Source organism: Salmo salar, chromosome ssa01 (assembly GCF_905237065.1).
Source record: "Salmo salar chromosome ssa01, Ssal_v3.1, whole genome shotgun sequence".
NCBI classification, from domain to species: domain Eukaryota; kingdom Metazoa; phylum Chordata; class Actinopteri; order Salmoniformes; family Salmonidae; genus Salmo; species Salmo salar.
The window spans coordinates 24153296-24294813 of NC_059442.1; the positions used below are offsets into that span (position 1 = coordinate 24153296).

Genomic DNA, 141518 nt, shown 5'->3' on the forward strand with positions numbered 1-141518 from the left:
CAGTCAACCATCTCATTGAGGCGGCACGTCTACCAGTTGGTGCATTCTTTAGCTAACGTTAGCAGAGATTGTTAATTTCCTCATTTATCCTTGGTTCAAAAGGCTAGAACATGTAATCATCACTTCAATTTAATGACAAATTGAGAGAAGTTAGTTTGGGTTATTCGAAAGGCTAGAAGAGTACGAGATTGCTACATTTGCGGTTCATTGCAAAATGTAAATCTGCTAGATTCCATGGGGATTCCTTTGTTCCAAAATTCATCTTGCTGTTCGACTGGTTGTGGTGGAGTACGACTGCCCCCACGTGGTCGATGCGAGTCATGCAAACCTGCTGTGCATATGAAGCGTTTTGCTATGCATTTGACCTAGTCAAGTAATCGTCCACAATGACAAACCTCTGATACGTCGGTTGGACGTATCACACTGCCTTACCTCACAGAATTAAAATGGTATTGATTTTTATCTCCTGAGCCACTTTCTTGGTCAACAGTGACTTGTAGATTGAGTCAATTTGGCATTGGTATGGGCTGCTTATAATGGTTACCTTAATTTTCTCCCCATACCAGTTTATTTAGAAAATTCTCATTGTTCTCCACATCTGTAAATTGTTCTCTCACTGTTGTCCACAGGAGAATGGCCATGTTAAAACCAATGGAGATGTCTCTGCAAAGCCCGATGGGGACGCTACTCCCGTAGACGGGAATGGCACACCCGAGCCAGCCAAAGAGGGTGAGACAGACGCCATCGAGGCTGCCCCTGCTGCCGAAGGAGAGGTGGTCGAGGGAGAGGCCGCCAAGGATGCCAAGAAGAAGAAGAAGTTCTCCCTGAAGAACTCCTTCAAGTTCAAGGGCATCTCGCTGAGGAAGACCAAGAAGAGCAGTGAGGAGGGCAAGGAGGAGGCTGCCTCCCCCACGGCGGAGGACAAGCCAGAGGAGAATGGCCACGCAGCAAAGGAGACGTCAGCCACCGAGCCTGTGGCAGAGGCCAAGGAGGAGGCCACCCCGGCCCCAGAGGGTGAGGCTGCTCCCGCAGAGGAAGCCCCTGCCGAGGAGGCCGCTGCCCCCGCAGAGGTCACGACACCCGCAGCATCTGAGACCGAGCCCAAGACAGAGTGACCGTGACTCGTCGCAGCTACTTGAACTGTTTTTCCAAGATTAAAGTATATAAATATATGAGACTCGTGCCACGTTCTTAAACTTATAAACAAAACTACAAACGAAGACAAATGAAGAAGGCTATATCACGTTTGCTGATTCAGCCACCAGTTCACTGCCTTTATCATTTCTCTACTGACAGAATCTCACTGGCCCTCTCACGAAAGTGTTGGCTTACGGTGCCCCTCATGGTACACACTGGGACTGGCGTGTGGGGAAGGTATTGGATTGGATGTAGAACGAATCAGGAATACTGACTTATTTTCCCAATTCACGGAGAAGCATACATTTAAACGCGTGGCAGTCCTATAACATTTTCTTTTTCTTTCTCATCTCTTGGGATTTAAAAATCGACAACGGTTATGGAGCAGGGCATGCCACCTCTTCACTCGAAATGACTGTTATATGGACACAAACCTTTCAAATCATCGTCTAAAAAAAATGTATTCTACATTACTATGTTTTACCCCCAAATTAAGTATTTTGTGCTGTATAAAAAAAAAAATCAAGGAGGGGAAAAGGAAATGTCTTCGTTCGTGCATTCTGGTCATTTTCTGGCTAAACCACATTTGAGCTTCTGAGTCTTGCGGTGTTCACATTTCAGAGTTTATGATGCAGATGTTGGGGTCGTGTACAAAAATGTGAGCTTTTTATCTGCAATTTGTCTCTGTAAATATGTTTTGGCCAATATTTTTGGTTCTCTTTATTTTGCTATCGTTCAAAGATGCTAATGGTTTTATTGTAACTTTTAATAAGGGTAAATAAATGTTTGATCCCCTCTGATTGTGTTTTGCCTCTGTCATCCTATGCCACGTGGATGTGGGAGACCGGTTAGTCTTGGGATAGGATTATCAGTGGACTGTTTTTTTTACACGCACAGATCTTAATGGCTGAATGCACCACATTCATTTCCTCCGTGACCTTTCGACCAGTACATCTTCACCTTTACTTAACTCCAGGAGGATGCTTGAGGTAAACTGACAAATCAATGACTGACAAGGTACCGTGCTTATGAGCTGAGCCACAGCATGTCAGTATATCACATCACACTTGGCTGTGAACATTCTCATCTCACATTAAAATTTTTGACAAACACTCATAACTAGAGCAGACTACCCTTTCAAACATTACAGCGGTATGACTACAGCTTTATAACAAAAGCTGTATGTGAAGGAAAGCTTGGCAAAAATGTTTTGATGTTTCACTAATTGGCACCAATCATTTTCATATTTGACTTTTTTTTTTTCCCAAGTACGTGTCACAGTACTTAACGAGGACTGAGCCTAAACCTCCAAAGAGCAACAGTAGCAACCGATGAGGTAGAAACCAATGCTGAAGATTGGTGGTTTTCCTATACGAAGTAGCCTTGGTTGGAAATTAGGAGAAACTCAATTGGTTTTGCTCGCCTATTGTTTTTAAGGTCAAAGGTAATAGAGGCGGCGAGGAGAAGAAACACGCTTCTATGAAATGGCTCCTCCAGTCAGCGTCATCAGACAAATTGTGTTTGCAGGGGTGGAATCACGTAATGTCACAATCAAATGTAGCTAGTTGTGCAAGACCTTTTCTAGATAAAAGGTGAAGTAGCATATTTTTAAATGTGTGCATGCTTTTCCCCTTTGAAAAAACACCTGATTCAAGAAGTGTGGTGGATTTTAAAACATGAGGATACTCTTGTGCCTCCTGCCAAAATAGGTAAGTGAGGGGAGCAGACTCCTTTGTTCGCCTACTAACAAATTGACTCCTTGACCACTTATTGTTTTCTGGGTCACAGAGGAAAGGTGGACAGGCTTTTGTCCAATTCAATTGAATCTGCCTAGGTTGTGGGAATTGTGTGGAAGACTGGGTGATCTGGAGTGTATTCATTACTACACAACGAAAACAAGACTTTCTATAGTACAAATTCAGGTAGGTCCCTCGGTGAATGGATGGGTATAACAATATGATAGAAGCTCCAACTTGCCCTCTCATAGGTGTCATTTTACCATACTCCTTAGAAATGTCCATGTATAATCTTCAAAAAGAGGGAAAGCACACGCATGAATAAAGAAACAGTATATTTTGTGGAAGAATTCAGCACAAAAACCCAATGATTCCATGTCCTACCTATTTGTTACAGGTGGTGACCCCTATAAACTCCGAGTGGATTAAAGGAGGACTGAAGGTCTTTCAGAGACATAGTTCTACCACAAGGTGCAAGTTTTAAGGAAGATGACAGTATGTGTAAACCCAATATATCTCAGCGATGATATGGCAGAAAATTCAGGTGATAACCCAACTGGGACTGGAATCTGGGTCCCTGCATCTGACAGTCTAAGACCTTAGCAATTACACTCAAAAGAGGTCCAAACCTCGACGGGGTTGCACTACTAGATGCTACAGTTAGGGGAAAAAAGTATTTGATCCCCTGCTGATTTTGTACATTTGCCCACTGACAAAGAAATTATCAGTCTATAATTTTAATGGTAGGTTTATTTGAACAGTGAGAGACAATAACAACAAAAAAATCCAGAAAACGCATGTCAAAAATGTTATAAATTGATTTGCATTTTAATGAGGGAAATAAGTATTTAACCCCCTCTCAATCAGAAAGATTTCTGGCTCCCAGGTGTCTTTTATACAGGTAACGAGCTGAGATTAGGAGCACACTCGTAAAGGGAGTGCTCCTAATCTCAGTTTGTTACCTGTATAAAAGACACCTGTCCACAGAAGCAATCAATCAATCAGATTCCAAACTCTCCACCATGGCCAAGACCAAAGAGCTCTCCAAGGATGTCAGGGACAAGATTGTAGACCTACACAAGGCTGGAATGGGCTACAAGACCATCGCCAAGCAGCTTGGTGAGAAGGTGACAACAGTTGGTGCGATTATTCGCAAATGGAAGAAACACAAAAGAACTGTCAATCTCCCTCGGCCTGGGGCTCCATGCAAGATCTCACCTCGTGGAGTTGCAATGATCATGAGAAAGGTGAGGAATCAGCCCAGAACTACACGGGAGGATCTTGTCAATGATCTCAAGGTAGCTGGGACCATAGTCACCAAGAAAACAATTGGTAACACACTACGCCGTGAAGGACTGAAATCCTGCAGCGCCCGCAAGGTCCCCCTGCTCAAGAAAGCACATATACATGCCCCGTCTGAAGTTTGCCAATGAACATCTGAATGATTCAGAGGACAACTGGGTGAAAGTGTTGTGGTCAGATGAGACCAAAATGGAGCTCTTTGGCATCAACTCAACTCGCTGTGTTTGGAGGAGGAGGAATGCTGCCTATGACCCCAAGAACACGATCCCCACCATCAAACATGGAATTGGAAACATTATGCTTTGGGGGTGTTTTTCTGCTAAGGGGACAGGACAACTTCACCGCATCAAAGGGACGATGGACAGGGCCATGTACCGTCAAATCTTTGGTGAGAACCTCCTTCCCTCACCCAGGGCATTGAAAATGGGTCGTGGATGGGTATTCCAGCATGACAATGACCCAAAACACACGGCCAAGGCAACAAAGGAGTGGCTCAAGAAGAAGCACATTAAGGTCCTGGAGTGGCCTAGCCAGTCTCCAGACCTTAATCCCATAGAAAATCTGTGGAGGGAGCTGATGGTTCGAGTTGCCAAACATCAGCCTCAAAACCTTAATGACTTGGAGAAGATCTGCAAAGAGGAGTGGGACAAAATCCCTCCTGAGATGTGTGCAAACCTGGTGGCCAACTACAAGAAACGTCTGACCTCTGTGATTGCCAACAAGGGTTTTGCCACCAAGTACTAAGTCATGTTTTGCAGAGGGGTCAAATACTTATTTTCCTCATTAAAATGCAAATCAATTGATAACATTTTTGACATGCGTTTTTCTGGATTTTTTGTTGTTGTTATTCTGTCTCTCACTGTTCAAATAAACCTACCATTAAAATTGTAGACTGATCATTTCTTTGTCAGTGGGCAAACGAACAAAATCAGCAGGGGATCAAATACCTTTTTCCCTCACTGTACATATTAAAATATACTGCTCAAAAAAATAAAGGGAACACTTAAACAACACATCCTAGATCTGAATGAAAGAAATAATCTTATTAAATACTTTTTTCTTTACATAGTTGAATGTGCTGACAACAAAATCACACAAAAATAATCAATGGAAATCCAATTTATCAACCCATGGAGGTCTGGATTTGGAGTCACACTCAAAATTAAAGTGGAAAACCACACTACAGGCTGATCCAACTTTGATGTAATGTCCTTAAAACAAGTCAAAATGTGGCTCAGTAGTGTGTGTGGCCTCCACGTGCCTGTATGACCTCCCTACAATGCCTGGGCATGCTCCTGATGAGGTGGCGGATGGTTTCCTGAGGGATCTCCAACCAGACCTGGACTAAAGCATCCGCCAACTCCTGGACAGTCTGTGGTGCAACGTGGCGTTGGTGGATGGAGCGAGACATGATGTCCCAGATGTGCTCAATTGGATTCAGGTCTGGGGAACGGGCGGGCCAATCCATAGCATCAATGCCTTCCTCTTGCAAGAACTGCTGACACACTCCAGCCACATGAGGTTTAGCATTGTCTTGCATTAGGAGGAACCCAGGGCCAACCGCACCAGCATATGGTCTCACAAGGGGTCTGAGGATCTCATCTCGGTACCTAATGGCAGTCAGGCTACCTCTGGCGAGCACATGGAGGGCTGTGCGGCCCCCCAAAGAAATGCCACCCCACACCATGACTGACCCACCGCCAAACCGGTCATGCTGGAGGATGTTGCAGGCAGCAGAACGTTCTCCACGGCGTCTCCAGACTCTGTCACGTCTGTCACGTGCTCAGTGTGAACCTGCTTTCATCTGTGAAGAGCACAGGGCGCCAGTGGCGAATTTGCCAATCTTGGTGTTCTCTGGCAAATGCCAAACGTCCTGCACGGTGTTGGGCTGTAAGCACAACCCCCACCTGTGGACGTCGGGCCCTCATACCACCCTCATGGAGTCTGTGTCTGACCGTTTGAGCAGACACATGCACATTTGTGGCCTGCTGGAGGTCATTTTGCAGGGCTCTGGCAGTGCTCCTCCTTGCACAAAGGCGGAGGTAGCGGTCCTGCTGCTGGGTTGTTGCCCTCCTACGGCCTCCTCCACGTCTCCTGATGTACTGGCCTGTCTCCTGGTAGCGCCTCCATGCTCCGGACACTACGCTGACAGACACAGCAAACCTTCTTGCCACAGCTCGCATTGATGTGCCATCCTGGATGAGCTGCACTACCTGAGCAACTTGTGTGGGTTCTAGACTCCGTCTCATGCTACCACTAGAGTGAAAGCACCGCCAGCATTCAAAAGTGACCAAAACATCAGCCAGGAAGCATAGGAACTGAGAGTGGTCTGTGGTCCCCACCTGCAGAACCACTCCTTTATTGGGGGTGTCTTGCTTATTGCCTATAATTTCCACCTGTTGTCTATTCCATTGGCACAACAGCATGGGAAGTTTATTGTCAATCAGTGTTGCTTCCTAAGTGGACAGTTTGATTTCACAGAAGTGTGATTGACTTGGAGTTACATTGTGTTGTTTAAGTGTTCCCTTTATTTTTTTGAGCAGTGTATATGGTGCATTCGGAAAGTATTTTGTTACATTGCAGCCTTATTCTAAAATGGATTCAATTGTTTCCCCCCCTCATCAATCTACACATAATACCCCACAATGAAAAAGCAAAAACAGGTTTTTAGAAATGTTAGCAAATGTATTAAAAACAAAAAACTGAAATATCACATTTACATAAGTATTCAGACTCTTTACTCAGTACTTTGTTGAAGCACCTTTGGCAGTGATTACAGCCTCAAGTCTTCTTGGGTATGATGCTACAAGCTTGGCACACCTGTATTTGGGTAGTTTTTCCTTTTCTTCTCTGCAGATCCTCTCAAGCTCTGTCAGCTTGGATGGGAGCGTCGCTGCACAGCTATTTTTAGGTGTCTCCAGAAATGTTTGATTGGGTTCAAGTCCGGGCTCTGGCTGGGCCACTCAAGGACATTCAGAGACTTGTCCCGAAGTCACTCCTGCGTTGTCTTGGCTCTGTGCTTAGGGTCGTTGTCCTGCTGGAAGATGAACCTTCACCCCACTTTGGAGTCCTGAGCGCTCTGGAGCAGGTTTTCATCAAGGATTTCTCTGTACTTTGCTCTGTTTTGCTTTCCCTCAAGCCTGACTAGTCTCCCAGTCCCTGAAAAACATCCCCACAGCATGATGCTGCCACGGCCACGCTTCACTGTAGGAATGGTGCCAGGTTTCCTCCAGATGTGACACTTGGCATTCAGGCCAAAGAGTTCCATCTTGGTTTCATCAGACCAGAAAATCTTGTTTCTCATGGTCTGAGAGTCCTTTAGGTGCCTTTTGGCAAACTCCAAGCGGGCTGTCGTGCTTTTTCCTGAGGAGTGGCTGCTGTCTCGCCACTCTGCCATAAAGGCCTGATTGGTGGAGTGCTGCAGAGATGGTTGTCCTTCTGGAAGGTTCTCCTATCTCCACAGAGGAACTCTGGAGCTCTGTCAGAGTGACCATCGGGTTCTTGGTCACATCCTTGACCAAGGCCCTTGTCCCCCGATTGCTCAGTTGGCCGGGTGGTTCCAAACTTCTTCCATTTAAGAATGATGGAGGGCACTGTGTTCTTGGGGACCTTCAATGCTGCAGAAATGTTTTGGTACCTTTCCCCAGATCTGTGCCTCGACACAATCCTGTCTCAGCGCTCTGCGGACAATTCTGTCGACCTCATGACTTGGTTTTTGCTCTGACATGCACTGTCAACTGTGGGACCTTATATAGACAGGTGTGTGCCTTTCAAAACCATTTCCAATCAATTGAATTTACTACAGGTGGACTCCATTCAAGTTGTATAAAATCTTAAGGATGATCAATGGAAACAGGATGCACCTGAGCTCAATTTTGAGTCTCAAAGCAAAGGATCTGAATACTTATGTAAATAAGGTATTTCTGTTTTTATTTTTAATACATTTTCAAACATTTCTAAAAACCTGTTTTCGCTATGTTATTATGGGGTATTGTGTGTAGATTGAAGGAAAAAAAGAATTTTATACATTTTAGAATAAGGCTGTAGTGTCACAAAATGTGGAAAAAGGGGTCTGAATACTTTTCGAATGCACTGTATACAGTGAGCTACAAAAGTATTGGGACAGTGACACATTTCTTTGTTGTTTTGGCTCTGTACTCCAGCACTTCGGATTTGAAATTATACAATGACTGATGTTAAAGATATTTTGCTCTATATCAGGTGAACCTCTTACCAATTAAAGCACTTTTTGTACATAGTGCTACCTTGATTACGGATCGTCCTGAATGAATCGTGAATAATGAGGAGTGAGAAAGTTAGACGCACAAATATCATAACCCCAAGACATACATACCTCTCACCATTTCAATAACAGGGGAGGTTAGCATTTTTGGGGGGTGATGATATTTGTCTGTAACTTACCCACAAATCATTATTCACAATTCATTCAGGACTATCCGTAATCATGGTAGCATCCACATATATGCAGAAGTGTTCATATTCTACTCGTATTTACAATAAAAGTGACTCCAAACTGATACAATACATGATTTACCATTAATTTCTAAAGGTCCGAAAATGATCTGAAACATAAAATAATGTGAAGCACAACAAAACAAACAGCAAATGCATCCAACAAGTTTGTAGAGTCCCAAGATTGATGTAATCATTGCATGCTAGGAATATGGGACCAAATACTATCTCAAATGAGTGCAGGAAATGCAGAACTTAGGTTGAAGTTGAATTGAACAGTATAAAACAATCAGAATGGAGAAAGACCCATTGAAATAATTTAGAATATATATGTGTTGCCACCGTTGGGTCACGCACTACTCATAAAGCAAATGTAGAACTTTTATTAATCAAAAACAAAATACCGTCATACTGTCAAACATTTGAAAAATACCATGATATGATATTTTGGCCATATCGCCTAGCCAGATATAATGTAAACATTTGTCTGGTGTCTTTGTCTCTACATACAGTATGTGTCAGCTAGGGATGGAAATTAGTTTAGTCTTTGCAACATGATGTTTTCCAATTGAGTTGAGTAGGCGGCTTTCTTCAAATCTGTACCTCACTGGTCTGTTGTACAGTAATGTAAAGTACTTAAGTAAAAATACTTAAAAGTACAACTTAATACATTTTTGGGGGTATCTGTACTTTACTATTTATATTTTTGCCAACTTGAACTTTTACTTCACTACATTCCTAAAGAAAATAATGTACTTTTTACTCCTTACATTTTCCCTGACACCCAAAAGTACTCGTTACATTTTGACAGGAAAATGGTCTTGCTTAATATAAGGAATTTGAAATGGTTTGTACTTATACCTTTGATACTTAAGTACATTTTAGCAATTCCATTTACTTTTGATACTTAATTATATTTAAAACCAAATACTTTTAGACTTTTAATCAAGTAGTATTTTACTTGTTAACTTTCACTTGAGTCATTTTCTATTAAGGTATCTTTAGTTTTACTCAAGAATGACAATTGAGTACTTTTTCCACCACTGGTACAGTGTCTATGGTTGCATTGGTTTGTCCTTCTTCTTTAAGTTTTAATGGCAGACAAAACCAATTGCTGTATTGCAGTCACTTACTGTACAATCCATTGTACCTTGTGATACGGTAACACAAAATTAGGGAAAAGGAAATTTACCCTGCCAACTATTAGCCCTCACTAAAAAACCCACCACCCCTTTCCACCATTTAACCCTATCTAATCCTACCCCAGGCCAAAATGCCTGGGGGGACAGAACACTACCACTCAACACCCCCTGGTATGTGTTTGTCTGTACCTTTCTCACTAATCATTATTCACAATTCATTCAGGACTATCCATAATCATGGTAGCATCCACATTAATGTAGAAGTGTTTAGAAACATATTTTATTCTTATTTACAATAAAAGTGACTCCAAAATGACACAATACATGATTTACCATTCATTTTTGAGTTTGAATGAGGCTATAGCACACCTCCTTAATATCGCCACCGGCCTAATCCAGGACAGAGAAGCCCCTTGTTCATAAAACCTACCTGCGTTTGTTTTCCCGGCTCCTGCCTGTTTCTTGCGCCTGTTTTCTAGTCCTTCACAGTTTTGACCATTCTGCCTGCCCTGACACTGCCTGCTCCGGTCACAACTTGCAGACTTGTTTACGCTGCTGTGCGTTTTGTTGCCGATCTTATTTTGCTACCTGACGGTTTTTACTTTTTCATTACCGTATATTTTTACTTTTTCCTCACTCAACTTTTTTCATTCAACTTTTTCACCCCGGAGGTTTTATCTGGACATGGTTCGTCAGGACTTCAAACAGCCGAAGCTAAGTAACATTAACATGATGCCTTCTAATTGCAGTCGTTGTACTTATAATATACAGGAGAACGATCGCCTTACGGCAAGGATAGCTGTGCTGCAAGCCCAGCTTCAGACGCAATCGTTAGGCAAGGGCAATTTCAGTGTAGGAAAGGATGAAACAGCGTCTGTGCCACCAGTAAGTACAGATAGTAACGTTAGTATAAACCCCCTCGCACGGTCCCCGCAGCCGGACAACTTTCTCATGGCTTCTGGAGGGAAACGCTGTAGGAATGCTCAACCGGTGTCGCTTATTCAGCCGACAAACTTTCAACCGGTTCTCCCCATTAAGCGAGTCGGAGGCCGAGACTTCTCTGGTCTCTACTCCTCCCGTTGTGGGGTCTGAGACGCCGACGGCTCCCACCATTAGCTCTGACAAATTGAAAACCCTAGTCATTGGCGACTCCATTACCCGCAGTATTAGACTAAAAACTAATCATCCAACGATCATACACTGTTTACCAGGGGGCAGGGCTACCGACGTTAAGGCTAATCTAAAGACGGTGCTGGCTAAAGTTAAAACTGGCGAGTGTAGAGAGTATAGAGATATTGTTATCCACGTCGGCACCAACGATGTTAGGATGAAACAGTCAGAGGTCACCAAGCGCAACATAGCTTCAGCGTGTAAATCAGCTAGAAAGATGTGTCGGCATCGATTAATTGTCTCTGGCCCCCTCCCAGTTAGGGGGAGTGATGAGCTCTACAGCAGAGTCTCACAACTCAATCGCTGGTTGAAAACTGTTTTCTGCCCCTCCCAAAAGATAGAATTTGTAGATAATTGGCCCTCTTTCTGGGACTCACCCACAAACAGGACCAAGCCTGGCCTGTTGAGGAGTGACGGACTCCATCCTAGCTGGAGGGGTGCTCTCATCTTATCTACGAACATAGACAGGGCTCTAACTCCTCTAGCTCCACAATGAAATAGGGTGCAGGCCAGGAAGCAGACTGTTAGCCAGCCTGCCAGCTTAGTGGAGTCTGCCACTAGCACAGTCAGCGTAGTCAGCTCAGCTTTCCCCATTGAGACCGTGTCTGTGCCTCGATCTAGGTTGTGCAAAATTAAAAATGGCGGTGTTCGCTTTAGCAATCTCACTAGTATAAAGACCTCCTCCATTCCTGCCATTATTGAAAGAGATTGTGATACCTCACATCTCAAAATTGGGTTACTTAATGTTAGATCCCTCACTTCCAAGGCAGTTATAGTCAATGAACTAATCACTGGTCATAATCTTGATGTGATTGGCCTGACTGAAACATGACTTAAGCCTGATGAATTTACTGTGTTAAATGAGGCCTCACCCCCTGGTTACACTAGTGACCATACCCCCCGTGCATCCGGCACAGGCGGAGGTGTTGCTAACATTTACGATAGCAAATTTCAATTTACAATAAAAAAAAATAAACAATGACGTTTTCGTCTTTTGAGCTTCTAGTCATGAAATCTATGCAGCCTACTCACTCACTTTTTATAGCTACTGTTTACAGGCCTCCTGGGCCATATGCAGTGTTCCTCACTGAGTTCCCTGAATTCCTATCGGATCTTGTAGTCATAGCAGATAATATTCTAATTTTTGGTGACTTTAACATTCACATGGAAAAGTCCACAGACCCACTCCAAAAGGCTTTCGGAGCCATCATCGACTCAGTGGGTTTTGTCCAACATGTCTCTGGACCTACTCACTGCCACAGTCATACTCTGGACCTAGTTTTGTCCCATGGAATAAATGTTGTGGATCTTAATGTTTTTCCTCATAATCCTGGATTATCGGACCACCATTTTATTGCGTTTGCAATCGCAACAAATAATCTGCTCAGACCTCAACCAAGGAGCATTAAAAGTCGTGCTATAAATTCTCAGACAACCCAAAGATTCCTTCATGCCCTTCCAGACTCCCTCTGCCTACCCAAGGACGTCAGAGGACAAAAATCAGTTAACCACCTAACCGAGGAACTCAATTTAACCTTGCGCAATACCCTAGATGCAGTTGCACCCCTAAAAATTAAAAACATCTGTCATAAGAAACTAGCTCCCTGGTATACAGAAAATACACGAGCTCTGAAGCAAGCTTCCAGAAAATTGGAACGGAAATGGCGCCACACCAAACTGGAAGTCTTCCGACTAGCTTGGAAAAACAGTACCGTGCAGTATCGAAGAGCCCTCACTGCTGCTCGATCATCCTATTTTTCCAACTTAATTGAGGAAAATAAGAACAATCCGAAATTTCTTTTTGATACTGTCGCAAAGCTAACTAAAAAGCAGCCTTCGCAAATGGAGGATGGCTTTCACTTCAGCAGTAAGAAATGTATGAACTTCTTTGAGGAAAAGATCATGATCATTAGAAAGCAAATTACGGACTCCTCTTTAAATCTGGGTATTCCTCCAAAACTCCATTGTCCTGAGTCTACACAACTCTGCCAGGACCTAGGATCAAGGGAGATACTAAAGTGTTTTAGTACTATATCTCTTGACACAATGATGAAAATAATCATGGCCTCCAAACCTTCAAGCTGCATACTGGACCCTATTCCAACTAAACTACTGAAAGAGCTGCTTCCTGTGCTTGGCCCTCCTATGTTGAACATAATAAACGGCTCTCTATCCACCGGATGTGTACCAAGCTCACTAAAAGTGGCAGTAATCTCTTGAAAAAGCCGAATCTTGACCCAGAAATTATAAAAAACTATCGGCCTATATCGAATCTTCCATTCCTCTCAAAAATTTTAGAAAAAGCTGTTGCACAGCAACTCACTGCCTTCCTGAAGACAAACAATGTATACGAAACGCTTCAGTCTGGTTTCAGACCCCATCATAGCACTGAGACTGCACTTGTGAAGGTGGTAAATGACCTTTTAATGACGTCAGACCGAGGCTCTGCATCTGTCCTCGTGCTCCTAGATCTTAGTGCCGCTTTTGATACCATCGATCACCACATTCATTTGGAGAGATTGGAAACCCAAATTGGTCTACATGGACAAGTTCTGGCCTGGTTTAGATCTTATCTGTCGGAAAGATATCAGTTTGTCTCTGTGAATGGTTTGTCCTCTGACAAATCAATTGTAAATTTCGGTGTTCCTCAAGGTTCCGTTTTAGGACCACTATTGTTTTCACTATATATTTTACCTCTTGGGGATGTCATTCGAAAACATAATGTTAAATTTCACTGCTATGCGGACGACACACAGCTGTACATTTCAATGAAACATGGTGAAGCCCCAAAATTGCCCTCGCTAGAAGCCTGTGTTTCAGACATAAAGAAGTGGATGGCTGCAAACTTTCTACTTTTAAACTCGGACAAAACAGAGATGCTTGTTCTAGGTCCCAAGAAACAAAGAGATCTTCTGTTGAATCTGACAATTAATCTGGATGGTTGTACAGTCGTCTCAAATAAAACTGTGAAGGACCTCGGCGTTACTCTGGACCCTGATCTCTCTTTTGATGAACATATCAAGACTGTTTCAAGGACAGCTTTTTTCCATCTACGTAACATTGCAAAAATCAGAAACTTTCTGTCCAAAAATGACGCAGAAAAATGTATCCATGCTTTTGTTACTTCTAGGCTGGACTACTGCAATGCTCTACTTTCCGGCTACCCGGATAAAGCACTAAACAAACTTCAGTTAGTGCTAAATACGGCTGCTAGAATCCTGACTATAACCAAAAAGTTTGATCATATTACTCCAGTGCTAGCCTCCCTACACTGGCTTCCTGTTAAAGCAAGGGCTGATTTCAAGGTTTTACTGCTAACCTACAAAGCATTACATGGGCTTGCTCCTACCTATCTTTCCGATTTGGTCCTGCCGTACATACCTACACGTACGCTACGGTCACAAGACGCAGGCCTCCTAATTGTCCCTAGAATTTCTAAGCAAACGGCTGGAGGTAGGGCTTTCTCCTATAGAGCTCCATTTTTATGGAATGGTCTGCCTACCAATGTGAGAGACGCAGACTCAGTCTCAACCTTTAAGTCTTTACTGAAGACGTATCTATTCAGTAGGTCCTATGATTAAGTATAGTCTGGCCCAGGAGTGTGAAGGTGAACGGAAAGGCTGGAGCAACGAACCGCCCTTGCTGTCTCTGCCTTGCCGGTTCCCCTCTTTCCACTGGGATTCTCTGCCTCTAACCCTTTTACAGGGGCTGAGTCACTGGCTTACTGGTGTTCTTCCATGCCATCCATGGGAGGGGTGCGTCACTTGAGTGGGTTGAGTCACTGACGTGGTCTTCCTGTCTGGGTTGGCGCCCCCCCCTTGGGTTGTGCCGTGGCGGAGATCGTTGTGGGCTATACTCGGCCTTGTCTTAGGACGGTAAGTTGGTGGTTGGAGACATCCCTCTAGTGGTGTGGGGGCTGTGCTTTGGAAAAGTGGGTGGGGTTATATCCTGCCTGTTTGGCCCTGTCCGGGGGTATCATCGGATGGGGCCACAGTGTCTTCTGATCCCTCCTGTCTCAGCCTCCAGTATTTATGCTGCAGTAGTTTATGTGTCGGGGGGCTAGGGTCAGTCTGTTACATCTGGAGTATTTCTCTTGTCTTATCCGGTGTCCTGTGTGAATTTAAATATGCTCTCTCTAATTCTCTCTTTCTGTCTTTCTCTCGGAGGACCTGAGCCCTAGGACCATGCCTCAGGACTACCTGGTATGATGACTCCTTGCTGTCCCCAGTCCACCTGGCCGTGCTGCTGCTCCAGTCTCAACTGTTCTGCCTGCGGCTATGGAACTCTGACCTGTTCACCGGACGTGCTTGTTGCACCCTCGACAACTACTATGATTATTATTATTTGACCATGCTGGTCATTTATGAACATTTTAACATCTTGACCATGTTCTGTTATAATATCCACCCTGCACAGCCAGAAGAGGACTGACTACCCCTCATAGCCTGGTTCCTCTCTAGGTTTCTTCCTAGGTTTTTGGCCTTTCTAGGGAGTTTTTCCTAGGGAGTTTTTCCTAGCCACCGTGCTTCTTTCACATACATTGCTTGCTGTTTGGGGTTTTAGGCTGGGTTTCTGTACAGCACTTTGAGATATCAGCTGATGTACGAAGGGCTATATAAATAAATTTGATTTGATTTATATAGGGCACAAAATAACGTGAAACACAACCAAATTCAAACAGCAAATACATCCAACAAGTTTGTAGAGTCACAAGATTGATGTAATCATTGCGATCTAGGAATATGAGACCAAATACTAAACTTTTGACTACTTTATTACACATATCAGGGAATTTTTCCCAATTCTTTTGGTCCCCTAAAATGGGACTATGTACACAAGTACTGTAATTTCTAAACGGTTCACCTGATATGCATGAAAATACATTCAAATTAAAGCTGACAGTCTGCACTTTAACTTCATAGTCATTGAATCAAGTGCTGGAGTACAGCAACAAAAAATGTGTCACTGTCCCAATACTTTTGTAGCTAACTGTATATTTTAAAAGAATATGAGACCAAATACTAAACTTTTGACTACTTTATTACACATATCAGGGAATTTTTCCCAATACTTTTGGTCCCCTAAAATGGGACTATGTACAAAAGTGCCGTAATTTCTAAACGTGCTGGAGTACAACAACAAAAAATGTGTCACTGTCCCAATACTTTTGTAGCTAACTGTATATTTTAAAAGACTCACTCAAATGGGTTCCTGCAAATGTTTTACTTTCTGGTCAATTTGTTCCTTTGTTCTGTAAAATCCCATGGCCTGGTTACAGTCTGTTTACCAAAAACACATTTGTTACAGTGCTCTCATTTCATAGTGGTGCTTTGTATTGTAATTCCCTTACTGAAGAGATGATAGTTTTTGTTTTACAGTAATAAAGGTTAAAGAAACCACAGTGCCACCTGCACAGTACCTGTTCACTCACAGTTGTAGTTGCAGTATTGTCAAATGCAAGCCTTTAGCTCCACCTAGTGTCAAGGGATGGGCCAAAACAATCAAAATACTGTCAAGTCACTTACATACATTATTTACTGTAAAGCCACATAGAAGAATATTACTTAAAGTGTCATATAAGCTTAGTACAACTGTCTTAGGCCAAAATATAAGTTTGTTTAACTCCACTGTTTGTAAACAATGTTTGTCTTCGTGGACAAACATTACTTCAAAACTATCATTTTAATATCACGGCAGTCATTGCATTGCAACGCACGATAGCTGCGTTTTGCATCTGTAGATCCATCTATGAATTTGAACGTGGTTACATCCCTCTGTTTAATAAAAAGCCAAACGGCGGGGACACCGTTCAGCTGGAAAACGAATAAAGGATTGTGCCTTTCTTTACTACCTTTGAACATAACCAAAAGCCTATTCGCCTACACCATTGGCTCTATTGTCCTGTTTCATGTTCCTTTCACGTGATCAGTATTGCCAACTAATTTTCAAGGGAAGTTGCTAGAGGCAGGTCGATTTATTGCTAAATTACATTGTGACGTCATCGCGTAAAGACGTCATTACGCAATAACGTAAAACTGCGTCATTACGTAGAATACGCAATGAAGTTACTCAAATTGACTGGCCATCTCGGCGAAAAATATGATTTGACATTTGTTAGTTTAGATTTGTTTGTTTATAATCACATATTTTGTATTTGTAAAAGTAATATAAACACAACACATTTTATATGATCAGATATTTAAATTTTTAAACACAACACGTTGAATTATTGAACATTTACACACTACACATTATTGAACAATTACATTTTATTTATTTTCTTTTTAACTAATAAACCTACACATTCTGAACAATTATAATTTCAAGCACTGTATTGGTAGTTAGTTAACATGCTACCTAACTGATCAACAATTATATTCCGACAAGATAGAACTGCCAAAGGGGGCGGTGTTGCAATCTACTGCAAAGATAACCTGCAGAGTTCTGTCTTACTATCCAGGTCTGTACCCAAACAATTCGAGCTCCTACTTCTAAAAATTAACCTTTCCAGAAACAAGTCTCTCACCGTTGCCGCTTGCTATAGACCACCCTCTGCCCCCAGCTGTGCCCTCGACACCATATGTGATTTGATTGCCCCCATCTATCTTCTGAGCTCGTGCTGCTAGGTGACCTAAACTGGGACATGCTTAACACCCCGGCCATCCTACAATCTAAGCTTGATGCCCTCAACCTCACACAACTTATCAATGAACCTACCAGATATAACCCCAAATCCGTAAACACGGTCACCCTCATAGATATCATTCTAACTAACTCGTCCTCCAAATACACCTCTGCTGTTTTCAACCAAGATCTCAGCTATCACTGCCTCATTGCCTGCATCCGTAATGGGTCTGCGATCAAACAACCACCCCTCATCACTGTCAAACGCTCCCTAAAACACTTCTGCGAGCAGGCCTTTCTAATCGACCTGGCCGGGGTATCCTGGAATGACATCAACCTCAGTAGAGGATGCCTGGTTGTTCTTTAAAAGTGCCTTCCTCACCATCTTAAATAAGCATGCCCCATTCAAAAAATGTAGAACCAGGAATAGATATAGCCCTTGGTTCACTCCAGACCTGTCTGCCCTTGACCAGCACAAAAACATCCTGTGGCGTTCTGCATTAGCATCGAATGGCCCCCGTGATATGCAACTTTTCAGGGAAGTTAGGAACCAATATACACAGGCAGATAGGAAAGCTAAGGCTAGCTTTTTTAAACAGAAATTTGCATCCTGCAGTACAAACTCAAAAAAGTCCATGGAGAATAAGAGCACCTCCTCCCAGCTACCCACTGCTCTGAGGCTAGGAAACACTGTTACAACCGATAAATCCACTATAATTGAGAATTTCAATAAGCATTTCTCTACGGCTGGCCATGCTTTCCACCTGGCTACCCCTACTCCGGTCAACTGCCCGGCACCCTCCACAGCATCCCGCCCAAGCCCCCACCATTTCTCCTTCACCCATATCCAGATAGCTGATGTTCTGAAAGAGCTGCAAAATCTGGACCCCCCTCTTTCTAAAATTATCTGCCGAAATTGTTGCAACCCCTATTACTAGCCTGTTCAACCTCTCTTTCGTATCGTCTGAGATTCCCAAAGATTGGAAAGCTGCCGCGGTCATCCCCCTCTTCAAAGAGACACTCTAGACCCAAACTGCTACAGACCTATATCTATCCTACCCTGCATCTCTAAGGTCTTCGAAAGCCAAGTTAACAAACAGATTACCGACCATTTTGAATCACACTGTACCTTCTCCACTATGCAATCTGGTTTCAGAGCCGGTCATGGGTCCACCTCAGCCACGCTCAAGGTCCTTAACGATATCATAACCGCCATCAATAAGAGACATTACTGTGCAGCTGTATTCATCGACCTGGCCAAGGCTTTCGACTCTGTCAATCACCACATTCTTATTGGCAGACTCAACAGCCTTGGTTTCTCAAATGATTGCCTCACCTGGTTCACCAACTACTTCTCTGATAGAGTTCAGTGTGTCAAATCGGAGGGCGTGTTGTCCGGACCTCTGGCAGTCTCTATGGGGGTGCCACAGGGTTCAATTCTTGGCCCGACTCTCTTCTCTGTATACATCAATGATGTCGCTCTTGCTGCTGGTGATTCTCTGATCCACCTTTAAGCAGACGACACCATTCTGTATACTTCTGGCCCTTCTTTGGACACTGTGTTAACTAACCTCCAGACGAGCTTCAATGCCATACAACTCTCCTGCTGTGGCCTCCAACTGCTCTTAAACGCAAATAAAACTAAATGCATGCTATTCAACCGATCATTGCCCGCACCTGCCCGCCCATCCAGCATCACTACTCTGGACGGCTCTGACTTAGAATACGTGGATAACTACAAATTCCTGGGTGTCTGGCTAGACTGTAAACTCTCCTTCCAGACTCATATTAAGCATCTCCAATCCAAAATTAAATCTAGAATCGGCTTCCTATTTCGCAACAAAGCATCCTTCACTCATGCTGCCAAACATACCCTCGTAAAACTGACCATCCTACCGATCTTCGACTTCGGCGATGTCATCTATAAAATAGCCTCCAACACTCTACTCAACAAACTGGATGCAGTCTATCACAGTGCCATCCGTTTTGTAACCAAAGCCCCATACACTACCCACCATTGCGACCTATACGCTCTCGTTGGCTGGCCCTCACTTCATACTCGTCGCCAAACCCACTGGCTACAGGTTATCTACAAGTCTCTGCTAGGTAAAGCCCCGCCTTATCTCAGCTCGCTGGTCACCATAGCAGCACCCACTCGTAGCATGCGATCCAGCAGGTATATTTCACTGGTCACCCCCAAAGCCAATTCCTCCTTTGGTCGCCTTCCCTTCCAGTTCTCTGCTGCCAATGACTGGAACGAACTGCAAAAATCTCTGAAGCTGGAGATTCCCATCTCCCTCACTAGCTTTAAGCACCAGCTGTCAGAGCAGCTCACAGATCACTGCACCTGTTCATAGCCCATCTGTATACAGCCCATCTATCTACCTCATCCCCATACTGTATTTATTTATTTATTCTGCTCCTTTTGCACCCCAGTATCTCTACTTGCACATCCATCTTTTGCACATCTACCATTCCAGTGTTTAATTGCCATATTGTAATTACTTTGCCACCATGGCCTATTTTCCGCCTTAATTCCCTTATTTTACCTAATTTGCACTCACTGTATTTAGACGTTTTCTTTTCTTTTTTTTCTACTGTATTATTGACTGTATGTTTTGTTCATTCCATGTGTAACTCTGTGTTGTATGTGTCTAACTGCTATGCTTTATCTAGGCCAGGTCGCAGTTGTAAATGAGAACTAGTTCTCAACTAGCCTACCTGGTTAAATAAAGGTGAAATAAAAAAAATAAAGCATAAAAAAAATAGGTACAAGCTAATAACAAGGTATATATGCTATCTTATTGAACAAGCAACTTAACTAAAATAATGAGGCATCTCTCTCCAGCTCTCTCAAGGTTGTTGTGCTGCTTGGCTGGCTAGCTGCTCAATGGTTTCCTCCAGATATTGCCACTGTTCTCACTGACACTGCAGTGCACACTGCCACCACCAGCTGTGTGTCTCCGCAAGTTCCAGAAAGTCCACTCCTTGCATACGTACTGTAAATATGATGAATCATAGATAGTCAAGGAAATCCTCTTCATCTTCACTGTCCAACTGCATTGTCACGGAGCTGGAACCAGCAGAAGAGGATGGAGCGGCCTTAAAGCTGTATGCTGCTGTGGTGCCAAACTGCTGCAGAACTTCACTTGGTAGATTATGCTGGTGACAGGCATCACCAGCGAGCTTCAGTCCATACCGCACCAGGAGTATGGAGTTGAGATTGTGCAGTGACATTCTATTTCTTAACTTTGACTTGACCACACTCATTTGGCTGAACAGCCGTTCAACCTCCGCATTTGAGTGTGGCAAGGAGAGGGCAGCGAGTGCAGCTTTGAACAGTTCTTCAAATGGATTTGACCCGGAAGAGTCCGTGTAGTCATTCACTTCACTACAAAACTCGACTGTATTTTCAGTTGAGTCCCACCTAAACAGATGGATGTTTCTCCATCGGGAAACAATTTTATCAATTGTTTGGGGCTTATACCCCAGTAGCTCAGCTACTTTAATAATTTCAGTGGTGCCTTTATTGTGCTTTAGCGTTTCCTTAACACCTGAACAAGGCCATGTTTCGCAAGGCTTCTAGGTTGTCTGGTAGCCTTGCTTGCAGCTCCTTGATTAAAGCAACAATGTAGATGATACACTGTCTATGAATGACCTTTTCGTCCTCTGGCACAAGACTGAGTTGGTACACCGTGCTCTCGAAAAGGTACCAAAGGTATATGGTGATGGACTGAGATGTCCATTAATGGCATCCTTCAGGACATCCATTTTTGCCATAGGGTTGACTACTCTGCTGCAAATCGATGTTAAGAGGTGTACCAGATTGTCCAAATGCTTGACAGGATCTGTTTGCTCTTCCTCAAATGACTTCACTGCAACTTGTACGTCGGACAGAGTTGATTTCAAGAATGTCAGGTAGACATAGTTGGTCTTGTCCATGTACCTGGCGTGGAGCACATCCACCATGTATCAATGCTTACTGGCCTTTGTCAACTCAAAGTGGAGCTTCAGTTCTTCACACTGGCTCAATATACGAGTTACCGCAGGCTCAATCGATAGCCAACGTGTGGCACACACTTTGGTGATCTGCAGGAGTTTCTGGCCACAATTAATGGTGGCATACACTGCTTTGTACACCTCGCGCCGTTTTGGGGAAATGGAAAACCAGTTGTAGGTTTCCCTGATTAAGTACTCAACACTCCTAGGGATGGTTTCTTTGGATGCTGCACTGACAGCCAATTGTAAAGAATGGCACACACAGCGGATGAGTACCAAATTGGGCAATGCACATTCTTCCTTTAAAATCTTGTGCACCCGTTGTGCACCCCAGTTATCCCAGACGCATTATCAGTGCCAATACCCTGAAGATTCTCTTTTTTAAGGTTACACTTCTCAAGAAACTCAACTACCGCCTTTGCTATTGATCTGGCATTGCCCCCCTCCAATTCAACCAGCCCGAGAAATGTGGACACAACGGTAATTGTTTTAGCACTGAAATACCGAATCACCACACCCAGGTATTTCGAGACACTGACATCAATGGACTCATCCAAAAGGAGACTGAACTTCTCATCCCACACATCTGATGTTACCCTTTTGATAAAATAAGGAGCCAGTATTCCCCTAATCATTTCTGTGCACTTGGTGCGGTGCATTTGGAAGTTTGTTGCTGTCACAGGATCTGAAAAGGCAGCTTTACAAGCCATACTTTAAATGGTTGCATGCTAGCAGCGAACAATGGTCCGCAATGGCCATTGCCACAGTAGCTTCTGCGCTTTTGCAGTTATCCACTTTCTTAACCAACTGTGGTAATGTAGACTGCGTTGCAGGGTCGTACGGTTTTGATTTATTTATATGCTTTGCTGTAGCACAATGTTTTTTGATGTCATACATTTTTGCAAGCATATCTGATTTGCAGTACGCACAGTATGCCCGACAATCATCCCCAATTACTGGCTTCAACCACAATTTAAATTCAGGTACAGACTCCCACTCTTTTCTGTACTTCTGACTGTACAATTTTAATTGAGACATGTTAATTGATGTTGTAAGTTCTGTTCAAGATCAAGCATTCGGGACCAACTATATTCATTGGGTTTGTCACGTCGAACGCAGACTACTGCTGCTGCAGTCAGCCAACAATGATTTGCAATTTGCTGAAATTGCTGCTGGCCTGCTGCTGCCTGCAGTGTTGCCAACTCCTCAGTAAGGAAAGTAGCTATTGGCTGTCCTAAAAGTCGCTAAATGAGGTCATCACCTAATTTGCATAATTGGCTATGTGCATGTCATTGTGATGGACGCTGTAGGACAGAGGAATAACGTCGCGGGAGAGACAAAAAAAACCACCCTAAATATGTTTAGAACTACAAAAATGAGCAAGCTGCAGAGAGTGGCACACACAGCGAATAAGAACCAGATATTTGAGGTCATACTCCTCATTCAGCACTTTATGGACCCCATTGTTAATCCCCGTCATAACAGAGGCATTGTCAGTCCCTATCCCCAGGAGTTTGTCTTTTTTAAGACAACACTTCTCGAGGAAAGTCACAACAGCACGGGCTATAGATTTGGCATCTCCTCCCTCCAACTCAACAAGCCCCAGAAATGTTGATACAATTGTCTGCTTGGTGTCACTAAAGTACCTTATCACAACCCCCAGGTACTTAGAAACACTTACATCCGTGGACTCATCGAGGAGGAGGCTGAAATGCTGGTCACCCACATCTGCGACCTTTTTCAGAAAGTATGGTGCTAGAACACCATTAATCATTTCTGTGCACTTTGCCCTGTGCATTTTGAAGTGGGTAGCAGCAGTGGAGTCTGAGAAAGCAGCTCTACATGCTTTTCCAATGTGATCACATGCCAGCATGGAACAGTGTTCAGCGATAGCTAATGCCATGGTGGCCTCAGCCTTTTTTGACCATAATGGCAGCTTGTTTTAGGTGGAACTGTTATAAGGCTTTGCCTTTTGAGTATGTGTTTTTTTTTTTTTACAATACAGGCAGTATGCCCGTGTATCATCTCCAATAAACGGCTTCAACCAGCCTTTGAATTCAGGGTTTGATTCCCACTCCTTTCTGTATTTTTGAGTGTACAGTTTAGACTGAGACATGATGAGCTAGCCAGCTAGATGTTTAGCTTATGTCACAGAGAGGCACACACACAGTGGACAAGGTGACTGAGGCTGTGTGAGTCAAATGCAGTGATTTATTTTTGTGCAGCGATTTATTTTAGACAAAGAACATTTTACATTTACATCCCGCCCTGAATGTAAGCCAGGGTGGGATCAGCCAGCGACGGCTTCCTGCATGCGCGATTAATTTGCAGTCTGGACGCGGAGGGGTGAACATCTCCTGCTCTTACTGCAGCTGGGAGGGACTGCTGCGCGAGGACTGGGCCACCTGTGAGTGCTTTGGGACGGGGTGGGGTCCACGGCAGCACCCGCTGCTCGTTGAGAAGAGTAAGAACGATATCGTCAGGGTCTCCAAAAGTCTCCAATAACACCAGAAAAAGTCGCTAGTCGACTTTTTGAAAATGTGTCGCTAGAGGGGTCTGAATACTTGCTAAATACAGCGACTAAGTCGCTAAATTGGCAACACTGGCTGCCTGTGCACGAGCTGAACGCCTGGTGCTGACGTCACTCTCAATGCACTTTTGCAGCCAGGCACGTGTGTTGTGACTGAGGGTGTGTCACGATTCCCACCGACGGTGGCGCCCCCTCCTGCTCGGGTGGCGCTCGGCGGTCGTCGTCACCGGCCTATTAGCTACCACTGATTCCCTTTTTTGTTTTCCCTTCTTTTTGGTTTTGTGCACCTGTATTTAGTTTGGTTAATTAGCGGGGCTATTTATGTTAGCTGGTCCGCTTCCGTGTTGTGCGGGATTATTTCTATTGTGACGGCTCATGTTCGTGTCGGTGCTATTTTTACGCCGTGTGTACTTTCTCCCTGTGTTTGGGAGTATTTTGTTTGATGAGTGAGTGTACATTAAATACGCCACTACCCTGTGCTCGCTGCTTCCTGTGCCTCATTCCTTCACCACGACTGCCAATCCGTTACAGAATCCCGCACCACGAAAAGGCATGGGAGCAGCGGCCACCCCTGTTCCCTCGATGGAGGAACGCGTCCTCCACCACACTACGGTCCTCCACCGCATAGGATCCGCGATGGACCAGATGATGGAGAGGATGGACCGATGGGAGAGAAGTGGTCTCCTGTCTCCACCTCCGGCTCCTCCGATGCAGCCACCTCCTCCTCCCACTACGTCTGGCTCAGGCGCGCTTCGTTTGGCGCTCCCGAGGGAGTATGATGGGGCGGCGGCTGGGTGCCAGGGATTTCTGCTCCAGCTCGAGCTGTACCTGGCCACCGTCAGACCTGCTCCCTCAGGAGAGGAGAGCGTGAGTGCCCTCGTTTCCTGCCTGATGGGCCGAGCTCTGGAGTGGGCTAATGCGGTCTGGAATGGCCCAGACTCGGCGAGGGACCGTTATCCAGAGTTCACCCGCCGCTTTCGGGCCATGTTCGACCACCCTCCGGAAGGAAGAGCGGCGGGTAAACGCCGCAGGCAGGAGACGAGGAGCGCTCAGGACTTCGCGTTGGAGTTCAGGACCTTGGCTGCTGGGGCGGGGTGGAACGACAGGGCCCTCATAGACCACTATAGATGCAGTTTCCGGGCGGACGTCCGCAGGGAGCTGGCCGGTCGAGATGCCGCTCTATCCCTGGACGAGCTCATCGACATGTCCATTCGTTTGGACAATCTGCTGGCTGCCCGCGGGCGTTCGGAGAGGTTCCTGCCTGTTCCACCTCCGTGCACCCCCGCCCCTACCCCTATGGAGGTAGGGGGGGCCGTGCCAAGGGGCACCGGAGGAGCTGGCTCCTCCTGCACCAGCTGTGGTCGGAGAGGACACACGGCCGACCGGTGCTGGAGGAGCCAGTCTGGGAATCGAGAGGGCAGGCAGAACACTTCTCGGTCACCCCAGGTGAGTCAGCACCAGATTCACCCAGAACCCCTGTTGGTCACGTGTTCTTACCTGTTTTGTTTTCTAAATTTTTTCCCTCTTCCCAGCATAGGGCGCTAATCGATTCAGGCGCAGCTGGGAACTTTATGGATCGTGGACTTGCCATTAAGCTGGGCATTCTGCGGGTGCCGATAAATCCCCCCTTCCCCGTGCACTCCCTAGATAGCCGACCATTAGGGTCAGGGCTAGTCAGGGAGTCTACGGTGCCACTGGACATGGTAACGCAGGGGAATCATAAGGAATGCATTAGTTTTTTCCTTATTGATTCGCCTGCGTTTCCGGTGGTGCTGGGGGTCCCCTGGCTGGCTGGTCACAATCCCCGTATTTCGTGGAAACAGGGGGTTCTCCAGGGGTGGTCAGAGGAGTGTTCAGGGAGGTGTCTAGGAGTTTCCATAGGTGCCACGTCGGTGGAGAGTCCAGACCAGGTGTCCCCCGTGCGCATTCCCCCTGAGTACGCCGATTTGGCGATCGCCTTCTGTAAAAAGAGGGCACCACCCCATCGACAGGGGGATTGTGCGATAGACCTCCAGGTTAACGCTGCGCTTCCCAAGAGTCACGTGTACCCCTTGTCACAGGAGGAGACAGCGGCTATGGAGACATATGTCACTGAATCCCTGGGACAGGGGTACATTCGGCCCTCCATCTCACCCGCCTCCTCGAGTTTCTTTTTTGTGAAGAAAAAGGAGGGAGGTCTGCGTCCGAGCATTGATTACAGAGGTCTAAACGCTATCACGGTGGGGTTTAGTTACCCACTACCTCTCATCGCTACGGCGGTGGAATCATTTCACGGAGCAAAGTTCTTCACGAAACTGGATCTCAGGAGCGCGTATAACCTGGTGCGTATCAAGAAGGGAGACGAGTGGAAAACCGCCTTTAGTACCACATCGGGCCATTATGAGTACCTCGTCATGCCGTATGGGTTGAAAAATGCTCCAGCCGTCTTTCAATCCTTTGTTGACGAGATTCTCAGGGACCTGCACGGGCAGGGCGTGATTGTCTATATCAATGACATTCTGATATATTCCACCACCCGCTCCGCGCATGTGTCCCTGGTGCGCAAGGTGCTTGGTAGACTGCTGAGCATGACCTATATGTTAAGGCTGAGAAATGTGTGTTTTCCAAAAGAGCCGTTTCCTTTCTGGGTTATCGCATTTCCACCACGGGGGTGGTGATGGAGTGTGACCGCGTTAAGGCCGTGCGTAATTGGCCGACTCCAACCACGGTGAAGGAAGTGCAGCGGTTCTTAGGCTTTGCCAATTACTACCGGAGGTTTATCCGGGGTTTTGGCCAGGTAGGGGCTCCCATTACCTCACTGCTGAAGGGGGGGCCGGTGCGTTTGCGATGGTCGACGGAGGCGGACGGAGCCTTCAAGAAGTCGAAGACCCTGTTCACCGACGCACCCGTGTTGGCGCACCCGGACCCGTCTCTAGCATTCATAGTGGAGGTGGACGCATCCGAGGCTGGGGTGGGTGCCGTGCTATCACAGCGCTCGGGTACGCCATCGAAACTCCGCCCCTGCGCTTTCTTTTCGAAGAAGCTCAGTTCGGCGGAGCGTAACTATGATGTGGGGGACAGGGAGTTGCTAGCGGTGGTAAAAGCTTTGAGGGTGTGGCGGCACTGGCTTGAGGGGGCTAAACACCCCTTTTTCATCTGGACCGACCACCGAAACCTGGAGTACATCCGGGCAGCGAGGAGACTGAATCCGCGTCAGGCAAGGTGGGCCATGTTCTTCGCCCGGTTTAGGTTCACTATCTCCTATAGACCGGGTTCCCTTAACACTAGAGCCGACGCACTGTCCCGTCTCTATGACACGGAGGACCGGCCCATCGATCCAACTCCCATCATTCCAGCGTCTAGGCTGCTGGCACCGGTGGTATGGGAGGTGGACGCGGACATCGAGCGGGCATTAGTGTTGGAACCTGCGCCTGCGCAGGTTCCCATGGGTCGCATGTATGTGCCGCTCGGTGTTCGTGATCGTTTGATTCGATGGGCGCACATGCTACCTACTGCGGGTCATCCTGGTGTGGCGAGGACAGTGCGGAGTCTCAGGGGGAAGTACTGGTGGCCCACCTTGGCTAAGGACGTGAGGTCCTATGTCTCTTCCTGTTCGGTGTGCGCTCAGAGTAAGGCTCCTAGGCATCTACCAAGAGGGATGTTACAGCCCCTCCCCGTTCCACAACGGCCATGGTCGCACCTGTCTATAGATTTCTTGACAGATCTTCCCCCCTCTCAGGGGAACACTGTGATTCTGGTGGTTGTGGATCGGTTCTCTAAGTCATGCCGTCTCCTCCCATTGCCCGGTCTCCCTACGGCCCTGCAGACTGCGGAGGCCCTATTTACCCACGTCTTCCGGCACTACGGGGTGCCGGAGGACATTGTCTCTGATCGAGGTTCCCAGTTCACATCCAGGGTCTGGAGGGCGTTTATGGAGCGGCTGGGGGTCTCGGTCAGTTTGACCTCCGGTTTTCACCCCGAGAGCAATGGGCAGGCGGAGAGGGTGAACCAGGAGGTGGGCAGGTTTCTGAGGTCGTATTGCCAGGACCGGCCAGGGGAGAGGGCGAGGTACATTCCCTGGGCTGAGTTAGCCCAGAACTCACTTCGCCACTCCTCTACTAACATGTCACCCTTTCAGTGTGTTTTGGGTTACCAGCCGGTCCTGGCACCATGGCACCGGAGCCAGACCGAGGCTCCTGCGGTGGAGGACTGGGTACAGCACTCCAAGGAGACCTGGAGAGCCGTCCAGGACTCCCTGAAGGAGGCCAGTGGACGGCAGAAGAGGAGTGCTGACCGCCACCGGAGTGAGGCACCCGTGTTCGTACCGGGAGACAGGGTCTGGCTCTCGACCCGGAACCTGCCCCTCCGCGTGCCCTGCCGGAAGCTGGGGCCGCAGTGTGTGGGGCCCTTTAAAGTCCTGAGGAGGATAAACGAGGTGTGTTATCGGTTACAACTCCCTTTCTATTACCGTATTAACCCCTCGTTTCATGTGTCTCTCCTCAGGCCGGTGGTAGCTGGTCCCCTGCAGGAAGGTGAGGTGCCGGAGGTCCCTCCACCCCCTCTGGACATCGGGGGGTCCCCGGCGTACAGCATACGGGCCATTCTGGACTCGAGACGCCGGGCGAGGGGCCTGCAGTACCTTGTGGACTGGGAGGGGTACGGCCCGGAGGAGAGGTGCTGGGTGCCGGCGGAGGACGTCTTGGACCCATCCATGTTGAAGGATTTCCATCGCCTCCGTCCGGATCGCCCTGCGCCTCGCCCTCCGGGTCGTCCTCGAGGCCGGTGTCGGCGCGCGGCTCACTGTCACGATTCCCACCGACGGTGGCGCCCCCTCCTGCTCGGGTGGCGCTCGGCGGTCGTCGTCACCGGCCTATTAGCTACCACTGATTCCCTTTTTGGTTTTCCCTTCTTTTTGGTTTTGTGCACCTGTGTTTAGTTTGGTTAATTAGCGGGGCTATTTATGTTAGCTGGTCCGCTTCCGTGTTGTGCGGGATTATTTCTATTGTGACGGCTCATGTTCGTGTCGGCGCTATTTTTACGCCGTGTGTACTTTCTCCCCTGTGTTTGGGAGTATTTTGTTTGATGAGTGAGTGTACATTAAATACGCCACTACCCTGTGCTCGCTGCTTCCTGTGCCTCATTCCTTCACCACGACTGCCAATCCATTACAGGGTGTGACAGAGAAAATCATTTATTTGTGTCATTTAGAGGGAAAATGCGTGCATTTTAGCATTTGAGTCACTTTTCAAAAGTTGCTAAAAGTTCCAAATAAATTTGTAAAAGTAGCTAAATTTGTTGCTAGGTGGGTGCTGTTTGAAAAAGAAGTTGCCAGGGTAGTCTGAAAAGTTGCTAAATCTAGCAACAAAATTGCTGAGTTCTCTAGTTCCTCCTTCGGGCGGCGTATTCCCCAGCCTGGTGCCATGGTCCTGCCCCGTCCAGGATCTCCTCCCAGGTCCATGACTCTGTATAGTCCTCCTGTTGCTGCTTCCTCCGCTACTTGGTCCTTTGGTGGTGGGTAGTTCTGTAACGGCTGTCTGAAGAAGTAGACCAAGGCGCAGCATGTTGTGTGCTCATATTTAATTGTAATCGAGACACTTTCAAAAAAACAAGAAAATGACAGCCAAACAGTTCTGTCAGGTATAACAAAACACTAAACAGAAAACTAACTACCCACAAACCCCAAAGGAAAACAGGCTGCCTAAGTATGACTCCCAATCAGCGACAACGATGTACAGCTGTCCCTGATTGAGAGCCATACCAGGCCAAAACAAAGAAATACAAAGCATAGAAAAAAGGACATAGGATGCCCACCCAAATCACACCCTGACCAAACCTAAATAGAGACATAAAAGAGGATCTCTCAGGTCAGGGCGTGACACACAGAACTTGTTCTGGCAAGTCGTGACAACCAGCAACCTGTCAATCAAGTTCCCAATGCGGAATGCATGAAATGTCCATGAGGCGCACCGAGATGGATACAGGCACAACCTAAATTGGCGCACTTAAGTTTCGTTTCCCAAGAAATTCTAGGCACTGCATTATTTAACCCTGACCCAGTCTTTTCCCCTGCAGTCACTGATACAGTCACCGAGGAACCATGGAAGTTTGTGAGTAACTGTCACGTTCGTCGTAAGGATGGGACCAAAACCCAGCGGGAATGTGTATACTCATCTTCTTTATTATGAAGAAAACCAAAATAAACACTTAAACAAAAACAACGACGAAAAACAGTCCTTAAGGCACACAGCTTACATACAGAACAACTACCCACAAATCCCAATGAAAAAACACCCCTATAAATAGGATCTTCAATGAGAGGCAACGGGGAATAGCTGCCTCCAATTGAAGGTCAACCCAATAAACTAAGCATAGAAAAAGAAAAACTAGAGCGAACATAGAAATATACTAACATAGAACATTAACCAAAAACCCCGAAACACAAAAAACAAACACCCCCTGCCACGTCCTGACCAAACTACAATAACAAATATCCCCTTTACTGGTCAGGACGTGACAGTACCCCCCCCAAAAGGTGAAATTTCATAGAAATACAAATATTGTGGACAGCGTAGTATAAGTAGGCTAAGCTACCAGCAAAATGCCAATTCAACCCATGGTTACAGGTGCATAACAAAAAGCATAGCTAGCTACACATGTTAAATCATTTGCCATTTTTACATCTAATTTTGAGAGATTCCATTTTTTGTTAACATTTTACCCAATAACTTAAATATTCTACTTAGCCAACTGTAGTAGGCTACAATTAAAATGTTTTTTTGTATTTTTACTTTTAATGGGGAGCGTTGGCCTCTGCTCCATTTGCCCTAGGAGCTGCAGGGTTTAATGCCGCTGGCATCGCCGCAAACTCTCTTGCAGCCGGCATGATGGCATCGGCAGCCACTGCAAGTGGCGGTGGTGTGTTGGCTGGAAGCACCGTTGCCGTTCTGCAGTTGGCAGGTAATCACAGTCACATTTTCATGTGTTTAAATATCCTATTTTAAAATCAGTTTACATAATTGTGTTGTGTCCAATACAGTGGCAACCTTACAGAGAAACATATTGTCAATGAATTGCTATTAGAGTCACAGAATCAATAGGAATATGATCTTGTGATAATCCCCAACTATACCTTGATCATCTCTCTTTATGATCTATTTCTTCCACCTTTATTTTGCATATTAGAACATTGAAGACCTCTTATTTTCAGACAAGACAAGGCTATGATACCCTGGTGCCTGAGGTACATTCTGTTGTGAAGGCCACAGTGACAGATGTATGTTGTGTTGTTTCCCTCAAGGTGCAGCAGAGTTAGCTGGGTCTACAACCGCAGTGGTTGCTGGTGTTGGAGGAGCAGTGGGATGGCTCACCGCTGCAGCAGCTGCACTCATCTGATGATCCAAATATTGATGATGGATAGCTGTCTTGGGACAGCTCTCTTGTCAAAGAGAATTTTAATCTCAAAGAGCACCTCTTTAAACCGAGGATTTTAAAAAATTCTTTATTTGGGGATACATATAAACACTTGATAAGACGGTGAAGGAATGCTTTGTGTTTTTAGAAAAAACTGTTATATTTTAGTTCATATCTGCAATACTTTGTGCAATGAAGGGAAATAATGACTGACTTGTTCTGTTTGGACATCTTGGTCAGCTGCACTTTCAAGCCCAGGGCTTTTTTATACCTTACTTTTTACTTTGACATATTTCAGTTTAATACCTTCTTTATCTCAATCAAAGGTCAGGTGTTGCCAGATATAATGTAAACATTTGTCTGGTGTCTTTGTCTCTACATGCAGTATGTGTCAGCTAGGGATGGAAATGAGTTTAGTCTTTGCAACATGATGTTTTCCAATTGAGTTGAGTAGGCGGCTTTCTTCAAATCTGTACCTCACTGGTCTGTTGTACAGTGCAGTGGTGTAAAGTACTTAAGTAAAAATACTTTAAACACTACTTAGAACGTTTTTTGGAGTATCTGTACTTTACTAATTATATTTTTGCCAACTTGTACTTTTACTTCACTACATTCCTAAAGAAAATAATGTACTTTTTACTCCTTACATATTCCCTGACACCAAAGTACTCGTTACATTTTGACAGGAAAATGGTCCAATTCACACACTTATCAAGAGAACCTCCCTGGTCATCCCTACTGCCTCTGATCTGGCGGACTCACTAAACACAAATGCTTAATTTAATATAAGGAATTTGAAATGGTTTGGACTTTTACTTTTGATACTTAAGTACATTTTAGCCATTCCATTTACTTTTGATACTTAATTACATTTAAAACCAAATATTTTGAGACTTTTAATCAAGTACTATTTTACTTGTTGGCTTTCACTTTTACTTGAGTCATTTTCTATTAAGGTATCTTTACTTTTACTCAAGTATGACAATTGAGTACTTTTCCCACCACTGGTACAGTGTCTATGGTTGCATTGGTTTGTCCTCCTTTAAATTTTAATGGCAGACTACACCAATTGTCGTGCTGCAGTCACCTACTGTACAATCCATTGTACTTTGTGATACGGTAATAGAAAATTGGGGGAAAGAAAATTGACCCTGCCAACTATTAGCCCTCATGCGCCTTCTTCACTGATGCGCCTTCTTCACCACATTGTCCAGTAGCTACAGTGCATTTGGAAACTATTCAGATCCCTTCCCTTTTTCCAAAATGTTTTACGTTACAGCCTTATTCTAAAATCGATTAAATACATGTTTTTCCTCAATCTACACGCAATACCCGATAATAACAAAGCAAAAACAGGTTTAGAAAATGTTGCTAATTTATTACAAATTAAATTAAAAATACCTTATTTACATAAGTATTCAGACCCTTTGCTATGATACTTGAAATTGAGCTCAGGTGCGTCCTGTTTCCATTGATCTTCCCTTAGATGTTTTGACAACTTGATTGGAGTCCACCTGTGTTAAATTCAATTGATTGGAAATGATTTGGAAAGGCACACATCTTTCTATATATAAGGTCCCACAGTTGACAGTATATGTCAGAGCAAAAACCAAGCTATGAGGTCGAAGGAATTGCCCATAGATCTCAGAGACAGGATTGTGTTGAGGCACAGATAAACCCTTTTTTTTGCTGCCTAACCAATGACTGTGCTGTGTACAGCGGCACTTGAGGGGAGTCAATTTGTAAAAAAAAAAATAAACAATGCTATATCTGTGCGCTGACTAGGCCTACTGATGTCCTATTCAGTTTGAGAGGGAGAGCGTGAAGATGAGGAGGACCAGAGGTATTTTAATTTTTCTTTTATTCCACATTAGCTGCTGCCAAGGCCAAAACTGCCAAGGCAGAAGTTAATCATCCTGGGGTCCAAAGCTTGCTACTGATTTAATTGATTTTAATTCAAATTAAATGGACATGATTATATAAAACCACGCTTTAGTCCGCAAGCTTTATGCTAGAAACAAGCTGACGTGACTAAAACGTGACTCCGATGCATTTGCGATATCTTTGGTTTGTCTCTATGACATTCAGAGGCTGCGCTACAACCTTCTATAGCCGAAGAGCAGTGGGTTTACTGCAATTTTTTATGTAAAATGTTAAATAATAATTAATCATTGTGATCTTGCAGGACATTGATTCAGCTTTTTCTTGCAAGACACTGATTAAGCTTTTACTTTACTAAACCAGCATCATTATGAGAAGTGATAATCTTCTATTTGTAGTAATAATAAGTGATGAGTACGACTATTAGATCTAGAATTCATTGAGGATCAACTATTTCAGTTGTAACTGGTTCTGTTGCACTACATTTTTTCAGTTGATAGACAACTTTAGCACTGTCCCAAACTCAGACAATAAAATCACATTTTATTAGTCACGTGCGCCGAATACAACAGGTGTAGACCTTACAGTGAAATGCTTACTTACGAGCCCCTAACCAACAGCGCAGTTTAAAAAAATACGGATAAGAATAAAAGAGCAGCAGTAAAAAATTAAATAATATATACAGAGGGGTGCCGATACAGAGTCAATGTGCGGGGGCACCGGTTAGTTGAGGTAGTATGTACATGTAGGTAGAGTTAATTAAAGTGACTATGCATAGATGACAACAGAAAGTGGCAGTGGTGTGGAGAGTGGGGGGGGGCCTTCCTCTGACCCCGGCTGCTATAGAGGTCCTGGATGGCAGGAAGTTTGGCCCCAGTGATGTACTGGGCCGTTTACACTACCCTCTGTAGTGCCTTGCGGTCAGAGGCTGAGAAGTTGCCATACCAGGCAGTGATGCAACCAGTCAGGATGCTCTCGATGGTGCAGTTGTAGAACCTTTTAAGGATCTCAGGACTCATGCCTATTCCCTGAGGGGGAATAGGTTTTGTTGTGCCCGCTTCACTACTGTCATGGTGTGCTTGGACCATGTTAGTTTGTTGGTGATGTGGACACCAAGGAACTTGAAGCTCTCAACCTGCTCCACTGCAGCCCTGTCGATGAGAATGGGGCCGTGCTCCTTTGTCTTGATCACGTTGAGGGAGAGGTTGTTGTCCTGGTACCACACGGCCAGGTCTCTGACCTCCTCCCTATAGGCTGTCTCGTTGTTGTCGGTGATCAGGCCTACCACTGTTGTGTCATCGGCAAATGTAATGATGTAATGTGATGTTAAACCTTTAATGTGAGAGAATTGTATTCCCTTTCAAGTTTAACTAAGTCATTGGCCTGCCCCCGTGACCACAGACATGATCAGGCGTCATAGAAGCGCCTTTTCTACTGTTACGAATAAAAGCCCCTCCTAAAAAATCCTCTTTAGACTGAGCAAACCCACAGCGTGAGCTGTGATTGCGAATAGTTTAGACCACGCATACCTTGGTGTAAGCTGAAATGGCACAGGTTTGAGTACCAAAACTAGAAAACTATACCACGTGGAGCATTGGCTACACGGCTGGAAATGGTTAAACTCTGAGACTATCGATCCCTACAGAATAAGAGCAAATCTTAGATACTAATTACTAGTCTGCAGCTAGAAATTATGTAAACCTGGGACGAGAATATTGACAACCACCCAAACATCTATTCTAATTGAACATTTCTAAATGGTACTCTGAAGTATCCATTCTAACCACACAAGACTTTGATCTTCAGGGAAACAGAGAGACTCGGATGAACTCTCCAGCAGACGGACCGGATTCCAACAGAAAGATCACAACGACACATGGGCGTAAATATATATTTATTGCAATTATTCCCGAATGAGTGAGTGTTTATGTGCAAAGGATTAGCATTTCAATTAATATATTTATCAACTGTGTGTAGTGATCCTTTTTGTCTTTCCCGCTTCTTTCTCAGTCCACACCCACTTCCCTTTGTCCACCAAGCCGTCATATCAGCTTAGCCCACGAGGGATTCTTCCCTATCCTTTGTTAGTAACCAATATCTACTGTTTGTTTGTTTATGCATTTCTGTGATTATTTAGTTAGTAAATAAATGATTAAGCCAATTGGTGTATGGAATTTATAGTAAATGATGGGCTCGTGCAGATAACCAACAATTTACAACGTTTGGAATGAGACTGACGTGATGTAATGTAATAATTAATTAATAGAAGACTAATTGATCAGATAAAGTATCTGAAGAGTTATATTCAGAAAATTATAACTTTGTAATCTGAAGATTTTCCGTGGTGCCCCGACTTCCTAGTTAATTACATTTACATGATTAGTTTAATAGAGAATTTATTTGATAAAATAACAGGTCTTCACTTTTAATGATGCCAAAGACACGACACCACATATCCTGAGTCCGCATTTATTGACGCTGGGGATTTTAAAGCAAATTTGAGAAAAAGGCTGCCGAAGTTCTATTAACACATTGACTGTAGTACTTGCATTGCTAAAACACTCGAACACTGCCACTTCAACTTCCGGGAAACTTACAGGGCCCTCCCCCGCCCTACCTTGGCATTCTTGGGCACAGGGACTATGGTGGTTTGCTCAAAACATGTAGATATTACAGACTGGGACAGGGAGAGGTTGAAAATGTCAGTGAAGACACTTGCCAGCTGGTCAGTGCACATCCTGGTAATCCGTCTGTGGCCTTGTGAATGTTAACCTGTTTAAAGGTCTTACATTGGCTACGGAGAGAATGATCATACAGTCATCCGAACAGCTGCAGGTGTATTGTAATGGAATTCACAAATTGGTGAAAGGACCTCAGGGACTTTAGGTCACCCTTGTAGTGAATGAAAATGTAACATTTCCAAATGACCAGGTTGGGCATCTCATTTAGAATGTGAGATTACATAACACAGTGGTCAGATTCATGGCCAGCTGGTCAGATAGAGGTCACAATTATGACCAACTGGTCATACGGTCAGAAAAATGTAATATTCTGGTCGTTAGAAAGACCAACATTTTAAGGGAATTTGTCAACCAGTCTGTGACCAGAATAAGACGTCACAAAAATACATCATATTGACATCTTTTCAACCAGATTTTGCCCACTGGGTTCCCGTTTACTTAAAAGGATAGTCCACACAATTCACAAACTGCAGGCCTGTTTGCAGACGTAGTACATCCTACACTTTGGGTTGGTTTACCTAGCCACTGTCAAAGATCAAGCATTTTCTAATAAAAAGACGAAGTGAATACGATATTTTACATGTAAATGCCCAAAACAGTGATCTCAAAGAAACGTCAAATCAAGACAATGAACTCATTTATTTAACGAGGCAAGTCAGTTAAGAACAAATTCTAATTTACAATGACGGCCTACCCCAGCCAATGCTGGGCCAATTGTGCACCGCCCTATGGGACTCCCAATCATGGCCAGATGTGATACAGCCTGGATTCGAACCAGGGACTGTAGTGGCGCCTCCTGCACTGAGATGCAGTGCCTTAGACCACTGCACCACTTAGGAATGGGCACCCCGTCCACATTAGTTGGACTACCATTATTTTCATTGCTTATAAATCTACAATCACAAATGTCATTTCATACAGAAATTGAATTGACCAATAACTACAACCTCTGACACATTTTTAATATATTTACTTCAGCAAGGGCAGGCATTGCAATACTCACTAATCTTTTCATATTCACTAATCAACCTCCACACATCCTTTTTATCAGTCAGAAAATCAATGGAAACATTCAGTAGCCTCAACACTATGCTATAGTCAACTTCTCTATCCTGAAGCTCAGCACATACAGTATAGGACAAAGACACATTTTCAGTATAATCAATTTTATTATCAATATAATCATAGCGAGGATGAGTCCCCAGCGTCAGTACGGCTGAATGTTAAGGTCACCCCCTGAACTTAGAGGACACCCATCCCACCGCTCCACCGGCTGCCGCGCCTACACTTCCCACAACCGCTGTGGCCACACTGGTGAGTCCTGCAGCTCCTAGAGGAACAACAAGATAAGTCCTATTTATGTCCAAACCACGAGTTAAAATCATGACCTCAAGACAGTCCTGATAAATTCAGTTTCCAATTATTTACATTACATTGAAAAACACAATTTGTCATCTTTACCTGCTGACTGTAGAGCAGCAACAAGACTCCCTGCTGCTACCCCACCTCCATTGGCCACAGCTGCAGAAGACATCATGCCTGCTGCGGTTGATCCAGCTGCAACCCCACCAGCACCGAACCCCATCGCTCCCAAAGCACAAGGGGCCATGAACACTGCTACCGTACCTGTCAGGTCCAAACAAACCTTTTAACAAGCAGCCAAAAACACAGGAGTTCTGGGTCACACCTACCATAAGGAGATATGGCACTACTGTCATGTGCAAGAGGGCAAAATTACAGTGCAGAATGGTCTTCCCATACTGTTATTTAAATTTTAACAAACATTTGTTTTGACAGTGGATTATTTGTATAGTCCACACTACCGCTGCGCTTTCATAGTTCACACTACTGTTAGTTAAGCCATGGGAAGTTCTAGAACCTGCTAGAAGACTCAGACGGTTTTCTGAGGAGTAAGAATGCACTCTGCTGCACCAGACAGATCAGATTTCCACCAAACCAGAGAAAGGGCCATAAATCTAGCCTGCCAGAGTAAGTTTCTCTCTCTCTATCTAGAGAGATGATCATATACACGTTTGTTGATTTGTATATGCTGCTATGTGAATATCCTTTGTTCCTGAGAGAGAGAGATGAGATGTATATAAACTCAGCAAGAAAATAAACGCCCTCTCACTGTCAACTGTGTTTATTTTCAGCAAACTTAACATATGTTCATACAAATATTTACACAAGAGTCAACAACAGACAAACTGAACAAGTTTCACAGACATGTGACTAACAGAAACGAAATAATGTGTTCCTGAACAAAAGGTGGGACAAAATCAAAAGTTAATCAGTCTCTGGTGTGGCCACCAGCTGCATTAAGTAGTGCAGTGCATCATCTCTTCCTCATGGACTGCACCAGATTTGCCAGTTCTTGCTGTGAGATGTTACCCCAGTCTTCCACCAAGGCACCTGCAAGTTCCCAGACATTTCTGGGGGGAAAATGGCCCTAGCCCTCACCCTCCGATCCAACAGGTGCCAGACGTGCTCAATGGGATTGAGATTCGGGCTCCTCGCTGGTCATGGCAGAACACTGACATTCATGTCTTGCAGGAGATCACGCACAGAACGAGCAGTATGACTGGTGGCATTGTCATGCTGGAGGGTCATGTTAGGATGAGCCTGCAGGAAGGGTACCACATGAGGGAGGAGGATGTCTTCCCTGTAACTCACAGCATTGAGATTGCCTGCAATGACAACAAGCTCAGTCCGATGATGCTGTGACGCACCGCCTCAGACCATGACGGACCCTCCACCTCCAAATCAATCTCGCTCCAGAGTACAGGCCTCAGTGTAACAGGCTGACTACGCTCGCGCACATCACGCGAGCGTTGCAAAATAAATTTAGAAATCTATATTATTCAATTATTGCACCCACGCTGCTCGCGCGCCAACAAGCATCTGTGTTGCCAAGGGCTAAAATAGAAGTCAGTTCTAGAGGTCGACCGATTAAAATCGGAATGGACGATTAATTAGGGCCGATTTCAAGTTTTCATAACAATCGGTATTTTTGGCCACCGATTTGCCGATATTTATTTTTTTATTTTTTACACCTTTATTTAACTAGGCAAGTCAGATTAAGAACACATTGTTATTTACAATGACGGCCTAGAAACGGGGGTTAACTGCCTTGTTCAGGGGGGATTCGTTTTTGCAACCTTCGGTTACCAGTCCAACGCTCTAACCACCTGCCTTACATTGCACTCCACAAGGATTAACAGGCTGACTACCTGTAATGCGAGGGCAGCAAGAAGCAAAAGGTAAGTTGCTAGCTAGCATTAGACTTCTAAAAAACGATCAATCTTAACATAATCACTAGATAAACTAGTAATATCATCAACCATGTGTAGTTATCTAACGTGTCCTGCGTTGCATATGATCGATGCGGTGCCTGTTAATTTTCATTGAATCACAGCCTACTTCGACAAACGGGTGTTGATTTAACAAGCACATTTGCAAAAAAAGTACTGTCGTTGCACCAATGTACCTAACCATAAACATCAATGCCTAACAGGAATATTTAGACTTAGTCACCCGTTAGATAAAATACGGAACGGTTCCGTATGTCACCGAAAGAAAAAAAAACTTTTGTTTTCGAGATGATAGTTTCCAGATTCGACCATATTAATGACCCAAGGCTCGTATTTCTGTGTGTTTATTACATTATAATTAAGTCTATGATTTGATAGAGCAGTCTGACTGAGCGGTGGTAGGCAGCAGCAGGCTCGTAAGCATTCATTCAAACAGCCCTTCGCTGTGCTTCAAGCATTGCGCTGTTTATGACTTCAACCTGGGTGGGTATAATTTGTGGAACGTTCCAACAGGAATCTATTCCAAAAACTTCATAAATAACAAGGTTTCCAAAAAACAACGCATACAAAGTTGTATAGCGGCAGAATAAGATACCGGGTAGGGAGTGGTCCATTTCATTGCGTTTTTCACTCATCACGTTTATTCCGAAAAATGTCTGTCCTCACATGTCTGATTGCCTATGGACAAACATTAAGAATAAGCTACGTGGCGAGTTGATGCCTATTCGGCAGCTAGTTAGGTTTGTATGAGTTGCTACTTTGTATGCGTTGTTGGTTGGCAACCTTTTACTTTACGTTTTTTGGAACAGATTCCTGTTGGAACGTTCCACAAATTATACCCACCCCTTCAAGCCTATCAACTCCCAAGATTAGGCTGGTGTAACCGATGTGAAATGGCTAGCTAGTTAGCCGGGTGCATGCTAATAGCGTTTCAAACGTCACTCGCTCCGAGACTTGGAGTAGTTTTTTCCCTTCCTCTGCATGGGTGGCTGTTGTCGATGTGTTCCTGGTTCGAGCCCAGGTAGGAGCGAGGAGAGGGACGGAAGCTATACTGTTACACTGGCAATACTAAAGTGCCTATAAGAACATCCAATAGTCAAAGGTATATGAAATACAAATCGTATAGAGAAATAGTCCTATAATTCCTATAATAATATAATAACTACAACCTAAAACTTCTTACCTGGGAATATTGAAGACTCATGTTAAAAGGAACCACTAGCTTTCATATGTTCTGAGCAAGGCACTTAAACATTAGCTTTCTTACATGGCACATATTGCACTTTTACTTTCTTCTCCAACACCTTGGTTTGCATTATTTAAACCAAATTGAACATGTTTCATTATTTGAGGCTAAATTGATTTTATTGATGTATTAAGTTAAAATAAGTGTTCATTCAGTATTGTTGTAATTGTCATTATTACAAATTTTAAAAAAATAAAAATAAAAGAAAAAAAAATAAATAATAATAAAATAAATTTTACAAATTTTAAAAAAAAAATCACCCGATTAATCGGTCTCGGCTTTTTCTGGTCCTCCAATAATCGGTACCGGCGTTGAAAAATCATAATCGGTCGACCTTTCATTATTTATTTGAGGCTAAATTGATTTTATTGATGTATTATATTAAGTTAAAATAAGTGTTAATTCAGTATTGTTGTAATTGTCATTATAAAAAAATAAATATATATATATATAGATAGGCCTTTTGGTCCTCCAATAATCGGTATCGGCGCAGAAAAAAAATCATAATCGGTCGACCTCTATTTCTGACGCAGATCGCGTTGCAAGTCCTGCCTCTCCCATCTCCTCATTGGTTATACCCATGTGGGTGACTAAAATACGAACGAGGTTGGTGGCGGTAATGCACCTAACTTATGAAAGTTGCCAATCGAAATATAAAGTCAAGAGAAGAAAAAGCCTAGAAGGAGAAGCTATGACTAGAAACGATTCAGTTGACCGTTTTGTGTGTGGATTAATTGTCGGAGTAGAGGACCTTGTGCATTTCAGGTAAAATAACAACTCAAATGTTTATATCCCTGGACAAATTAGCTAGAAACAGCAAGCTAGCTAAATAGGACAAATTAGCTAGCAAGTGCTAGCTAGCTAAATTGCCATAAAGGTTTAATGTTTTTCGACCTGTCCCCAAATTAATGTAATTGGTTCAGAGTTTGTTCTGATATTCTAACCTGCGTGTCGTGATCGTGTTTGGTGTGGGGGGACGAAATAAATTTATGGCACACGCGCGCAGCCAGTTTGGGTTCCGTGTAACGCTCATTCCTTCGACGATAAACGTGAATCCAACCATCCCCCTGGCGAGACAAAACCGTGACGTCAGTGAAGAACACTTTTTGCCAATCCTGTCTGGTCCAGCAACGGTGGGTTTGTGCCCATAGGCGACGTTGTTGCCGGTGAGGTCTGGTGAGGACCGGTCTTAGAACAGGCCTACAAGGCCTCAGTCCAGCCTCTCTTAGCCCATTGCGGACAGTCTGAGCACTGATGGAGGGATTGTGCGTTCCTGGTGTAACTCGGGTAGTTGTTGTTGCCATCCTTTGCAGTTGTTGTTACACGTGGTCTGCCACTGCGAGGACGATCAGATGTCCGTCCTGTCTCCCTGTAGAGCTGTCTTAGGCATCTCACACTACGGACATTGCAATTTATTGCCCTGGCCACATGTGCAGTCCTCATGCCTCCTTGCAGCATGCATAAGGCATGTTCACGCAGATAAGCAGAGACCCTGGGCATCTTTCTTTTGGTGTTTTTCAGAGTCAGTAGAAAGGCCTCTTTAGTGTCCTAACTTGCCTACCGTCTGTAAGCTGTTAGTGTCTTAACGACCGTTCCACAGGTGCATGTTCATTAATTGTTTATGGTTCTTTGAACAAGCATGGGTAACAGTATTTAAAGCCTTTACAATGAAGATCTGTGAAGTTATTTTGATTTTTACGAATCATCTTTGAAAGACAGGGTCCTGAAAAAGGGATGTTTCTTTTTTTGCTGAGTTTATATCTATGTACAAATATATATTAATACTGTCATATCTATACATGTTTCTTTCCCTTTAGAACAAGTTTATTCCTAAATAACTGAAGAGTGTGTGTGTTAATACTATAGGTGGTGGTAAAACTCTGGATGTGAACATATCTGCCTGGTTCTTGCCAGATTGCCTGTAGTGGGGTCAGACCAAAGTACAGTCAGCATTATGTGGTGGGGTCAGACCAAAGTAGAGTCAGCATTAAGTGAGGGCATGTACAGCCAATCGCACAGATGGCTCCAGCTAGCCGTTTTTACAGTCGTATCTGCAACTGTTCATTCTAAGAAGAATTGATAAAAGGATACTTTACCAGTTCCAACTGCCATGGCAATCACAGATACTAAACAGAGGAACAAGCATACATGGGTCATCATCATTATGGTTAACTAATGCAATATTTTTCTTAGACAAAGCAGTTACATTGCCAAAACTTACACCAAACAATGAACTATACTCACCAGACACCATTTTCTTGGATTCAAATAGCTAAAAGTGTGATAAAGATTCAGTTAATGTTGTTGTTAGTGACAAAAGATCTGCCAGCATTCTCACTTAGGCTATAGCAGAAGGACACTGCTGGTACAACGCTAAAACATAGAATACAGCATTATAACAGAATAAATCAAATATGTACATTTTACCTTCCCGTTTTAGGCGTTGTTCAATGGAGACTCTTGGTAGGCTATAATAAATTACAAAAAAAGCAGACAAATCAAAATAAGACCACTTCTTGTAAGATCACATTCAGTTTCAGAATGTTTATTATGATCAAGTCCAGAGTACAGTCAATAACTCTGGTTGCCTACAGTGAGTGAGATCTGTAACTGATCTACTGGACAAATACATTTATGGAAAGCTTCAGAGTTTAACAGCATTGGCATCCAATATGTTGCATTACCGCCCCCAAATGGACTACAATATCAACCCATTACACTGATACAAAAGGGAAAAGGATTACCAAAGATGTACTACAACTAAACCAAGATAAACCACAGCCTGTCGTTTAAAATGGGAACAAACGAGTCAGTAGGCAGAACAAGAAAGGGGGTGGGCAGAGCCAAGCACGAGCTATCGAGATCCTATCTGCTTATTTCCGTTAGGGAAAGACTGCTCTGAAATGCACATGTGCAATAACGCAATACGCCTTTGCACTCCTAAACAATGCAATTTAACAACTTTTACAAAAGGGTCAACTCTACAAAACTTTGTCCACTCTGTTCATAACATATTCTAGTTTTGAGAACTGAAAAATTGTATTGAGATCAAATATTTCATTAATGAGAAAATGTGCAGAATGTCAGACAAAATCCATCTCGTTCCACCTTCTCTCACATATTTGGTAGTGGGTGGAATCACCAAGCGGATGCTCCACATTTATACCTCCGGTGAAATAACTGTCATTGTTCTGTGGGATTACTCCACCTTTATGATATCATAGCGGTCCACAAACCAGTGCATGCCGCCACCTACTGTGCTGGAATGTACGATCAATCATGATATGCCCAATTCAGAACTACATTGAAAATAAAACTCTAAACCAAATAAATCCCCAACTTCTACCACACCATCCCCCAAAAACCCTTCCCAACCCCATTAAACTTCATCTATATCATGCTGAAACACTCCACCCTTGTTCAGCATATCAACCACAATTTCAACAGTAACATCTGTTACCCCAATATCTCTTTTGACGTCTCAACAACCTTCAACCTGGCATTTCTGCTTTGCACAACCATAGTCGTATTTATAGTCTTACCAATAAAATCAAAAGTGGCCTTTGACACCACACATTCATGAGCACCAGATTTCTGAACAGGCCTCGAAACCCTGCCAGGGCCATCAGAAGCACCAGCCCCAATAGTAGGTCCACTTACTACAGGTACATCCATGTCAGCTCCATCAGTCTGACAGTAGGTCCACCTACTACAGGTACATCCATGTCAGCTCCATCAGTCTGACAGTAGGTCCACTTACTACAGGTACATCCATGTCAGATCCATCAGTCTGACAGTAGGTCCACTTACTACAGGTACATCCATGTCAGATCCATCAGTCTGACAGTAGGTCCACTTACTACAGGTACATCCATGTCAGATCCATCAGTCTGACAGTAGGTCCACTTACTACAGGTACATCCATGTCAGATCCATCAGTGTGACAGTAGGTCCACTAACTACAGGTACATCCATGTCGGCTCCAATGGGCCGCACTATAGTTCTAACAATCTGTTCTACGGCCTCTGCAAATGACACATCTTGACTGATCCTTTATCTCTGAGCCTCTCTGTACCTGGCATCCGCCAAATGCTGCACTGTATTCTCTCCCACAATTACTGCACTTAACCTTTACATTGCTTCCACATTCACCGTAATCATGAGCCCCTCCACACATCTTTTCTTTCCTTTACGTTGAACAGCTACATGCCCCATTCTTTGGCATTTAAAACACAGCAGTGCATGAGACAAATTCTCTAATAGTGAAATTAAGGAAACCTATCTGTACTTTTCCCAACAAGACTTTCTCAAACCTCAACATCACTGATAACCTTTCACTTCTTTGACCCTCTTTCCTACTGATCAACCTTTTGGCCTCAATCACTGCCTTCCTTCACATTGTCTTTAACATCATCTGTGAACATAGATATCGGGACCCCAGTGATGACTCCCCTCAATCTAGCATAAGCACCAGGGACATGGCTTTTAACCTTCTTCCCATTAACCTTTTCCATTTTCAGAGTCTACCCTTGCGGAGCCTGGCTACCACACAATATTAATATCTACCATTTCCAATGAACCAAGCTAACTCCCCTTAACCTACCTCTTTCTCTATGGCATTATTTAGTCAGATAGGGTGCAAGTGAGGCCCATTACTCTACCTCAAACAACAACTGAAAATAAATAGTCACCTTGGTGGACTCCCAAATGCTGCTGCTAGGACGGTCCAATTCTGATATTTTTTCACTTGGTCTTTTGACCAATCAGATCAGAAAAATATCTGATACGAAAAGACCTTATGTAATTTATCAAAATACCAATTAGTATAAAAAAAATAATTGGGTTGCCTGTGTAAACACAGCCTTCTTGGCTTATTTGGTGTTTGGCAGCCAACTTCACAGGTTCAAATGTTCTCCTTGATTAGTTAAAGTCATGTGCACCTGAGTCAGACTGCTAGAGTGAAACACCACCAAATGACAATTAGCAGTTAGTGTGTGCAATTGGTAATCAGTGCAGGTGTGGTGATACTGATGGTTTGTTACATAGCAGGTTAGCGGGTTAGGAGAACTAAATCAAATTGTATTTGTCACACGCACAGAATACAACATATATTACTGTGAAACGCTTACTTACAAGACCTTAACCAAAAATTCAGTTTTAAGAAACAGATTTTTTCTTTGGAAAACAAATAAGCAATAATTAATGTGCAACAAAAAAAGTATAGCGAGGCTGCATACAGGGGGTACAGAGTGAATGTGCGGGGGCACCAGTTAGTCGAGGTAATATGTACATGTAGGTAGAGGTAAAGTGACTATGCATGGATAATAAACAGAGAGTAGCAGCAGTAAAAATGTGGGTGAGGGGGACAATGTAAATAGTCCGGGTAGCCATTTGATTAGCTGTTCAGGAGACTTGGCGTTCCAGTACCGCTTGCCGTGCAGTAGCAGAGAGAACAGTCTATGACTAGGGTGGCTGGAGTCCTTGGCAATTTTTTGGGCCTTCCTCCGACACCGCCTGGTATACGCTGCGTGCACAATTAGGCAAATTGTATTCCTCGGGATTAATTTTATTGTTGAACACACACAATGCTCTCAGTCAATCCCAAATGTTTAACAAAGGAAAAGTGAGTTTTGTCTTTCTCAGGGAAATATATAAGTGTGCACAATTGTTAGGCAACTAAATTACAAAAATAATCTCTCAACTCACTTGTTTATTCTAAATTTTTAGAGTAAGTGTAACAGATAAGTAACACAAAATGACAATTATATAACATTTTTGGCTTTTAAAAAATATTCAGTGACCAATATAGCCACCCTTATTTTCAATAACTGCCATGAGCCTTCCATCCATGGAGTCTGTCAGTTTCTTGATCTGTTCACGATCAATTTTCGCTGAAGCAGCAACCACAGCCTCCCAAATGCTGTTCAAAAAGGTGTATCGTCTTCCATCACTGTAATCTCACATTTGAGAAGGGCCCACAAGTTCTCAATAGGATTTAAGTCAGGTGAGGAAGCGGGCCAGGTTGTTATTCAGGCATCTTTGAGGCCCTTGCTGGCTAGCCAAGCAGTGGAGTACTTGGATGCATGTGATGGAGCATTGTCCTATATAAAGAGTCACTTTCATTTCATCTGTCCATAAAACCTTTGAAAAATCTGTCTTCAGGTATTTCTTGGCCAAATCTTGACGCTTCAACTTGTGAATCTTATTCAGTGGTGGTCTTGTTTCAGTCTTCTTGACCTTGGCCATGTCTCTGAGCACTTGACACCTTGTACTTTTGAACACTCCAGGTAGGTTGCAGTTCTGGAATACGGTGGCACTGGAGGATAATGGGTTCCTAGTAGTTTGACGTTTAATTTTTCTCAAGTCTTTTGCAGTTAATTTGCACCTTTTCTTCCCCATGTGTTCTTTGCACCCCAGTTGACTATTCGCAACAAAACGTTTGATTGTCCGGTGGTCACGCCTCAATAGTTTAGCTATTTAAAGAGTTTCGCATCCGTCTGAAAGGCATTTTACATTTTTGGCTTTTCAGTGTCAGTTAAATCTCTTTCTTGGCCCATTTTACCTGAGGTAATGAGGCTGCCTAATAATTATGCACACCTTGATATAAGGTGTTATTCACTTTCGCCACACCCTCCCTCATTACACAAATACATATCACCTGAAAATGATTAAATCCAATAAGCATTCAAGTTTATATGGTTTGGAGTTCGAAAATGTGATTAGAAATAATGATAAGATCAGAATACTCACTTGCCTAATAATTGTGCACGCAGTGTAGAGGTCCTGGATGGTAGGAAGCCTACTAATACAACAGGTTAGGATAATTAATGTGGCAGGTTAAGAGAATAAGGTTTGGGTTAGGAAAAGGGTTACGGTTAGGCTTAGCTAAGATGCTACATTACACTTTAGTCATTTAGCAGACGCCCTTATCTGTGCATACAGTTTCATACTTTTTATTCATACTGGTCCCCTGTGGGTATCAAATCCACAACTCTTGCATTACTTCATGCTCTCGCGCAGGGGATTATCCAGCTAAACAGTTTCCCATGCATTGTCAATAAGGTTTCTAAACTAACCCGGGTGTAATATAATTCCGGCCACTGGTTGGTTTTGTGGCGCTACTCTGATTTCCCCATAAAGAACGCTATAAACAGGGAGAGGTGCATATTATTCTGGCCACATGTTGCTTGTGGTCCAAACACTTAAAAAGACACACCCGTGTCTTATGCCCTCGGGGGAATCCCCGAAGCCATCTTGAAGGAGGGTCCAAATAAAATGTTATTTGTCACATAAACGGTTAGCAGATGTTAATGCAAGTGTAGCAAAATGCTTGTGCTTCTAGTTCCGACCACGCAGTAATATCTAACAAGTAATCCAACTTAACAATTTCACAACTACCTTACACAAACAAGTGTGAAAGAATGAATAAGAATCTGTACATAAAAATATATGAATGAGCGACGGCCGAATGGCATAGGCAAGATGCAGTAGATGGTATAGAGTACAGTATATACAAAATGAAATGAGTAATGTAGGGTATGTCAATATTATATAAAGTGGCATTGTTTAGTGGCTAGTGATACACTTATTACATACATTTCTTCATTATTAAAGTGGCTAGAAATGAGTCAGTATGTTGGCAGCAGCCACTCAATGTTAGTGATGGCTGTTTTACAGTCTGATGGCCTTGAGACAAGCTGTTTTTCAGTCTCTCGGTCCCCGCTTTGATGCACCTGTACTAGAGGTCGACCGATTAATTAGGGCCGATTTCAAGTTTCCATAACAAATCGGTATTTTTGGCCACCGATTTGCCGATTTTTTTAATCACCTTTATTTAACTAGGCAAGTCAGATTAAGAACACATTTTACTTTCAATGACGGCCTAGGAACGGGGGTTAACTGCCTTGTTCAGGGGGGGGGATTCGGGGATTCGTTTTTGCAACCTTCCTGTTACTAGTCCAATGCTCTAACCACCTGCCTTACATTGCACTCCACAAGGAGCCTGCATGGCAGGCTGACTACCTGTAACGCGAGGGTAGCAAGAAGCCAAGGTAAGTTGCTAGCTAGCATTAAACTTATCTTATAAAAAAAAACTATCAATCTTAACATAATCACTAGTTAACTACACATGGTTGATGATATTACTAGTTTATCTAACGTGTCCTGCGTTGCATATAATCGATGCGGTGCCTGTTAATTTCTCATCGAATCACAGCCTACTTCGACAAACGGGTGATGATTTAACAAGCGCATTTGTGAAAAAAGCACTGGCGTTGCACCAATGTACCTAACCATAAACATCAATGCCTTTCTTTAAAATCAATACACAAGTATATATTTTTAAACCTGCATATTTAGGAAATATTGCCTGCTAACATGAAATTGTGTCACTTCTCTTGCATTCATTGCACGCAGAGTCAGGGTATATGCAACAGTTTGGGCCGCCTGGCTCGTTGCGAACTACTTTGCCAGAATTTTACGTAATTATGACATAACATTGAAGGTTGTGCAATGTAACAGGAATATTTAGACTTAGGGATTCCACCCGTTAGATAAAATACGGAAAGGTTCCGTATTTCACTGAAAGAAAAATGTTTTGTTTTCGAGATGATAGTTTCAGGATTCGACCATATTAAATGACCTAAGGCTCGTATTTCTGTGTGTTTATTATATTATAATTAAGTCTATGATTTGATAGAGCAGTCTGACTGAGCGGTGGTAGGCACCAGCAGGCTCGTAAGCATTCATTCAAACAGCACTTTCGTGCGTTTTGCCAGCAGCTCTTCGCAATGCATTGCGCTGTTTATCAACTCCCAAGATTAGGCTGGTGTAACTGATGTGAAATGGCTAGCTAGTTAGCGGGGTGCGCGCTAATTGTGTTTCAAACATCACTCGAGACTTGGAGTAGTTGTTCCCCTTGCTCTGCATCGGTAACGCTGCTTCGAGGGTGGCTGTTGTCGATTTTTTCCTGGTTTGAGCCCAGGTTCGAGCGAGGAGAGGGACGGAAGCTATACTGTTACACTGGCAATACTAAAGTGCCTATACGAACATCCAATAGTCAAAGGTATATGAAATACAAATCGTATAGAGAGAAATTGTCCTATAATAATATAATAACTACAACCTAAAACGTCTTACCTGGGAATATTGAAGACTCATGTTAAAAGGAACCACTAGCTTTCATATGTTCCCATGTTCTGAGCAAGGCACTTAAACATTAGCTTTCTTACATGGCACATATTGCACTTTTACTTTCTTCTCCAACACTTTGTTTTTGCATTATTTAAACCAAATTGAACATGTTTCATTATTTGAGGCTAAATTGATTTTATTGATGTATTAAGTTAAAATAAGTGTTCATTCAGTATTGTTGTAATTGTCATTATTACAAATAAATAAATATAAAATAAAAAAAATTAATCACCCGATTAATCGGTCTCGGCTTTTTTTGGTCCTCCAATAATCGGTACCGGCGTTGAAAAATCATAATCGGTCGACCTCTAACCTGTACTGACCTTGCCTTCTGGATGATAGCGGGGTGAACAGGCAGTGGCTCGGGTGGTTGTTGTCCTTGATAATCTCTTTGGCCTTCCTGTGACATCGGGTCGTGTAGGTGTCCTGGAAGGCAGGTAGTTTGCCCCCGGTGATGCGTTGTGCAGACCTCACTACCCTCTGGAGAGCCTTACGGTTGTGGGCGGAGCAGTTGCCATACCAGGCGGTGATACAGCCCGAGGATGCTCTCGATTGTGCATCTAAAAGTTTGAGAGTGTTTTTGGTGACAAGACGAATTTCTTCAGCCTCCTGAGGTTGAAGAGGAGCTGCTGCGCCTTCTTCACCACGCTGTCTGTGTGGGTGGAACATTTCAGTTTGTCCGTGATGTGTACGCTAAGGAACTTCCCACCTTCTCCACCATTGTCCCATCGATGTGGATAGGGGGCTGCACCCTCTGCTGTTTCCTGAAGTCGACGATCATCTCCTTTGTTTTGTTGACATTGAGTGTGAGGTTATTTTCCTGACACCACACTCCGAGGGCCCTCACCTCCTCCCTGTAGGCCGTCTCGTCATTGTTGATAATCAAGCCTACCACTGTAGTGTCGTCTGCAAACTTGATGATTGAGTTGTAGGTGTGCATGGCCACAGAGTCATGGGTGAACAGGGAGTGCAGGAGAGGGCTGAGAACGCACCCTTGTGGGGCCCCAGTGTTGAGGATCAGCGGGGTGGAGATGTTGTTACCTACCCTCACCACCTGGGGGCGGCCCGTCAGGAAGTCCAGGACCCAGTTGCACAGTTCGGGGTCGAAACCCAGGGTCTCGAGCTTAATGACGAGTTTGGAGGGTACTATGGTGTTAAATGCTGAGCTGTAGTCGATGAACAGCATTCTCACATAGGTATTCCTGTTGTCCAGATGGGTTAGGGCAGTGTGGTTGCGATAGCGTCGTCTGTGGACCTATTGGGGTGGTAAGCAAATTGGAGTGGGTCTAGGGTGTCAGGTAGGGTGGAGGTGATATGGTCCTTGACTAGTCTCTCAAAGCACTTCATGATGACGGAAGTGAGTGCTACGGGGCGATAGTCATTTAGCTCAGTTACCTTAGCTTTCTTGGGAACAGGAACAATGGTGGACCTCTTGAAGCATGTAGGGACAGCAGACTGGGATAAGGATTGATTGAATATGTCCGTAAACACACCAGCCAGCTGGTCTGCACATGCTCTGAGGCCGCGGCTGTGGATGCTGTCTGGGCCGGCAGCCTTGCGAGGGTTAACACATTTAAATGTTTTACTCACGTTGGCTGCAGTGAAGGAGAGCCCACAGGTTTTGGTAGCGGGCCGTGTCAGTGGCACTGTATTGTCCTCAAAGCGAGCAAAGAAGTTGTTTAGTTTGTCTGGGAGCAAGACATCGTGGTCCGCGACGGGGTTGGTTTTCCTTTTGTAGTCCGTGATTGACTGTAGACCCTGCCACATGCCTCGTGTCTGAGCCGTTGAATTGCGACTCTACTTTGTCTCTATACTGACGCTTAGCTTGTTTGATTGCCTTGCGGAGGGAATAGCTACACTGTTTGTATTCGGCCATGTTTCCGGTCACCTTGCCCTGATTAAAAGCAGTGGTTCGCGCTTTGTCTCGCACGAATGCTGCCATCAATCCACGGTTTCTGGTTGGGGAATATTTTAACCTCTTACATCTAGACGTTCCGCTAGCGGAACACCTGCTCCAATATCCAATGATAGGCGTGGCGCGAATTACAAATTCCTCAAAAATACAAAAACTTCAATTTTTCAAACATATGACTATTTCACAGCATTTTAAAGACAAGACTCTCCTTTATCTAACCACACTGTCCGATTTCAAAAAGGCTTTACAGCGAAAGCAAAACATTAGATTATGTCAGCAGAGTACCAAGCCAGAAATAATCAGACACCCATTTTTCAAGCTAGCATATAATGTCACAAAATCCCAGAAGACAGCTAAATGCAGCACTAACCTTTGATGATCTTCATCAGATGACACACCTAGGACATTATGTTATATAATACATGCATGTTTTGTTCAATCAAGTTCATATTTATATCAAAAAACAGCTTTTTACATTAGCATGTGACGTTCAGAACTAGCATACCCCCGCAAACTTCCGGGAATTTGCTAACAATTTACTAAATTACTCACGATAAACGTTCACAAAAAGCATAACAATTATTTTAAGAATTATAGATACAGAACTCCTCTATGCACTCGATATGTCCGATTTTAAAATAGCTTTTGGTGAAAGCACATTTTGCAATATTCTAAGTACATAGCCCAGCCATCACGGGCTAGCTATTTAGACACCCGGCAAGTTTAGCACTCACCAATATCAGATTTACTATTATAAAAGTTTGATTACCTTTTGTTGTCTTCGTCAGAATGCACTCCCAGGACTGCTACTTCAATAACAAATGTTGGTTTGGTCCAAAATAATCCATCGTTATATCCGAATAGCGGCGTTTTGTTCGTGCGTCCCAGACACTATCCGAAATGGTAAATCAGGGTCGAGCGCATGGCGCAATTCGTGACAAAAAAAATCTAAATATTCCATTACCGTACTTCGAAGCATGTCAACCGCTGTTTAAAATCCATTTTTATGCCATTTTTCTCGTAAAAAAGCGATAATATTCCGATCGGGAATGTCCATTTAGCTAAACAGAGGAAAGAAAACAAAGCTTTCGGTCGACGTGGGCACGAGCCTGAGTCTCACAGTACTGTAACCAGCCACTACTCAAACGCGCTACTTTGTTTCAGCCAGAGCCTGCAAAGCCACGATTCAGCGTTTTGCCGCCTTCTGAGAGCCTATGGCAGCCGTAGGAAGTGTCACGGGACAGCTAAGATCCTCACTCTTCAATAAACAGAGACAAGAAGAACGACACCTTGTCAGACAGGCCACTTCCTGCATGAAATCTTCTCAGGTTTTTGCCTGCCATATGAGTTCTGTTATACTCACAGACACCATTCAAACAGTTTTAGAAACTTTAGGGTGTTTTCTATCCAAAGCCAATAATTATATGCATATTCTAGTTACTGGGCAGGAGTAGTAACCAGATTAAATCGGGTACGTTTTTTTATCCAGCCGTGAAAATACTGCCCCCTAGCCATAACAGGTTAATAGACGCTGTGGGTACAACATCACCGATGCACTTGCTAATAAACTCGCTCACCGAATCAGCGTATTCAATGTTATTGTCCGATGCTATGCGGAACATATCCCAGTCCACGTGATCGAAGCAATCTTGAAGCGTGGAATCCGATTGGTCGGACCAGCGTTGAACAGACCTGAGCACGGGCGCTTCCTGTTTTAGTTTCTGTCTATAGGCTGGGAGCAACAAAATGGAGTCATTGTCAGATTTTCCGAAAGGAGGGTGGGGGAGGGCTTAAAATGCGTCGCGGAAGTTAGAATAACAGTGATCCAGGGTTTTGCCAGCCCGGGTCGCACATTTGATATGCTGATAAAATCTAGGGAGCCTTGTTTTCAGATTAGCCTTGTTAAAATCCCCAGCTACAATAAATGCAGCCTCAGGATATGTGGTTTCCAGTTTACATAGAGTCAAATGAAGTTCTTTCAGGGCCGTCGATGAGTCTGCTTGGGGGGGATATACACTACTGTGATTATGATCGAAGAGAATTCTCTTGGTAGATAACGCGGTCGGCATTTCATTTTAAGGAATTCTAGGTCAGGTGAACAAAAGGACTTGAGTTCCTGTATGTTGTTATGATCACACCAAGTCTCGTTAATCATAAGGCATACACCCCCACCCTTCTTACCGCAAGAGATGTTTGTTTCTGTCGGCGCGATGTGTGAATAAGCCAGGTGGCTGTACCGACTGATGACGTATCCCGAGTGAGCCATGTTTCCGTGAAACAAAGAACGTTACAATCTCTAGTAGTATGCTCGGGAGCGGTGCGCAATGTGCCCGTCTACGGAGCCTGACCAGAAGACCGCTCCATCTGCCCCTTCTGCGGCGCCGTTGTTTTGGGTCGCCAGCTGGGATCCGATCCATTGTCCTGGGTGGTGGACCAAACAGAGGATCCGCTTCGGGAAAGTTGTATTCCTGGTCGTAATGTTGGTGAGTTGACGTTGCTCTTATATTCAATAGTTCCTCCCGACTGCATGTAATAAAACCTAAGATTTCCTGGGGTAACAATGTAAGAAATAATACAAAATAAAAAATACAAAAAAATACTGCATAGTTTTCTAGGAACGCGAAGCTGCCATCTCTGTCGGTGCCGGAACGATTAGCCAAGCAAGGGAAGTTTGCAACGTAAGCCCCTCAGCCCTCGTTTTAGTCGGCTTTGCGAGTGTACAATTAAGTTCACTCCGGGGCCTGAAACTCTCCATAATTCAATTCGCGACGATTGCACATCAGCTAAAAAAAAAGTCTGCGAAAACTTCAAAACAACATCAATGGAGAATTCAACATACAAGTGTAAGTAAAAACGAATGCAAATAAGTTAAATGATGCTACTACGTAAAAAGTAAATGTTTTCGTTTGGTTACCTTTTGGAAATTGTAGAAATAAAACATTTTCCTTCAGAAGTTCCAGCTATGCAGGCTAATGTTAGTTAGCTAATTAATTTGCTAGCTATCATACAGTAGGCGTATATTAATAATTATATTTAATATAAGTAGACATGCACTCATAATTGTTTGTAGCACATATAAAGTGTGCATATAAAGCACCCACAAGCTACCGGTAGCTGAAAACACCAATCATCGCGTAATGAACGAGTGATGAATTTCTGGCCAAGGGTGGTCCATTTAAAAATCATTATATGGGGGTGATAAGGGACATATATATAAGCCTAGGCAACCGTACCACCTGACATGATACCAACGCCTTACTGACGTTTGCGTGACGCCTGCATCGCTTGTTAATGAAAATCATAATGTGCATGGTTTATATTAATTAAATCTTAACCATTATTGTTAGAAATGTACAATTTTCCCCATGCAAGCAGACATTCCAACGTAGCTACCTTGAACTATAGTGTGGCCTACGACTTGTGTATTTCCTGTTATCGCTAATGGCCTAGAAAAGATGATGCCCAATCTATAGATAGTTTTTCCCTCAACACCTCATGGTATGGTATGATATTTTATCTCGCTGTATACAGATCTAAATGTTGTTAGCCAATCAGAGACTGTTGTTACCAGTTCCTTATCAGACAACCAACAAGAGTTGTGTCCACGGCTTTCAGAGGAGTTTATAGGTGCTTTTCGGTATCCTTGGGATGTCTCTTCAGTCGAATAGAGCAGGTCATAGACTTTCTCAGAAGGTCCGTGCTATTCGGGATCTTTGGGATGTCCATACGTCTATCAAGTATACATTTAAAATTGGTTAAGTTTAGTGTTAGATTAGGGTAAGGATGTCCCAAGGAATCTGGATAGCAGTGGCTGTTCATAGAGTGAGAGACTGGAACGGTATTTGAGAGCTAGGCGGCAACACAGACATTAATTCTTTTTTTAATAAGTGGCAGAAGCAATTTTGAGTGTCTGCCCCAGATAGTTTCCTTAGAGACAATGGAAAATAATTACCACGATGTCCTTGATCCAATTGAAGAGTAAGTAGGCTATTTTTAAGTTGTGATCATTAGGAAATATTTAGGTCTACTGTGTTAACTTTTTAGTGATGGGGCAATATTCGGATGAATGACGTGCCCAAATTAAACTACCTACTACTCGGGCTCAGAAAGTAGGATATGCATATTATTAGTAGATTTGGATAGAAAACACTCTGAAGTTTCTAAAAACTGTTTGAATGATGTCTGTGAGTATAACAGAACTCATATGGCAGGCAGAAACCTGAGAAAAGAAATCCAACCAGGAAGTGGTTTGTAGTTTTTCAAGACTGGGCCTATTCAGTATACAGTGACTTAGGGTTCATTTTGCACTTCCTAAGGCTTCCACTAGATGTCAACAGTCTTTAGAAAGTTGTTTGAGGCTTCGCTTCTATGGTGAACAGAGAGCGAACAAAGGAAGTTGGAAGTTGTTGACTCAGGAAAGGACACGGCCGGGATAAAAAAACGTACCCAATTTAATCTGGTTATTACTACTGCCCAGAAACTAGAATATGCATATAATTATTGGCTTTGGATAGAAAACACCCTAAAGTTTCTAAAACTGTTTGAATGGTGTCTGTGAGTATAACAGAACTCATATGGCATGCAAAAACCTGAGAAGATTCCTTACAGGAAGTGGCCTCTCTGACCATTCCTTGGGCTTCTTGACTCTCTTTATTGAAAAGTTAGGATCTTTGCTGTAACGTGACACTTCCTACGGCTCCCATTGGCTCTCAGAACCCGGGAAAAAGCTGAATGACGTCTTTGCAGCCTCTGGCTGAAAAACATTAGCGCCTTTGGTAAGTGGTCTATCAGAGGACAATGAGACTGAGGCGCGTGCACGAGGCGACCCCATGTTTTTATTTTCTCTCTCTTTGAACTAAAACACAGATTCCCGGTCGGAATATTATCGCTTTTTTACGAGAAAAATGGCATAAAAATAGATTTTAAACAGCGGTTGACATGCTTCGAAGTACGGTAATGGAATATTTAGACATTTTTTGTCACGAAACGCGTCGGGCGCGTCACCCTTTACCCTTTCGGATAGTGTCTTGAACGCACGAACAAAACAGAGGATATTTGAACATAACTATGGATTATTTTGAACCAAACCAACATTTGTTATTGAAGTAGAAGTCCTGGGAGTGCATTCTGACGAAGAACAGCAAAGGTAATAACATTTTTCTTATAGTAAATCTGACTTTGGTGAGGGCTAAACTTGGTGGGTGTCTAAATAGCTAGCCCTGTGATGCCGGGCTATCTACTCAGAATATTGCAAAATGTGCTTTCACCGAAAAGCTATTTTAAAATCGGACATAGCGAGTGCATAGAGGAGTTCTGTATCTATAATTCTTAAAATAATTGATGTTTTTTGTGAACGTTTATCGTGAGTAATTTAGTAAATTCACCGGAAGTTTGCGGTGGGTATGCTAGTTCTGAACGTCACATGCTAATGTAAAAAGCTGGTTTTTGATATAAATATGAATTTGATTGAACAAAACATGCATGTATTGTATAACATAATGTCCTAGGATTGTCATCTGATGAAGATCAAAGGTTAGTGCTGCATTTAACTGCGGTTTGGGTTTGTGACATTATATGCTAGCTTGAAAAATGGGTGTCTGATTATTTCTGGCTGGGTACTCTGCTGACATAATCTAATGTTTTGCTTTCGTTGTAAAGCCTTTTTGAAATCGGACAGTGTGGTTTTAGATTAACGAGAGTCTTGTCTTTAAAATGCTGTAAAATAGTCATATGTTTGAGAAATTGAAGTAATAGCATTTCTAAGGTATTTGAATATCGCGCCACGGGATTACACTGGCTGTTGCAAAGGTGGGACGATTTCGTCCCACCTACCCTAGAGAGGTTAACAGGCTAAACTTGTTGAGTACACTCTTTGAGAAAGGGGTTCCAACAGGGTTCTTTGGCTGTCACCAAAGGTGAAAACTTTTTGGTTCTAGGTAGAAGTCTTTTTGGTTCAATGTACAACCCTCTGTGGAATGGAGCCCAAAAGGGTTCTACCTAGACACAGAAGGGGTTCTACCTGGAACCAAAAAGGGTTCTCCTATGGGGACAGCGGAAGAATCCTGTTAGTTCTTAGATAGCACCTTTTTAAATCGGAGTGTAGGCCTATATTGCAGTCGTGGTTCCGTGGATATCTGTGATAAATTAAATTCATTGGTGGTGGTGAGTTAAGAATCAGAAATACTATGAAACATCCCGACTTTCAGCACACATTTGCAAGCAGGAAAGTAACCTGTGTGGGCTGAAGCATGTGTGATCACTGAACATTGACAGGACCAACAAAAAAATAGTTAGGGTTTGGCCGTCATTGTAAATAAGAATTTGTTCTTAACTGACTTGCCTAGTTAAAAGGTTCAATAAAAAAACATGCAAACAAAAGATGACGTGTCTAACTTGCACTGTTATGCAATTATTAGGAGACTAGATACGGTGCTGCATCGATCCCCCCCATTTGTTTTTTACAATGCTGCTACTCGCTGTTTATTATCTATGCATAGTCACTTCACCCCTACCTACATGTACAAATTACCTCAACTAACCTGTACCCCCCACACACTGACTCTGTACCGGTGCCCCCTGTATATAGCCTCATTATTGTTATGTCAGTGTTACTTTGGTAAATAACCACTAGGATACCTGCCGCCCCAATAATGTCATCCATTACATACCACCCTCCAACTTTTCATTACATCAGCTACTGTTATTGTCAAGTTGTCCTTATCTGCAAAGAAAGAGCAAGAAAACTATCAAACTGAGCACATAATGTGAGCTACACAGATTAGCTAAAAACACTAACACTGCAAACACTCAGAATAAAGGGGACAGCAGCACATGGACAGTTTCCCTCTTCGAGTCCACTACCTGTTGAAAAACAAGTGACAGGCAGAACCTCCCATCCACACAATACCCATCTCTATTCCGCACACCAGAATTCTGTATTTCAGTCTGATTGCCATGTGAGTGTACAAAAAATATGAAAGTAAATTGACACACATGTACCAAAGGAAAATCAATGGTTATGTATTTATGTCTAAAATATTGCTAGATTGGTTTTCATAGCTGTTTCATAAGGTGTTCGCTAATGTAAATTGTAACATATCCCTTGATGGTATTTGTTAGTTCAAGAGGGTAGAGCTGCCGCTTTCAAGGAGCGGGACTCTAATCCGGAAGCTTATAAAATATCCCGCTATGCCCTCCGACGAACCATCAAACAGGCAAAGCGCCAATACAGGACTAAGAACAAATTGTATTACACCGGCTCCGATGCTCGTCGGAAGTGGCAGGGCTGGCAAACTATTAGACTACAAAGGGAAGCACAGCCGAGAGCTGCCCAGTGACACGCCTACCAGACGAGCTAAACTACTTCTATGCTTGCTTTGAGGCAAGTGCCACTGAAACAAGCATGAGAGCATTCGTTTTTCCGGACAACTGTTTGATCACGCTCTCCGCAGCCGATGTGAGTAAGACCTTTAAACAGGTCAACATTCACAAGGCCGCAGGGCCAGATGGATTACCAGGACGTGTACTCCGAACATGCGCTGACCAACTGGCAAGTGTCTTCACTGACATTTTCAACCTCTCCATGTCCGAGTCCGTAATACCAACATGTTTCAAGCAGACCACCATAGTGTTCTTGGGGACATGGACTAAGGAAACCTGCCTAAATGACTACCGACCCGTAGCACTCACGTCTGTAGCCATGAAATGCTTTGAAAGGCTGGTCACGGCTCACTACACCATTATCCCAGAAACCCACCCCAATTTGCATACCGCCCCAACAGAGCCACAGATGATGCAATCTCTATTGCACTCCACACTGTCCTTTCCCACCTGGACAAAAGGAACACCCATGTGGGAATGCTATTCATTGACTACAGCTCAGCGTTCAACACCATAGTGCCCACGAAGCTCATCACTAAGCTAAGGATCCTGGGACTAAACACCACCCTCTGCAACTGGATCCTGGATTTCCTGACGGGCCGCCCCAAGGTGGAAAGGGTAGGTAACAACACATCCGCCACGCTGATCCTCAACAAAGGGGCCCCTCCTGTACTCCATGTTCACTCATGACGGCACGGCCAGGCACGACTCCAACACCATCATTAAGTTTGCTGATGACAACAGTGGTAGGTCTGATCACTGACAACGATGAGACAGCCTATAGGGAGGAGGTCAGAGACCTGACCGTGTGGTGCAAGGACAACAACCGCTCCCTCAATGTGATTAAGACAAAGGAGATGATTGTGGACTACAGGGAAAGGAGGACCGAGCACGCCCCATTCTCATCGGCTGTAGTGGAGCAGGTTGAGAGCTTCAAGTTCCTTGGCGTCCACATCACCAACAAACTAACATGGTCCAAGCACACCAAGGCAGTGGTGAAGAGGGAACAACAAAACCTATTCCCCCTCAGGAGACTGAAAAGATTTGGCATGGGTCCTCAGATCCTCAAAAAGTTCTACAGCTCTACCATCTAGAGCATCCTGACTGGTTGCATCAGCCTGGTATGGCAACTAACTGCTCGGCCTCCGACCACAAGGCACTACAGAGGGTAGTGCGTACGCCCCAGTACATCACCGGGGCCAAGCTTCCTGCCATCCAGGACCTCCTATACCAGGCAGTGTCAGAGAAAGGCCCTAAAAATTGTCAAAGACTCCAGCCACCCTAGTCATAGACTGTTCTCTCTGCTACCACATGGCAAGTGGTACAGGAGCGCCAAGTCTAGGTCCAAGAGGCTCCTAAATAGCTTCTACCCGCAAGCCATATGACTCCTGAACTGCTAATCAAATGCCCCTCCCCCCAATCTGGAAAGCTGCTGCTACTCTTATCTATGCCTCAATTGCCACACTATTGTTATTTACTGCTGCTCTAATGATTTGTTGTTCTCTTTTATTTTCTTAACTACATTGTTGGTTAAGGGCTTGTAAGTAAGCATTTCACTGCAAGGTCTACACCTGTTGTATTTCGCGCATGTGACAAATAAAATTTGATTTGAAGAAACTAAAAAACATTACCTGTACTTTTTGTTGAGCATTCAGAAACAGTTTAGCATTTATTTTGGCATTGTCTACATGTAAATAAATTATGGAAGGATATTCATTGTTTTATACTTGTTAATATTCGATGCCTTTTGTTTATGGGAGAATGTGCTGCTCAGTTTCCATAACTATAAAAAAGATAAAGGAAAACAATTTTACCTCAAATCTAATTGTGCTAATGGAAAAATGTCATATTCATAAACGTAAATTCAGTAATAAAATGTAAAAAAAAATAATAATAAATAACTCTTCCGTGTTTTCTATAAGGAATTCGAGCAGTACATTAAGACCATTCTACATTCTTCTAATAAGAATGCTGTTAAAACAATCAATGTGTGCATCTTTTAAGGTCTTTGTATAATCTGTAATTTGTTGTACCCCCTAGCATACGTTATCATTGTCTGTTTGTATACTTCTTGTATGTATACTGTTTTTTCTGCAATAAAATAAATAAAATAAAAGTTTGGAAGGCAAGTTGGTGCCACTATGCTCAATTGACCTTTTGCACAACGAATCAAAGCCCACTCCGCTCAACTTCCTACCCGATACATAGCTTCCTGTCCAGATCGCATTGTCAGCCTGATTGTAGCCATACTAACCTCGAAGTCACTCGTTTTATCATTACCTCGGTATATTAATATAATCATTTCTATAGCGTTTTTAAATCACTCGTTAAATTCTGTGTATCCGTTCAGTTAGTGATTTTTGTAATTTGATTGTGTTGTCTTTTTGTCTCTTTAGCTAGCAAACGTTAGCTACCAGTACCTAGTTAACGTTGGTGCTAACGACGTTAACATTATTTGGTGCGGCATCTTTATTGAAAGTTAGGAAATTAAGATTTCATGATACCTTCTAGTGGGCTTTGACATCTGCAGAAGGGAGCAGTACCTTTGCTATTCCAGTGGAATAACTACCATGTCCAAAAGATCCTCATGTCACTGATGGGAAGCATCAACTGCATCTGGGCTGTGGCTTGACTTCTCAGTGTAACTACCAGTGTGGGGCTCTTGTGAAGGCATGGGCCAAGGAGCAATGAGCTACTACGGCAATGCATCTTTCCTTTTTTTGCTTTGACCGTCCACTTTGTCTAACACCCTGTAGTCCATTTATTGGTAATAAACACCTCTGTTATACTCCAAACAAAATGTTATAAAGAGTTTTTATTTACAGTGACAAGAGAACAAACATTTAACTGAATTATTTTGAAGTATTAATTAATTCCAGAGACAGATGTTGGTTTGTTTCTCTTTCATTCATTGAAAGATAAAGGAGCCTGTCCCTTGTTATTTCATCTTTCCTGCCTAAGAACTTTTTCATGTACACAAGTAGTAGCAGTCACCCTTCTCTCTAATTAGTGAGAACACCACTGGGTCTCTATGTATTCTCTCACCTGAATAGTCTATGTGAAGCTGGTCTTCTTCACTGAACACAAATGTGCAGCCTTGAAAGTTGCTCTCCAGTCTGTAGCCATCCAGGGGCAGTGAGGGGAATGGTGGTGTCTCCTTATGGTGAACTATGTGTCACGTGATTGGAGGCTGCTGGTAAGACAGGAGGCTCCCCACCTGTACCTTTCCACAGTGGGAGTCAGCTAAAAGCTTTTCAGCACACATCCCCATGCTGCAGATCAATGGCTTGGATAGAGGGTCAATGTTCTTGTATGCCTCTTCTATCTGGAGAACTGAGAAGTCAGGGAGCGTTCCAAGAAGGGCGCTGTAGTGTACTTCTGCAAAGCAGCCACTGTGGTTAGCCAATCTAAACAATGTACTTGAAACCACCTGAAATTAAATCATTTTATACTGTCAAAGTGTAATAGGACATGACTAGCTACTACCTACTATATTGACTATTAGGGAATACTCACCTAATCCCTCCTTCTGCCATGTGCTTTTGGTGGGTTTGGTGATGGTAATTTTGCCTATGGGCCCAGGTTGCAGATCCTGTAAAAAGACAGTACAAAGGCACTTTTCTAAATCTAATCATGAGACGATTTAAGTTTTCATTAAATCATTTATTAGCATTATGATGTGATTATAACCATATGATGTTGATATGTGGTATAGCTATTAAAACATAGCATAGTCCTTGGTTTATGCCACTGCTGCTCGACCTCTGTGCAGCTGTGCACAGGTGGGACAACTAGTGTTCCCATCTGGGAATAGTGAGCAGTTGGAATGGTAATGCAACTGTGTGGTTGCATAATGCAGTGCCAGCAACACATTAACAGTGATGTTGTGTCATTGTTACTGGCTCAGAGGGCTTCAGTACAACCTACGTGGGGATATAATTTGTTTTATTTATTAGACTATAAAAAGTACTCAACATGTGTCACGACCAGCAAACAGAAGTGACTGGGGCAACATGCAACAGCCACTAAATTCATTACAGCAATACAGGTTTAAACTTTTCTATTAGGGGTATATGCCCTTGTTTAAATGTAATCTAATGCATCCAAACATAACAGCTTACATAAACAGCAAGGAAGACAACTGAACAATTACTACACTAAGAACATTTTCATAGACATGGGTTAAGCCTAGTTCTAGACTAAGCAATGCCTCTTTATGCAGATCTCCATTGACAGGAACTTCTTAGTCTAAGACGAGGCTTCATCTCTGACTGTGTAACCAGCATGTAGTGTGTCACAAACAGCTGACTTTTCACCCCTCACTCAAACTGTGTGGTTTCTCATTTTTCTTCATGGACCTGTGGTAGCAAGCCCTTATGCTGACCTCTCCTGTCACTTTGTCCCTGTTCAAAACGGTTTGGAATAGAAAAAAATATGAGCAATCATAATGTTAGCTAGCTACTGTAAAAGGCATGTCTTAAACTATGTCACAGCTTTGAATAAACGACCTTGTCTGGTCTGATAGGCAACTTACCTTCATAGTTGGAAAGGTAACTGGAGACAAAGTTTGAGTCCATTTTTCAACTTGGAGGTCAGTGCTTTGCTACTTGTCTTGTCCAGACGATGTACATCCGTCACTTATCTTTGGCAGCTCTTGCAAGTGCCTTGAGTAAAACACTGCCATGGTTGGTACAATCGAATTGCAAAAATCACTAACTGAACGGATAAACAGAATTTAACAATAATTATTTTTAAAAAGCTATAGGAATATGATTAATATACTGAGAATGATAAAACGAGTGACTTCGAAGCTAGTATGACTACAATCAGGCTGACAGGACGCTATGTATTGGGTAGGAAGTTGAGCGGAAGTGGGCGTTGCTACATTGTGCAAAAGATCTACAGAACTCATAGGAGCTGGCAAGGTGGAAAATTCCCTAAAATAAGGTCTGTTTTTTCGCGATTACTTCAAAACTACGGCAAGCTGCTGGGAAATATGGTCATATTATGAAACCGGGCTCCACGGCAGAGGCAATGAACTAGTTATCAGAAGAAGAAAAAGTGTGTCCAGCCTACTGTTGTCATTGGTTGTTTCTTTGGAGCTAGTTAAACGAACATTAACTAAACAGCGATGTACAGAAGTTCGATATGTTCCGTACACTTGACCATATTTTAGCGCCCCCAAAATGTAATACTTCCAGATTAACTGTAATATGAATACCATTATAAAGCACAATTTCTCCCCTTTCCAGCAAAATCAATGACGAGACCTGCTGCCCGTCTCTGCCTGACTGAAGATAGCAATGGAGCTCCGCCAGGTCTTTTTTTTAACATGGCGGGTGGGGACGCGGAAAGGTACTGCGTCAAAGTGAGAGATATGTCATGTGGGGAAACAGCCTTTTTCACCCGATTTATCCATCTTATAACCTCTAAAATGTAAATAAAACACTATATAAAGAGTTAATCTCTCATTACATACCTATTTAAAGGTTTGTGTCGAATTTGAAGTGTTAAGGTGGGGCAAAATTACTTCACAAGTTAACTGCGGCTGTCACGGTTTTTCAGTCATGATGGTGCGAAAAATGAACAATTGATTGAATTAACTTCACACTCACCATTGATCATTTCTTGTTTTTCATCTGCGAGAGAGGCGCTCCTCCTGACAGAAAGAGGCTGTAAGGTACAGAATGAGTTGCGCCGTGACACATCACACTTTAATGTACAGCGTCAGAGGGGTCAGTTTTTTCAACTTTTCTCCAATACTATTGGTCGATTACCATGTCAATCAACGCTAAATAGGAAGTTAGTTCACACTATGGATTTTGATGCCAACACAGTCGTTACTGTTATGGGTGTAAGATGGCACAGTGATTCCATCTGTTGGTAAATGTTAATGACTGCAACTCCAGTGTTTTACCAGTGTGCTTGAGATACCCGGATGTATTGCAATATACTGAACAAGACTGGTTACTCGCATCAATGCCTCTGTCTCTTCATTTAACATTCAAACAGTTACAGCCACATTAGTTTTCATTGCAGCCTCGTTAAAAAAATATATTCATGTATTTAACCTTTATTTAACTAGGCAAGTCAGTTATGAACAAACTCTTATTTACAATGATGGCCTACCCCGGACGACACTGGGACAATTGTGCGCCACCCAATGGGACTCCCAATCACGGCCGGATGTGATACAGCCTGGATTCGAACCAGGGACTGTTGTGACGCGTCTTGCACTGATATGCAGTGCCTTAGACCTCTCGGGAGTTTGAATGCCGCAGTTGCCTAAAATGTGTACGGATTGGGGTTAGTCATCGTTAGGTGGTTATTGTGGTGTACAGTTACCGTTTACATACTATAAATTCATTTTAGAATACTGTAAACTATCCTTTCAGTTGAGCGTACAAGATGTTCACCTGTCTACCGGAAGTTGATGCTGTTGTTATGCAACCTCTTGCTATCTAGTTAGTGTAACAAATGACTAGTTAGACATTTTACGACTTCGGGTTTGTTCTTAAATTCAATCTGGAGTGCAGGAGTGCTCATAAATTCAGAGCGTTGTCGTTGTCAGATTATCCGTTTGTAAATTCAGAGTGCACACTGGATGCTCGGCCGGATGAATAGGGTCGATTTGAGCGTACTGACCATACAACAGCAGTCAAGAGCCCAAGCTAACGTTGACTAGCTACTTCCAGAAACGAGACCACTCTGACCATTTTACTCACCCTAGCAGAGCTGGTCAGGCAGTTTTCATGTTATCTGGAGCGTTGGTGACTATAACTGTGCTGCTGGCAGCAATTTAATTACGCTTTTTTGCTGACAAATGCCATATTCAATGGGTGTTGGCGCTCGTAATTAAATTATTCTGCGCTCTTGTACACTCAGAGGAGAGTGCTCTGAAATCGGAGTATATAGCCAGAGAAAATTTACGAAAGCACCCGAATGTCCATTGAGAACGCACAACGACTATACCATTTAGCTAAGAGTGACGGGAATAATCACGTCAATTAACATTGGTTAGCCTATAGTTAATATACTGGCAAGTTTGATGTATAAGTAGCCAACTAACATACTGGTACATAACGTTACTGCTGTAATAACATGCTATGTGGTTCGTAAGGACAGCATAGCTAACAAATTGTCAGGCTACATAACGTGTAAGGTAACTTATTTGAAAAGTCATTACTTTATTACATTGTTCAACATTTTCTTAACATTTTTCATAATTAGCAATGCATTTGCATTAATTAGCAATGCATCTGCTCTCGTTGTATATCGGCTGCATATTTTCCTCAATTTTCTTCAAATCTGAAAACAATGTGAAGCCACGCCCATCTCCTGAAGAATTGCATTATGCTCCCTAAAGTACGGAAATACTGTCTTCTGCGTGTATACTTCATATTTTTGCAAATTTAGTACAACATCTGGGAACTTTTGGTATACTAACTATATCCATACTATGACCAATAACCATACTATATTGCCGTTAGTATGAGTATTCGAACACAGCTATTGTCCTTATCCATACCATAGCTGCTGCTATGGATATGCCTTTTACTTGAGAGCTCTTGTCTTCTTTTCCAGGTCTCCCTTGACAAAATTATGTTATTTTTGACTTGGTAAAATAATCTAACGGTTGTGTGCACTCTCACTAGATAGAATTGTGTGGTTTGGTGGCAGATTTTCAAAAGAAAATAGAAACATACAGTATATCATCAGCACTTCTCAATCAGATGAGATACACAGCAAACCCAAATTGAATTTCATTCATAAATGTGGACACTAATTATTGTTAATTTTCCAATTCTCTAGGCCCTCCATTCCCAAACCTGAAGCCCCCTGTCCCCAGCAGGAAAGACCAGGAAAAAATGTTGGCTTAAGGTACAACTTCCTATTGAGAAAATGTAAGATAACTCAATGTCATATTTAGAGTTACTGACATGAATAGAAGCATATACAAGCAATCTGTCAAATGTATTTTATAAAGCCCCTTTTACATCAGCAGTTGTCACAAAGTTCTTATACAGATACCCAGCCTAAAACGCCAAAGTGCAAGCAATGCAGACGTAGAAGCACAGTGACTAGGAAAAACTCCCTAGAAAGAAACCTAGAGAGGAACCAGGCTCTGAGGGGTGGCCAGACCTCCTCTGGCTGTGCTGGTGGAGATTATGAAAGAGTACAGCCATTTAGATCAGATCATTCTTCAAGACGTTTAACGTTCATAGATGACCAGCAGTGTCAAATAATAATCACAGTGGTTATAGAGGGTGCAATAGTTCAGCACCTCAGGAGTAAATGCCAGTTGGCTCTTCATAGCTGAGCATTTAGAGGTTGAGATAGTAGGTCCTGTAGAGAGAGACAGGATTAAACAGCATGTCTGGGACAAGGTAGTACCTTCGGTGAGCCCTGAGCAGGTAAGCGTTCCATAGCTGCAGACAGAAACAGCAGAGACTGGATCAGCAGCACGACCAGGTGGACTGGAGACAGGGAAAGCCAGAAGTCGTCAGGCCAGGTTGTCCTGAGGCATGGACCTAGAGCTCATGTCCTGCATCCTTTATTTAACTTGAGTGTAGACTAAGCCCTAGAGGTTTGTAGCTTCACATGATTTAGCCTACTTGTCAATCCATATCTGAATATTTGATATCCTTTTTATTATACACTGTTGATAGTCATTTTTCCCAAGCTAATCACTGAATGTCCTACTACAAGGAGGTGGTCAGGTTGACACTTCAAAGTCATAATAACACCGAGTGGCGCAGCGGTCTAAGGCACTGCATCTCGGTGCTTGAGGCGTCACTACAGACACCCTGGTTCAATTCTAGGCTGTATTACAACAGGCCATGATTGGGAGTCCCATAGGGCGGCGCGCAATTGACCCATCGTTGGCCGGGTTTGGCCGGTGTAGGCCGTCATTGTAAATAAGAATTTGTTCTTAACTGACTTGCTTAGTTTAAATAAAGATTTTAAAAAATTATAAAATGAAGTCTGCTACGTGGTTGCCAGATACACACAAACTTAATACATTTTTTGTATTGTACTTATTATGGATCCACATTAGCCTACTCTTCCTCGGGTCCAGGGCACGCCCCCCTTAAAACCTCTTAGGGCTAGGGGGCAGTATTTTCACGGCCAGATGAAAAACGTACCCAATTTAAACAGGTTACTACTCTGTCCCAGAAACTAGAATATGCATATTATTAGTAGATTTGTATAGAAAACACTCGGAAGTTTCTAAAACTGTTTGAATGGTGTCTGTGAGTATAACAGAACTCATATGGCTGGCAAAAACCAGAGAAAAAGTCAAGCAGGAAGTGGGAAGTCTGGTGCTTGTAGTCCTTTCAAGTGATTGCCTTGACTGTATACAGTGACTTAGGGTTCATTTTGCACTTCCTAAAGCTTCCACTAGATGTCAGCAGTCTTTAGAATGGTGTTTGAAGATTCTATGGTGAATTTGAAGGGAATACCAGCTGTGGTAAACTGGTGTCCCATTATAAGGCATGGGCTCAAGTCACGTGCAATGACTTGGGAGCGAGCTGAGTTCATATTCACTCCTAAAGAGAACAGATAGGTCCGGTTGGAATTTTATTCAAGGTATATGATAAAAACATATACCTTAAGATTGATTCTATACATCGTTTGACATGTTTCTACAAACTGTAGTATAACTTTTTTGACTTTTCGTCTGGACTGCACGCGCGTAGTGGATTTGGATAGTGAACCTAACGCGCGAACAAAATGGATAATTTGGAAATAAATATGACCTTTATCGAACATTTATTGTGGAGCTGGGATTCCTGGGAGTGCCTTCTGATGAAGATAATCAAAGGTAATGAATATTTATAATGTAATTTCTTAGTTTTATTGACTCCAAGATGGCGGGTTTCTGTTTGCTAGTTGCTAGTGTCATCTGGGCTGTACTCAGATTATTGCAAATTGTGCTTTCGCTGTGAACCTTGTTTGAAATCTGACAAAGCGATTACATTTAGGAGAAGTGTATTTATAATTCTCTGCATAACACTTCTGTATTGATCAATGTTTACGATGAGAATTTACGTACTATGTGTGCTCATTGTGCTCATTCGCCGGGAGGTTTGGAGGGAAAACATTTCTCAACATTACGTGCCAATGTAAAATGCTGTTTTTGGATATAAATATGAACTTTATCGAGCAAAACATACATGTATTGTGTAACATAATATCCTAGGAGTGTCATCTGATGAAGATCATCAAAGGTTAGTGCTTCATTTAGCTGTGTTTTGGGTTTTTGTGATGCATCTTGTTGCTTGGAAAATGGCTATGTGGTGTTTCTTGTGAAGTTTATGTCCTAACATAATCAAATGTTATGCTTTCGCCGTAAAGCCTTTTTGAAATCGGACAATGTGGTTAGATTAACGAGAAGTTTATCTTTAAAATGGTGTAAAATAGTTGATTGTTTAAGAAAATTGAATTATGAGATTTTAGCTGTTTTAAATTTGGCACTCTGATTTTCCACTGGCTGTTGTCAAAATCAATCCCGTTAACGGGATGAGAACGGGAATGGGTCCCATAGAGGTTAAGGCAGTTATACAATTTGAAAAACATTAAATCAAATCTAATTTATTTATATAGCCCTTCTTACATCAGCTGATATATCAAAGTGCTGTACAGAAACCCAGCCTAAAACCCCAAACAGCAAGCAATGCAGGTGTAGAAGCACAGTGGCTAGGAAAAACTCCTGAGAAAGTCCAAAACCTAGGAAGAAACCTAGAGAGGAACCAGGCTATGAGGGGTGGCCAGTCCTCTTCTGGCTGTGCCTGGTGGAGATTATAACAGAACATGGCCAAGATGTTCAAATGTTCATAAATGACCAGCATGGTCAAATAATAGTAATCACAGTGAACAAGTCATGGTTCCATAGCCGCAGGCAGAATAGTTGAAACTGGAGCAGCAGCACGGCCAGGTGGACTGGGGACAACAAGGAGTCATCATGCCAGGTAGTCCTGAGGCACGGTGCTAGGGCTCAGGTCCTCCGAGAAAGCGAGAATTAGAGAGAGCATACTTAAATTCACACAGGACACAGGATAAGACAGGAGAAATACTCCAGATATAACAGACTGACCCTAGCCCCCAACACATAAACTACTGCAGTATAAATACTGGAGGCTGAGACAGGAGGGGTCAGGAGACACTGTGGCCCCATCCGATGATACCCCCAGACAGGGCCAAACAGGCAGGATATAACCCCACCCACTTTGCCAAAGCACAGCCCCCACACCACTTGAGGGATATCTTCAACACCAACTTACTATCCTGAGACAAGGCCTAGTATAGCCCACAAAGATCTCCGCCACGTCACAACCCAAGGGGGGGCGCCAACCCAGACAGAAAGGCCACGTCAGTGACTCAACCCACTCAAGTGACGCACCCCTCCTAGGGACGGCATGGAAGAGCACCAGTAAGCCAGTGACTCAGCCCCTGTAATAGGGTTAGAGGCAGAGAATCCCAGTGGAGAGAGGGGAACCGACCAGGCAGAGACAGCAAGGGCGGTTCGTTGCTCCAGTGCCTTTCCATTCACCTTCACAGTCCTGGGACAGACTACACTCAATTATAGGACCTACTGAAGAGATGAGTCTTCAATAAAGACTTAAAGGTTGAGACCGAGTCTGCGTCTCTCACATGGTTAGAGCAGACCATTCCATAAAAATGGAGCTCTATAGGAGAAAGCCCTGCCTCCAGCTGTTTGCTTAGAAATTCTAGGGACAATTAGGAGGCCTGCGTCTTGTGACCATAGCATACGTGTAGGTATGTACGGCAGGACCAAATTGGAAAGATAGGTAGGAGCAAGCCCATGTAATGCTTTGTAGGTTAGCAGTAACACCTTGAAATGAGCCCTTGCCTTAACAGGAAGCCAGTGTAGGGAGGCTAGCACTGGGGTAATATGATCACATTTTGGGGTTCTAGTCAGGATTCTAGCAGCCGTATTTAGCACTAACTGAAGTTGATTTAGTGCTTTATCCAGGTAGCCGGAAAGTAGAGCATTGCAGTAGTCTAACCTAGAAGTAACAAAAGCATGGATTAATTTTTCTGCATCATTTTGGACAAAAAATTTCTGATTTTTGCAATGTTACGTAGATGGGAAAAAGCTGTCCTTGAAACTGTCTTGATATGTTCGTCAAAAGAGAGATCAGGGTTCAGAGTAACGCCGAGGTCCTTCAAGTTTTATTTGAGACGACTGTACAACCATCAAGATTAATTGTCAGATTCAACAGAAGATCTCTTTGTTTCTTGGGACCTAGAATAAGCATCTCTGTTTTGTCCGAGTTTAAAAGTAGAACATTTGCAGCCATCCAGTTCCTTATGTCTGAAACACAGGCTTCCAGCGAGTGCAATTTTGGGGCTTCACCATGTTTCATTTAAATGTACAGCATACCACCCTGCATCCCACTGCTGGCTTGCTTCTGAAACTAAGCAGGGTTGGTCCTGGTCAGTCCTTGGACGGAAGACCAGATGCTGCTGCAATTAGTGTTTTTGAGGGCCAGTAGGAGGCATTCTTTCCTCTGGTCTAAAAAATAGCCCAATGCCCTGTGTAGGGTGCCGTCCTTCGGATGGGACGTTAAACGGGTGTCCTGACTCTCTGAGGTCATTAAAGATCCCATGGCTCTTATCATAAGAGTAGGGGTGTTAACACCGATGTCCTGGCTAAATTCCCAAGCTGTCCCTCATACCATCATGGTCACCTAATCATCCCCAGCTTACAATTGGCTCATTCATCCCCCTCCTCTCCCCTGTAACTATTCCCCAGGTCGTTGCTGTAAATTTACCTGGTAAAATAACGGTAAAATAAATAAAAAATAAATAAATAAAGTTAACATTGTGTTTTCGAATGACATCCCCAAGAGGTAAAATATACAGTGAAATCAATAGTGGTCCTAAAACGGAACCTTGAGGAACACCAACATTTACAGTTGATTTTTCAGAGGACAAACCATTCACAGAGACAAACTGATATCTTTCCGACAGATAAGATCTAAACCAGGCCAGAACTTGTCCGTGTAGACCAATATGGGTTTCCAATCTCTCCAAAAGAATGTGGTGATCGATGGTATCAAAAGCAGCACTAAGGTCTAGGAGCACGAGGACAGATGCAGAGCCTCGGTCTGACGCCATTAAAAGGTCATTTACCACCTTCACAAGTGCAGTCTCAGTGCTATGATGGGGTCTAAAACCAGACATTACAATACTTTCACAACACATTGTGTGCCCTCAGGCCTCTACTCTACTACCACATATCTACAACACAAAATAGATGTGTACGTGTGTGTACAGTGCATATGTTATCGTGTGTATGCCTGTTTCCCTTCACAGTCCCCGCTGTTCCTTAAGGTGTATTTTTATCTGTTTTTTTAATCTAATTTTACTGCTTGCATGAGTTACTTGATGTGGAATAGAGTTCCATGTAGTCATGGCTCTATGTACTACTGTGTGCCTCCCATAGTCTGTTCTGTTTAGGTTAGTGTGTAGTCAAGGCTTTGTCATTAAAATAATATTGTGCCTATCTTTCAGATCTGCCAACCAGGCTCGGTGTGTGACAGGTAACAATGTTTCAACCAAGCTGTTCCAGGCCTGGAGTGGCACGCTGGAACTTCCAGAGGCTTGTAGACCTGAAGCAGTGTGATGTGGTCCAGGTAATTATCACACACACGTATACACACTCAATCACTCATTCTGTTCTGTTGTATAATTATTTTAACTTAAGAAAATTGTTACTCTCTCTTTTAGAGCTGACATCCCTATTAGCTCAACCACAGTCCTCACAGCTGAAGTCGTCTGCCCCGGCACCTGCTACACCGGCCACGACAGGTGATACAGGTAATCATCACATGCATGTATACACCCATGCACACTCTCCCTCACTTGGGGCTCTATTCAATCATATCTGCTATAGCCGACATCCACATAGCGGTTGTTTTGGCGGTGTCTGAGGTGGAACTGTGTTAGAGCTGTCAAATTCACAAGCATCTCCTGGCATTATACCTAAAGCGGACATTGCCATTGCCTGCACGGAGTCGCATTAATTGAAATCTCATGCAGCCCTGTTTACAAGTTAGAACACTGGAATTTGAGATGTAATCTACACCTCGATTAGGCTGATAGAAATCCTCATTATTTAGTTGAATGATTTTGAATTTGAGCGTCATTATTTCTATATAACCTACACTTTCTCGTTCTGAACATGTAACACGAGTAGGACGGTGGAGTTTCGTGACAATGATCAAGAGCTGCTGCTTACCGATTTGACAGATCAATACACTTACACCTCAGACACCGCCAAAACATCAGCAATGCAGGTGTCGGCTATCGCCGGTTAACTCTTGATCTGATTGAATCTAGGCCTTACACTCATTCAGTCTGTTTAGTTGTATGATTATTGTCAGTTAAGACAATTGTGCCTCTCTCTTTTAGATCTGCCACCCCCAGCAGTTCAGCTGCAGTCACAGCAGTCCTCTGCTGTGGTCTTTCATTTACCGGCTGCACCAGTTCCTACTACACTGGCTGTGAAGGGAGAAACTTTTGAGGATTCCCAGATGGATACAGGTAATTCAGAATTATATTGCATATGCTCACTCACACCAACAGATGTGCACACAGACATGTTGTTGAGCTGTGTACTTACTCTCACTTTGTGCATATCTCTTTCAGATCTGCCATGCACTCCACCACTGCCTGACAGCCTCATCTCTGAGAAAGCAGAGATGGGTGGCTGACAAGGAAAAATAAAACACAACACACACTCTCTCTCTGTCACACACACTCACACACATTATCCCCAGTGTAAATTAGTTGTAATTACTTGTTTATTTTATGTTTGCTCAATTTTATTTTAGGATTTGAGATATCTACTCCTACATATCCATTCTCAATATCTACACAATTACTCTAAATATCTATCAAATCAATGTGTTATTGATATTGTAAAAGACTTGCTTAATTTGTACAGTTTGAGGAAATTCTGTGTGCTTTTTAAAAACATGCCTTCCTCTCACACATTAGACCCAATGTAAATACATTGTTTATTTTATGTATACTCCATTTTGTTTGAGGATTGTCAAATCAAATCAAAGTTTATTTGTCACGTGCGCTGAATACAACAGGTGTAGACCTTACAGTGAAATGCTTACATTTTACATTTTAGTCATTTAGCAGACGCTCTTATCCAGAGCGACTTACAAATTGGTGCATTCACCTATAATATCCAGTGGAACAACCACTTTACAATAGTGCATCTAAATCTTTTAAGGGGGGGGTTAGAAGGATTACTTTATCCTATCCCAGGTATTCCTTGAAGAGGTGGGGTTTCAGGTGTCTCCGGAAGGTGGTGATTGACTCCGCTGTCCTGGCGTCGTGAGGGAGCTTGTTCCACCATTGGGGTGCCAGAGCAGCGAACAGTTTTGACTGGGCTGAGCGGGAACTGTGCTTCCTCAGAGGTAGGGAGGCGAGCAGGCCAGAGGTGGATGAACGGAGTGCCCTTGTTTGGGTGTAGGGCCTGATCAGAGCCTGAAGGTACGGAGGTGCCGTTCCCCTCACAGCTCCGTAGGCAAGCACCATGGTCTTGTAGCAGATGCGAGCTTCGACTGGAAGCCAGTGGAGAGAGCGGAGGAGCGGGGTGACGTGAGAGAACTTGGGAAGGTTGAACACCAGACGGGCTGCGGCGTTCTGGATGAGTTGTAGGGGTTTAATGGCACAGGCAGGGAGCCCAGCCAACAGCGAGTTGCAGTAATCCAGACGGGAGATGACAAGTGCCTGGATTAGGACCTGCGCCGCTTCCTGTGTGAGGCAGGGTCGTACTCTGCGAATGTTGTAGAGCATGAACCTACAGGATCGGGTCACCGCCTTGATGTTGGTGGAGAACGACAGGGTGTTGTCCAGGGTCACGCCAAGGCTCTTAGCACTCTGGGAGGAGGACACAAGGGAGTTGTCAACCGTGATGGCGAGATCATGGAACGGGCAGTCCTTCCCCGGGAGGAAGAGCAGCTCCGTCTTGCCGAGGTTCAGCTTGAGGTGGTGATCCGTCATCCACACTGATATGTCTGCCAGACATGCAGAGATGCGATTCGCCACCTGGTTGTCAGAAGGGGGAAAGGAGAAGATTAATTGTGTGTCGTCTGCATAGCAATGATATGAGAGACCATGTGAGGATATGACAGAGCCAAGTGACTTGGTGTATAGCGAGAATAGGAGTGGGCCAAGAACAGAGCCCTGGGGGACACCAGTGGTGAGAGCACGTGGTGCGGAGACAGATTCTCGCCACGCCACCTGGTAGGAGCGACCTGTCAGGTAGGACGCAATCCAAGCGTGCGCGGTGCCGGAGATGCCCAGCTCGGAGAGGGTGGAGAGGAGGATCTGATGGTTCACGGTATCAAAGGCAGCAGATAGGTCTAGAAGGATGAGAGCAGAGGAGAGAGAGTTAGCTTTAGCAGTGCGGAGAGCCTCCGTGACACAGAGAAGAGCAGTCTCAGTTGAATGCCCAGTCTTGAAACCTGACTGATTAGGATCAAGAAGGTCATTCTGAGAGAGATAGCAAGAGAGCTGGCCAAGCACGGCGCGTTCAAGAGTTTTGGAGAGAAAGGAAAGAAGGGATACTGGCCTGTAGTTGTTGACATCGGAGGGATCGAGTGTAGGTTTTTTCAGAAGGGGTGCAACTCTTGCTCTCTTGAAGACGGAAGGGACGTAGCCAGCGGTCAAGGATGCGTTGATGAGCGAGGTGAGGTAGGGGAGAAGGTCTCCGGAAATGGTCTGGAGAAGAGAGGAGGGGATAGGGTCAAGTGGGCAGGTTGTTGGGCGGCCGGCCGTCACAAGACGCGAGAGTTCATCTGGAGAGAGAGGGGAGAAAGAGGTCAAAGCACAGGGTAGGGCAGTGTGAGCAGGACCAGCAGTGTCGTTTGACTTAGCAACGAGGATCGGATGTCGTCAACCTTCTTTTCAAAATGGTTGACGAAGTCATCCGCAGAGAGGGAGGAGGGGGGAGGGGGAGGAGGATTAAGGAGGGAGGAGAAGGTAGCAAAGAGCTTCCTAGGGTTAGAGGCAGATGCTTGGAGTTTAGAGTGGTAGAAAGTGGCTTTAGCAGCAGAGACAGAAGAGGAAAATGTAGAGAGGAGGGAGTGAAAGGATGCCAGGTCCGCAGGGGAGGCGAGTTTTCCTCCATTTCCGCTCGGCTGCCCGGAGCCCTGTTCTGTGAGCTCGCAGTGAGTCGTCGAGCCACGGAGCAGGAGGGGAGGACCGAGCCGGCCTGGAGGATAGGGGACAGAGGAAATCAAAGGATGCAGAGAGGGAGGAGAGGAGGGTTGAGGAGGCAGAATCAGGAGATAGGTTGGAGAAGGTTTGAGCAGAGGGAAGAGATGATAGGATGGAAGAGGAGAGAGTAGCGGGAGAGAGAGAGCGAAGGTTGGGACGGCGCAATACCATCCGAGTAGGGGGAGAGTGAGAAGTGTTGGATGAGAGCGAGAGGGAAAAGGATACAAGGTAGTGGTCGGAGACTTGGAGGGGAGTTGCAATGAGATTAGTGGAAGAACAGCATCTAGTAAAGATGAGGTCAAGCGTATTGCCTGCCTTGTGAGTAGGGGGGGAAGGTGAGAGGGTGAGGTCGAAAGAGGAGAGGAGTGGAAAGAAGGAGGCAGAGAGGAATGAGTCGAAGGTAGACGTGGGGAGGTTAAAGTCACCCAGAACTGTGAGAGGTGAGCCATCCTCAGGAAAGGAACTTATCAAGGCGTCAAGCTCATTGATGAACTCTCCAAGGGAACCTGGAGGGCGATAAATGATAAGGATGTTAAGCTTGAAAGGGCTGGTAACTGTGACAGCATGGAATTCAAATGAGGAGATAGACAGATGGGTCAGGGGAGAAAGAGAGAATGTCCACTTGGGAGAGATGAGGATTCCAGTGCCACCACCCCGCTGGCTCGATGCTCTAGGGGTATGCGAGAACACGTAGTCAGACGAGGAGAGAGCAGTAGGAGTAGCAGTGTTATCTGTGGTGATCCATGTTTCCGTCAGCGCCAGGAAGTCTAGGGACTGGAGGGTAGCATAGGCTGAGATGAACTCAGCCTTGTTGGCCGCAGACCGGCAGTTCCAGAGGCTGCCGGAGACCTGGAACTCCACGTGGGTCGTGCGCGCTGGGACCACCAGGTTAGAGCGGCAGCGGCCACGCGGTGTGGAGCGTTTGTATGGCCTGTGCAGAGGAGAGAGAACAGGGATAGGCGGACACATAGTAGACAAGCTACAGAAGAGGCTACGCTAATGCAAATGAGATTGGAGTGACAAGTGGACTACACGTCTCGAATGTTCAGGAAGTTAAGCTTACGTTGCAAAAATGTTATTGACTAAAATGATACAGTACTGCTGGCTGGTGGAGTAGGCTAGCTAGCAGTGGCTGCGTTGTTGACTTTGAACGTGTAGCTGGCTAGGTAACCTCGGTAGTTTCAGTACTACACCTTGTCATGATACAAAGCAACTTTGTAGCTAGCTAGCTAACATAACACTAATCAAGACGTTCCTTGTAGTGTATTTAGTTTCAACAATGCTGCTCGTCGGTAATAGTTGGCTAGGTTAGGAAAAATGGCGTCGCGGGGGACGGAAATAGCTGGCTAGCTAACCTCGATGGCTGGCTAGCTAACAATTATCAATTAACAATTATCAAGCTATGACAAAGACAACTAGGTAGCTCGCTAGGTAACACTGCACTAGTCAAATCGTTCCGTTGTGAAGTATTAGTAACTACAGCGCTGCTAGTCGGTAACGGATGGCTATCTGGCAGTGGGTTAATGATGACTAGGTGTGTTGAGTAAGTCTGGCGCACCTCGATAATACTCAAACTCAAGCTACACAATTATCTTAGATACAGAGACAGCACAGACAACTATGTAGCTGGCTAACTAACACTAACACCACACTAATCAAGTCGTTGCGTTGTAATGTAATAGTTTCTGCGGTGCTGTTAGTCGGTAGAAGTTGGCTAGCTAACAGTGATGACTAGCTAGCTAGCAGCTAGCAGTGTTGACTACGTTAGGAGGACGAAGATAGCTAGCCTCGATAATTACTCAGTTACTCTAAACTACACAATTATCTTTGATACAAAGACGGCTATGTAGCTAGCTAAGAAGAATTGCTCAGATCAAACAAATCAAGCCGTTGTAATGTAGCGAAGTGGAATATTACCTGTGGAGCGAAGCGTGCTTACTTACCAATAGTTCCTTTTGTCCAGGTATGAAAGGGCCGTGTGGAGTGCAATAAAGATTGCATCATTTGTGGATCTGTTGGGGCGGTATGCAAATTGGAGTGGGTCTAGGGTTTCCCTGTGCCCAAGTGTTCTTGGGCACAGGGACTATGGTGGTCTGCTTGAAACATGGTGGTATTACAGACTCAGACAGGGAGAGGTTGAAAATGTCAGTGAAGACACTTGCCAGTTGGTCAGCGCATGTTCGGAGTACACGTTCTGGTAATCCGTCTGGCTCTGCGGCCTTGTGAATGTGGACCTGTTTAAAGGTCTTACTCACATCAGCTGCGGAGAGCGTGGTCACACAGTTGTTCGGAACAGCTGATGCTCTCATGCATGTTTCAGTGTTACTTACCTCGAAGCGAGCATAGAGGTTATTAAGCTTGTCTGGTAGGCTCGTGTCACTGGAAAGCTTGTCTGGTAGGCTCGTGTCACTGGGCAGCTCTCGGCTGTGCTTCCCTTTGTAGTCTGTAATAGTTTGCAAGCCCTGCCACATCCGACGAGCGGAGCCGGTGTAGTACGATTCGAGCTTAGTCCTGTATTGACACTTTGCCTGTTTGATGGTTCGTCGGAGGGCATAGCGGGATTTCTTATAAGCTACTGGGTTAGAGTCCCGCTCCTTCAAAGCGGCAGCTCTACCCTTTAGCTCAGTGCGAATGTTGCCTGTAATTCATGGCTTCTGGTTGGGGTATGTACATACGAGCACTGTGGGGACGACGTCCTCGATGCACTTATTGATAAAGCCAGTTACTCGTGTTGTGTACTCCTCAATGCCATCAGAAGAGGCCCGGAACATATAGAGTGACCAATAGTTACTGTATTATGATTCTTTAGTGTTTTATTTACTCAACAAGTAGTGCCCGAAAGAGGGATCGAACCATGTCTCAAAAGCAGCAGAAAAGGTCAAATAAGGTCACCAAAATGTCCCTGTTGGCTATACATGACTGGCCCTACCAGTAGTAGTTCATGGCTACAGACTGTAGTTATTCTTGATGTGACTAGATGAAGCTGTACTGATAGCCACAGGATATGGGATGATTGAATGGGAAAAATGGAAATAAACAAATATAAAAGCCATATAATTTACACATTATGCCATCATCTCACAAAAGCCATGTTTTTACGGAATGGCTCAGCGCCCATGTTTATAAAGCGAGAGGAAGTTGTCCATTTTTGCACTTTAGGTTAACATTGCAAAGGCTGCGTTTAGACAGGGTATCCAGGATTCTTGGGACATCCCTACACCATTTAAATTGACATTTAGAATGGTTAAGGTTAGGGTAATGCTTAAGGCTAGGGACATCCAAAGGAGCTAGGATTGCACTAACCGTTTACACAGGCTGCCCAGTTCTGATCTTTTTTTCACTAATTGGTATTTTGAACAATCAGATCAGCTCTAAAAAATATGTAATGTCAAAAGATCTGATGTGATTGGTCAAAAGACCAATTAGTGGAAAATAGATCAGAATTGGGTTGCCTGTGTAAACACAGCCATACAGCACATACAGTAACTTGCATGAGGAGCAAGCAAAAGTACACCAAAGGTACTTCATAAAAGTTTCCTAGATTAGAAACAAAAGAATAGAACAAACTATGACGTCAATAACATGCAATACATATTCCGTAAACATGTTTTCAACCTAAGATAAATGTGATATGCTGAAATGATACAGGTACAGTCTACTGTAGGTTTAGAAACACCCCTCCCCCTCAACGTTACAAATACTGTATTGCCAAATATGTGTATAATACAATATAATGCATTTATACATTTTGGGGTTCTGGAGTTTCATCATGATGTTGCTACAATTCACAGATTTGTAAACTCCATAAATATTGTATTGTCTATATTTGGGTTGATTTTTGGATGTAAATGATGGTTTTCTGAACTTTAATGCTATGGTTAAGTTCCAATGGAGCCGTTTCCATCTAAATATTAAATCATTTCTGGGTAACAGTTAAGTACCTTACTGTGATTGTATTCAATTAAAATGAAACAAAAATAGCTTCTTAGCAAAGAGACATTTCTCAAACAAGAATTTTGCTTGTACAGGCAGTCTTTTCAAACATTTCTAACACTAAAAGGGTATTATAATTTTCACAATTTCACAGCATTATTACAACATTATTGCAGGACTGGCGATAGACCTCCTTCCAATTGTGTGCAGATTCTATTTGAGGAATTGCTGTAAAATTATATTTTTCCTGGTCTGACAGAGTTAATTAGATACAATTCCAGTTCTTTTACCTTGGTAGGTCAAGTTCTGGATATGTATGTACAGCACCTTTTGGGGATACGATATTGACGTTTTGTTTTACATCTACTGCCACTGTCTCTTGTGATGACACATGACACAAAATGGCATGCCCTCCCTCTATGCTTCTCCCATTGTCATGTGATTCTCTCCCCAGAATACTGAGGGCACTGAAAAGGACTGTCTCATTCAAATACACAATGCTGTTTTATTGTCCACTGGGTTAGGGAAGAGCGTGAAATCCAGACTAGTTGGTGGCAGCGCTAAAGTCTTTAGTGTTCTCCCTAGCAGGCTTCTGCTGGAGCAGTTTCTGAGCCACACCATATGGCACATGAGCTGCCACGGTCCCCAGCTGCGAAGCTCCCTCCACATGGAACATCTGATCGTCAAAGAATATGTGAGGCCGGATCTTCTCCAGCATTGGCCCCTTAGGGGCCCCAGCAAGGAAGAGGGCCTCGTCTGTCTCCAGGCCCCAGGATCGCAGTGTCTTCAGGGCCCGGGTGCCTGAGCTGGCTGCGCTGCGTGCTGTCACCAGGTAGGTACGGATGGGGCAATCCAGACGCTGATCCTTGGCATAGAACTTCTTTTGCAGCTTCCCCAGAGACTCCAGGAACCCTTTCAGTGGTCCCTGAGAGGAAGAGAGAGAGGGAGTTGCTGCACGATGGGCCCAAACACTGAACATGTGTCACTTAAAATCTACAGTAAATCTACAGAGACACCAAACCTCTTCTGCCCGCACTAGATTCCTTAATCCATTTGAAGTACAGAGAGATATTGCTTTGTCAATTTACAAACTATTTCAATTTTGCTGCATATCCATTTGTGTTTTAATGTGTTATGGAATGATACTTGGACATACATGATCAAGAAGCGTGTTTTCGTGTGTCTTCTCATGCTCAAAGAACTTGTCCAGTCCGTGGGCCTTAAAGATGCGCTCTGACTCATCAGAGAAGAGCACTGCGTCCCCATCGAAGGCCACCCGCAGCTGAGTCTCTGACACTTCGGTTCTCTTCTCTGGTGGATTAAACATGGTGGCTGCTGCGATCCCTGAGAGAGAGATAGAGAGGCAGAGATAAAGAGAGAGACAGACAGACACAGACAGACAGACAGACAGACAGACAGAGATTACTCAGTATCACTTGATCAAGGTAAGCTTATTTTGCTGTATTAAACAACCAGATAACTGTGTTACAAGACAGATCATTACAAGACAGATCAAAGTGTCCATCGATAAGACATTCTTAGAGAAAAAGGTTATTCGGCTGTCCCCTTAGGAGAACCCTTTTTGGTTCCAGATATAACCCTTTTGGGTTTCATGTAGAACTCTCTGAGGAAAGGGTTCTACATGGAACCCAAAATGGTTCTATCTGGAACCAAAAAGGGTTCTTCAAAGGGTTCTCCTATGGGAACAGCTGAAGAACCCTTTTAGGTTCTAGATAGCACCTTTTTTTTCTAAGAGTGTAATTAACAAGACTATGCTCTCTGTCCACTTACCCTCCTCCAGGGCCTCTCGGACCTTCATTGGGTCAGCAGACAGGTACAGGTTAGTGTGGTAAGCCTTCAGGTACCCAATGGGACTGTTCCCACCTGTCATACAGAAACGCTCAATGAAGAGCTCTGCAGAGGAAAGAGAGAAGGGCATAGAGTCAATGTTATGGTTTCTGGCTGTAATTCAGAAATTCGTCATGCTGTGGCCAGATGGATTATACTCCCAGAAAAAGGGAGTGTGGCGATTGTATTGTTCGATCTTAAAAGCTTCAATGTTGCACTGAATCAATGAGCTGCAGCCCAATAATAACAGTGCCAGCAGTCTGAGGAGAGCCAATGGAGCTGTGTATGAGCAGCTGTATATCTGGTTACACTCCAGGGATGAGAACAGTTACCAAAGGCTAGGGAGATACAAAGAGAGAAAAATGCCTAGAGAGGAGTAGGGAGAGAAAAGAGTGGATTGAGGTTTGAGATAGAAGGAAAGAGCCTGCGATAGGGGCTCAGGCAGAGCAGATGTTTCCACTTGGCCAGGGTATTTTAGTGTGGGTATGGGGTGAGAGGACTGACCCCACCATTACCCGCACCCCTCCACCCCCAGGGCCCAGAACCTCAGTGTTCTGTCATTCATGGGGACACTACGTCAACTCAAAATCTACGGGGAGAGCTCAAAAATTCAAGCCCCTTGGGTGCTGCCATAGAATTGCCCATGAATGCTCAAGGTCATTGGCCAAAGATAAAAGGATGTCAAATCACTTTATATCTACCATAGCTTTGATTGGACTGATCATGTCAACATCATACTGTCAAAATATTAGCTAGCAAGCTAGACAAGCAGTCATCATCATGAATCAAGTCAACAATCTACTGGCAAATCCTTTTCAATCCTTGTCATATGAATAAAAATTATAGATAAACGTGTGGGTGCTCATCGGCCATTGGACAAAATTTTACACAACCAGTTGGAAATCGCAAATTCAACAATGAGTGGTTTGGAAGCAAAGAAATCACTAGCCTGCTATTCAGTGGAGTGGGTGTTTGGTCCAAGTCTGGGTTTAAGGGTCTCTTTTCCAAGCTTAAAAGGATAAACATTCACATGCCATGGGCCAGAAAAGGTTGAATACATTGGCCATTTTGTCAATCCAACATGACTTCTGCCACGTTCAAAACAACTGAAAACTCAGAAGTGGGAAATCTCAGATGACTTCAGTGAGTACAAGACAACTGGGAACTCGGGGGAAAAAATGAGCTCTGACTGGGAAAATACGTTTTCAACGGTCATCCAACTTCGAATTCTAAGTCGGGAACTCGGGCCTCTTTCTAGAGCTCCGTCCTGAAGATCACTGACATCTTGATTCAACCTTGTTTTTTTCAGAGTTCCAGGTTTGGCACAAAGGACCGTCGTGCCACCTTCCTGTTCAAATGAGCACAGCACAACAAGGTCCAAAAATGGATTGTATGCTGCTGCATAAACAATGTTATATGCCAGGGAGATATGTATACTGTAGCTAAGAAAGTAATACTAAGTGTATGTTGTGTAGTAAGCTGTTAGTAGCCCATGTGCCTCATCCTAAGAATTTGGTCCCTTTTCTCCTCATAACTATTTGTTCAGCACTTTTGAAATGTACAGTGACAGAATTCAGAACATGGGCTGTTCTTACAGTATTCTCCCTGTACACCAAGTCAGAACCGTAGGATAAAAAAAAGGGGGCATATACCGTAAGCAGGCAATGAAAACTCTTATAATATTCTATGATTACATTTATCTAAAACAGGCTATAGGCTACATGAGCCTACTGTTGGTGGTGCACATGTAGCCTATAGCCTGTTTTAGATAAATGTAATCATAGAATATTATAAGAGTTTTCATTGCCTGCTTACGGTATATGCCCCCTTTTTTTATCCTACGGTTCTGACTTGGTGTACAGGGAGAATACTGTAAGAACAGCCCATGTTCTGAATTCTGTCGCTGTACATTTCAAAAGTGCTGAACAAATAGTTATATTGACTATGTCTGTCCTATCTTGCTCATTAATGTCTTAATCGAAATCTTATCCACTTGTTTTTCCCTTATGCCATAGTTTGTACATCTCAATTGTCAGTAGAAACACACATTTGTTTAAGCAAGTCAGCCATATCAGCTATGTTTTTAAAAAAGGGAGTAAATGAATTAACTGTTTCGCTGCCAGACAAGGCTCCCCAGGTGTAGCAGTGGTAAGGATTCACTCCATGGTGCTGAAAAGAAAGCTCTGCTGTTGGGGCAGCTTTATGTAGGCCCTAACAGTTTGTGGGTACCATTTGTCACCATTATAGCGCAATTAATGTATTGTTTAGTGTTTTGTTGTGTAGTGGCTTTGCTGACATGCATCAACAACAAAAAAATTGGTGAGTTTGCCCCGCCAAGATTTACATGCTACAATCGCTGCTACGGGCGATACGGATATCACTTATTATTGATATCTAGGCTACATAGCGCATTGATGTGAATCACACTGCTGCTCTCTTATTTATTTGTGCCTTACGGATTGTGGTTGTTGTGGATGGCTGCTCACAAATGTATGTGTATTTTAACCCAACAGTGGTTGAATTGAAGAAGTTTAAGCTGCCTATCAATTATTGTTTTTGTGACCAGGGTGTATTCATTATGGAAACAGAGAAAAACAAGAGTTTATTTTCGACAAATTCAGGTAGATCCCTCCCCATTCTTCCGCTTGCTTCCGTTTAAGAAACATTTTGAAACAAAATTGTGGACAGCAAGTGAAAAATGCGTTTTAGTTTCTCCCTTCTAAACTCTGTGGTATTGTGCTCCATACGGTCCAAATGTAGTATAATTTATGAAGACCATGAATGGGGCTTTTATTTTCTTAATAGAAAATTACCATCTAGGTTTTTACATGCAAGTACCACTTTTCGGTAGTGCTCAAAGCATGCCATTCTGATCAACTCGAAGCAATGACCCCAAACAGTCCATCATGACAAAAAAAAAAGAAAAATGGATTAGGATAATTAGTCTTTAGTTTTTGGGTTATGCTCAGGTAAAACAATCTGGCTAATCTATATGTCCATATTTCCAAGTCCTACTCTTGAAGATCAGGGGGTATTAAATTAATTGTTAAGACTGGAAATCTAACACTTTTTTTATATATATAAAGATATAACCTAATCATATTATCTGTAGTGGAAAGCAATGGGTTAGAAGAAGCCTACATAACCAACCCATAAAGTAAAATGCAGCATCCATTTATGGCCAACTACAGTGGGGAGAACAAGTATTTGATACACTGCCGATTTTGCAGGTTTTCCTACTTACAAAGCATGTAGAGGTCTGTAATTTTTAATCATAGGTACACTTCAACTGTGAGAGATGGAATCTAAAACCAAAATCCAGAAAATCACATTGTATGATTTTTAAGTAATTCATTTGCATTTTATTGCATGACATAAGTATTTGATACATCAGAAAAGCAGAACTTAATATTTGGTACAGAGATCAATTACAGAGATCATACGTTTCCTGTAGTTCTTGACCAGGTTTGCACACACTGCAGCAGGGATTTTGGCCCACTCCTCCATACAGACCTTCTCCAGATCCTTCAGGTTTCGGGGTTGTCGCTGGGCAATACGGACTTTCAGCTCCCTCCAAAGATTTTCTATTGGGTTCAGGTCTGGAGACTGGCTAGGCCACTCCAGGACCTTGAGATGCTTCTTACGGAGCCACTCCTTAGTTGCCCTGGCTGTGTGTTTCGGGTCGTTGTCATGCTGGAAGACCCAGCCACGACCCATCTTCAATGCTCTTACTGAGGGAAGGAGGTTGTTGGCCAAGATCTAGCGAAACATGGCCCCATCCATCCTCCCCTTAATACGGTGCAGTTGTCCTGTCCCCTTTGCAGAAAAGCGTCCCCAAAGAATGATGTTTCCACCTCCATGCTTCACGGTTGGGAGGGTGTTCTTGGGGTTGTACTCATCCTTCTTCTTCCTCCAAACACGGCGAGTGGAGTTTAGACCAAAAAGCTCTATTTTTGTCTCATCAGACCACATGACCTTCTCCCATTCCTCCTCTGGATCATCCAGATGGTCATTGGCAAACTTCAGATGGGCCTGGACATGCGCTGGCTTGAGCAGGGGGACCTTGCGTGTGCTGCAGGATTTTAATCCATGACGGCATAGTGTGTTACTAAAGGTTTTCTTTGAGACTGTGGTCCCAGCTCTCTTCAGGTCATTGACCAGGTCTTGCCGTGTAGTTCTGGGCTGATCCCTCACCTTCCTCATGATCATTAATGCCCCACGAGGTGAGATCTTGCATGGAGCCCCAGACCGAGGGTGATTGACCGTCATCTTGAACTTCTTCCATTTTATAATAATTGTGCCAACAGTTGTTGCCTTCTCACCAAGCTGCTTGCCTATTGTCCTGTAGCCCATCCCAGCCTTGTGCAGGTCTACAATTTTATCCCTGATGTCCTTACACAGCTCTCTGGCCTTGGCCATTGTGGAGAGGTTGGAGTCTGTTTGATTGAGTGTGTGGACAGGTGTCTTTTATACAGGTAACGAGTTCAAACAGGTGCAGTTAATACAGGTCATGAGTGGAGAACAGGAGGGCTTCTTAAAGAAAAACTAACAGGTCTGTGAGAGCCGGAATTCTTACTGGTTGGTAGATGATCAAATACTTATGTCATGCAATAAAATGCCAATTAATTACTTAAAAATCATACAATGTGATTTTCTGGATTTTTGTTTTAGAGTCCGTCTCTCACAGTTGATGTGTACCTGTGATAAAAAATTACAGCCCTCTACATGCTTTGTAAGTAGGAAAACCTGCAAAATCGGCAGGTTTTCCTACTTAGGGTTAAGGTTAGGTTTAAAATCAGATTTTATGACCGTGTGGATGTGCCAGCTACTAATCTGCGCCTCCTAAAGGGAAAGTAATCTAAAAGTCACTGAAAGTAAATCAGATTTGGGTAATCCATACGTTTTGGTAATCCAAAGGTTACGTTACAGGTAACTAGTAACTGTAACAGATTACATTTAGAAAGTAACCTTGAAGTGTCACCAGCCACATCATCATGATGATGCATTTGGACAAAAGGACCCAAACAGCTAAAGTTATTTTAGTGAAGTTTTAAGCAGACGTGTGTTCTGAGGGACACGGGCTCTTACAGGCTGTGTGGAAATGGGAATGATCAGCTGTGTGGAGCACCCAGAGCACCATCATCTGTTCAAGAGTAACATGTGTTACAATTAGAGGTCGACCGATTATGATTTTTCACCGCCGATACCGATTATTGGAGGCCCAACAAACGCCGATACCGATTAATCGGCCATAGAATTTTAATTATTTTTTACATTTAAATTTTAAAATTTTTTATTTGTAATAATGACAATTACAACAATACTGAATGAACACTTATTTTAATTTAATATAATACATCAATAAAATCAATTTAGCCTGAAATAAATAATGAGACATGTTCAATTTGGTTTAAATAATGCAAAAACAAAGTGTTGGAGAAGAAAGTAAAAGTACAATATGTGCCATGTAAAAAAGCTAATGTTTAAGTTCCTTGTTCAGAACATGAGAACATATGAAAGCTGGTGGTTCCTTTGAACATGAGTCTTCAATATTCCCAGGTAAGAAGTTTTAGGTTGTAGTTATTATAGCAATTATAGGACTATTTCTCTCTATACCATTTGTATTTCATGTACCTTTGACTATTGGATGTTCTTATAGGCACTTTAGTATTGCGTATTGTAACAGTATAGCTTCAGTCCCTCTCCTCGCTCCTACCTGGGCTCGAACCAGGAACACATCGACAACAGCCACCCTCGAAACCCATGTAGAGCAAGGAGAACAAGCACTCCCAAGTCTCAGAGAGAGTGACGTTTGAAACGCTATTAGCGCGCACCCGCTAACTAGCTAGCTATTTCACATGGGTTACATCAGCCTAATCTCGGGGGTTGATAGGCTTGAAGTCATAAACATCTTGAATTTTGCAAAGAGCTGCTGGCAAAATGCACAAAGGTGCAGTTTGAATGAATGCTTACGAGCCTGCTGCTGCCTACCATCCCTCAGTCAGACTGCTCTATCAAATATCAAATCATAGACTTAATTATAACATAATAACACACAGAAATACGAGCCTTTGGTCATTAATGTGGTCGAATCCGGAAACTATCATTTCAAAAACTAAACGTTTATTATTTCAGTGAAATACGGAACCGTTCTGTATTTTATTTAACAGGTGGCATCCCTAAGTCTAAATATTCCTGTTACATTGCACAACTTTCAATGTTATGTCATAATTATGTACAATTCTGGCAAATTAATTACGGCCTTTGTTAGGAATAAATGGACTTCGCACAGTTCGCAATGAGCCAGGCGGCCCAAACTGCTGTATATACCCTGACTGCTTGCACGGAACGCAAGAGAAGTGACACAAATTCATGTTAGCAGGCAATATTAACTAAATATGCAGGTTTAAAAATATATACTTGTGTATGTTTATGGTTAGGTACATTGGTGCAACGACAGTGCTTTTTTCGCAAATGCGCTTGTTAAATCATCACCCGTTTGTCAAAGTAGGCTGTGATTCGATGAGAAATTTAACAGGCACCGCATCGATTATATGCAACGCAGGACACGTTAGATAAACTAGTAATATCATCAACCATGTGTAGTTAACTAGTGATTATGTTAAGATTGATAGTTTTTTATAAGATAAGTTTAATGCTAGCTAGCAACTTACCTTGGCCGTCATTGGAAATAAGAATGTGTTCTTAATCTGACTTGCCTAGTTAAATAAAGGTGTTTAAAAAAAAAATCGGCAAATTGGTGGCCAAAAATACTGATTACCGATTGTTATGAAAACTTGAAATCGGCCCTAATTAATCGGCCATTCCGATTAATCGGTCGACCTCTAGTTACAATGTTTGAAATGTTTGTATTTTATAGTTGTGTTTTTGGCGCACTGCATACTTTTCCTGCTCTTTTAACAGATTAAGAATGGCTCTGATAACATTAGATTGGCCAAACGTTTTGGAATATTCATCGCATTTTCTACGGATTTACAAAAAACATGCACCTCCACTAGTACTGCATATCCGAGTCGGACAAACTTTAGTGCTTCGGGATAATGCACGCAAGAAGCCGGGTGAGAGGGACTACATCTGGTAAGGGCAGAAGGAAAATACTGACAATAGAAGGTAACAGACCTAAAATACATTGAAAACACAATCGCTCATGTCAATGTTGAGTTCTAACTGAATTATGTGAAGTCACAAATACGTCCAGAAATACCCCAGAAACTCCGAATGTGATGTCACAAATACGTCCAGAAATACCCCAGAAACTCCGAATGTGATGTCACAAATACGTCCAGAAATACCCCAGAGACTTCGAATGTGATGTCACAAATACGTCCAGAAATACCCCAGAGACTCCAAATGTGATGTCACAAATACGTCCAGAAATACCCCAGAGACTCCGAATGTGATGTCACAAATACGTCCAGAAATACCCCAGAGACTCCGAATGTGATGTCACAAAAACATCCAGAAATACCCCAGAGACTCCGAATGTGCTTGTTTCTAATTCAAGATCATTGATAAGCAAAGTGGATGCATTTGAACTGCTACTTCAATCAGTAAATGCAGACATGGGATGTGTCACTGAAACATGGGCCCACGAAAATATCCCAGATGAATCTCTTTTCATACAAGAAATTACATGTCCAGAGAGGGGATGAGAGGAGGGGGCGTAGCTATGTATGTGAATCCCAGTATGTAGGAAAAGATAAGAACTGATCTAGAGAAAGAGGAGTTTGAGTGTGTGTGGCTTCAGCTTCGTCCTAAACGACTCCCCAGCTCAGTTTCAACTCTGGTAGTGGGAATACTCTAACATCCACCATGGGCAAATGAGAAAACACTTCAGCAGAACACATGTGATCAGGATGTCCTATCCTGAAATGGGTCTCATCCTGTGTGGGGATTTTAATCACCTGTCCATCAAGATGCTGACAAACTCCCATCCAGACATGAAACAAGTGGTCAAAGACAAGACCAGAGTGGACTCCATCCTAGATCTGATCATTACAAATCATGAATCACTACAACACCCCCACTGTACTTGCTCCTCTCGGATCCAGTGATCACAAATGTCTGCTGTTCTCCCCATACACAACATCAAGAGGGAGAAGCGAGGTGCAGCGGGAGAAAAGGATGTCTGGTAACCCAGAACAGAAAGGAGGCCTTGGCACGATTTATGGCCAGTACTTACTGGTCTGCCAAATACGAGGTGGTGATCATCAATGCAAAGGGGTAGACGTTCAACTCCTGCATTCAAACTGCACTTGATGTATGCATGCCAATAAGAAAACAAAAACACTGAACAAGCCCTGGATGACTAAACAAATAAAGGCTGCCATCAGTAAAACAGATTTTCAACAGATGGGGGGAAAACATTGAAATGGAGTAAATTCAGAAACACTGTGCAAATGCTTATCAAGGAAGCAAAGAAAAACTACTACAAAACTGAAATCCAGGACCTAAAGAAGAGAAACCCTAAGGAATGGTGGGACTTCATTAACAAAGGACTGGAATGAAAGGAAACATCAGGAGTGAGAATACAGGTTGAGGGAACTGAAGATGATGACGTGGCTGATGTTTTAAATGGCTTCTTTGCTGAGGCGTGGACAAGCACCACACGTCTTGCCATCTTCCCCCTGCGCATACTTACAAGGCAGGTTGAGCTGTGCAGCATTGGCTAGATAAAGCAAGCTCTGACCAGACTCAGCCCACGTAAAGCGGGTGGGCCTGATGGCATTCCAGCCTGGCTACTAAAAGAGCATGCAGAAGATCTAGCCCCTGTTATCACACACATAGTTAACACCACCTACTGGCAGGGGACTGTTCCTGCTGCATGGAAGACTGACAATATGTGTCCCATACCTAAAGTGTCAAACCCATGTACAAAGAGTGACTGGAGGCTGATCTCTCTAACTTCATGCCTTGGAAAAATCCAGAAGAGCTTCATCATAAAAAAGTGCACAAATCAGTATGCCTATCTCCTACTACTACCGCCCTTGTGAAAGCCACACACTCCTGGCTGGCAGCTACAGATTCCAGAAAACCAACAATAGTGAGGGTGTTAATAGCTGATATGTCCAAAGCCTTTGATCGAGTAGATCACGCAACGCTCCTGCAACATCTGTCTGACATTGAACTGTATCCAAGGTTACTAGCCTGGCTCCACAGCTACACCACCGGAAGAAGGCAGAGGGTGATGGCAAATTGCACATTTAGCCCTTAGTCAGAGGTCACCTCTGGTGTGCCACAAGGCATGGTTTCACCATATCTGTTTCTCCTTCAGATGTCCATCAAAAAAGTTGTCTTCAGTGTCACTGGACACTGGGTATGCAGACGCAGTAGGGCTGTCCCGAGCCATACCATTAACCAGCATCCAAGAGGACACTTCCATGGGCTTGAAGGCAAAGCATCCAACAACATGCTCCTGAATGGGAAAAAGTCTGTAAAAATGTGAATATGTTTTTCTAGAGACCATCCACAACCTGCACCACTAATCATAGTAGGACAGAAAGTACCAGTGGTAACAACAACCAAGTATCTTGGTTTTCATCTGGACTCTAACCTCAGTGAGGAAAGCCTCAAAATCCCTGCACTTTGACTGTTCTTGCCGGAAATGGCCTACCCACTGAAGATCTGGTCACAGTATACCCTACACTGGTTAGGCCTTGTCTGGAATACGGTGGAGTGCTGTTAGTTGGATGCAGTAAAAAGCATCAGGCCCAACTAGATAGGGTGCAGAGGAGGGCCTTGAGGATCATCTCCAGAGGTGGAGCAGTCCAACCACAGCTCCCTTCACTGCAGAGCAGGCGAGAGCAGGCTGCAGTGCACCTGGTGAAAGACAGTGCACACTCTTGACCATGCATTGAACAACCTGCTCCCTCCAAAAATTGGTAACTGCACAAACAGGCTCCTGAGAAAAAGCCACAAACTGTCCTGTATAACTGCCTGCACAAACCGCATGTGAAACGCCACTCTACCCACTGCTATCAGACTGTATAATAACTCTAGTTCTTAAATGTTTTTCCCCCCCACAATTTTCTTTTACAATCACATTTTAACATTTCAATTTCCATCATGAAAAATGTCCTGTGATGTTTCAAGTGTTCTGTATTCTATTTATGTCACATATTATGTATTTTAAATGAGTGTTTTGCAATTATTAGTAGGGAGGCATGATATAGTCGGTAAGCATATCGGAATCGGCCGATATTAGCTAAAAATGCCAACAGCAAAACAGATGTCAAAGCTGACGTGCATACCTATATAACGTAGGTATATGACATAATGACGCCACAAAAAATACAGAGCTACACAGAACAAAAGCTGAAAATACTAAGCGCACACTTCCAACAACTAAACAAGTTCAAGTTGAGCAGTCATTTGAAAGAGTAAGAACATTTCAGCGAGACAACTCAAAGGTGAAATCCATTAACGGCAAGATAATGTAATTCATTGCCCTTGACAATCAACTGTTCTCTGTCGAGGATGATGTTGGCTTTTTCCGACTGGTCGAGCACCTCGAGCTCCGGTACACACTACCAAGTAGGCACTATTTTTCAGATATTGCCCAACACAGTATTGTTGAAACACACATCCATGAGCTACTTGCTATGGGCGTCACTGCTATTAGCTTTACGACTGACATTTGGACCAGCGATGTCAGCCCCATGAGCATGCTGAGTCACAGTGGGACGATGAGGATTTCGTACTGAGGAAAGCCGTACTGCAAGAATGTGCTGGTTCTCATTGGCTGCTGCCATTTCAATGGTATTTGAGAACATGTTTGAAACTTGAACACACTCCTAACTGACTTGAGAAATAAGATCATCAACTGTGTCTGCAGCAGACGTGATACTCTCTGTCATGGCATTGAAACGCCTGCTCAACAAAACTGCTGACAGACCGCGGGGTTAAAACTTGCAAAAGTACTCTACTAGAGGCTGTGAACAAACGATTCGGTGGCATTCTCTCTGAGCCTCTACTGTGTCGCCACCATGCTGAATGCTAGGTACAAGGACCGCTACTTCGATGCAGACAAGAAACAGGGTTTAGGTGAAATGTTACAGACACAGCTGGACAAGATGGACACGGACACAGTGACAGTGCGCACCAAGGAAGAGAGGCCACGGACAGACAGAGCTGAAACTTCACTGCTTGACATGTATGATGAAATCCTGGCTGAGACTAAACAAATGAACAACGAAACAGCACAGCAAGTGAAATAATTAGGTTTTGATGATGTTTTACTGGTAATGGGGACATACGTAAATGCCAACAAAATAACTTTTTGGTCAGCGTGTGTGTGTGTGTGTGTGTGTGTGTGTGTGTGTGTGTGTGTGTGTGTGTGTGTGTGTGTGTGTGTGTGTTTGAACTATTTAACTGTACTAGAATGCTTAAAAAATAATGTTTTATATCAGCTATCGGTATCAGGGTTTTTTTGGCAAGGAAAATATTGGTATCGACCAAAAATGTCATACCGGGGCATCCCTAATTATTAGTCATGTAAATTCTGCACTTCTTCAGTTTTATCTGTGAGCAAGAACAAATAAACTGAAACTTCATCATCAGTGCATCAGAACAGCCCTCATCTCCTGGTACCCTTAAGCCCAACCTACTATCAGGGCATCACACTGAATTTGAATGAAAGATGTACTCATTCACAGCACAATGGCCAGGTTGTGCACATGTGTGCACGTGTTTATGCATGTGTGTATCTGTGTATGTGATTAGGCACTCACGATGGTGGTTGATGGTGTTTATGAGTCGGAGGCCGGCGTGTGCGTGGCTGTTGGTCATGAGCACAACGTCAAAGAGCTCCTCACTCTCAGGGTACAGCTCCCTCAGCCGAGTATTCACTGCCTCCAGAGCCTGAGGTCATGTCAAACAGAAGCTCTGAACATACACCATACATCATTCACATTGACGGACATGGTCGGCAATGTCAAAGCTCTGGGTGTATTTCTGTCTGTCTGTGTATCTTTATTTCCCTGACCTTAACAAAAGAAAAAGCAGGGCCGGGGGCGAAGGGCTCCATCTCATGCTCTATCTGGTACTTGAGGTAGTCCTCCATGCCTTTCTGTTCGTAGATCTGCTGCTCCTTATCCATGTTGAAGAGGACACGCGATGACACTGCAATGGTGATGGCATTCTGAGGCTTTGGCTGTTGGATGAGGGGACACAATGCTTAATACCTGAACACACAATACAACACACATTAGCACACAGAAACACACACAAGTAGGAAGGGCGATTCAACGCCAGGAAAGCTCCAGAATATTTTTGGTATCTCAGATTGTTCTATCAATTCTCACATATAAACATCATTGGGAGGAAGTATGTTTTATATGCTTTTTTGTATATATGTAATACCCTTGTTAGAACCAAGTATTGGGTTTATTCTTGTTAGAACCAAGCACTGAGTTTATTTGTTATAATTCATTGGCATTAGATTTAAAAGGGGATTGAATTACTCCCGAATTGTAATGCTGTTAATGCATTTCTTTTGAAGAAATATTTTTTTAATGTATAAGTGAATAGGTTGGTTTACTTTTAAGTTTAAGTTTGACCAATAAGGTCGGTTGTTAAGCTGTGGCCAATGGGAGAGTTGACCTGGTTAATGGGAGGCCTGGGAAAAAAAGATAGGGAGAGAGACATTGAGAAAAGGATGGACATTACATTATTACCGTTGGTGAAGAAAAATTATAACAGAAGATGATAAAAATAGAACAAAATCCATACCTGCCGAGTTTTGAAGGGAAATACTGATTTTATTTTATAAGAGAGTTGTTATAATTTTGTTAAGAAAGACTTAGTAAAGACTGAAGCTACCATCTCATCGTGGAGATTAACGAGTTCATGTTCCCATAGGATATCGGTTACTGCTAAAGAGTACTGTCTGCATTGATAGCTGTGCTTGCTCTGGATCTTGTGAGGAAATCTGCAAGGAACTGCCATACTACACTGAGGGAACATCTACGAGTAGTGAGTAACCACAACGGTGGGGTTCTTCGGGACTTGTGTGTCGTCATTTTTTTGGCGCTCCAACGTGCTCCAATGGGGTTAAGCAAGCTTGAAATAATTTGGACATGGGTTGTGCATGACTCATTGGGGTTTATTATTTGTATTTATTTTGATGTGGTGCTTTGAAAATGTAATAAAACACATTTTGAACCTTATGTATGTTGCCTTGGTGGAGTCATTTCCTGTTTCAATTGAATTTAATGCATGGGAAAGTATATCCTTATACAATAACAAAACCTATAATCATTCCATCTGAAGTTAATACCCTATTTGTCATCACCCTAGATAGTTGACAATAGGGATTCTTATTGGAGATGTCCTACTCACCTAACATCCCATGCTGTTGAGATACTCTACGTAAGTTAATATCGTGAGAGTCAAACTCAAGCCTGGTGAGAGGGTTACATATGATGGGTTACATGATGAAAGTGGCAATTTTAGGCCCATTTTTAGACCAACACGTGCCTCCTGTAAGACCATATGATCCGTGAACTGTACATGATACAGACAACATATTGGTGTCATTATACTCCTTATAGTTTGCTCTAACATATGTCTAGATTCTGAAATACAATTTTTCGCAAATGTATTAATATCTCAAAAGTAACCTTTTTGATTTAGTAAATTTTTGGGACATTGCGGCTGGGAATTTCATTGATAGAGCGTTAGCTCATAGTTTAGGGACCCCCATTGTTCCCGTGGATGTGCCCTTCCCCGTTCACACCTTAGATAGTCGACCATTAGGGTCAGGGTTAATTAGGGAGGTCTCCGCTCCTTTGGACATGGTGACGCAGGGGGGTTAGACGGAGAGAATACGTTTTTTCCTTATTGACTCTCCTGCGTTTCCCGTGGTTAGCTTGTCTTAACCCCACTGTTTCTTGGCCACAGAGGGCTCTCACGGGGTGGTCGCAAGAGTGCTCAGGTAGGTGTTTAGGGGTTTCCGTTGGTGCTACTACAGTGGAGAGTCCAGACCAGGTCACCACCGTGCGCATTCCCCCTGAATATGCCGATTTGGCTCTCGACTCAATTACCACCTCATTGACGGGGCGATTGTGCGATAGATCTCCTGGTAGACGCTGCACTTCCCAGGAGTCACGTGTATCCCCTCTCACAGGCGGAGACGGAGGCTATGGAAACATATGTCTCTGAATCCCTGCGTCAGGGGTACATTCGGTCCTCCACTTCACCAGCCTCCTCGAGTTTCTTTTTGTGAAGAAAAAGGAGGGAGGTCTGCGCCCGTGTATTGACTATCGGGGTCTGAATCAGATCACTGTTAGGTATAGTTACCCACTACCGCTCATAGGCACAGCGATAAAGTCAATGCACGGGGCGCGCTTCTTCACTAAACTAGATCTCAGGAGCGCTTACAACCTGGTGCGTATCCGAGAGGGAGACGAGTGGAAGACGGCTTTTAGTACCACCTCGGGGCACTATGAGTACCTCATCATGCCGTACGTGTTGATGAATGCGCCATCAGTCTTCCAAGCCTTTGTAGATGAGATTTTCAGGGACCTGCACGGGCAGGGTGTGGTGGTGTATATTGATGACATTTTGATATACTTCGCTACACGCGCCGAGCATGTGTCCCTGGTGCGCAAAGTGCTTGGTCGCCTGTTGGAGCATGACCTGTTCTTCCAACAGTCCGTCTCCTTCCTAGGGTATCGCATTTCCACCTCAGGGGTGGAGATGGAGAGTGACCACATTGCAGCCGTGCGTAATTGGCCGAACTCCCACCACGGTGAAGGAGATGCAGTGGTTCTTAGGGTTTGCCAACTACTAACGGAGGTTGATCCGGGGATTTGGCCAGATAGCGACTCGCATTACCTCACTGCTGAAGGGGGGCCCGGTGCGCTTGCAGTGGACAGCTGAGGCGGACAGGGCTTTTAGTCACCTGAGGGCTCTGTTTACCTCGGCTCCCGTGCTGGCCCATAGTGTAGGTGGACGCGTCCGAGGCTGGGATAGGAGCTGTGCTCTCTCAGCGCTCGGGTACGCCACCAAAGCTCCGCCCCTGTGCCTTCTTCTCTAAGAAGCTCAGCCCGGCGGAGCGAAACTATGATGTGGGGGAACGGGAGCTGTTAGTTGTCGTCAAGGCCTTGAAGGCGTGGAGACATTGGCTTGAGGGGGCTAGACACCCTTTTCTCATCTGGACTGACCACCGCAATCTGGAGTACATCCGGGCAGCGAGGAGACTGAATCATCGCCAGGCAAGGTGGGCCATGTTTTTCACCCGTTTTGTGTTTTCCCTTTCCTACAGACCAGGCTCCCAGAACGTTAAGGCAGTTGCATTGTCCCGGCTGTATGACACAGAGGAGCGGCCCATGGATCCCACTCCCATACTCTCCGCCTCCTGCCTGGTGGCGCCGGTAGTGTGGGAGCTGGACGTGGACATTGAGCAGGCGTTACGTGCAGAGCCCGCTCCCCTCCAGTGTCCAGCTGGGCGTCTGTACGTTCCGTCTGCTGTCCGCGACCATCTGATCTATTGGGCCCACACGTCACCCTCTGGTCATCTGGAATAGGTCGGACGGTGCGCTGTCTTAGTGGGAAGTACTGGTGGCCCACTTTGGCTAAGGATGTGAGGGTTTATGTTTCCTCCTGCTCGGTGTGCGCCCAGTGTAACGCTCCTAGGCACCTGCCCAGAGGTAAGTTACAACCCTTACCCGTTCCACAACGGCCGTGGTTGCACCTGTCGGTAGATTTCCTGACCGATCTTCCTCCCTCACAGGGTAACACCACGATCCTGGTCGTTGTGGATCGTTTTTCTAAGTCCTGTCGTCTCCTCCCATTGCCCGGTCTCCCTACAGCCCTACAGACTGCGGAGGCCTTGTTTACACTCGTCTTCTGGCACTACGGGGTCCCTGAGGATATAGTGTCTGATCGGGGTCCCCAGTTCACGTCGAGGGTCGGGAGGGCGTTCATGGAACGTCTGGGGATCTCGGTCAGCCTTACCTCAGGTTTTCACCCCAAGAGTAACGAGCAGGTGGAGAGAGTTAACCAGGATGTGGGTAGGTTTCTGAGGTCCTATTGCCAGGACCGGCCGGGGGAGGGGATAGCGTTCGTGCCCTGGGCAGAGATGGCCCAGAACTCGCACCGCCACTCCTCCACTGGCCTCTCTCCCTTCCAGTGTGTATTGGGGTATCAGCCGATTCTGGCTCCTTGGCAGCAGAGTCAGACCGAGGCTCCTGCGGTGGATGACTGGTTCCGGCGCGCAGAGAAAACATGGGACGCCGCCCATGTTCACCTTCAGCGCGCCGTGCTGCGCCAGAAAGTTGGCGCAGACCGTCACCGCAGGTCTGGCTCTCGACCCGAAACCTGCCCCTCCGCCTGCCCTGTCGGAAGTTGGGTCCACGGTTTGTGGGGCCATTTAAAGTCCTGAGGAGAGTGAATGCGGTTTGTTTTAGGTTACAGCTTCCCCCGATTACCGCATTAACCCCTTGTTCCATGTGTCTCTCCTCAGGCCGGTGGTGGCTGGCCCGCTCCAGCAAGGTTCCTCCACCCCCTCTGAACATCGAGGGGGCCCTGGCGTACTCCGTTCGTTCCATACTGGATTCGAGACGTCGGGCGAGGGGACTTCAGTACCTCGTGGACTGGGAGGGGTATGGTCTGGAGGAGAGATGCAGGGTTCCGGTGGAGGACGTGTTGGATCCTTCTATGCTGCGAGAGTTCCACCGTCTCCATCGGATCCCCCTGCGCCTCGCCCTCCGGGTCGTCCCTGAGGTCGGTGTCGAAGCACGTCAGGGGGGGGTACTGTCACGACTTCCGCCGAAGTTGTTCCTTCTCCTTGTTCGGGCGGTGTTCGGCGGTCGACGTCACCGACCTTCTAGCCATCGCTGATCCATTTTTCATTTTCCATTGGTTTGGTTTTGTCTTGTCTTCCATCACACCTGGTTCCAATCCCATCAATTACATGTTGTGTATTTAACCCCTTGAGTACCTGTATAGGGTTCAAACCAGAGTATAATACCACATTTAAAGCTGCAATATGTAACTTTTTGTGTGACCATACCAAATGCACATAGAAATGTGTTTTAGATATGTCATTCTCACTGAAAGCAAGACTAAGAAGCTGTAGATTTGTTCTATGCAAGCTATTTCTATGCTTCCCAGTTCTTAAGGTTTTTTGTTGTTGTGTCTTTTACTTTCAGCTTTTTACACCAGCTTCAAACAGCAGAATTACTTTTGGTTATGGAAAATACATTTCACAGCGGTTTAGATGATATAATGATTATGTACACTATACTTGCTTATTTTGTCAGATACTGTACATGTAAACTGAAATTGAAAGAACTATTAGAATTTTAGCAACCAGGAAATGGCATAGCGATTTTTGCATAGTGCATCTTTAAATGGTTCTTGACTTTCTCTCTCCATTTAGTTTATTTGAATCAGTTGTATGGATGTTTTGGAATGGCATCAGTTTAACATTCATGTGTTTTGTTTTATATATAAACTCAGCAAAAAAAGAAACGTCCCTTTTTCAGGACCCTCTCTTTCAAAGATAATTCGTAAAAATCCAAATAACTTCACAGATCTTCATTGTAATGGGTTTAAACACTGTTTCCCATGCTTGTTCAATGAACCATAAACAATTAATGTACATGCACCTGTGAAGCGGTCATTAAGACACTAACAGCTTACAGACGGTAGGCAATTAAGGTCCCAATTATGAAAACTTAGTACACTAAAGACACCTTTCTACTGACTCTGAAAAACACCAAAAGAAAGAGGCCCAGGGTCCCTGCTCATCTACGTTAATGTGCCTTAGGCATGCTGCAAGGAAGCATGAGAACTGCAAATGTGGCCAGGGCAATAAATTGCAATGTCCGTACTGTGAAACGCCTAAGACAGCTCTACAGGGAGACAGGACGGACAGCTGATCGTCCTCGCAGTGGCAGGCCACGTGTAACAACACCTGCACAGGATCGGTACATTTGAACATCACACCTGCGGACAGACATTTTGTTTTTTTACAGGATGGCAACAACAACTGCCCGAGTTACAGCAGGAATGCACAATCCCTCCATCAGTGCTCAGACTGTCCGCAATAGGCTGAGAGAGGCTGGACTGAGGGCTTGTAGGCCTGTTGTAAGGCAGGTCCTCACCAGACATCACCGGCAACAACGTTGCCTATGAGCACAAACCCACCGTCGCTGGACCAGACAGGACTGGGAAAAAGTGCTCTTCACTGACGAGTCGCAGTTTTGTCTCACCAGGGGTGATGGTCGGATTTGCGTTTATCGTCGAAGGAATGAGCGTTACACCGAGGCCTGTACTCTGGAGCGAGATCAATTTGGAGGTGGAGGATCCGTCATGGTCTGGAGTGTTGTGTCACAGCATCAAAGGGCTGAGCTTGTTGTCATTGCAGGGAATCTCAATGCTGTGTGTTACAGGGAAGATATCCTCCTCCCTCATGTGGTACCCTTCCAGCAGGCTCATCCTGACATGACCCTCCAGCATGACAATGCCACCAACCATACTGCTCGTTCTGTGCGTGATTTCCTGCAAGACAGGAATGTCAGTGTTCTGCCATGGCCAGCGAAGAGCCCGGATCTCAATCCCATTGACCACGTCTGGGACCTGTTGGATCGGAGGGTGAGGGCTAGGGCCATTCCCCCCAGAAATGTCCAATAACTTGCAGGTACCTTGGTGGAAGAGTGGGGTAATATCTCACAGCAAGAACTGGCAAATCTGGTGCAGTCCATGAGGAGGAGATGCACTGCTGTACTTAATGCAGCTGGTGGCCACACCAGATACTGACTGTTACTTTTGATTTTGACCCCCTTTGTTCAGGGACACATTATTCCATTTCTGTTAGTCACATGTCTGTGCAGCTTGTTCAATTTATATCTCAGTTGTTGAATCTTGTTATGTTCATACAAATATTTACACATATTAAGTTTGCTGAAAATAAACGCAGTTGACAGTGAGAGGACATTTATTCTTTGCTGAGTTATAAGGCTCGTATTTCTGTATATATATATATATATAATTGTCTCTGGCAAATCTGTAAGCATAGGCCTACCTAAATAGTCAAAAGGAAAAGTATACTGCCATTATTGAATCTTCAGATAGGCCTACTGTACAGGTCTCTGTTATAAAACTCAGTCCTGAAGACAGACAGAGCCAAGTGGTAACGCTAACCTGTCATACAATCAACAGTAGCTAGGTTTCCATCCAATTGGCGACAGATTTTGATGTGAATATTCTAAAATGTGCATAAATAAAATATGAGGTGGGATCTTTTTGGGTTGGTAAAATTAATACATTTGAGAAATGGCAGTGGAAATGCCTTTATGCTCAAATATTGATATAATCAAATCAAAATCAAATCAAATTCTATTTGTCACATGCGCCGAATACAACACCTTACAGTGAAATGCTTACATACAAGCCCTAACCAACAATGCAGTTTAAAAAAATAAATTAAAAAAATTAAGAATAAGAAATAAAAGTAACATTTTGCATTGGATAACCAAGATATTGAAGTCAGTTTGGGAGTCACACAATGATATGCTGTGTGGTCCTCCCGCTACGAATCCAGAAAGAATGCAGTTTATTAGGCTACAGCTGAAATGCAGTATGTTATGATGAACATCACAGGGAGGTGGAAGTGCATGGTGATTAGAGGTCGACCGATTAATTAGAGCCGATTTCAAGTTTTCATAACAATCGGTAATCGGTATTTTTGGCCACCGATTTGCCTGATTTTTGAAATATTTTTTTTTACACTTTTATTTAACTAGGCAAGTCAGATTAAGAACACATTCTTATTTTCAATGACGGCCTAGGAATGGGGGTTAACTGCCTTGTTCAGGGGGGATTTGGGGATTCGTTTTTGCAACCTTAAGGTTACTAGTCCAATGCTCTAACCACCTGCCTTACATTGCACTCCACAAGGAGCCTGCATGGCAGGCTGACTACCTGTTACACGAGGGCAGCAAGAAGCCAAGGTAAGTTGCTAGTAAGCATTAAACTTATCTTATAAAAAACTATCAATCTTAACATAATCACTTGTTAACTACACATGGTTGATGATATTACTAGTTTATCTAACGTGTCCTGCGTTGCATATAATCGATGCGGTGCCTGTTAATTTCTCATCGAATCACAGCCTACTTCGACAAACGGGTGATGATTTAATAAGCACATTTGCGAAAAAAGCACTGTCGTTGCACCAATGTACCTAACCATAAACATCAATGCCTTTCTTTAAAATCAATACACAAGTATATATTTTTCAACCTGCATATTTAGTTAATATTGCCTGCTAACATGAATTTGTGTCACTTCTCTTGCGTTCCGTGCAAGCAGTCGGGGTATATACATCAGTTTGGGCCGCCTGGCTCATTGCGAACTGTGTGAAGTCCATTTATTCCTAACAAAGGCCGTAATTCATTTGCCAGATTTGTACATAATTATGACATAACATTGAAGGTTGTGCAATGTAACAGGAATATTTAGACTTAGGGATGCCACCCGTTAGATAAAATACGGAAAGGTTCCGTATTTCACTGAAATAATAAACGTTTCGTTTTCGAAATGATAGTTTCCGGAGTCGACCATATTAATTAATGACCAAAGGCTCGTATTTCTGTGTGTTATTATGTTAGAATTAAGTCTATGATTTGATATTTGATAGAGCAGTCTGACTGAGCGATGGTAGGCAGCAGCAGGCTCGTAAGCATTCATTCAAACAGCACCTTTGTGTATTTTGCCAGCAGCTCTTCGCAATTCTTCAAGCATTGCGCTGTTTATGACTTCAAGCCTATCAACCCCCAAGATTAGGCTGATGTAACCCATTAGCTAGTTAGCGGGTGCGCGCTAATAGCGTTTCAAACGTCACTCGCTCTGAGACTTGGGAGTGGTTGTTCCCCTTGCTCTACATGGGTAACGCTGCTTCGAGGGTGGCTGTTGTCGATGTGTTCCTGGTTCGAGCCCAGGTAGGAGCGAGGAGAGGGATGGAAGCTATACTGTTACACTGGCAATACTAAAGTGCCTATAAGAACATACAATAGTCAAAGGTATATCAAATACAAATCGTATAGAGAGAAATAGTGGTCCCGTGTGGCTCAGTTGGTAGAGCATGGTGTTTGCAACGCCAGGGTTGTGGGTTCGATTCCCACGGGGGACCAGTACGAAAAAGAAAAAAAAAATGAAATGTATGCATTCACTACTGTAAGTCGCTCTGGATAAGAGCGTCTGCTAAACGACTAAAATGTAAATGCATAATTCCTATAATAACTACAACCTAAAACTTCTTACCTGGGAATATTGAAGACTCATGTTAAAAGGAACCACCAGCTTTCATATGTTCTGAGCAAGGAACTTAGAAGTTAGCTTTTTTACATGGCACATATTGTACTTTTACTTTCTTCTCCAAAACTTTGTTTTTGCATTATTTAAACCAAATTGAACATGTTTCATTATTTATTTGAGGCTAAATTGATAGTATTTATGTATTATATTAAGTTAAAATAAGTGTTCATTCAGTATTGTTGTAATTGTCATTATTACAAATAAATAAATGTAAAAAAAATCGTCCGATTAACCGGTATAGGCTTTTTTTGGTCCTCCAATAATCGGTTTCGGTATCGGTGTTGAAAAATCATAATCGGTCGACCTCTAATGGTGATGCTCCTTTCCAATAATTATTGAGGGTCTTATACTGGTGACATGATGATCATTGCTTGGCTGCCATTTTATAAATAAAAATGATCTCTCTCTTTTGTCCATAATAATCTGCAGGTAGCCTACCCGCACTATATCTGCGAACTGTTAGCTAGAGCGCACGTGCCAAAACCAGTGGGCACATTCGCTACATAACGCAAAATGTCTAGTGACAAAGCGATGGAAACCTATCTAGCTAACATCTTTCCCTCGATCCTGACTAGTCTTCTAGTCCCTGCCGCTGAAAAACATCCCCACAGCATGATGCTTCCACCACCACGCTTCACCGTAGGGATGGTGCCAGGTTTCCTCCAGACAGGTTTCCTCGCTCTTGGTTTCATCAGACAAGATAATCTTGTTTCTCCCTTGAATGAGTAGGTGTCCAAACATTTGACTGGTACTGTACATACATATTTATTTATATATTTTTTGGAACTCAGTCTGGCTTTAAACTAACTCTTGAAAGCTGTAATAGTAGAATGCACAAGGTACAATTCCGAAATTGGGTAGTGAATCATCAGTTCCTCCTGTAATTTTAGTCATTGCATACATTAGAGAGCTATTTATAGAAATGTCCATGTTAGCTAATGTTTTTTTATTTAGGTTGTTTAGCCCATAGATATTGCTGTAATTTTTTTGTCACTCAAATATCACATGAATACACATTAGACATGGCAAAATGTATAGAGTTGCACAAATATTTGCTTTAAAACTGCAAAATGTTCTTTGCACCCCATGACAAAATGGATAGAATTGCGCGAAATAAGCTTTCAACTTGCAAAATTCTCTCCACCAACAAGAGGAGTGTGAACAGTTTGTGTAATGAACAATGCTTGTGCCCAGGAAGGAGGGCCCCAAGTGAAACAGTTTGGGAACCTCTGGTCTGCATGATGAGATTATTATGGATAAGAGCGAGAATATTTTTAACCTCTATGGGCTAGGTGGGACGCTTGCGTCCCACCTACGTAACAGCCACTGCCAGCCTGTGGCGCGATTTTCAAAACCTTAAAAATCCTATTACTTCAATTTCTCAAACATATGACTATTTTACAGCCATTTAAAGACAAGACTCTCGTTAATCTAACCACACTGTCCGATTTCAAAAAGGCTTTACAACGAAAGCAAAACATTAGATTATGTCAGCAGAGTACCAAGCCAGAAATAATCAGACACCCATTTTTCAAGCCAGCATATAATGCCACCAAAACCCAGAAGACAGCTAAATGCAGCACTCACCTTTGATGATCTTCATCAGATGACAACCCTAGGACATTATGTTATACAATACATGATTGTTTTGTTCAATCAAGTTCATATTTATATCAAAAACCAGCTTTTTACATTAGCATGTGACGTTCAGAACTAGCATACCCCCCGCAAACTTCCGGGGAATTCGCTAACATTTTACTAAATTACTCACGATAAACGTTCACAAAAAGCATAACAATTATTTTAAGAATTATAGATACAGACCTCCTCTATGCACTCGATATGTCCGATTTTAAAATAGCTTTTTGGTGAAAGCACATTTTGCAATATTCTAAGTACATAGCCCAGGCATCACGGGCTCGCTATTTAGACACCCGGCAAGTTTAGCACTCACCATAATCATATTTACTATTATAAAAGTTTGATTACCTTTTGTTGTCTTCGTCAGAATGCACACCCAGGACTGCTACTTCAATAACAAATGTTGGTTTGGTCCAAAATAATCCATCGTTATATCCGAATAGCGGCGTTTTGTTCGTGCGTTCCAGACACTATCCGAAATAGTAAAGAAGTGTCGCGCGCATGGCGCAATTCGTGACAATAAAATTCTAAATATTCCATTACCGTACTTCGAAGCATGTCAACCGCTGTTTAAAATCAATTTTTACGACATTTTTCTCGTAGAAAGCGATAATATTCCGACAGGGAATCTCCTTTTCGGCAAACAGAGGAAAAAAATCCCAAAGGCGGGGGCGGTCGGGGTCACGCGCATAAGCCCAGTGTCCCTTGATCGGCCACTTGAGAAAGGCGATAATGTGTTTCAGCCTGGGGCTGGAATGACGACATTCTGTTTTTTCCCGGGCTCTGAGCGCCTATGGACGACGTGGGAAGTGTCACGTTAGAGCAGAGATCCTTAGTAAATGATAGAGATGGAAAAGAAGTTCAAGAAATGGTCAGACAGGCCACTTCCTGTAAAGGAATCTCTCAGGTTTTGACCTGCCATTTGAGTTCTGTTATACTCACAGACACCATTCAAACAGTTTTAGAAAATTTAGGGTGTTTTCTATCCATATGTAATAAGTATATGCATATTCTAGTTACTGGGTAGGAGTGGTAACCAGATTAAATAGGGTATGTTTTTTATCCAGCCGTGTCAATACTAGCCCTAACAGGTTTTAAGTGTCAAACGACAGTCAAGCATCGATCATCATGCCACCAGAATAAGGCCCTCGACATTTACTGCATGGTTTCCCGAGTCATAGTCGGAGGACCACACAATGTCATCGCGTGACTCCAAGTATACTTTGATATGATGGTTATTATATCAATATTTGAGCATAAAGGCGTTTCCACCGCCATTTCTTGCGTAATTAATTTTACCTACACAAAAAGATCCCATCATGTCGAACGAACAAATGATCTGTATCCATTTATAAAATTGTGTCGTGATTTGGTGATTTATTTTAATAAGCTATAACTTTACACCGAGGTAAAGACCGTTTTTGTTGGATATTCGACGGATATTCGCCTGTAGTTGTCCTTACGTCCACCAACAGCCTTTAGGGACCGTCAACATAGTGACAAATCTAATTTTTCTAAGTTCAATAGCTCTTTAACCATTACTCCTAAAACTTTCAAAACTGGTTGTAGCTAACCCGATGGCATAGACACACATTGCACACACTTTGTTGTCGATTTACATTTTTGAATTTCAATAGCTCTTTGGTCATGTGACCTACTGACTTCAAACAAGGTTCAGAATGTACACTCAGTGGGCCTACACATTGCACACCCTTTAGTTTGTCCGTTTTCATCTCACTCGATTTTACATGAATTTTTCAAACATTCAAATTTCAATAGCTCTTTGGTCATGTGACCTACTGACATCAAACAAGGTTCAGAATGTCCACTGACTACCCTTATGTTTTGCACACCCTTTAGTTTGTCCATTTCCATCTCACACGTTTTTACATTAATTTTTCAAACTTTGAATTTTACATTAATTTTTCAAAGCATTTTACATACATTCATAAGTGTAATACATACTGTGAAAAACTCTCTTGGCTACTGGCTCTGTCACTTTCAGACATGTGCAGAGCAGACTGAAAAAGGGAAGGGTAGCTCTTGACTTGAACCACAGGGGTTCTCTGTAAAGAGAGAGTAATCCAAAAGGTACAGACACACCCCTTGACTTTCAATTGGCACACTTGACCTGTATGTATTCTCTCCTGATTGGCTCTGTGGTGCTTAGTCAATGGGAACTCCGTTGCCGGCCACATCATAAAGTTTTTAGACAGTCTGGTGTCTGACTAAAGTGCCAGAGGTATGAGGAGAGACATCCTCCTTTGTATTTATGGGAACAAATATTTCCTAACACTTTGGATCCTATTCTTGGACAGTTTGAAGACACAATGCGTCAATGCAAAAAAATGTTTTTACTAATTACTGTCCATGAGTAACCTCAACCTTGTGAGTCTGTGGGTGTTTGGCCAATAAAGTGCCAACTCAATTCTACCACTGACTAGTCTCTCATGCCCCTATGAACAGGGACACAGGGCAATAGTTTTTGGGGCTCTTTTCTTGACACACAGTAGCAGTTTACCAGATAAGAATTCAAGAAGATCAAAACGTAGATTGTTGTAAGGGTGTATTACGTCCTGTGCTGGCCCCATTGTCATATCCATTCTGGATTCTGAGTGGTAAAATCATAGCTGAAAAATGCCTGCATATATCATAAATTGCTATTGCAAATAGAAGTATTATGTTCAACAACTGACATTTTCAGATAATATTTTGACAAACACACTTTAACACACTTTGGTGCTTACAATTCATTCTCTATTGTCATAGATTTGGTGGGCACTGTCATCTGTGATCTTTGTGATATGACTTTCTTTTAGCACTTACTGATGAAACTGTCACTTAATATGTTTTTCTTAAAGTCTACAAACGCTCTACATGTATTCACTCTGTGATAGGGTTGGATCCTCTATGCTACTTTTATTATTGTCCTGTAAATGGTTCAGTGCCTATAATTTAGGCTGTGTGTAGAATGGGGCATAAAGGAAATGACCTCTACTAGATTATAGTTATAAGGAAATCAGCATACAGTTTTGGGCTGTGTATTCACTAATCAGAATTGCATTATGTTTACATAAAAAAGAGAATACTTCAAAATGAGAAGATCCTGCCATGGAAAAGACGACTGGGTGGACATAAAGTGGAAAGGGTGGGAAATAACTCACACCATGCAGCAGGACACTATCAGCTGCTGGGTCTTTGTAATGCAGGTTTGATAGTTATATTTCAATAATGAATGGTTAGCAGTTATGTGACAATTAGGTCAAAAACTCTATTTTATTTTTTGGTGTAGATGGCCAAGGAAATTGCACAGAACTTCCCCAACATCCCTTCCCAAATTGATATGGAACCTTCACAAAAACACATGGAGCAACTGCGAAAAGAAATGGCTGAGGATATACTAAAAATGTATGTAATGACATTTAATTCAAAGTAAATGAAAAATCTTTATTTTTATGCAGTTGTTGGGGACAGCCATATGTTCAGTTCATGCCTATGATTTCAGAGTTCAACAAAGCCAACAACTGCTTCATGTGTGCCACTGATAAGAACCTGGATGTGGCCCAAAGACTGACTGGGTTAGTAACTTTATTTAACATGTTTAGAATATTTTGACAACAGTGACGACGGCATGTAAGACAATTTATGATATAACACAATGGATGACTAATTCGTCATGCTGCATTGATATTTGATATTATTTACAATGTGTTACACTTTGTTTTGTTTTATATTGAATGTTTTGCATGCCAGCGGTGGTTCCATGTGCTGTGCCTAAGAATGAAGACAAAAGAGTTCAACAGAGTAAAGAACACAAACTGGAAGTGCTGTCTTTGTTGTTGAAAATGTCTGCTATACCCCATCCACACTGAAGAGGCTCTGAAATGTACATCAACCAGGGATAAAGAGAGAAAATGAACACAAATGTTTTGTACTTATTTTAAGTAAAGTGTCTGTTGACATGTTGGAAAAGATTAAAGGTCTACAATATTTGTTTAATTTGTCAATATTACATTTTTATTCATTGATTTTCTGTCCATTACTGTGGTTACATGTTCAGTATATGTATTGACCAGCAAACCCACTGCAGCCTACCTCACTAGCTCACTCTCCATCCCTGCTTTGGACAATTAATAACACGACTCTCGTACTTTGCCCTTTTCCTTTATGGTTGATATTAACGATGAAAGGAGATATTATCTGTCTATCTCCTATTGTGTACCGCTGTTAAATACTGTGGAAAAATAAAAAACAGGGAAAATAAGTACTTAGAACTACTAAAGGGTGTGCAATGTGTAGGCCCACTGACTGTACATTCTGAACCTTGTTTGAGCCCAGTAGGTCACATGACCAAGGAGCTATTGAAATTAGACAGTTTCAAAAATGAATGTAAAAATTTGTGATATGAAAATGGACAAACCAAAGGGGGTGCAATATAGAAGGGTAGTCAGTCGACATTCTGAACCTTGTTTGAGTCAAGTAGGTCACATGACCAAGGAGCTATTGAAATTCGAATGTAAAAAAAGTTTGTACTTTGTTTTATGCTCCCTAACTAATTCAACTAGGAATACAAAATTCTGCTCACATTTCCACATGTTTATTAGCTTTGGAAAGCGAATTAATCTCAAAACCGTGAAAATAAGACCTGTGCAATGTTGTGCGCAATTTTTCCAACATCATGGCACTTATTTGGAGTCTGTGGCTCAAGTGGTTTGAAAGCGCGAATATCCAACTTGAAACGGTCTTTACCTCGGTTGACTTTACTCGCATAAAAACTGTGGATAGTAACGTGGTTAGGCTACTATCACCTAAAGTGTTGGATGACTTTCGAGATAAAAAAATTAATTCACTTACTAAGAAGATCCCTCCCTGCACCTTGCGTGTGGTGGGAACAGTGTCGTTTCGACGCATTGTCCTCTCCGAAATTAGGAAGCTGAGATGTGTCTGGGGTTGCTGAACAGTTGGACTAAATATTATTCTGGTCCTTTTTGACCAGTTTGATGTTGTCACAATGCGTTTGTCTCAGACCATTCAGCACGGCATTTTGTCAGGCTACACTTTTATGACGTAATGTTATATTCTACTAGCAATTAAAAAAATATTGGTCATGGATAAATATTTGGTCATTTTAGTCGTTGATTTTGGCCGGTTAGGCTGCTTAAAACAACTCCCCTCATCACCCCCAGGCAGGCGCATATTAAGTTATGAGCAATGGGTGACTGTAGGCTACTAGTGTCATTACAGACATGATAACTAACAGGTGGACTCTCTTCTAAGGTAGCTCAAATGCATTATGAAAGCCTTATCTAGTAGCCCACCTATCTAATAACAAGCGTTTGAACATCTTTGCCATGTTCTGTTATAATCTCCACCAGGCACAGCCAGAAGAGGACTGGCCACCCCGCATAGCCTGGTTCCTCTCTAGGTTTCTTCCTAGGTTTTGGCCTTTCTAGGGAGTTTTTCCTAGCCACCGTGCTTCTACACCTGCATTGCTTGCTGTTTGGTGTTTCAGGCTGGGTTTCTGTACAGCACTTTGAGATATCAGCTGATGTAAGAAGGGCTTTATAAGTAAATTATATTTGATTTAAAAACGAAGGAACTGGTTTCTTATTTGGTGTAAATGTCAATGATAATTGCCACATTTTTATTTTATTTAACCTTTATTTAACCAGGTAGGGTAGCTGAGAACAAGTTCTCATTTGCAACTGCGACCTGGCCAAGATAAAGCAAAGCAGTTCGACACATACAACAACACAGAGTTACACATGGAATAAACAAACATACCATCAATAATACAGTAGAAAAATCTATATACAGCATGTGCAAATGAGGTAGGATGAGAGAGGTAAGGCAATAAATAGGCCATGGTGGCGAAGTAATTACAATATAGCAATTAAACACTGGAATGGTAGGGTGTGCAGAAGATGAATGTGCAGGGCATGACAGGAGATACAGTACATTCAGTTAACTAATTGATAGGTAGGCTAACAGAAACATATCAAACATTGAACATGGATGGACCTTTGGCAAACTCCTCACAATACAGACTGAGATGTGCATGACGCCTCTGAACATGTTACTTTAGGCCTATTGCCATTGCGTTCCAATGTATGCGTTTATCAGTACCCAAATCTGCCATTTTCAAGTCGTATACGGGTACGAATGTAAATGGCTACAAACCTCAGAAATCACTAAAGCGGAGGCTTGTTCTCCACTTTAAATGTAGCTAATTGTGATTGTTAGGTTCAAGACAGGCAGGTTATTTACCCATGGTTGCCCAGCCCTCACGCCACTCTACTCCCCTTGAGTGCTTAGTAGCGTTGCCCTTTTCACTGCTTAATGGACTGGGAAATGGTGCCACTGGATCATTGGTCCCCTCTGCGTTTTATGATGTTTTCTTATTGCCTTTCTTCCGAACCCCTGCAGCTCTCTCATCTGATAGAATTACAGTACAGCAGCAATTGCTTAGCAACCATGGGACCCCTCAGGTTGGAAGCTGATTGGCTGCGGTGTTCCATGCTCCGTATTTAGCCTGATAAATGACGTTACAGAGGCAGACGCCCGAGGAAAATAAGATATAGGTGTCGCTTTTACTTTGAAGATCACACATGGAAAATCATATCTGCCTTGGTTATATGGTTTTACCACAACAGAAGCAGTTACTGTAAAATCTGTTACTTGTGACTGGAATAGATATTACACAGACATCCTGTAAAGGGCTTAATCAAGACACAAATTGATAAATGGGTTACCAGATGCACTTACATCTCATTTAACAGACACACATGAATAAGATGTATCAGAGATGGTTACCTAACATACTCTGGTACATAAATCCTAGAAATGGGTTGCCAAAAACACACATTTCCCCATGCCAAATTACAAATCTAATCTATACCATATGCAAAGTTTGTTACATTTTCCATCCTCGCTGTGTGAGCAGTAGCAGGATAATATGACCTGCTGTGAGCTGTGACCATCACCTCCAGGCTGTCTGGGGAATAGACACAGAGGGCACATTGGTGATCAACTCAGACATTTACTGGCTGGGGTGGAGTTTACAATCCTGTTGGGAAAGCATTTGTGCCATTGAAAAGGATAGGACCACTAAAGAATAATCAGAGATTTTGAGCTAATTTGTGTTGAACAAATGAAAAACTTGACATAATTCCTTCATTGCAAAAAGTATCTGCTTACTATTTAATACAAATGTTATGCTCTTTGCATTCTAAATATTAGTTTTTGGTCTTGTCATTTAATAAATTACTATAAGGACAATGGACATAATACAGGTCCTAGCCATTATGTTCAGGAATATTACCATAACATTAAACCAAATGTAATTATGACTAATAGACAGGTTGGGTGTGTAGCAACAACACCGACATGTGCGCAACTATGGGGCAAAACGGATGGGGTTGGCTTAGATTGTTGACAACATGTAAACAATATTTATCTCCAATGTTTATTGAAACATAAATACATTTGCACAATGAGCACTTGTTGTCTCTCAAATACATATTTACAGGTGTTGGTTAGCTAGCTAGCTGGCTAGCTAGATTTGAGCCATATTAGCATAAGGTGACAGTCAAAACACCTCAAAACAGACATGGTATCAAGAACAAGATAAACTGGGCTGAAACGAGCCACTTACTATTCCCCACATGGCAGCATCTTGTCATTGTTGCTAGCTATCTGGCCATCCAGAATAACAACAACACAAGGTGTTCAGAGCCACAGTAGGGATTCTTCAATAAAGTATTTGTTGTCATTCAACGAGAGATGACTCGTTTTCATTGACAAATACTGCACCAGACATCTTAGTCAGATGTAAGACTAAGATATCCTTGGCAAAAAAACATCAAAATGAATGATATACTTCTTGAGTTATCTTATACTGAACAAAAATGTAAACGCAATAATTTCAAAGATTTTACTGAGTTACAGTTCATATAAGGAAATCGGTCAATTTAAATAAATTCATAGGCCCTAATCTGTGGATCTCACATGACTGATCAGGGGTGCAGCCATGGGTGTGCCTTGGAGGGTATAGGCCCACCCACCTTGGAGCCAGGCCCAGCCAATTAGAGTACGTTTTTCCCCACAAAAGGCGTTATTACAGACAGAAATACTCAAAATAAATAGAAATACTCTTGAGTTTTTATTTCAGCTCATGAAACATGAGACCAACACTTTACATGTTGCATTAATATTTTTGTTCAGTGTAGATTCATTCTGACTATTTTGAGGAAGTGTATACTGGCTACAGCGTCTCAAAATGGACAAACAGTACTATTGCCCTGTTTTCTAATTTTTCAAGCGAAGAAGTATACGATCACATTCGTTAGGCTAGGCGCCAAGACGCTGCGTGGTCAATCTGTCGTCTGCATTGGCCGTGTAGCATTTAAGGTGATACTGCCTCTGCAGAAGTCTGGGCATTCATACTTCTTGCGCGCTCAGAACTGTTGAACAGAGCTGTTGTGAAGGAAGTTGTCAAGGAAGTGAGTTTGTGTTTATACAGGACCTCCCGCCCCTACCTACCATCAACCAATCATGTCAATGCAGAGCTATACAGAGCCCTCCGCATTGTTACAAAATTTGGGAGGTGCATAGCTCCGTACAGAGCTCAGTTTGGCCTCTGCATGCCTACAGAGACTCCGCAATTGCGTAACACCCTCCATACGGAGCCTCCGACCACATTTTCGAATCAAGCATAAATTGGTTTTAACTCCTCTGTAGCTTTCAAAAAGTTCAATAGGGTATTTCATTTCAGAGAGGGGGAACTTTATTAGCAAAGCTTAATTTTGACAGCCTGTTTGACATAGTTCATGGTGTTTGTGTGCCCTTGCAGCAACTTTAATAAATTAAAACAAGACTTAATACGGGACTCTTTTTGGGGGGGACCTTCACGCTTTATTATTATCCCCGCTAGAGGACAGCATTGTACAAGTCAAATTCCTTTCACCAGTTTGGGATAATTTGTTCCAAAATGTCCAGAAACATAGGATGTGAAAGAACAATGGGGAATTTTTTTTACTTTAACCTGCGAATTTATGGTTTTGAATTAAATATGATTACATCACATGCAATGCTTTCTGGTGTCTTCTGCAAACAATGGTGCCATATCAATTATTTACAGCCTTTTAGTGTATCATGTAGCAGTAAGAACTGAAAAATACAGAATTTTGGCTCTGTTGTCCTAAATTTGAATCATGACACGTTAATTTTGAGACCCTGAAAACCTTATTATAAAATGTTTAATAATGTGGCTCCAAGACAAATTCCTGAAGCTAGAGAGTGAGAAACCCCATCCACTGTGTCCGATATAGGCTACAGGAGAGTATCTATTTTAGAGTCAAGCCTAGTCTTTGTGATCTCTAAACAAGCTCACAGCCCTCTGGTGGTGTAGGGGTTAACGGGATGAGGAGGCAGTTGAAAGCAAGTCTTCTTTATACCTACAGCAGGAAGCTCCTCCCCCTGTCGTGGCGGGAAATGCTGGTGTGAGAGAGAGCGAGAGAGACAGAGACATGTAAACATATGTTTCCCATGCCAATAAAGCCCTTTTAATTGAATTGAAGAGAGAGAAATGCAGTGGCTGAACCTAATAAGGAGCGTATCTACTACTACTCTACCTGCTTCCACCGGGTTGCCCTGGCAACATGCCAGAAGCAGCACCTAGGAGGAAGGGGAAGAGAAAGAGATAGCTTTTACAGCCCCGGCCCCACACCCTCCCTGTTTTGGCGCGAGACGGATAGAGAGATAATGCTATGTCATAGCAGTAGATGGGCGGGGACTAAGCAGGCATGAGTGTAGGGGAAGAACAAAGAGGGTAGAATAGAGACACACACACATCTCTGAGGGTAGGAGCCAAATGACTATCTTAACGGTAATCAACCTCCAAAATAACTGCCCAGGTCTGTCTATTCATCCATTCACCCCGCCTCCCTCCATACACACATAAACACGCACCTTTTGCATGTTTATATAGCCATGTAATAACAGTGCACTCAGACTCAAAAAGTGTTGAAAATCCACTTTCAGAGAGGCCATTCTATGGAACACAGACTTGTCCAGAGACATCACCACAGTCAGGAGGGAGAAGGCCCTCAAAGCAGGGACCACAGTCCAGTCATTCCCTACACGTTCTGCCTCCAAAGGGGCCCTATACAAAATAAGGAAGCGTGAGCTGCCTCTTTGTTCCCACTTCCCAGGGCTAGAACCACAACCTATGCAGTCTGCAGCTCTCTGACAGACAGAGACAGAGATTTGAAAGGAGGGCATTGATTATTACATAACCAGGCGATGTGCTGTAATGTTACTGCTGTAGTGATCAGGCTGATTCTACAGCACCAAATACATTCAGCTGCTGTTAGAAGAAAAGACTGGTGACTTGTCCACGGAGGCAGGACAGACAGAGACTGGTGACTTGTCCACGGAGGCAGGACAGACAGAGACTGGTGACTGTTGTCCATGGAGGCAGGACAGACAGAGACTGGTGACTGTTGTCCATGGATGCAGGACAGACAGAGACTGGTGACTGTTGTCCATGGAGGCAGGACAGACAGAGACTGGTGACTGTTGTCCATGGATGCAGGACAGACAGAGACTGGTGGGGCCACATGTCTGATCCCGTTTTCGCAAGTTTTGTGTCGGGGGCTAGGGTCAGTCTGTACATCTGGAGTATTACTTGTGGTGTCCTGTGTATTTAAATGCTCTCTAATTCTTTTGTCTTCTCGGAGGCCGCCGTCCTCAGGACTCCTGTGATGACTCCTGGTCAGTCCACCGCTAGTTCAACTGCTGGAACCTGACTTGTCCACCGGAGTGCTGTTGCAGCTCGACATATGACAAACATGACAGTTCACCCTGCACGCCAGAAGAGGCTGGCCTCATGACTGGTTTTGGCTCCATGCTTTGGGTTAGGCTGGTTGACAGACGAGAGACTGGTGACTGTTGTCCACGGAGGCAGGACAGACAGAGACTGGTGACTGTTGTCCATGGAGGCAGGACAGACAGAGACTGGTGACTGTTGTCCACGGAGGCAGGACAGACAGAGACTGGTGACTGTTGTCCATGGAGGCAGGACAGACAGAGACTGGTGACTGTTGTCCATGGAGGCAGGACAGACAGAGACTGGTGACTTGTCCACGGAGGCAGGACAGACAGAGACTGGTGACTGTTGTCCATGGAGGCAGGACAGACAGAGACTGGTGACTGTTGTCCATGGAGGCAGGACAGACAGAGACTGGTGACTGTTGTCCATGGAGGCAGGACAGACAGAGACTGGTGACTGTTGTCCATGGAGGCAGGACAGACAGAGACTGGTGACTTGTCCACGGAGGCAGGACAGACAGAGACTGGTGACTTGTCCACGGAGGCAGGACAGACAGAGACTGGTGACTTGTCCACGGAGGCAGGACAGACAGAGACTGGTGACTGTTGTCCATGGAGGCAGGACAGACAGAGACTGGTGACTGTTGTCCATGGAGGCAGGACAGACAGAGACTGGTGACTGTTGTCCATGGAGGCAGGACAGACAAAGACTGGTGACTGTTGTCCATGGAGGCAGGACAGACAGAGACTGGTGACTTGTCCACGGAGGCAGGACAGACAGAGACTGGTGACTTGTTCATGGATGCAGGACAGACAGAGACTGGTGACTGTTGTCCATGGAGGCAGGACAGACAGAGACTGGTGACTTGTCCATGGATGCAGGACAGACAGAGACTGATGACTGTTGTCCATGGAGGCAGGACAGACAGAGACGGGTGACTGTTGTCCACGGAGGCAGGACAGACAGAGACTGGTGACTGTTGTCCATGGAGGCAGGACAGACAGAGACTGGTGACTGTTGTCCATGGAGGCAGGACAGACAGAGACTGGTGACTGTTGTCCATGGAGGCAGGACAGACAGAGACTGGTGACTTGTCCATGGATGCAGGACAGACAGAGACTGGTGACTGTTGTCCATGGAAGCAGGACAGACAGAGACTGGTGACTGTTGTCCATGGAGGCAGGACAGACAGAGACTGGTGACTGTTGTCCATGGAGGCAGGACAGACAGAGACTGGTGACTGTTGTCCATGGAGGCAGGACAGACAGAGACTGATGACTTGTCCACGGAGGCAGGACAGACAGAGACTGGTGACTTGTCCATGGAGGCAGGACAGACAGAGACTGGTGACTTGTCCACGGAGGCAGGACAGACAGAGACTGGTGACTGTTGTCCATGGAGGCAGGACAGACAGAGACTGGTGACTGTTGTCCATGGAGGCAGGACAGACAGAGACTGGTGACTTGTCCACGGAGGCAGGACAGACAGAGACTGGTGACTGTTGTCCATGGAGGCAGGACAGACAGAGACTGGTGACTTGTCCATGGAGGCAGGACAGACAGAGACTGGTGACTTGTCCACGGAGGCAGGACAGACAGAGACTGGTGACTTGTCCATGGAGGCAGGACAGACAGAGACTGGTGACTGTTGTCCATGGAGGCAGGACAGACAGAGACTGGTGACTGTTGTCCATGGAGGCAGGACAGACAGAGACTGGTGACTGTTGTCCATGGAGGCAGGACAGACAGAGACTGGTGACTTGTCCACGGAGGCAGGACAGACAGAGACTGGTGACTGTTGTCCATGGAGGCAGGACAGACAGAGACTGGTGACTTGTCCACGGAGGCAGGACAGACAGAGACTGGTGACTGTTGTCCATGGAGGCAGGACAGACAGAGACTGGTGACTGTTGTCCATGGAGGCAGGACAGACAGAGACTGGTGACTGTTGTCCATGGAGGCAGGACAGACAGAGACTGGTGACTGTTGTCCATGGAGGCAGGACAGACAGAGACTGGTGACTTGTCCACGGAGGCAGGACAGACAGAGACTGGTGACTTGTCCACGGAGGCAGGACAGACAGAGACTGGTGACTTGTCCATGGAGGCAGGACAGACAGAGACTGGTGACTTGTCCACGGAGGCAGGACAGACAGAGACTGGTGACTTGTCCATGGAGGCAGGACAGACAGAGACTGGTGACTGTTGTCCATGGAGGCAGGACAGACAGAGACTGGTGACTTGTCCACGGAGGCAGGACAGACAGAGACTGGTGACTGTTGTCCATGGAGGCAGGACAGACAGAGACTGGGAGCACAATGATCTAAATGCTTTACGTTCAAAATCTGGTATTCCACATGGGCTCACACACTTGTTCTCTCAATTAAATTGCAATTCAAAGGGTAGTATTGGCATGGGAAACATATGTTTATATTGTTGTCTCTCCAGTCTGTCTATCTACTGTAGCCCCCCCTTCTTTCCCTATTTCCATCATTGTGGTAATTAGGCATTGTTTGCATGGTGGTGGTGGGTTGGAGAGAGAAACTGATTAGTGAGGGTTTGGCTGTCGCTTCATAAGGGACAAAGAACAGGGAGAGAACCAAACAGAGCCTCTGTGACAACTATGGGGTCTGCAGGGGATTAAAGGGGGTGGGGGAGGGGTTAATACCCCTCTGAGTAGCTTGAGGGTATGCAGGGGGAGGGAGATCTTCAATGGGACGAGATTCAAAAGATGCAGCAAGTGTCCCGACTACAACTGATGCAACTTTATACTGTGAAGTGCTGCGGAGCCGAACAAAGGAACATCTGCTTACTGACAAAGCATTCAGACACAGCAACGGCTCTCAGCTGGGACGCAATGGCTTCAGATTGGTTTCAAAACTAGCAACAGGTTAAGAATTGAGGAAATATAGAGAGAAAAGAACATGAGTTAGGTCAGATTTATGGCAGACATTGTTGAGTTAAAATATAAACTATATTTAATGGTTGTCAAAAACGTCATATGCACATCATATTACACATAGGTACTTGTTGAAGAGGTTTACACTATTTTGCACGTTGTAGTTCCAATTAGTGGTATGGGAGTAGTACAGTGTGCAATCCTTTCTGTTTCAAAATACAAACCACAGCCCTAGAGATCAGTCTTTCACAGTTCACTTGCACATGCACAAGAACACACTACACACACTCTTACATTCTGTATGCAACGTTGCCAGGGTGAGGGTAATAGACCAGCTGTAAGAGCTGAGGCCCGTTCCTCCTCTCCTGTAGCCCTGATCAACCATTCACCAGCTCCATGGTTACATCACATGCTAAACCTACTGCTACATCACTGATAGGACAACCTACAGTAGGCCTACTCCTCTGACTCCTGCACGCTTCCAATAACGCTACTGTGCTTACATTCATCCCACTGCCATACCTTGCCCGTTGAATATGGAACTAGGCGGGAAATTTGATCTTTGACCCCGTCCTGTCAGACTGGTCTCAGGCTACAGCTCCCTGGTTCAGAGTGGTTCTAGGTTCTACTAGGCCTGGGCTAGGTAGTGCTGCGCTCGTTGTCCAGGTCTGGGGACCTTATGACGAGCTCATTATTCTCAGCGATGGGGTCTGTCTGGGGCCAGATGGCCGTGGTGTTTAGACTAACGGGATTAGGATTATCTCCATATTAGACAGGCGAGCTGAGAGGCCAGCTCCCCACCATGACAGGACTGCTGCTTCAAAAATACCCCCCCCCCCAACACCCAGTCACTTCTCTACAATGGGCATCTACACTATTTCCTCTATTGAGATTTGCCAAGAACAGTCAGAGCTTGATATAGTAATTTCACTGCATAAGGGGTGAAATTCCTACTCTTCTGTGAACCCATTACTGTTTATTTTGTATTTAAATAGAACAAGATGATAGAGTTGCAAAGCTCAAATGCAGAACATGCATGTATGTCACAAATTAGCAACGGCCAGATGTAGACAGACAGCGTGTTTCGACTGAATCATTCCTGTTATGTAACTTTGGCCTTGGGATGAGACAGAGTGAGAGAGAACCGGAAAGGGGCTGATGATTCTGGCCTATATCATAGAGGACTAGAATAACAGAAATATGGACCTGAGGGAAGGGCTAGAGTCTAGAAAGAACGTGTTGGTGAGAGAAAGATAGAGGGACTGGGAGACAAGGAGATGGGAATAGAGATGGAGAAATGAACAGACGGTGAGACGAAGGGATAAATAAAGCTAGAGAGAGTGACAGTGTGTGTGTGTGCATGTGAGTGTGTCCATATCCATTTTATACCCTGATGAACACAGCTTGTCTGTCGAAACATTGGTTATTATGTTATTAAATTATTGCATCTGAGCTCCTAGTGTGCGGCTCTCCTTTTTATTTTCAAGTGTGTCCATGTAAAACAGGCAAAATCTCCTCTTCTCTCTCCCTTGACTGCAATCGCAGTCACTTTTAAATAAAATGAGGGAAAAGGTGTGTTCTAAAAAGTGTTGATGTTAAGTAATACCTAGGCCCTCATTGAAAATAAGAATTTGTTCTCAACTGACTTGCCTAGTTAAATAAAGGTAAAAAAGAAGTTCAAATGAAAAACTACAGAAATGAAAGTAGGTCCACCCAGCAATATTCTCTCCATTCTCCAGCTGAACTTCTGCTATTATTTTATCGCTATTTTACTGGAAAGAAACTGCAAAACACAAAGTCCTAGAAGACCTCCAATCTTACACTCAAAGTAGACATAAGTTAAAGCATAAGGGAGAGGCAGTCAAATGTGTGATTGCAGCACCGTAAAGATAATATAATCAAAAAACCAAAGACAGCCGCATGTTTAACAACATCTGGGTCAGATGGGCTCCGACCTGATAAGGAACAGTTTCAACAAGACCTATTGTGCTTTTAGTCGACTTCCTCTCTGAATCACTATGTAAAGACACTAAGTAAACTCCACATAACCAAGCCAGTGAGAAGAATACAGGGGAATGTAATGACTTAACATGGCAGAAAAAACATTGCCCAATATCTCTCTGTGTTAATGTGCAAAGGTATGGAATGTCTCACGACAGCTGAGGGACGTTACGAAACTTTCATCGACAAGAACAGAGATGCAGTTGTTCAGATATTGCTCAATGTTTACTGCTCAATGTTTACTGCTCAATGTTTACTGAGGTGTGTTGCAATCGTCACACCACCTTTTCTGGCTCCGGAAATGCTTTATATTATTTGCATTTATGATGGTGGATACCTGGCAGGATTCCTCATAGAGCTGTTCTCTGTGCTGTTCTGTGAGGAGGTTGGGCTAACGTTTATGCACTGGGTTAGCCAGACTGATTATTGTTCAGCTCAGTGATGAGGGAATCTATCTAGTTGGGTAATCAATTGTGTGAAAATGAACCGCAATGGAGCGTAACACACACATGCGTGCGCGTGCATATACACACATACACAGAGTAGCACATCATAGAGGACTGTTTGCTACCCTAGAACACTATCCTGCAGCCTAGTGTACACCCACCCACACACACTTATCTGTTCTCTCTCTGAGCTGGGATACTATTGGCCCATTGACAAAAGAGCAGATACACAGAGACGCTCCATACAGGGGCCTCTGCTCTCCCATTGTCTCCTCTCTGATATCAGACCACTGACCCTTGCCCTGGTCATCCTGTTAACCACAATTATCAAATTATCCACACAGTAAATTATCCACAGCCATTCAATCAACCACTAAGATCGTCAAGTCAGCCCTCCTAGTCATTACCTATTGTATGTGAGCTGATTTGCTGGGAAGACCTCTATTTTTTATTTAAATAGGCATCGTTGGCACAAGGTCCAAGTGTTTATGTCAACTAAAGTAGATGAGTAGGTGGTGCTGATTAGCAGTGTAGTGGAAGGAGAGGTGAAGGAGAACCAGTGTGTAGTGACTAACGTGGATTACATATTTGTGGAGAGAGAAATGGAGGGAAAAAAGTCCAGGAGAGGAGTATGACGGTGTAATGAGGATACTTGCTTGTGTAGGGAGATTTCAACAGGGGAGAGGAATAGCGAATAGGGTGTTCTGAGGAGAGGATCTATAAATCAGGAAGATCACAGTTCCCTGTACCGCCAGCTGACCGAATCATCACCCTGATCAGACATACACTGTGGTCTGACCACCACTAGAGCTCACTTAGGCTGCGTTTAAACAGGCAGCACAATTCAGATCTGATCTAATTGGCCTTTTGTCAAATCAGATCAGAGAGGAAGAAGATCTGTGATTGCTAAAAATACCAATTAGTGGGGAATACACACTGATTCAGGATACACAGGCCTTCATGACACATACAGTACATTATATACCCACACAGACACAATGACTTCACACCACCAGACACATGCAAGACAACTGACACGCATGCAGTTGGTAATGATTCAGAGTCGGGTTGTAATAGGGATAACTGTAGAACACGTGTGAGAATTAAACATTTGATCTTTAACGCACGCCAGGCCACCTCAAAAACATGTGTGGAAGTGATCACACATTCAGTATTTCAGAGGTTGCTGTGTGGGCGTGTCTTCAGACCAGAAAATCCAGTTGGACAAGCCGGTAGAGTTTAACCGTCAGGGGCCCCAACACAACAGAGCAGCTCACTGGACAAACATATCGTCTTAATATCACCACTTACTACATGGGAAAGATCCTGACGCTATGGAGGGAGACACACTCGAGACATATACTTGACTTTTAACAGATTGAAAATGCATGTGCAAACACTCATTATTACTATCATTAGGTACTGCAGTAACAGTTGGAAACCGCCCCCAGTGACTCAGTAAATACTGTGGGATGTGAACTTTGCATATTAGTTGCTTTATGCCTAATCGCAACTGCATAACCACTAAATAAACGACTGTAAACAGAAAAGTGGGTTCTCCAGAAAAATATATTGCTTTCCCATGAAGTGTAGGGCAGCAGATAGCCTAGCAGTTAAGAGCATTGGGCCAGTAACCGACTTACTAGGCGTGGCTGGTAGGATGGCAACGACAAGGAACAATGACAGACATCCAACACACAGAGGCACAGCTTAAACCAGGCATATTTATTTAAAATAAAAGGTTAACAAAGACTGTTCTCAAACTGTAACTGAAAACAAGACACTGTACTTAACTGAAACTAAAGTTAAACTAATGACACTAGCTGGGCTGCTACCAAGTTTACCAGCTTCACTTGTAGTCCAGTTACTCCTTCCTGTGGAGAACGCAATGTCCCGGGGCTTCAAACAAATGTCTGTCAAGCTCTCTGTGCTGAACTAATGCAGCACCTTAAATCTCCCAGGTGCGTTGCAGCCTAACGAGGCTGAGTGGTCTCAGGTGTGGGTGTAGCGCTGCAGCCTAGCTTGCTGCAGCCAACAATGCTGGTTGTGGGACGTGGCTGATGCTCCAAACAGTTGCTTTCCTCGGTCACATCGCCGGGGGAGCCACAGTGCTTTATTCTTTATAAGTCGCAACAATTCAAAAAAGTTCTGGGACACTGTAAAGTCCATGGAGAATAAGAACACCTCCTCCCAACTGCCCACTGCTCTGAGGATTGGAAACTCTGTCACCACCGATAAATCCACTATAATTGAGAATTTTAATAAGCATTTTTCTACGGCTGGCCATGCTTTCCACCTGGCTACCCCTACCGCGGTCAACAGCACTGCACCCCCCACAGCTACTCGCCCAAGCCTTCCCCATTTCTCCTTCTCCCAAATCCAGTCAGCTGATGTTCTGAAAGAGCTGCAAAATCTGGACCCCTACAAATCAGCCGGGCTAGACAATCTGGACCCTTTCTTTCTAAAATGATCTGCTGAAATTGTTGCAACCCCTATTACTAGCCCGTTCAACCTCTCTTTCGTGTCGTCTGAGATTCCACAAGATTGGAAAGCAGCTGCTGTCATCCCCCTCTTCAAAGGAGGGGACACTCTTGACCCAAACTGCTACAGACCTATATCTATCCTACCCTGCCTTTCTAAGGTCTTCGAAAGCCAAGTCAACAAACAGATTACCGACCATTTCGAATCCCACCGCACCTTCTCCGCTATGCAATCTGGTTTCAGAGCTGGTCATGAGTGCACCTCAGCCACGCTCAAGGTCCTAAACGATATCGTAACCGCCATCGATAAGAAACAATACTGTACTGCCGTATTCATTGACCTGGCCAAGGCTTTCGACTCTGTCAATCACCACATCCTCATCGGCAGACTCAATAGCCTTGGTTTCTCAAATGATTGCCTTGCCTGGTTCACCAACTACTTCTCAGATAGAGTTCAACGTGTCAAATCGGATGGCCTGTTGTCCGGACCTCTGGTAGTCTCTATGGGGGTGCCACAGGGTTCAATTCTTGGGCCAACTCTTTTCTCTGTATACATCAATGATGTCGCTCTTGCTGCTGGTGAGTCTCTGATCCACCTCTACGCAGACGACACCATTCTGTATACTTCTGGCCCTTCTTTGGACACTGTGTTAACAACCCTCCAGATGAGCTTCAATGCCATACAACTCTCCTTCCGTGGCCTCCAACTGCTCTTAAATACAAGTAAAACTAAATGCATGCTCTTCAACCGATCGCTCACATCAAACATCTCCAATCCAAAGTTAAATCTAGAATTGGCTTCCTATTTCGCAACAAAGCATCCTTCACTCATGCTGCCAAACATACCCTCGTAAAACTGACCATCCTACCGATCCTCGACTTTCTGGATGCAGTCTATCACACTGCACCTGTACATAGCCCATCAATAATTTAGCCCAAACAACTACCTCTTCCCCTACTGTATTTATTTATTTTGCTCCTTTGCACCCCATTATTTCTACTTCTACTTTGCACTTTCTTCCACTACAAATCTACCATTCCAGTGTTTTACTTGCTATATTGTATTTACTTTGCCACCATGGCCTTTTTTGCCCTTACCTCCCTTATCTCACCTCATTTGCTCACATTGTATATAGACTTGTTTTTCTACTGTATTATTGACTGTAAGTTTGTTTTACTCCATGTGTAACTCTGTGTTGTTGTATGTGTCGAACTGCTTCGCTTTATCTTGGCCAGGTCGCAGTTGTAAATGAGAACTTGTTCTCAACTTGCCTACCTGGTTAAATAAAGGTGATTATTATTATTATTTTTAATTATAATCAGGTGAGTTGGCTAAAGATCTTGGACTTGGCTAACTCACAACCGTATGAAATAGAGAATTGCAGCAGCTCTATGCAACGCATTTCTAACTGAAATGCTCTGGAACGTTCTACTTCTTTGAGAAAGTCCATATACACTGAGTGTACAAAACATTAGGAACACCTTCCTAATGTTTAGTTGCACCCCACTTTGCCCTCAGAACACCCTAAATTAGTTGGGGTATGTACTCGACATGGTGTCAAGCATTCCACAGGAATGCTGGCCCATGTTGACGACAATGCTTCCGACAGTTGTGTCAAGTTGGCTGGATGTCCTTTGGGTGGTGGACCATTCTTGCTACACAGAGGAAATTCTTGAGCATGAAACCTAGCAGCGTTGCAGTTCTGGACAGACTTGGTCCGGTGCGCCTGTTCAAAGGCACTTAAATATTCTGAATGGCACATATACACAATCCATGTCTCAAGGCTTAAAAACCCTTCTTTAACTCATCTCCTACCCTTCACCTACACTGATTTGAAGTGGATTTAACAAGTGACGTCAATAAGGCCACATCATAGACTGACCAGGTGAAAACTATGTCATGGAAAGAGCAGGTGTTCCTAATGTTTTGTACATTGTGTAGAACACATTCACAACAGAATGGGGACAGAAAAAGGATGCCCCTAGGGCTCAATGAATGCAGGTTAACTACCAACCGCCAACAGTGGGACAAAGGGCTGTGTGGTGTGAGACGGTTGAGGGTGTGGCTGACTGGTCTATCAGGCTACTGTGCAATAAAATCCTAATCCTCAAATTTCCAACATTCACTGTGCTCCTGTTCAGACAGGTTACTGACATCACCAATGGCAGCCTGGGTTACTTCACCGTGGAAGAAGCTCACATAGGGTAAATTATTGCTTCAGAATTCTTTGTGGGCCATAGTTAAATCAAGAATCATGCTGTTCCAGCTTGCTATGCTAATGAGAGCTAAGTGCTAATTGGCCTTAGATGCTTAGCTAAGTGTTGCCTCATTCAGTGAGTGTTTCTCAAGCATAATACAACAGAACCAGCTGTGAATTATGGCAGGATGGCACATGACACTTAGCTACACTTTATGGGTGGAAGAACAAAGGACCAGGTGCCAACAGACTCGTCACAAAACATACACAAGCTGAGGGGGGTTTAAACCATGTGTTGCTGCCTTGCTATGTTGTCTTAGGTCTCGCTTTATATAGTGTTGTGGTGTTTGTCCTATATATTATTTTGAATCCCCCATCCCCGCAGGAGGCCTTTTGGTAGGCCGTCATCGTAAATCAGAATTTGTTCTCGACTTGCCTAGTTAAATTTAAAAAATAAAAATTAATTTTAAATGTAACCTACAGATCAACTGCACTCTGATTACCTGCCTAGGAGAAGTGTAGAATGTATGACCAATTGGAAACTAAAGCAGAGACCGAGCTCCTTTCTTACATCAGCCTCTCCACCTGACCATTCACAGCACCTTTTGCAGTCAAGGTTCAAACCGCTCTACCATGCATGCAAAGGTAGATAAAGAGCAAGGCTTCTCAGTCACTACATACTTGTTTGTAATAGGATGACTGAACCCATCTCAGGATAGCAGCTCACACAGACCCTCACCACACACCAGGGACTGTTCTAAAGATTGTGTGTGTAACCTAGTTGAGAGCACATCAACTGCCCTGCATGCAGCAGCCACTGCAGAGAGGAGGATCCTCTAAGGTATCACACATTTCAAGGACACACTCCCTCTAAATCCAGCTTCTGCATGCTGCAATCTGGAAGTTAAAACAAATACTACCTTCAAAGTCAATACATGCACTTTTTCCATAGAGTCCATAGAGTTTAGGGTCACAATAGTATCATCCTATGGGAAACTTTTGACATGGACTGAGAAAATATGTCGTTTGATAGGCTTCTATAGAAACTGATGAGGAGAATTTGAAACGGAATACTCTAGCTGCCAAATCAGAATGTTCTGAGACATTTGATCTGTATTGCAGAAGTGATCGTGTGTTTATGCATTCATGATTAGTCGTTATACAGTTAATACATTGGATTGTTCTTTCAATAAGAATACACTGCTTCAATTCCCTATGTTAACCATGTTGCCATATAATCTGATAGAACCATAAAAAAGGACAAATGTCACAATTATACACAAATGTTAACAAAATTTTATGAATACAGAAATCAAAACTCAAACCAAGAGGAACACGCAGTCAAAATAGCATCAAAGTGACATGTAATTATAAAGTACAGTAGTGCTACTTTGACATTTTTTATACAAAAAAAAAGCTCCCTGAAGGCTGTTTTAGAGAAGAGCAAAATTATTGTCTCCTTAACAGAGCAATATGCTATTATTTACAGAACAATTTGTGCATCAAATAAACCAGCCATGAAGAAAACAAACGATGAGTCACTCACTTTCTGTGTACACAAGGTGTCGCTACTAAGCTTCAATCCAAGTGTGCATTGATCATTCATCAAAGAGACTTTTCCAACCTGGAAGTAAGTTTCACTCTGGTTTAATCACAGCATCCTCTCACCCGTTCCTGTGAAATCTACAAATATCACCAATGCACACCAGGACTCAACACCACCACAAGTCAACTACCGCCTTGTCATCACTCAATGTGCAAAATGAGAAAACATGACTAACACAGAGATGTCCTTAACGCCAGCCTCCCCACCATTGGTTCACAAGTTCAGGCTCTGAGAGATCCACCTAATCCGAAGCATAATGAATGAGGCATTTAGTTTGAGGAAATGTCCTAGCCTTTTGAAAGTGGCAGTTTGCTTAAAGAGAAAAGTCCATGGCTTTTTAGAATGAGGCTATTGATTTGTTAAGAGTCCAGTGCATAGTTTGTTTCTATCCTAAGGAGCGTTTGAGGGTGGCTAGCCTCTGGAGGAGCTGCTGCTGGCGCGCTTTGAGGCGTTTCCTCTCTTGGGCCTGGTGCTTCTCTCTGCTGTGCAGCTGGAGAAGGTACTCTGTCGCCCGGGTCAGGATGGCCACCTTGGGGGTCTTGGCCGACTCTACCAGGCCCGGGATCTCATCCCGCAGGGCCATGAAGCGGGAGCGAAGGTCGTTCCGCCTCTTCCGCTCCAGGAAGTTGTGGTTCTTCCGGCGGTCAGTGTCCTCAGCGTCAGAGCTCTGGGGGCTGTCTGCAGAGGACCCTTGGGGGGAGATGGAGGCTGGGGAGTCTGGCTGCTGGTGGCTGGAGTCTGGACAGAACCGTTTACTCTGTGGTTCCTCATCCTCATCCTCAGGGTCGCTTTCAGGGGAAGGGGCTGCATAGTTGTGCTGCTGCCGGTGGACAGACATGTGGAAACGCTGCGGGCAAGGGTCAGCTCGGACAGTGATGGTCACAGCCTTACGGCTTCCCAACAGTCGGGCTCGGCTCTGCTTGCTTTCCACAGTCACCACATCAATCTCATCATCATCATCATCGTCATCTGTTACATCAAAAGAAACAACCACATATCATTACACATGCACAGAGGAGTTCCCTCACTTCCATAAAGAGGACTCTTAAAGCCTCAGACTTCTGACAGGCTGTTAGTGGAGAGAACACTGGAAAATTATCTATTGAAGAATGTGGCAGTACGTGTCGTAAATAGTTTGGGCGAGGTGTTCTGGGTTGATCAACTATTAAAAGACAATCTATATTCTCATTAGCAAAGCGGAAGACCTGCTTTAGTTTAGTGTTAATCAAGCTTTGCACATTCATGTCATGCCAAAATGCTGTATTTTTTTTTTAAGTTAATGGTGAGTATGTCCACCAACACTGATTTCAGCAGGCAGAAAGTTTATCATCATGCGGCCTGGCGCCACATAATACATCTCCAAGAACCCCGCCTCCCACACTTTGTCATACAATTCTAGGAGAGAAGCTTGGTGCGCAACACTAGTAGGGAGGTGTTTTTTTTACTAGGCCTCCTGCGGCTGTGACCTAAGCATTTGCAGCAACCGTTTACAAATCTTGGCTGAGGAAAAGTGACATTCTTTGAAAGTGAGAGAGATTATAGTTTGTGCTGGAGATAAGGGCTTAAGTAAAGCTGAATACTTTGACTCAGCAAATGTCAACGTCCAGCCTAGGGCGGGCGTTCCCCTGGCGGCCTCAGCTTGACGCATTGACTAGGCAACATCTAGCAGAGGTGAATCTATTTACTACATGGTCAGTTTCTTACCAGAGGAATCAGAGCGAGACTCAGAGCCCGATGATGCCGGTTTCCTACAGCTGATGGCTGGGAAGGTGAGCACAGATGCTGGGTCAACGCATTCTGCCACGGTGCTGGGCAGTGGCGCATCAGGCGGGGTCAGCAGGGTGCACTGCGCTTTGCTCACAGTCGCAAAGTTCTGGGGTGCTGGTGGGGAGAGACGAGCCTGGGCTGCAGCTGACAGGCGCTCGTTGACTTTCTCCAGGTGCTGACTGGCTGAGAAACTACTCCACATGCAGTCCTGAATAATAATGGAACTCATGTTCCCAAAAAGCTCCTCGGTGTCAGGTCCCTCGTACTCCTCATCCTGACCCAAGACCTTGGACAGCCAGCCCAACTTGTCTCCCGGGGTAACGTGCATGTTACCACCTAATGTCCTGGTGGGAGACATGGGAGGGGTGGGCAACAGCTCAAACTTCTTCCATATGTCCTCACTTGGTGCAGTTGACTTGTAGAAGTCCTCCTCTTTGTCATGGTCATCTAAGAAATAGTGCTGATAGCGGTCGTACTCCATCTCCCAACGTGATACTCTGGAGTTTATTCCAAGCATGGATGATCACACGCGACTCCGATATTGGAGAAAATCTTCACACAACCTAAAGAAGCAAAGTAGTGCATCAGTCCCATTCTTTGAAGATTTCTGCTACCATTAATACTAAGCTACACATTGTCTTTAAGATACACAATAAATAATCTTTACACAAGGATAATCACTTTCCCATCCAATGCTTCGCCTTTAAACATGGTTATACAATCATCAATATCATCCAGGTCCTTTAAACATTGTAACAGTGCATTCTAATCGTAGCCTGGTGCCTCCTACAAATTATACTAAATTAATAATTGATTTCATCCTGTGGGCGGTGATAATCTGGCCTTGTCTGGACATATTCAGTCTATTACGTAATCTAGTTTTATGCCCCGGTTTAACCTTCGAAAACAATCGAGAAAAAACAAGACTGCTTACAGGTAATTGCGTAAATTGGCCAATGCCCACTATCGGCAGCTTAGGTTAGCGAATGGGTAGAAACTTAAATGTTTTGTAGGTGTGCTGCTTCGTGCCATATTAACTGCCCGAAAGCGCATTGACACAAAACAAAATAGGCTAGTCTACTTCACTGAAATCGGCAATATTCGCTTTGTCTGGATGTTAAAACGGAACGGAGTAGCAGCCACTGAGTTATACAGATATAAAGTACCATCTTCTGAGATGTTTGTAGGCCATCGCTTCATGAGGCTAGCTAGATTAGTTGTCTAAAACACTCACCGCTTTATCTAAGGATCACACTCTGCAATTCCTGGCACAGGAGTCTCTCCGTATCAGCTGGTATACTAGTAGTTGGAACTCCTCGGAGAAAATGGGTAAAAACCGTAAGAGATCACGCCGAACGAAATGCACGAAAACAAAGTTTAAGTTCAGTAGCTGTTTCTTTCAGCAGGGTGTGTGAAAAAGTGGTTCAATTGATTCCGCCCACAGCCTGATAAATAGTAGCCACACAATGCGTTTTTTCGCGCCAGTGTGAAGACGATAAAGTAGGGAGTAGATGTCTGCACTGGCGCTAGATCCGGGTAAACCCCGAGGTTCATTAGCATAAACGGGTACGCCCAGTTAAAGCTACACGCTACAATTCACTTGGAGATGCAAATCCCTATGGATGAGATGAGATGATGAGATGATGCCTTCTTGTCGATCAAGGAAATTATACTTAGGCTATTCAGGACTGTAATGGTCATTAACTTGTTTTTGAAAAACCTACAACTTTTCTTTGCATCCATAATGAATTTTTTTGAGTCAATTTATGTGTTCTAGCATCTTAACACAGCTTGTTTTATAATCCCCATGATCAATAACCAATATTGGGTATCCTGGGGTGAGGACGGGTGTGGGCTTACCCTGATACCAAATTGTAGTTGGTCCTGCACTCTACCCCCCCCATCCCCACCCCCCACCCAATCTGCCATGCCAATACGGCCCCCACCGATCTACACACAGAGGTTTCTGGTATAGTATAGAAGTTTAAAAAACGACACTCCTGACTTTTAATTTTTTTTATCTGATGATAGTTGAATAAAAAATACCTCTCTCTTTAAAAAAAAAATCCTAATCTATCAAGATACAGTGCTTCATGTGTCCATACCAGATGAAGGGATTATTCAGTTGATTGCCCAAAAATGTGTGAAAAGTGATAAGAAAGGTTTGAATGTGGTCTCGATCACCCTTTTTGCATTCTACAAGACAAGCAATGGGAGGACATTGGGCAGATCCATCACTTGACTAAAGACAATGTAAATAGCTGTGCAGTATATGCAAGGAACATCCATCTATTTGCAAACCATTCACGCAGTGGATATTGGAGATTTCAGATGGGGGGGAGTTGCAAATTTGTGCAGCTGACATCTGTTTGTGATTTGAGACTGTTAAAAAGTGGGTCCTTGAGACTGGAGGATGAACAGGAGCTTAGGAACACAAAAGAACCAACCAGAACACAACCCAAAACAACAGAAAGATACAAAGAATGTTTAAGTCACTTTTCCTATTTTCACCTTACAGGACTCCTCTGTTTGGATTTCAGATTGAAATGCTCGTTACCACAGTGAAGAGATGAGGGGAAGACACAGGAGGATGTTTCAAGCTTCCCATGAATTGAAAATTAGCGTTTTTCTCTTTTAAAAGTGAATGTAACCACTTCTGAAACATTAGGGGTTTTGTTATTTAGAAGTTAATGTTTAACCACTTCTGAAACATAATCCTCTTTTTAAACCAATTATGAAGTATTTTAAATATTTTGGTAAAATAGATGCTGCTCTGTGAGCTGCTATGGCTGTGGTAGCAACAGACTAGGCTGGGTTCATTTGGCTTCATTGCCACAATTAAAACAGAACATTCTGTAAAAAGGACAAACGTTTGAACACAGGGTAAAGCCACTACCAGGGAATGATGAAGTAGACAGACAAGCCCATTTTATTCCAAAACTGTGCTGATGCTGGTCTGATCTGGGGTGCAATCAGTGAAGGGGAGATAAATGTTGAGTCGGATACTGGCTTTTCACAGGGTTTGGGTCAAAGGTCACCAACGTCTGCCAAGGAGACAAGACAAGGTCACCATCACAAAATACTGTCCTCTTCCCTCCTCCACCCCTCTCTACCCATCATATTGATCAGAGCAGACCTTGGCGTACCTCATCTTCTCCTTAATGATATATCTCTGTATTAGAGGGGAGATCCCCATGGGCCCTGTCCGTCCAGGACAAGTTAATGACATTGTTTAGTGATGGACATCTGTTGTGAGATACGAGACTGAGGTCAAACACACATCTACCCTGTGGTGTCATCACGCCAAGCCAGAGGGAACGACGTTCCCAGTGGGATCCTCAGGTCGCTGTCACAGTATGGCTCCTGTCCACTCCTGCTGTCCAAATTAAGATCCATGGGGACCTGAGCTTCTCCTGTCAGGTCATGTGTCCCTGAATGTATCACATGTAACACCCTTGCCTTTATGCACTAATAGGCACACTTGTTTTTTCTTACTAGCACTGAGTTTGTTGATAGCTGCTTTAATAGAGGAAAAGTTGTACTTACTTATGCCTTTGATATGTGGTTATCTCACCTAGCTATCTTAATATGAATGCACAACTGTCAGTTGCTTTGGATAAGAGCGTCTACTAAATCACTAAAATGTAAGATGTAAATGTAGTTATGAAGTCTGGATGTTGAACTGATTGTGTAGACTAGCTAATCTCTTCTGCACTGGAGCCAGGACCACAGTCTAACACAAACCCTACTCAGGCTCATCACGCTATTCAAAGAGGACCACCCTCCAATCTGTTACTTCTGGAGAAATGCATCCCCACTACTAAGAACAAAAGCCTTACGGACCCATACAATTCCAATAAGGGCCTTTACTCCTCCTCTTCCTTCATAAGGAATGTAAATGTAGAATTTTTCCTCAGCAGGGGTATTGTTGGCGTAACAATGCTTAACACTAACAATAGCCTCATGGGGGTAGCTCCCCAAGTCAATTCCAGCTTCACTTCAAGTGTCTCCTATTGTCCCGTATGGTCAGAGTAGCATATGTGTGTAAAGAGGAGGAAGACATGGGGAGGGGGTGCTGAAGGGGGTGGGGGAGGAAACTCACTTTTGGAGAGAAGTCAAGCAGTGCAGATTTAACACCCACACTCAACCACCCATAAAGAGATGGAGGGCACAGTGGCAGAGACATCAGAATGCACTGCTGGAATTCAGTGTCCCTCCGTTCTGTACCCTCCCATTCCCCATGACCCATTTGACACCCTAACCCCTGACCCCTGACCTTCTCCTCCCACCCCAATAGATACCATCGAACACAGATTGAAAGGTACCCCTTTCACCCTCTACATAGAGAAAACCCGATAAAAAAACTAGTATTGCTCCCAAGGGAGGTATTGCACCATTTTCTGCCACACCCTTTAAGTAGGGTGTGATCTTGATCAGTATGAGAAAGGGAAAGGGGGACACCTAGTCAGTTGTACAACTGAATGCCTTCAACTGAAATGTGTCTTCTGCATTTAACCCTCTGAATCAGAGAGGTGCGGAGGGCTGCCTTAATCGGCATCCACGTCTTATGGTGCAACAATTTCTAGCGTGGTATAATAATGGTATGAATAATGAATATAAAAATCTTGAAGATTTGATTGGAATCATATGTTTGGATAGATAAACAGGTAACATCGTTTAAAAAACAATCATCTTTCTATCCAAACTGAAAACGATTACCTGATCCTTCTGTTGTGTTAATAGAACACCAGGTTGATCATTCATAGAGTACTGCACAAGAACACAAACCCACGTTTACATTTCCACCAGAAGAAAATAAGAGCTGAATATACTGGTCATTCCAAAGTGTCTATAAAACATATTTTTACAAAGTTAGAAAGGCACCTTTGGAAAATGTTGCACATTAGAGAGAGATTTGTAATTGAAGTCTCAGTTAGTCAGAAGTCATTGTTTGCAGCTTACACCATGTTATAGACAATTATCGTAACAGAAATAACAAAAGGTTCATGTGTAAAGGTAGAGACGTCTTCAACTTGATGTCTGCATTGGCTGAGTTTGACTGCCATCTGGTGTTGAGTATTGGTTAACACCATTTTTTAATCGCTTTGGTACTCACAAGTCTTAGCACAACACTCAAAATAGAACATCAAAAAGGCTGTTTTTCAAAATTTTAAGCACATTTTCCATTGACTAAGTAGAACACACTAAATCACACAGTAACTTTTTCACCAAATCTAATCAGTGTTTCATCTAGAAATACCTTTCGTATAAAGTAATTGCCTTTCACAATGCAATGCTCACAGTACTTTTCATATGATTCTCTTCTCATTTGTTTAAAAACATTTGACCATCACTTAATCCAACTGCACTTAATGGTTAATCACTTAACCGTTTGGTTAACCTATAGATTTTAACTGGTTTATCTACTAAATCAAATCAAATGTTATTGGTAACATACACATGGTTAGAAGATGTTAATGCGAGTGTAGCGAAATTCTTGTGCTTCTAGTTCCGACAGTGCAGTAATATCTAACAAGTAATCTAACAAATTCACAACAACTACCTTATACACACAAATGTAAAGGGATAAATAAGAATATGTACATATAAATACAGTTGAAGTTGGAAGTTTACATACACATCGGCAAAATACATTTAAACTCAATATTTCACCATTCCTGACATTTAATCCTAGTAAAAATTCCCTGTCTTCGGTCAGTTAGGATCACCACTTTATTTTATGAATGTGAAATGTCAGAATAGTAGTAGAGAGAATTATTTATTTCAGATTTTATTTCTTTCATCATATTCCCAGTGGGTCAGAAGTTTACATACACTCAATTAGTATTTGGTAGCATTGCCTTTAAATTGTTTAACTTGGGTAAAATGTTTCAGGTAGCCTTCCACAAGCTTCCAACAATAAGTTGGGTGCATTTTGGCCCATTCCTCCTGACAGAGCTGGTGTAACTGAGTCAGGTTTGTAGGCCTCCTTGCTCGCACACACTTTTTCAGTTCTGCCCACACATTTTCTATAGGATTGAGGTCAGGGCTTTGTAATGGCCACTCCAGTACCTTGACTTTGTTGTCCTTAAGCCATTTTGCCACAACTTTGGAAGTATGCTTGGGGTCGTTGTCATTTTGGAAGACCCATTTGCGACCAAGTTTTAACTTCCTGACTTTTGTCTTGAGATGTTGCTTCAATATATCCCCATAAATTTCCTGCCTCATGATTCCATCTATTTTGTGAAGTGCACCAGTCCCTTCTGCAGCAAAGCAACCCCACAACATCATGTTGCTTCACGGTTGGGATGGTGTTCTTCGGCTTGCAAGCGTCCCCCTTTTCCTCCAATCATAACGATGGTCATTATGGCCAAACAGTTCTATTTTTGTTTCATCAGACCAGAGGACATTTCTCCAAAAAGTACGATCTTTGTCCCCATATGCAGTTGCAAACCGTAGTCTGGCTTTTTTATGGCAGCTTTGAAGCAGTGGCTTCTTCCTTGCTGAGCAGCCTTTCAGGTTATGTCGATATAGGACTAGTTTTACTGTGGATATAGATACTTTTGTACCTGTTTCCTCCAGCATCTTCACAAGGTCCTTTGCTGTTGTTCTGGGATTGATTTGCACTTTTCGCACCAGAGTACGTTAATCTCTAGGAGACAGAACGCGTCTCCTTCCTGAGCGGTATGACGCTGCGTGGTCCCATGGTGTTTATACTTGCGTACTATTGTTTGTACAGATGAACATGTACCTTCAGGCGTTTGGAAATTGCTCCCAAGGATGAACCAGACTTGTGGAAGTCTACATTTTGTTCCTGAGGTCTTGGCTGATTTATTTAGATTTTCCCATGGTGTCAAGCAAAGAGGCACTGAGTTTGAAGGTAGGCCTTGAAATATATCCACAGGTACACCTCCAATTGACTGAAATTATGTCAATTAGCCTATCAGAAGCTTCTAAAGCCAAGACATTTTCTGGAATTTTCCAAACAGCTTAAAGGCACAGTCAGCTTAGTGTATGTAAACTTCTGACCCACTGGCATTGTGATACAGTGAATTATAAATGAAATAATCTGTCTGTAAACAATTGTTGGAAAAATTACTTGTGTCATGCACAAAGTAGATGTCCTAACTGACTTGCCAAAACTATAGTTTGATAACAAGAAATTTGTGGAGTGGTTGAAAAACGAGTTTTAATGTCTCCAACCTAAGTGTATGTAAACTTCCGAATTAAACTGTATATGGATGAGCGATGGCCGCGCGGCATAGGCAACATGCAGTGGATTGTATAGAATACAGTACATACATATGAGATGAGTAATGTAGGATATGTATACAATATTAAAGTGGCGTTATTTAAAGTGACTGGTGATACCTTTATTAAATCCTGTTGGCAGCACCCACTCTATGTTAGTGATGGCTGTTTAACAGTCTGATGGCCTTGAGATGGAAGCTGTTTTTCAGTCTCTCGGTCCCAGGTTTGATGCACCTGTACTCGCCTTCTGGATGATAGCAGGGTGAACAGGCTGTGGCTCGGGGGGTTGTTGTCCTTGATCTTTTTGGCCTTTCTGTGACATCGGGTGCTGTAGGTGTCCTGGAGGGCAGGTAGTTTGCCCCCTATATATGGATTTTGAGAACTACAGAAATAAAATGTGTGTTTGTAAAATATAAACATCAGATTTACATGTATGATACATGATAGCCATACATAATGACTACTGGTTATTGCTAATAGATTTCAACATGATTTCAACAGGATAGACAGCAAGGGAAAGGAAGAAATAAAAGAGCTCGTGGAGAAGGGGCCTGTCCGAGAGGTGGGCATGGGCCCCATCAAACAGGTCAAAGAGTTGGGCATGGACCCTGTCAAAGAGCTGGACATCAGAGAGAGGGAGGCAGACAGCAGGGAACTGCTGTGTCTAATGAAGTCCAGGCCATCGTCGTTGACCATGTGGTAAACAGAGGCCTTACCATGGCAGAGGCTGCCAGATTAGTTCACCCCAATCTGGAAAGATCAACTGTCAATTCGATCATGAGAACATTTAGCCAAGAAAACCAGTAAGTCTGCAGGATAAGCACTATGCTTTACCATTACATTTACAGTAAATTACATATTGTAAGGCATGTAAATTCACAAAATATGTTACTGTATTCTTACAGTATGATCTATTGACAGTATACTCTGTTCTACCCTCAGAATTGACAGAAGACCCCAAGGTGGTTGCTGTGCTGGTGTACTTTCCGACCAGCAGGAGTGGGCAGTAGTGGTGAGGGCCAGGAATGACATACGGCTGTCCGAAATAAAGCAGGCCATTGAGGAGAACGATTACACCTTTGCTAATGTGGCATCCATCAGCCTAACAACAATCACCCAACTTTTGAAGAGGCACCAGGTATCTATGAAACACATTTACCTGGTGCCTTTTGAGAGAAACAATGACTGGGTGAAACAACTGCGGGCCGAGTATGTTCAGGTACAGCACTACATAATGTATTACTGTTACTATTTGATGCACATGCTACTTCAAAATATCATATTGGAACTATACTGTAAAAATAACTAACCAAAATATATTTTTAGAGGGTGATGGTTCTTGATGCTGCTGTGAACCATCACAAGTATATCTTTGTTGAAAAAGCGGGCTTCAACCTGGCCAATCACTCGACGCCGTGGGAGGAACCTCATCGGCCAAGGGGCAATCGTTCAAGTGCCTGGACAACGTGGGGAAACATATCCATGTGTGCAGCTATCTCTGAAAAAGGTGTTGTAGGACATAACTTGGATCCTACAATGGTGCACACCTCATTGTGTTTCTCAATGAAATTTTGCAGGCCTGTCAAGGTGAAGGGGTCACCATGAACAAATTCTTATTTACAATGACTGCCTACCCCGCCGGATGACGCTGAGCCAATTGTGTGCCGCCCTATGGGACTCCCAATCATGGCCAGACATGATACAGCCTGGATTCGAACCAGGGACTGTAGTGACACCTCTTGCATTGAGATGCAGTGTCTTAGACCGCTGCGCCACTCAGGATGAGGCATGTGACGACATCATTGCAGACCAATGTCAAACTTCGATTCACCATGCCAAAAGGTTTTTCCTGTGGTGCATGAACAATGGGGACATTCACTGTGATGTGGGTAAGAATTTATGTACAAATGCTCAAGACAGGCTTTAATGCGTGCTAAACGTTATGTTTTATTTTCATTCATTTAATTTGTTTCATATAATGTTTTGCATTTGATTACAGACAGTACACCTATGTTGCAATTATATCTGAAAAATATTTTTCTTCATGAATGATTGTAGAGGATGTCTTCATTGATCACACCTTTGATTATACATTAGATAGCTATTATGGAAATTATAGATTTTCTGTCAATTTTGTTGGGTAATGTAAGTGTATCGCCTAATGTGTAAACTGTAATGTACTGTTATTTACAGTACTGTAGCATATACAGTAACTTTCAGCACTTTTACGGGAGTTTTGAAACACGTATCTCGCATTGTTCGCAATTGAATTAACTGGTAGTTAAAACGACTCAATTGAAAAGATATCATTATGTTGTGTTTTGGTGATTAAACCGATGTTCTCATTACATTTCACAATAAACATATGTTGAATCAATGGTTATGTGGTGAGAGATTTTTACAATCCAAATGAATGCACAATGACAGGTTTTGATTGAAAAACTGGCTGCGTGTGACAAGTTTGAGTTTTGTACTAAGTGTTGTGAAAATTTACCACATACTTGTGAAAATAGTACAAAAACTATTTAAAAAATATGAATGTAGGAAGAGGAAATTACATGCATAGCATTTCATTCCCTTTATGTAGACAAGTACACCTATTAAGATTAATTAGATTTTTTCTCCATTATTTTCTGAGACATCGGCATATTGGATTGTGTAAAGTAAAACTGTAAAACTGCCCACTCTCTCAGCCAGGATTTATTTTAGAAATGCCATCAATGTCCAACAGACATTAAGACATTTTCTTCACTGAGACTGTGGGCGTTCTTAACAGTTATTCTCAGGGTTGATTTCTGACTGACACCCTAAAACACACACACGGAGGCACACATGCACACACACACACACGCACACGCACACGCACACACACACACACACACACACACACACACACACACACACACACACACACGGACTGCATTAAAGTCTGTTGTGTGATAACAGCCCCTCCTCTAAACCAAATTTCAGTCCCACTGTCCACTCCCCCTCCATCCATGTGTGGTTACCCCCGATGCTTCCCTCTCTCCCTTTGGTCCTCTAGATCAGCTGATGTCTGAAATAGAAGTGTTGCGTCGGTGGTGTGCCGGGGGACAGGGGGCCGGACCTCACGCCACAATAATAGCATGCCTCCCATCTCCATATGGAAAGACTTAGCACGTGGCACATAGATCATACAGCATGCCTATCACTCACTCACTCATTCACTCACTCACATAGTTTCCATACAGCTTGAGTTTCCTAATAAAACATGATCACAGGAGGAGGAAGTAGCAAATGTGCATGTGTATAGTTGACATTGGTGCTCGGAAGTCATAGGCTTTGTGTTGACAAGCACCTTACAGACTAGGCCAATGTGCATTCTAGTGTAAAAACTATAATCCTTTTAGAATAGGAGTCTGAGTCTGAGCCAGTCCAAGAAATAAAAACAAGAAGCCTTCTGCAAATAATGTTACCAGGAAAACCACAGGAGCTATAGGAACACAAGATGTTCTCCTACAAGGAGCCATCCTTTTCATGAAATCATGATGCACTGGACAGTATGAGGCTTTTCAGCCTCCATGGTTACAGCGGGGGTTATACCATTATATAAATATTACGGTAACATGAGTCCCGGTTTTGCGGCGTAGGGTTGTTAGGGAAAGAGGGTGTATGATTTCAGGTCCCCACCCCCACCATGTGCTCCTCTGTCTCCTTGTAGAAAAGGGTTGAACAGGATGGGCACTAAATGCCAGAGTCAGGAATAGAAAGCAAACTGATATCTACTGACCAGATCCCCTCACTGAGGTCATCTATCTAGATGGTGTGTTTGGTATTGACCAATGAGGACTGTACTACTTATTACACCTTTGAGGATCCATTTCCAGCTGTCTTAGCTGAGTATCATTATGATTTTTTCTGTGTCACAGGCAATGGCCAACGGACCAATAAAAGAAGTGACACTCAACTTGATGATAAGCAGTGACCACATGCGGTGTTCTTCTTGACCTCATATAATGGTGTTTAGGATTGATTTCAGTGTAAATTCATGCTGGCAGTGATGCTGCACTATGTACCAGGTCTACTTTTATCACAGGTGTGAACAGCTATTCTCTAGATCCTTCATCAGTGGGTCCTGGGAACACTAAAGTGGAACTAGCTGAGTGTCACTCAGTTCTATTTACAGACACAGTCATGTGGGACAATGGTATTACATCTTTCTGCTGACACATTGACTACTGTGGAGACTTGTAATATATGTAAGATATACTAACACGGAAGAGGGACATGCATTGGTGTGAAATCCTCTCAGCGTGTCAGTATGTATCAACATAGGCTATAAAACTCATCCCATTAGCCAAGCTCAAACCCTTACTCAGTCTTTGTGTGTAGAGAGGCCTTAGCCTAACAGTGCTTTTTGACCAGAACTGGTGCCTCCGCTTGACAACTCTTTGCTCCAAAAGATTGTCTGCTTCGTGGTCATTGGCGTAGGCGTGAACCTATTCAAGTAAGTACATACATTTTGAAAATGTAAAAAATTATTATGACTTTCGACCTGTGGCTCTCACACCCCTTCTGGCCAAATACATGGAAAGGGTTGTCAGTAAGCACCTTACCCTGTCCATAGCAGATCAACTGGACCCGTTACAGTTTGCCTATCAGGCACAGAAGGGGACTGAGGATGCTACCCTGACCAGGGGCGCCCCAGGGGTGTGTCCTTTCACCGTTGTTGTTCTCTATCTACACTCATCAGATGATGATCCAAGGAAACAATGTGAGCCTTTTCAAGTACGTGGATGACATGGCTCTGGTGGGACTTTTTCTTAAAGATGCAACGTCAGATGGGGACAGCTATT

General features: G+C 43.5%; 4 protein-coding genes and 1 long non-coding RNA gene across 9 annotated transcripts in view; 2 read left to right on the forward strand and 3 right to left on the reverse strand.

The window, feature by feature from the left end:
* LOC106580335 (MARCKS-related protein 1-A) overlaps positions 1-1932 on the forward strand; it is a 2939-nt gene extending 1007 nt beyond the window's left edge. The window contains exon 2 of the mRNA XM_014161289.2: positions 630-1932. Within this exon, the coding sequence (XP_014016764.1) occupies positions 630-1115 (486 nt within the window). The 3' untranslated portion in view covers positions 1116-1932. The remainder of the gene's footprint in view (positions 1-629) is intronic.
* A 35341-nt stretch (positions 1933-37273) lies between these two features.
* LOC106580379 (interferon alpha-inducible protein 27-like protein 2A) lies at positions 37274-65044 on the reverse strand. 4 transcript variants are annotated; one of them, XM_045715366.1, is made up of 7 exons: positions 64784-64841; positions 58457-58509; positions 43109-43149; positions 42926-42953; positions 42778-42807; positions 37586-37750; positions 37274-37454 (listed from the first exon to the last, which is right to left on the reverse strand). In XM_045715366.1, exons 4-7 carry the CDS (start codon positions 42933-42935, stop codon positions 37354-37356), a joined length of 306 nt encoding a protein of 101 aa, XP_045571322.1. In that variant the 5' UTR covers positions 42936-42953; positions 43109-43149; positions 58457-58509; positions 64784-64841; the 3' UTR covers positions 37274-37353. The 4 variants fall into 4 exon arrangements, with proteins under 4 accessions (XP_045571322.1, XP_014016968.1, XP_014017059.1 ...); XM_014161493.2 differs by lacking the exon at positions 58457-58509 and adding an exon at positions 47432-47480 and having other exon boundaries at positions 64784-64839; XM_014161584.2 differs by lacking the exon at positions 58457-58509 and adding an exon at positions 47436-47483 and having other exon boundaries at positions 64784-64811.
* LOC106580508 (uncharacterized) lies at positions 64034-74230 on the forward strand. Its single transcript, XR_001322900.2, has 7 exons — positions 64034-64115; positions 64421-64848; positions 66981-67049; positions 72711-72832; positions 72927-73016; positions 73611-73742; positions 73848-74230. It is a non-coding gene; the product is annotated as an uncharacterized lncRNA (long non-coding RNA).
* Positions 74231-80299: 6069 nt separating this feature from the next.
* On the reverse strand, positions 80300-111677 carry LOC106580683 (cytosolic 5'-nucleotidase 1A). 2 transcript variants are annotated; one of them, XM_014162106.2, is made up of 6 exons: positions 111474-111677; positions 94225-94392; positions 93971-94100; positions 82164-82286; positions 81529-81716; positions 80300-81297 (listed from the first exon to the last, which is right to left on the reverse strand). In XM_014162106.2, the coding sequence occupies exons 2-6, from the start codon at positions 94336-94338 to the stop codon at positions 80917-80919; spliced, it is 936 nt and encodes a 311-aa protein (XP_014017581.1). In that variant the 5' UTR covers positions 94339-94392; positions 111474-111677; the 3' UTR covers positions 80300-80916. The 2 variants fall into 2 exon arrangements, with proteins under 2 accessions (XP_014017581.1, XP_014017516.1); XM_014162041.2 differs by lacking the exon at positions 111474-111677 and adding an exon at positions 110061-110623.
* A 15660-nt stretch (positions 111678-127337) lies between these two features.
* On the reverse strand, positions 127338-130964 carry LOC106580630 (protein L-Myc-1b). Its single transcript, XM_014161931.2, has 3 exons — positions 130667-130964; positions 129370-129995; positions 127338-128634 (listed from the first exon to the last, which is right to left on the reverse strand). The coding sequence occupies exons 2-3, from the start codon at positions 129947-129949 to the stop codon at positions 128051-128053; spliced, it is 1164 nt and encodes a 387-aa protein (XP_014017406.1). The 5' UTR covers positions 129950-129995; positions 130667-130964; the 3' UTR covers positions 127338-128050.
* Positions 130965-141518: the final 10554 nt, after the last annotated feature.

Bases quoted from the DNA above. Each gene is read 5' to 3' on its own strand.
- LOC106580379 (XM_014161407.2), bottom strand. The intron at 37,751-42,777 runs GTAAAGTATCCT...TGGACCTGACAG, and splicing joins TGCCATGGCAGTTGGAACTG to GTACGGTAGCAGTGTTCATG. The intron at 37,455-37,585 runs GTAAAGATGACA...TTGTTCCTCTAG, and splicing joins TGCTGCTCTACAGTCAGCAG to GAGCTGCAGGACTCACCAGT.
- LOC106580683 (XM_014162041.2), bottom strand. From the start codon at position 110,117: ATGCGTCGAAACGACACTGTTCCCACCACACGCAAGGTGCAGGGAGGG. The intron at 94,393-110,060 runs GTAAGTGAATTA...CTCATCCAACAG, and splicing joins TGCAGGGAGGGATCTTCTTA to CCAAAGCCTCAGAATGCCAT. The intron at 94,101-94,224 runs GTCAGGGAAATA...ACATGACCTCAG, and splicing joins CTGCTTTTTCTTTTGTTAAG to GCTCTGGAGGCAGTGAATAC.
- LOC106580630 (XM_014161931.2), bottom strand. From the start codon at position 129,949: ATGCTTGGAATAAACTCCAGAGTATCACGTTGGGAGATGGAGTACGAC. The intron at 128,635-129,369 runs GTAAGAAACTGA...TTGATGTAACAG, and splicing joins GTCTCGCTCTGATTCCTCTG to ATGACGATGATGATGATGAT.